Source organism: Cervus elaphus, chromosome 12 (assembly GCF_910594005.1).
Source record: "Cervus elaphus chromosome 12, mCerEla1.1, whole genome shotgun sequence".
Classification (NCBI taxonomy): Eukaryota; Metazoa; Chordata; class Mammalia; order Artiodactyla; family Cervidae; genus Cervus; species Cervus elaphus.
Window position 1 is genome coordinate 4,005,863 of NC_057826.1, and position 144,179 is coordinate 4,150,041.

General features: G+C 42.4%; 1 long non-coding RNA gene across 1 annotated transcript; it reads left to right on the forward strand.

Moving 5' to 3' along the window:
• The first annotated feature begins 18,440 nt into the window (after positions 1-18,440).
• Positions 18,441-105,338, forward strand: LOC122705602. Its single transcript, XR_006344153.1, has 3 exons — positions 18,441-18,590; positions 59,542-59,622; positions 104,536-105,338. It is a non-coding gene; the product is annotated as an uncharacterized LOC122705602 (long non-coding RNA).
• Positions 105,339-144,179: the final 38,841 nt, after the last annotated feature.

Below are 144,179 nucleotides of genomic sequence, written 5' to 3' on the forward strand. Positions count from 1 at the left end.
TGTGTAACCAAACATAATGGGATTTTTAAATGAATTATAACTAAAGTAGTTAATAAACAACTTTTTAAACTTTCAACATGTGTAAAGCTATTTGAAACTGTTCGTTTCATATCAAATGCCCCCCAAATATATTTCACTTTTGGCCATTTGTCTGAAAGGTTATATTGGTTGGAGCTTTTTTGAGATATAGATTGAATAGAAAGAAAATAGTTTGATAGGAAATTTAATACTTGCTCTCCCTTCATATGTGCAAGGAATCACATCCAGGAGGTCTTAGAGCATTATTTACTTTGGGAAGAGTTTTGGAGTGAGAGCAGGGCATGTGCATTTAATTTAGTAAAATGATTCTTCACCTGTATTCTGGTGCTTGGGAAATGAAGTATGGAACTTGTGAAAACATGAACTTTTCTGTGTGAGATCTAAATTCATACCCTGACTGGCTGGCCCACTCCTGGAAGTAAAACTGCATCTTCAGTCAGGCCTTCACCCTCTGCCCTGTGTATCTTATTTTGGAATTCTTGTGAGAGATTGAAATGGTTGATTTATGTACCATTTAAAAGGATACAGAGTTTGGCTCTTAAATTCCAGCAGAGGAAAATTTTTTGCCTATTTTGATCACCATTGCATCCTAGGAAATAATAGGAGTTTAAAGGGTGTTGTTTGAAGGAAGGAAGGACCAAGCATTTATTGAAGTCTTGCTTATTAGAGTTTGGAAATACAAGGACAAGTCAAGAGTACCTGCTTTCAAGGAACCTACTCTTTAGAAGTGCTCCCCTGGTGGCTCAAATGGTAAAGAATCCGCCTGCAACGTGGGAGATCTGGGTTCGATCCCAGGGTTGGGAAGATCCTCTGGAGGAGGGCATGGCAACTCACTCCAGTATTCTTGCCTGTGAATTCCTTGGAGAGGGGAGCCTGTCGAGCTACAGTCCATGGGATCGCAGAGTTGGACATGACTGAGAGACTAAAACACACACTCTCTTTAGAAGACAGGATCAGTCAGTTTAGTTGCTCAGTCATGTATGACTCTTTGCGACCCCATGGACTGCACCCCGCCAGGCCTCCCTGTCCATCACCAACTCCTGGAGTTTACTCCAAACTCATTTCCATCAAGTCGGTGATACCATCCAACCATGTCATCCTCTGTTGTCCCCTTCTCCTCCCGCCTTTAATCTTTCCCAGCATCAGGGTCTTTTCAAATGAGTCAGTTCTTTGCATCAGGTGGCCAAAATATTGGCATTTCAGCTTCAGCTTCAGTCCTTCCAATAAACTTTCAGGACTGATTTCGTTTAGGATGGACTGGTTGGATCTCCTTGCAGGCCAAGGGACTCTCAAGAGTCTTCTCCAACAAGAAGACAGGATGGTTTCCATCAATTTGTAAATTGTGAAAGGAAAAGGCTGCTAACCTAGTCATTATTTTCTGTTTTGGTGCTTGACAGGCAGTGACATGACTTAGTTTAAGACCTCCATTGAGTCTGGGGACAGCATTCTTGACTTAATTTTCCCAGGCTGTGTTGCACAGTCTTAGGGTCTGATTATAACATATCAGGCAGAGTGACTCTAACATCCAAAATTTATGGGGAACCACTACTCTGTAAAGTTCTATGGATAGTGGAGAGAATTAACTGCCTCCATCTCAAGACAGACAGACAGACAGACAGAGAGATGTGTTAGCCATCTCCATCAAAGCTTAGCAAGTGGCGTGAGGGATAGTATGAATGACCCTACTAGGGAATCTCTGTATAGTGCCTGAGCCCAGGTCTCAGAATTGAAAGATTTCTATCGAATTCACTGCAAAACCAGTAACTGAGGTCCCTGGTGTGTGTCCATCTAGCTAACATACAGCTGACCTTTGAATATAGCAAGGGTTAGGAGTGGCAGCTCTCTGCACAGTGGAAAATCCACATATAATTTCCCAGTTGGCCTTCTAGCTACCTGATTCTTCCATATTTGTGGTTCCACATCCACAAATTCAACCAACTACAGATTATGTAGTACTGTAGTATTTACTATTTAAAACAAAATATATATAAATCCATGGCTGATTCATGTCAATGTATGACAAAAACCACTACAATATTGTAAAGTAATTAGCCTCCAACTAATAAAAATAAATGAAAAAAAATAAAAATAAAAAAATAAATAAAAGTTAAAAAAAAATCCATGTATAAGTGGACACTTGCAGTTCAAACCAGTGTTGTTCAAGGGTCAGCTGTGTTCCACACCCAGACCAGGGCCTTGGTGATAATCCGTGTGGATTCTGGGCCAGGTGAGAAGAAGTTGTTGAGTGTGGGCAGTCCACATGTCTCACCTGTGACTCCAGTAAGCTAAGAAGAGCTCCATCCTAAAATGAATAAGAAAATAACATGTCCTCAAGCACCATTCTACTCCAATAATGAGAAATGCATGACCACAGGAAGCAAAACCTTCTCTATCACCAGGAACTTATTATAACAATTTGAAAAGAAAAAGAAAACTCTTTCTCTACCTTCTTTGATGCTGTATTCTATGTTCAGAGAGAGTATACAGGTGGGTAGCCAGTAAATAATTCCACAAGGTAGTTGATAGCTAAAAATCTCAGTGAATAAAGGAAATTCTAACTGAGGCAATGGCTACCCACTCCAGTATTCTTGCCTGGAAAATCTCATGGACAGAGGGAGCCTGTGTGGGCTACAGTCCATGGGTTTGCAAAAAGTCAGACATGACTGAGCGCATGCACACACACACACACACACACACAGAAGCAAAAGAGAAAGGTATATGTTACCCTTCTCACTTCCTCTGCCTCTTGTAGTTATATAGAAACCAGATTTGTCTTATTGGACAATATTTTCTTCTCGTCATCAGCAACAGGAAAAGTAAAACGGGTGGACTGGGTCTCAGGGTCCCACACTTTTTACTTTGTCTTTTTGACATCACTTCTGGGAGTGTGTTTATGCTGAGAATAAAATTCATCTTTTGGCCCAGATGGTGTTGGGAGAGAGTGCTTCACTCAATTAGTTGAGATCCTAGGTTTGCTGTTACGGATTAAAGAAATATTGCAAAACAGGGCAGAATTAAATAAGCAGAGAAGGTGGCACCAGGCAGGAAGTTTTTCTGCTGGTTTATTTCAGTGAAGGGCGCCATGGGGACCTTTCTTTATACAGGAGAGTTTTCCTTAAAAATATACACTTTCCTTTTCCCTCCCATTGACTTTGCCCTGTTATCTCATCTACTCATTTCCAATACAGTTGATTGCCTGCTGCTGCTCCAGGAAAAGCTGGAGACCTCTGTAGACTTCTCCTTCTGCTTTATTTATGATCACAGGAGTCTAGACAGAAAGAGGCTGTCAGATTTATCAGGGAGAAGTCAAGAAGAGTTCATTTTATTTTATTTATTTTTTTCATTTATTTTTATTAGTTGGAGTCTAATTACTTTACAATATTGTAGTGGTTTTTGTCATACATTGACATGAATCAGCCATGGATTTACATGTATTCCCCATCCCGATACCCCCTCCCACCTCCCTCTCCACCTGATTCCTCTCTGTGGAAGAAGGCGAGGGTGGGATGTTTCAAAAGAAGAGTTTATTTTAAGCCAGGAAGAATGCAAAAGTCTTTTTTTTTTTTTAATTTAAGAACCAAGTATTTCCTTATTTTAACACTCAACGGGTAAAAAGTGATGTGAATGGAATCCTGTAGGTTAGTAGAGGTGAGCACAGCTGAAGATTACATCATGCCAGCTATTATCACTTTTATACATGTATACACATGCACACTCAGAAAGGGATGCACGTAAGTCATGACAGCAAGCACTTCCATAATATCTCTGAACCCTTGGTTAAGTCACAGGAAACTCCTTTGGGTTGTGCATTTAATTTAAAGTTGATCATACATATTTTTCATAATTCAACATATATATATATATATATATACACACACATCTTGCACAAGAAGAAATTTTGGCAGAGGTGGGAATGATTCTGGGCAATTGGATTCCATAGAAGACCTTCATTCCTCTAGGAGAATCCCTGGACAAAAGATTTTGCATGTTTCTTTTCCGCGAGCGTGGTGTGGAGGGCCAGCTACTTTACTGTCCTCTGCCAAACCCTCATCCCTGTGAGACGGGAATCTCCTACATGCTGTCTCTAGGGCACAGTGGTGCACACCGAGTTAGGGAAACAAGCTCCCTTCACCCCAAGTACAGTGTCGTTGTTAAGAGTGTGAAATCTATACCCAGATCTACCTGGGTGTAGATCTACTGGCTCCAAATCTACTGGCTCCAAATCCCCGGGTTTCACTTCTTGGCAGCCAGCCAGGAGCGCCTGTAAAATAAGAGCTGATAATAGGTGTATCTGGAACACAGCAAACATTCATGATGGTCAGTGATACTACTATTACGCATCCTTTCATCCATTACTAAAATCAATAAACAGGCTAAGTGCCAGCTATGTTCACCCCCCAGGTCCTATGTAGGACCTAGGTTCTACAGAGATTTTACTTTGGTGTGAGGAGGCAATGTAAGAAATGGAAATGTTTTAAAGACCATTTCAGATCATTACAAGTGCCAGGGACGTCATAGGTGTGACGAGAGGCAGGTAAACGATAATTACAGAGAGCAAGTAGGGAGCATTCCTTTGGATCAAGGTGCTTTGTGGGTCCCTTCCAAGGCCTCAGACTTGCTTCAAGGTGAAGTTGCGTGCTCTTCTTTTTGAGGGGGCTCCCTGGAAGCTGTGCCTGCTTTACAGACACAGAGAGGAGATACATGAGGAACTGCTCTATTACAGTAAGAAGGGGTCAGCCATGGACAGACTCTGGGGAGGTGCCTCCCAAGCACAGGGGGCCAATTGTGAAAAAGGCAGCGAAGAGGTCCACAGACTCAAGGGGTGTAAAGAGGTCCGTGCAGCTGGGATCTATTGAGGTGGACAGTGGTCAGGTCCTGTAGGGACTCGCCATTTAGGTAAGGCCCCTGGGTTCAGTCTAGGTGGGGATTATGGGTCGGATTGTGCCACGTCACCGCCCCAAAGATATGTTGAAATCCTCATCCCTGGTACCTAAGAATGTGCCCTTATTTGGACATAGAGTCTTTGCAGAGATGATTGAGTTAAAATGAGAATATCAGGTAGACCAGAAACCAAAATGACTTGTGTCCTTATGAAAGGGGAAAACGGGACACAGGGACAAGAATGCATCGATGGAAGATGAGTGAAGACAGCGCGGAGCATCATGTGGAGCTGGGGGGTTGGAATGGTGCTTCTGTAAAGCACAGAACAGCAAAAACTGCTGGCAAACCCACAGAAGCCAGAAGAGGCAAGGAAGGGATTCATTACAGTTTTAGGGGAGTATGCATGGCCCTGCTGACACCTTGATTTCAGACTTCGAGCCTCCAGAACTGTGAGACAATACATTTCTGTCATCTTATGCCACCCAGTTTGTGAAGCTTCATTTCAGTTCAGTCGCTCAGTCATGTCTGACTCTTTCCGACCCCACGGACTGCAGCACGCCAGGCCTTCCTGTCCATCACCATCTCCCAGAGTTTACCCAAACTCATGTCCATTGAGTCGGTGATGCCATCCAACCATCTCATCCTCTGTCATCACCTTCTCCTCCTGCCTTCAATCTGTCCCAGCATCAGGGTCTTTTCAAATGAGTCAGCTCTTCCCATCAAGTGGCCAAAGTACTGGAGTTTCAGCTTCAACATCAGTCCTTCCAATGGACACCCAGGACTGATCTCCTTCAGGATGGACTGGTTGGATCTCCTTGAAGTCCAAGGGTCTCTCAAGAGTCTTCTCCAACACCACAGTTCAAAAGCATCAATTCTTCAGCTCTGAGCTTTCTTTATAGTCCAACTCTCACATCCATATGTGACTAAAAACAAAGCTAGTAGATAGGAAGCCAGTGGAGGGTTTTAAGTCATTGAGGGGTAAGATTGATAGTTTTGTAAGGTGACTTTTGCTTTGTAAGGGCTTCCCTGGTGGATCAGACAGTTAAGAATCTACCCGCAATGCAGGAGACCTGGGTTCAGTCTCTGGGTCAGAAAGATCTCCTGGAGAAGGGAATGGCAACCCACTCCAGCCTTCTTGCCTAGAGAATCCCATAGACAGAGGAGCTTGGTGGGCGACAGTCCATGGACTCACAAAGAGTCGGGCAGGACTGAGCGACTGACGCTTTCACTTTCTGCTTTGTAAAGAGTATAGTGAGAGGGGCTAGGAAGAAAGACACTGGAAATCAAGACCAGGAGTGACCTGGCTGTTTGGTGATGTTGGCAAGGACTGTGGTCATGGCTAGGTGGATGAACAGGACAGAGATTCTGCAGGAATCTTGGCAGCTGACCCCCTGGGATTTGCTGGTGGACTGGATGGGCCGGGTAGGCATAGAGCAGGTTTGAGGGTGACTCAGCTCTGGAGAGATTCTTTCCCTCTTACCTACAGTGTCGTCTGTCTCCTAGCTGAGAAATACTCACAGTGCCTCTGAATCCTTGCTCGCCAGTTTCATGGCACCATTTCCCTTAACAATCTCTTGTTTATTCACCTTAATAGCATTGTAGCATTTAGTTGCCACGCTATGAGGGAAGTTATTATGGCAGATGGTTCCACAAATAATTACCTTCATACTTACTTGCGTGCTCTATTTATTTTTGCCGATTACTGCTGCATTTTTTTTGGAACCCATTAAAGCCCTAAAGTTCTACCAGTAGGCACCTAAATAAAACTCTATCATCTTGAAGAAGAAGAATTTAGTACGTGGTTGTTGAGCCACTAAACTCTCCCCAGCTGCACTGCTGTCTCAGTCATTGAGAGTTTAACGGAGGAGAAAATCAGGATGCATTGATTTCCTCTTAGGTCCCTTGGAAGAGGCATTCCACATTGTTTTTATGATGTTTTGAAACACACATGATGGTGCCTTTTAAAGTGTTTGAGGAAATGCAAATCTGCTGGGTGAGCATTTAGCCAGCTTGCCTTTGAGGTCTGGCTCTGTGCTAATGTCAAGCTGTGGGTTAGGATCTGGAGGCAGAAGGAGATGAGACAGCCTTTCCCTTCTGGGAAGTGTGTGTATCTGACCACAAGTCAGATTCAAGTACTGAGTTTTCCATGCTGACTAAAGGACTGCACTCAAGCTCTGTGAAGACCTATGCACATAGGCAGCTCACAGTTTTGCACATGAAAAATTCACCAGAAACAGTCTTTCCTCTTCTTTCCTTTTCCTTTTCTCTTTTCTTCTTCTCCCTTCCAATTAAGTGAGAGCAGGAAGCTTCCCTGGTATCTTTCAGATGGTAAAGAATCTGCCTGTAATGCGGGAGACCCAGGTTTGATCCCTGGGTTGGGAAGATCCCCTGGAGAAGGGAATGGCAATCCACTCCAGTATTCTTCCCTGGAGAATTCCACGGGCAGAGAAGCCTGGCAGGCTACCATCCATGGGGTCGCAAAGAGTCAGACATGACTGAGCAGCTAACATTTTCACTTTTCAGGGGGTTATGCATCTTGGGAGTCATGGGTGTTAAAAATCGCAGAACTTTACCCAAGCAATAACGTTCTAATTATGAACATGCATCAAGAGGCCATGAGACACACTTGTGTGTGTTTGTGGGCAAATAGACATTGCTGGAACAACACCAAAACTCTTGTTTTGTTATTTATCTGGGTCACAGTTTTTCATTCATCTCAGTCTTCAGTGCTTGGAAGATATACACTGTGCTAGGCACTTGGACTTTCCCAAAATATAATGAAATGTACTCCTTGTAGTTGACATCATTTACATGCGTGCAGTTTCTCGTGAAGTCCTGGATTGTAAGGAGAGTAAGGGTCTCCAGATGAAGATGAATTCTATCTAAAGATTATAAGGAATTCTGCAGACTCTCTTGGTGATCTAGTCAGTTTTTTATTTCACTTCTTTCCCTATTAAAGATCTTCATTTTATTCAGACACTAATGTGCCCAGACTCAGATGGTGGAACACGATTGACCCTTTATGAAATCCTGTGGTTTCCTTTTTTGTCCCTCTGGCAGTTAGAGGAGTATCCATGTGACCTAGACTGGCCAGATGGTTCCTAGAGAAGTTTCCGCTTTCCTGAACCAAAGGACAAACAGAGCTGGCTCCTCTTCTTCCCCTTATCCTTGCCAGACTATAAATGTGAGTGCTGGAGCTACAGCAGCCATCTTGCTCTCACAACAATAAGTTCCCGAGAACAGCAGAAGTGTTGGCCTTAATGCTGTTGAATCAATGCCATCAACGCTCCAAAATTCTCATGTGAGAAAGCAAACTACTATTTATTCAAAATGAATTGTCTATCAGTTGCAGCTGGGTGGATTCCTAATATGGGAATGCATTGCAAATATCTGTATACACACTTGAGTATGATTTAAAAACAACTGCACCACACATTTAAACCCAGCTTAACTTAAGCAATCCCCCAATGAACTCTGGCAAACTTTTGTAGAATCATATTGTAAAACCTAAGTTTGGAGAATGTCTCTGATAGGATGTTGGGAAACAGAAAGGCACTGTCTAGAGACCTAGATCTGGTGCTAGGGGAAAACGCTGGTTCCATGCACAGAACCTTGCCGTGGAACCGAGCCATGGGCAGGGACACAGAGGGGACATCCACTGTGGCTGGACTTGGCATGATTGCCAAACAGTGTTCATTTACCTTCTCACAGGTAGGGTTGCCAGAATTGAAACATAAAAATACATGATGGTCACTTACATTTAAATGTCAGATGTTCAGTGAATGATTTTTGAGTACAAGTTATGTCCCAAAAATTACATAGGATATAGCCCTGGCAAAATTTATTCATCATTTATCTGGCATTCAAATGTAACTGGGCACCCTGTTAATACAGCATCATTATGTATATGCCTCGATGTCCCTCTAGTTCAGATGGTTAATTAATTATTCTCTTCTTCAGGTTCTCGTCTTACATAAAATTCTCCTCCACTTCGTGCCCTGGACTGGAGGAGCTCAAACCCTGTGGGCAGCTTTTCTTCATCCGGTGGTGAGAACTTGGAAATTACTCCGTCTTTCGTGTCTTTGGTCTCTTCACCTGGGTGTAGGCTAATTACTTTGTAAGAGCCCCCTGGATGCTAAATGAGATGGTTTAATAAGTGATACATGCAAAATATTGAGTTCAACAGCAGAACAAAATACACAAATCAATTTACAGGGTCCTACAGATGGGCTCTAAGAAAATTGTAGGAGATAGGCAATACTTGTGGGGCTTTCCTGGTCGCTCAGCAGTAAGAAGCTGCTTGCCAGTGCAGGAGAGGCAGGTTCGATCGATCCCTGTGTCAGGAAGACACCCTGGAGGAGGCAATGGCAACCCACTCCAGTATTCTTGCCAGAGAAATCCCATGATGAACAGAGGAGCCTGGCGGGCTACAGTTCATGGGGTTGCAAACAGTCGGACACAACTTAGCGGCTAGAAGAAACCAACAAATGGTTCAACACACGTGAGCTGAGTCAGGTTTCATAAGCTGTCTAGTTAGGTAATGGGAAGGGCCCTGGAAACACCCGGGGTATTGTCATGACACAGACACACAGATACATAAAATTAAGTGAGCAAACAAATAAACCTAAAACAGGGCTTTTAGTCTTCAAAAGTAGTTATCCACAAGGGTTGTTCCTTTCTCTCTCTGCGTGTTGATTCATTTCCATTTTGTGTGCTGTCTCCGTGTGCATTTAAAGATTAAAAAAAAAAAAAGCAAGTCAAGAGGTGTTAAACTCACTTAAACAACCCCCCCCCCCCCCTTCAATTCTCTGGCAAGTCTCTTTTATCCTTTCTCTAAATGGGGCAGGGGCTGGGAGCAGAGGGAAGAGAAGGCAGAGACGGGGCTGGCGTAGCCCCGGTCCCCCGCCCAGACTACTGGGCAGATGTCACAGCGCTTCTGCAGGGCGGCTGGCAGCCCTTGTTGGGAATTGAATGCCTCTGTCCTGATCAGGCAAGTCACCCGTCAGCGCTGTGCCTGGTGCGTTTTGGCTTCCCAGGCCCGCTCACGTACATCTCCGCCTAAATTAGACGGAGAAGATATTCCGCTTCAGAATTCTGCCAGGCTTTCATTAATCCTCTAGACATAGGTGGGATCTGTCGCGCTTCCTCCTTTTCTTTGCCAGCAAAATGACACTTCACGAGAAAGGTACCTCTGCACATGCTGGTACATCCCTGACAAACTTTCATAAATATGCCCAGCTGTTTCCCCAATCTCGGCTCTGTGTAGCCTGCAAACCACTGATTAATTTGCACACAGCTGCTACAGATTCTAGGGAGACAAGCTCCCGAGAAACATTCAGTGTTGCTGGTATTAAGCCTCTAATTTCCTTAAGCAAAACATTTCTAAAGCTGTTCAAATTGTTGGAGGAAGCAGCGAAGGCAGGACTCCTGGGCTTCCTCCCGGTGCATCTGACAGCCTCACAGTCGTGCAGAAAAATCCACTTAACTCTTGAGTGCGTGCAGTGCTCCATGGTCTCAGAGCTGCCTCTGCAGTTTTTTTCTGAAAGCTTCTTTGGCCGCCCACTTTATGCAAGGCACAGAGGTAGAACATGCACTAGGGTGGATGGCACTCTGAGCTTTAAGGTGAAGCGGAATTGGATGATAAACCCTCCGCCCCTTCTTAACATGGGCCTTAGGCCACATCCTTATCTGTAATAAATAAATCTAATTCACAAGCCTCCTGGAAACATTTAACTGAATAATATCAACAACAGGAAAAATTTAAAGTCTTTATCCCAGCCTTTCCCCTCATCGATTGCCTAAGGGGAATTTTTAGTTCTCTTGTCTGCCCTGGTTGTGAAGGTGGGGATAATGGGTGGGAGGGAAGTTTGGAAAGGTCTGGAAGACCATCTTCCAAAACAGTGAGAGACTATTTTTTTTGGGCTTCAAAATTCCTGCAGATGTTGACCGCAGTCATGAAATTAAATTATGCTTGCTCACTTGGTCCTTGGAAGAAAAGCTATGACCACCCTAGACAGCATTTTAAAAAGCAGAGACATTGCTTTTCAGAAAAAGGTCCATCTAGTCAAAGCTTTAATTTTTCCAGTAGTCATGTATGGATATGAGAGTTGGACTATAAAGAAAGCTGAGAGCCAACAAACTGATACTTTTGAATTATATTGGAGAAGACTCTTGAGAGTCCTTTGGACTGCAAGGAGATCCAACCAGTCCATCCTAAAGAAAATCAGTCCTGAATATTCATTGGAAGAACTGATGCTGAAGCTCCAATACTTTGGCCACCTGATGTGAAGAACTGATTCACTGGAGAAGAACCTGATGCTGGGAAAGATTGAAGGCAGGAGGAGAAGGGGAAGACAGAGGATGACATGGTTGGATGGCATCACTGACTCAATGGACATGAGTTTGACTAAACTCCGGGAGTTGCTGATGGACAGGGAGGCCTGGCGTGCTGCAGTCCATGGGGTCGCAAACAGTCAGACACCGCTGAGGGACTGAACTGATCTCCTCAAGGCTGGCCAAACTAGGAGATGTTTTGCAAGACTTATGGCCTTCTTAGTTTATTTCCTTACCTTCTCCCCATCTCTGTTCTGTAGTGTCCAGACCTTGGTAGGTTGGTCCTCTAGGACTTTAGTCCGTCATCTTTTTGGATACCTGGATTTCTGAGTAAAGACCCTGTTCCTTGCCTTAGCACCTCCTCTCCTGATTTATCGACCTGTCATACGGTGAGTAGAACACGCTTGGACTTGGTAACAGGTGGGTGGTGAATAGAATTGGATCTTGCCTCTTATAAGTCTCCCAATCCAGAATGTATTTTTTCATTCCTCCCTGATGGGCCATGTTCTTCTCATTCTTCAAGATCCAACCCAGGTCTTCCACTACTTCAGTGTCTCCAGCATTCAGTCCCATCTTTTCTGAAGTTCAAATTTCTGAACCACAGTCTGCTCTGCCGTCTTCATTCCTCGAAGCCTTGGACCAGAATGTCAGTGACTGTATCAGTCTGACTCTTTTTTTCCAATTGGATTATAAACTCCTCGAAGGCAGTTACTTTGTAACTCCTTCTCTTTTATCCTCGGGGCCAAGCATACTCTGAAAACAAATACGTAGCTATTGGATTGTTCCTGGTGAATTTAAGATTTTTTCTTTGTTGCCAAGGAATTCGGAGGTGAAGCAGGGAGACTAAGAAAGTAAAGTGAGAGTTTATTTAAGCAGAAGTGTCCTCTCACAGGGCTTCCCAGCGGGTGCCAGTGGTAAAGAACCCGCCTGCCAATGCAGGAGATGCTAAGAGATGTAATCCCTGGGCTGGGAAGATCCCCTGGGTTGGGAAGATCCCCTGGAGGAGGAAATGGCAACCCACTCTGGTATTCTTGCCTGGAGAATCCCATGGACAGAGGAACCGGGCTGGCTACAGTCCGTGGGGTCACAAAGAGTTAGGCACGACTGAACGACTAAACACTTCTGTGCTCTCAGTGGGAGAAGGGGCAGGCAGGTGAGGGGCTTCTGCCCTGCGTTTCTTTGGCAAGCCCTTTATGAAAGAAGAAAGTGAAGTCGCTCAGTTGTGTCTGACTCTTTGTGTCCCCGTGGAGTGTAGCCTACCAGGCTCCACCATCCATGGGATTCTCCAGACCAGAACACTGGAGTGGGTTGCCGTTCCCTTCTCCAGGGGATCTTCCAGACCCAGGGATCGAACCCAGGTCTCCTGCACTGAAGGCAGACGCTTTACTGTCTGAGCTACTAGGGAAGCCCATTGTGAGGGGCATATGAATGAAGGGATGGGATATTCATCAGGGAAGGAGGAATTTGGTGGTTGTATTCCTTGATTTTCATCCCAGCTGTGCTTTCCCAAGGGGAGGAGTGATTTTTGTCTTTAGATCAGAAGTGTCATGGCATGATGGGTACTTCTTATCCACGAGGCTAATTTTATTATAATGAGAGCATTATGAATAACAGGTTACATTCGGGCACAAGAAATTCCCACCATTCTTTGCCCCCAGGACGCTTATCAATGGAACATGTGATGCAGAGGTTCTGGAGGTTCCTACTTTCCTTTGTCTGCCATGGCCCCTCCACTGTTTGCAAGATGTGTGATTTGGCTCACACCCCACTTCTCTGCTCCTGCCTGCCCGCTGTAACAGAATCGGAACTGAGCTGGGCTTCCAGGTAGGCCTTGCAAGATGACGGGCATAAACTCTTAGGATAGGGAAGAAGGGAAGACGTGATAAGAAATGGGAGATGTACGCAGACAAACCTTGAATTTTCCAGGAAAATGGGAATCATCCTGCAGTACTTTCGAAGAATTTGGCAAAAATCAACTTAATATACACATACACATATATACAAATATATACAGGACTTTGTAATCTTTCTGTTGCTAAGCTGAGGAAAGACCCTTCCAGGGAGCAGGTGAAGGAGTAGACAGTCCTCACCTGGACACACCCAGGTGTGAGTCGCTCCTTCTGTACTTAAAGTCTTGTCCAAAGAGATTTTAACTTAATACAGATGCTGTAGGTGGTTATGTATTTACTGGGTTTCTATCATCTCATTTCTCAAAAAAGTTCTGAAACACTGCCTACAGAAAACTTCATTTCAGTTTAAATGAGGTTTTTTTGTGTGGTTTAATTTTCCTGGATGAAGCAAGGAAGCAGAACCCCTCAATGGCAGAAATCAAACCCCCTACATATTCTAAGAGTCACAAAAGTGAGGTCTGTTTGACAAGGATAAAGCAGAACGGAGGGGGAGGAGGAATGTAAGAGAAAACAGAGAGCTGACTTGGCCCCCAGCGGGTACTTGCTATGTGTGCTTTAAGAAATAAATTCTGAGGACCTTAAAAAGCAAAAATTTCCCAAAGGTGAAGTTGGTGACTGGCAGACACTCTTTTCCCCATTTTTCGTGGGGACAAACTGAAACCCAGACAGGCGATGCCATACAAAAATAATCAGGTAAATAATGCTGGTATCATCACTGGGAGAGTTTGTCTTTAAGAAGACTTATATAAAAACTTATGAGAGCTATACATAAAGGAATGTCTGGTCCTGTAACAAAGGAATTGCTTGGTTTGCAGAAGGATTTTTCCAAAGTTCTTTAAACACCAAGCCAGGCAGTGCACTTGAATTCCAATTTGATTTTTAGATATTTGGTTTACCCACAATTCTTCAAGAACCCTTCAATTGCATAAAAGCATATTGAATGCAGGCAAAGCCAGGCCAGTTCAGTTTCAACTTGAATTAGAAGTGACCAGAGTGTCTGAAGAGTACTCTTTCCTCCAGATTTGCTTATACTTCCCTTACAAAATGGAAACCACAAAAAATTTTTTGACTTTGTGTGACTTTCTGTTCCAGATATATATTTTAGGTGTGATTCGGCTCTGTCTTCTATTTTCTTATCTGCCTAAGAGGAAGCAGTTGTTCAGACAATTTACTTGGCTAATTCTTTCCTCTGTCATCTTTGTAGTTATTTCTGATAGGCCTTGGCCAAACAATCCTCTCTCCATCGTGTGGCTTCATCTCGGCTCAAAGTTTGTGTCCATAAGTCTGTTGTCTCGGCAACAGCTGGACTGTTACCAGCCTGATATTATGATTTTGCTGCAAGGAAAGAAGAGCAGTGAACTGGGAGTGAGGATGTTGGAGAACATGTGGCCATTTCTACGTATCTATTTTAAAGCAATCTTGTCACCACTGCTGTAGTTAATATTTTGCATAATTCTCTTTCAAGGACCTGAGCTCTACCAAATGTGTCATCTTCTGCACACTCATCACTTAGTTAATATTTATTGAGAAGAAACCATGAGGCATGGTCTAGCACAGTCACCATAGTTCATTAATGTGGGTAGTCCCATAAATATGCATTGACTGTATTGAGCTACAGAAGACTTCAGGAGTCGGACCCAGCAGTGAATGTATCAGACAATGGCACGGCTCTCTTGGAACTCACAGTTTAGTGAAGAGTGAGGCAGTGAACAAGTAAATTCATACATGAGGTGCATTTGGGTGATTGTATGGGTCACAAAGAAGATAAAACGCATGACTGAGCAAAGGGCTGGCATAGAAGCGGATATGGCATCAGCTTTCAAGAAAAGAAAGAACTCCCTTGGGAGGTCTACCAGCAAGGAGACAGGAGACAGGGCTCAGATCTGTCTCTCCATCCAGGATTCGAGGTGATACTTAAGAGCTTAGGGGAACTTCAAGCTTGGAAACTGATTGGCGAGCCATGAATGAGTTCATCAAGCGACTTGCACTGCTGGAACCTGGGTTTTCCTTGTTGAAGAGACTTTTGTTTCCTCCAGGGCAACATTAATTTTTGAGTTCTCTATACTGAAGACTCTTGGTTTGGGGGCCGTCCCGGAGGTAGGAGTTCCCTTCTGACCGTGGCCAGTGCCGTCTCTGTGACATAACTCCAGGCTCGAGTCAACAAAAGCCTGTTTTCATGAAGCAGAGCCAGTTGAAGCTGATGAATATTTTCTGGGCTGTTTCAAAGAGTGCACTCCGAAGGCGTGGTCCAGCAGCCCTGGACAGGGCGCCGGGGAGAGCCTGGAGAGCGGACGCTGGAGCTGATGCTTTACGGCTGAGGAGGGCGGTGCGTGAACTTCATGGGGAAAGGCTTCCAGGCAGAGGAAACAGCAAGTGAGAGGACGTGGAGGCAGGGGATACTTGGCATTTTTTAAAGAAGAGAAATGATTCCAGAGCCTGCAGGGCAGGGAGCAAGGAATTGGAGTGGAGGCGAGGAGGTCTCAGAGGTGGCAGGGGGCCAGGGGCGGGTGGTGACAGCCAGGGCCAGCTCCACATGCTTTACGGCGCTGCTGCTGCGGTCCTGAGATGCCTCGTGATTTTACCTCTGGACTCGTGTCTTGTTGGTGAAGTCTAATCAGGCAACGGAGCTCGTGGGTGAGCAGAGGCTGTCTGCACAGTATACTTGTCTATTGTTCCCTACGGATCCACCTGCTTATAGCCTCACAGTGGCCCGTGAAAGCAGGATTCCGGTAGATCCAAGGGAGGTGGTCAGCATGACTCAAGGAAAGGGTAAGCTCATTGTGTTATCAACAGCTGGGTGAGTGGGCGCACTGATGGTCCCCGGGGGCCGTGCCAATCAGAACTTGCTTTGAGGCAGAAAGGAGGCAGTTGTGTTCGAAGAAACACTGAGGAGCAAGGAAACATATCCTTCCTTCCTCAGGTTTTTATTCTGCATTAGCCAGTCACGTGTATCGAAAACGATGGCATAGAAGCAAAGGGAAAATAGGGCAATTCAGAGCTTTCCTTCTTTTCTTCCTTTCAGTTCAGTTCAGTTCAGTCACTCAGTCGTGTCCGACTCTTTGCGGCCCCATGAATCGCAGCACGCCAGGCCTCCCTGTCCATCACCAGCTCCCAGAGTTTACTCAAACTCATGTCCATCGAGTTGGTGATGCCATCCAACCATCTCATCCTCTGTTGTCCCCTCCTCCTCCTGCCCTCAATCTTTCCCAGCATCAGGGTCTTTTCAAATGAGGCAAGTCTTCGCATCAGGTGGCCAAAGTATTGGAGCTTCAGCTTCAGCATCAGTCCTTCCAATGAATATTCAGGACTGATTTTCTTCAGGATGGACTGCTTGGATCTCCTTGCAGTCCAAGGGACTCTCAAGAGTCTTCTCCAATGCCATAGTTCCAAACCATCAATTCTTTGGTGCTCAGCCTTCTTTATAGTCCAACTCTCACATCCATACATGACCACTGGAAAAACCATAGCCTTGACTAGATGGACCTGTGTTGGCAAAGTAATGTCTCTGCTTTTTAATAAGCTGTCTAGGTTGGTCATAACTTCCCTTCCAAGGAGTAAGTGTCTTTTAATTTCATGGCTGCAGTCACCATCTGCAGTAATTTGGGGGCCCCCCAAAATAAAGTCAGCCACTGTTTCTCCATCTATTGCCCATGAAATGGTGGGACCGGATGCCAAGATCTTAGTTTTATGAATATTGAGCTTTAACCCATCTTTTTCACTCTCCTCTTTCACTTTCATCAAGTCCTTCCTTATTCATCAGCCAAAAGCAGAGTGTGTTGGTCCACTAGGCAGGTGTCTAGAAGTGTAACAAATGGTTACGTTTTATGGATAACTTTCACTATTTTAGTAAGGTTGGGGAGTTCTCTAGTGTTCTGGTGGTTAGGATTCAGTGCTCACTGCTGTTGTCTGGATTCAATCCTTGGTTGTGGAACTGAGACTTCACAAGCCCCTTGGCACAGCCAACAAATAAAATAGTTGCTTGTTCTAAAAAAAATGAAATGCACATATAAATTACTGAACATAGATTATGTAATCTCTGTAATTCCACATACCAATTAAATGCACTAATATGTGCATTTGACATTGGCACTGCATAAAGATTAACAGCAAAATCTAAGCTAATAATTTAAAACTTTCATTTTTCTTGACTGAGAGTGACATTAAATAGTGACTAATACACATCCTTATAGGCTGAGAGAGACTGTGGAAGAAAGAAGAAGGGCATATTGCAGTACTGCAAAACATTTATGTATACTCTTTTTTTCCTTCTTTTCTGCTTTTTTTGAACATGGGGTCCATTAGTCCATTTGGGTTGTTATAATAGAAGTTTGTTTCCCACAGTGTCAGAGGCTGGGAAGTTCGAGATCAAAGTGCTGGCAGAATTGGTGTCTGGTGATGACCTTCTTCCTGGTTCATGGATGGCTGTTTCCTTTTCATGTCCTCACATGGCAGAGGGGACCAGGGAGCTCTCTGGGGTCTCTGTCATAAGAGTATTAATGCCATTCATGAAGGAAGCACCTAAACACCTCCCAGAGGCCCTGCCTCCTAATACTATCACCTTGGAGGAAAAGATTTCACTGCATGCATTTGGGGGCAGGACACCAATGTTTAGTCCCTAAAAAGGGATCTTGCATTTTAAATTTTCCCTGGACTCCACACATTACATATAGTGATAAATCACAGGAGAACTGATAATGTTACATAAAAGAACATGGGGATGTTACTTAGCAATTCTGAGCCTCGATTTCCTGAGCTCTAAAATGCACATGATAATATCCCATGGATGGGTTTGTAATAAAGATCATTTCACAAGATAATGTACATGCCTCACTGGGAAGAATCCTTCATATTTGACAGGCTTTCATTCAATGAGTAGTAATGTGGTGCTTATAAATGTACCCTGTGAGTTATAAGTTCTGTATGGATATGATTTATCTCAGGGTCGCAATGGGGGAAAGACCTTCTAGAGGAAACAATCTTCATATCTCCATAGGGAAATTCTTGCTTTAAAGGATCTGGAGAAGGGGCCTACAGTGAATATATCCCATAATACTTCAGAGAATCATTTGACAGTTTATTATTTTATGTTCTTTTGTGGGAAAGGAGAAATACAGGCTAGATGGTAAGTCTGATAGATTTGTGTCAGTTCAGTAACTCTTCAGAGATTTAGATTAATGGATTGGGGAAGGTGAGAGAGTGGATTCCAAGGTGAGAGAGTGGACAGGTCAGAGAATTTTGCTATTGACTCTGTCCTGTTTCATATTTAATTCAGTGCCTTCATGGAAGACGCATCAGGCCTGATCACCAAACATGCGACTGATGTGCTGTTAGATGGAAGAGCTGAAACTTTGGGTGACTGATGGATAATTCAAAAGTATTTTGATAGACTGCCATCAGAGCCTGTTCTAATGGGATGGAATTTAAAAGGTAAGTTAAAAGATAAGTTAGATAAGGTCAGTTAGAAGTCAAATCACAGACAGAGTGTCCTAGGCTTCCAAGACTATCCCACGACAAAAGCCTAAGGTTGTGAGTCATTCATTAAGCATGGATTTTTGCTTACCAGCTATTTAGTACCAGTCGTCACACTGGTTGCTCTGAGGAAGATAAAGCTGGCAGCTCAGGGAATTCAGTGATGAACTTGGCAGATGCAACACCACCCACCATGGGCAGTGGTGGAGGAGGCAAGATAATGCTGACATCAACTGAATGCAAATTTCATTCATTATTTTGTTTGAATCATAAGGTCATCTATTTACTCTATAGCTCTATTGAATATGGCGATTTATGTTTAGTTATTGGAAAGAATATTGCAAGGTACATCTAGGAAAGGGTACTATGGATAATAAACATTTTAAAAACTCTGTCATGGCATGTGTGAATGGAATGATGAAGTGTTTCCCATTGATGCTGCTACTGTAATTGATGATACCTTCTTATGTTAAAACCAAACCAAAGTAGAAAGCCTCTCTGAGTCAGCTAATTTTGCACATTTAGCCTGGAAAAAGCACTTGGGAAATACTCAATTGCTCTCTTTAAATATTTAACAGACTTTTATGTGGAAAATAAAATTAGGCGTTCTCTGTGTTGAACCTTATTTAGAATGAAGATAAATGAGTAGACTTTACAGGAGGATGGATTTTGGCTCAATGTCCCGAAAGACTTTCTGCTGGAGTTGATCTTATCATCACTGGAATTGTCCTTTTTGGGCCTGAATGATCATTTTTCGAATGTGCTACTAAATTAAAGACCAAACAGCGCAGCTTCAGTGGTCCTTTCCCATGCTAAGATTCCATAAGGTTATGGAATTTAACTCATTTCTACAACAAATTTGACCCCTTCTCTGTGGTAGCCACTTCACTAGGCCCTCTAGAAGTTAGGCAAGCACTCAACAATTTTTGACTTCACTGAACATCCAGTCCACATGACTGGCCAGAATACTTAACAAAGAAAAGTATCCTAAAGACATTCGATTCAAGGTCGGGTTTTGAATGAGATATGAACTCTAGTTTCAGAAATGAAGGAAGAAAATGGTAGGATAGAGAAATGTTGAGATTTAGCATTCTTTAATAAAATAATGGGCATTTAATTTTACAAGCGATGGAGGTGGCTGTCTATCCAAAAGTGAATTGCAGTAAAGTAAAACAAACAAAAACTTGAAAACGTGTATTTCTATCCGCCTTTTGGCTATATTGTAGGGCTGCATTGACGGAAGGGGTGGGGACTGTGGAAGGAGACTGGGGCCCTTGTCTTCCAAAGGGGCCCAATGCTTCCCCCGCCCCACCCGCCTCATCCCGTCTGATCGGTTCTGACGCACAGGCCGCCATTCTTGGCGTCTCGGGGCCCTGGCATCCTGGCTATGGCTCAAAGGAATGAGAAGAAATGCAAAGGGGGGGGCCGACGCGGTCTAAGTGAGTGTTGGTGTGGGGCTCTCCGTGGGGGCGTGACTGGCGGCCCTCAACATGTTGCATATTCACCGGTGACCGTGAAACATGCAAAGCAAACGGTGCAATCAGATGCGGCAGAAACCAAGACACCCAGAGACGAAGGGCAGAGGACCAGTTCCACGAGGTCACAGCCTCCGGCCGCGGAGGGGGTGAGAGCCAGGGAGACCCCGTAGAGCCAGGCAGGGTCGCCGAGGCCGAGACAGGCTTTAGGACACCCCCGCGATGCGGGAGCGCTGGATGCCCGAGTGATCAGAGCCCGGGAGACGCGGATGAGGCTGCAGCTGAGGGTCAGCGTCTATGCCAAACACAAACACCCCTGTGGGCTATCAGAGGAGGGGAAGACCAGGTGATCTCCGAAATGACGGGAGAGGGAAGAGAGAGCTTGAACTGCCAAGGATGCCGTCCGTCCCTGGGAAGCGGGAAGGGTTGTTTGCGGGGATGCAAAGACCAGCATAGCCGAAAGATGATACTTGGGGTAAAGGAGAAGTGAGTATACCTGTAGCGAGTGAGGGAGAGAAGAGAAATTCCTCAGAAGGCATTGTCCTCTTGGAATGCGCCACAGCGGCCTCCGTGCGGTCCTTGCGCATTCTGCCCTCTCCTCCGGAGACGGTTAGGTCCCCCCGGGAAAGGACCCCACCGTCACAGCCCCCTGCACGCCCTCCCAGTCCTCAAGCTCTTTCCCCAGTCACGCTGGACTCCAGGCGTCTGCGCTCACCTGCCCCGTGGCAGGGTGAAAGGCCTGCCGTGATGCTTTCATCCTCTGCCGACCAAAGTGTAAATTGTGAGGGCGGTTCGGGGACTGCGGACAGCTGACCGTGGACCGGGGTGGAGGGCGTCTAATCATTTTCTATAAATAACTGAACTTTCTCCAGCTGGTAATGATTTTCTGTCTCTCTCGGCAAAGCCTGAACTTGAACCGAGAAGCAAATTGCTCTGACTCCCTCCATGGCTTCTCTGACTGGAAACTAGATGGGGTCAATAAACAGCGGGGGAGGGATCGAGGGAGAACGCACTGTTGTTCTTCTCTTGCCACTGATGAGTTTTAAATACATTTGATTTCTAACGTTGAATTAGGGATTCATCAAAGCCCGGGGACAGGTCCAAACAGAGTCCCAGACTTTCTGTTCCCTGCTGAGGGCTGGCAAAAGCTGCTTCTGCATTTTTTCCTGAATAGAAAATTTTAGCCGAGGGTCAAAACGATGGGGAGAATTCCCACCAAATGCATGATGCAAAGCAAGGCCTGGTCTGTTAAAATCCTATTAACTGGCTCACAAATTTCCCGTTTTCACACACACAAAAAACAAAACCTGCCGAGTTTGCCTGTTGGGTTCTTATTCATACGTGGAGCAATACTTCTCGGAGGAGATGGTAAATACAATTACTGTCAGCCAATCAGACGGAGAGTTTCCGATGAAGTGATAAGCCCCAGGGAATTCAGAAAGGTTCAGAGAGGAGGTGGAAAATGAAAGCTGAGTTATGTTTCTGTGAGTTGCCTTGTGCCAAACAGCCAAAGAGATAAGGTGGGTTACAAGATATAAAAATATCTACTCAAACCACTCAGGGTGGGAAAAGGGGCTCCAGAACCAACCCTCTTTTTTAGAGCCGATTACAATCCCTGGGGCCCAGGATGGAGGGGAAGCTTTGAGAACTGTAAGCACTTTCCAGCATCTGTAGGAAACCGCATGTACCCTCTGTGTGTGTGTGTGTGTGTGTGTGCGTGTGTGCATGTGTGCTCACTCACTCATGTCTGACTCTGTAGCCCTATAAACTGTAGCCCAAGAGGCTCCTCCATCCATGGAATTTTCCAGGCAAGAATACTGGAGTGGGTTGCCATTTCCTTCTCCAGGGGATCTTCCTGACCCAGGGATGGAACCTGCATCTCCTGCATTGGCAGGCAAATTCCTTACCACTGAGCCCCCTGGGAGGCCCATGTACCCTATGAGAAGAGCCTAATCTCTGGAGCTGCCTTCTTCTGCAGTGAGTCCTCTAGAACTTCGACTGACTTAAACGCACACAATGAGTGAATCTGCATTCTTACCGAAATCCACTCTTCGCTCCAGAATGTGGAGCGCAGAGAAGAATTACGGCAGGAGAGAGTTCATGGAAGATAGAGAGGCTTCCTGTAATTGCAAACTCGATCCTGCCTCGAGGGGCTGGATCGATGGGGGTTCACCGGGATTTATCGACAGGCCAAGGCAATCGACCAAGAAGAGCTGAGCTTTCGTCTTCTGCTCAGAGAACTGGGAGGGGCTTTGGTGTTCTCCGCTACAGCCCTAACTCCTCCTGTGGAGGTCCGTTGTGAGCTTGGTTAGGGAGCTTTGGTGCTTTGAGACTTCAGAGGATGCAGTAACGTATTTTCGAGACTTTTGTCAGAATGCTGTTTGTCTGGGTCCCATTTGCTTCCTGCCAAAAAGGGAAGGTTGCTAATCTGGTTGGTGAGCTTAGGAGATGCTCTGATACCTGGCCCAAGTCCTCCCGATAGAAGGGGACATTTGTCACCCCAACTGCTGGGAGCAGTAATTACTGCCAGCTCACTGATGAGGCCCTCCCAGGAATCGTCCCTGGCTTCAGGGAGCTGCCTTGCTCAAGGTCATGCCCCTTCCCCAGGACTGGCCTTTGTTCAATGACTTTGACCTAGAGATTGTCATACTGAGTGACGAAAGTCAGACAGGGAAGGAGAACTATGGTATGACACCCCCTGTATGTGGAATATAAAAAGAAATGATGCAGATGAACTTCCTTACAAAACAGAAACAGACTCACAGTCTTAGAGAAGGAACTTATGGTAACAAGTAACTTAAAATGTATTTAGTTTTAATTGGAGGATAATTGTTTGGCAATACTGTATTGGTGTCTGCCATACATCAACACGAATCAGCTGCCGGTATCCGCCTGTCCCCTCCCCGTTGGCCCTCCCTCTCACTTCCCACCCCCTTCCACCCCTGTGGGCTGCCACAGAGCCCTGGGTTCCAGGCCCCTGAGTCAGGCAGCAAATTCCCACGGGCTCTTTGTTTTTTGTACGGTGCTGTGTACGTTTCCACACCACTCTTTCAGCTGGTCCACCCTCTCTTTCCCCAACTGTATCCACAAGTCTGTTCCCTCTGTCGGCCTCACTGTGTTCACTATGCTGCTGCCCTGCATATACAAATGATTTTTGATGTCTGAATACAAAGGCCCAGGCTATTTGTCTCAATCCACGACTGTCTCAGAGGTGGACAGAGGCGTGCAGAGGCGTCTGCACGGCTGTTCAATTTCTCTCCGTCTGTCATACTCTTCACTCAGTATGAAAGTCTCTTATTACCTGGCTTTTTTCACTGCCTGTCCCCCAACATCCAAGGGGTGATCCTAAAATACCCTCCAATAAACTCCTTGCATATACAGATTTCTGCTTCCAAGTCTATTTCTGGGAGGACGGACCTCAGAGAGTGAGAGGCTAGGATATTAATTATGGCTTATCTGTTGTAGAGCTGAGTCATTGTTTTTAGGTAAGTTATTTAACTTGAACTTTTAAATAGTATTAAGGAGGACTCGAGATGTGTTTTTTTCCTAAGGGATCTTGGGTTGCAAAAGGCTTAGCCACACTCTGATATAATTTCAAGAACCAGCATGGAGCAAGAAGATAGATTTTTTTTTTTTTTTGGGCTGCAAAACTTTCTGGAACTTGAAAAATCATACCTGTCAACTGTGTGTCAGATTTCCAGGTTGAGTATAACTGCTTGTTTACTGACTTATGTCATCTTAGCAAAGCTACTTTTTCTTTAATTGCTCTGGCTGCTATCGGAGCAACCGTGACAACCCTCTCATTCATACCCTGAACTCTGGAGAAGTCTAATCACGCCCCCTCTGTCTGCTGCCTTATCCTCTCCCTCCTCAGAAGAGTTGAGGAGTTTTATTTCCTTTGTTTCCTTTCTTACTGAAACAGTACTATACCCAGATAGCATTGTTTCCAGGGAGACAGTGAAAAGTGAAAGTTAACTCAAAGAACTCTAAGGAGAGGAGTTGATAAATTACATGAGATGCCATTGGGTTAGAGGAAGGCAGAAACACCTCCTAGGTATTTTGGAGATAAATAGAGGACTTTTTAACAAGGTTATACTGAAGACTTGGAGGTCTTCATAAAAGCTGGTATATATTTAGTTAATGATTATAAGAATGGGTTAATATTTACCCGAGGAGCCTATTATTACTCATGAGTTGGGGGAAAAAATAATCACTACATATCTAGGTCCAAGAAGTAAATTATGGATGTTACCTTTTCTTGCCTTCTATCTTTGAAGAGAGTTGAAAGTGACCCATCTTTCCCAGTGCCCATCTATCAGTTTAATACCTCTTGTCATTTACTATAGGTCACTATGCTATTCTCCCTGGTTCCTTTTATTTCCTTTAATGTTGCAGAATGTTTGGGGTTTTTTGGAGGAGATCAAAGCTAGTCATTATTATCAAACACTTCTGTGTTCCTTTGTATTTAAATCAGAACAGGGGAAGTATGTGGTATTGTTGGATATGGCCTAATACTACTATTGAAAGCATTTTGAAAGATTGCTTTTATGCAAACCAGTATGTGAGTGGGCCAAGAAAGGGATGGAGGGACGTGACAGAGCAAGGTGAAATTTTAAGTCTAGACTAATGGGAAATGGAGGATGAAGAGGGGCAAGATTTTCTTGTCATCTGAATGTGTCATATCAAGTCAAAAGGATGAGGACCAGGCAAACTTCTCAGCTCCTCGAATAACTGATTTTCCTGAAAACAGAAACAACAAAACAACCCCCCTCCCCTCATATCGAGTTACTTAGTAGGGATCAGAAAGACAGAAGAAATGATTCCTGTACCCTTTTCAGAGTCTGTATACTCAAGTCAGAGTGACGATGCCTCCAGCCAACTGCCCAGGCTTCGCAGTGAGTGGTCCACGGTCCAGGAAAAGCGGTGTGGCCTGTAGCCACTAGAGGACAGCAGAGAGCTGCTCCTGGAGAGGATGCTCCTGACGGAGGGACAACAGGTCACCAAGGTGACCGCCTCCCTCCTCTCCACCTGAGGAGAGAGAGGGGCCCTCCCTTTATCTCGGGAAGAAATGCCAGTCAGGACTCCTGCTTCCAGACTGCACTCTGTGGGGTTTCCATTCAGGGAGTTTTAGCTGTGAAACCTGAGTCTCGGTGTTCTCATCCAGAAAATGGGGATAGTAATAGTAAGAAACCCATAGAGCTGTGAGCTGTAAGTGCAAAAAGGCTGTCATTCCATCAGTTCAGTCAGTTCAGTCACTCAGTCATGTCCAACTCTTTGCGACCCCATGAATCGCAGCACGCCAGCCCTCCCTGTCCATCACCAACTCTCAGAGTTTATCCAAACTCATGTCCACTAAGTCAGTGATGTCATCCAGCCATCTCATCCTCTGTCGTCCCCTTCTCCTCCTGCCCCCAATCCCTCCCAGCATCAGGGTCTTTTCCAGTGAGTCAACTCTTCGCATCAGGTGGCCAAAGTATTGGAGTTTCAGCTTCAGCATCAGTCCTTCCAATGAACACTCAGGACTGATCTCCTTTAGGATGGACTGGTGGCATCTTCTTGCAAACCAAGGGACCCTTAAAAGTCTTCTCCAACACCACAGTTTAAAAGCATTAATTGTTTAGTGCTCAGCTTTCTATATGGTGCAATTCTCACATATATGACTACTGGGAAAGCCATAGCTTTGACTAGACAGACCTTTGTTGGCAAAGTAATGTCTCTGCTTTTTAAAATACTGTTTAGGATGGACACAGCTTTTCTTCCAAGGAGCAAGCATCTTTTAATTTTATGGCTTCAGTCACCATCTGCAATGATTTTGGAGCCCAAGAAAATAAAGTCTGTCAGTGTTTCCACCGTTTCCCCATCTATTTGCCATGAAGTGGTGGGACTGGATGCCATGATCTTAGTTTTCTGAATGTTGAGCTTAAAAAAAAAGTTTTAAGCCAACTTTTTCACTCTCCTCTTTCACTGTCATCAAGAGGCTCTTTAGTTCTTCTTCACTTTCTGCCATAAGGGTGGTGTCATCTGCATATCCAAGGTTATTGATATTTCTCCCAGAAATCTTGATTCCAGCTTGTGCTTCATCCAGCCCAACATTTTACATGATGTACTCTGCATATAAGTTAAATAGGCTGACAATATACAGCCTTGATGTACTCCTTTTCCAATTAAGAATTAGTCCATTTTTCCATATTTGGTTTTAACTGTTGCTTCTTGACCTGCATACAGATTTCTCAGGAGGCAGATCAGGTCGTCTGGTATTCCCATTTCTTGAAGAATTTCCCACAGTTTGTTGTGATCCACATAGTCAAAGGCTTTGGTATAGTCAATAAAGCAGAAGTAGATGCTTTTCTGAAATTCTCTTGCTTTTTCAATGACCCAATGGATGTTGGCAATTTGATCTCTAGTTCCTCTGCCTTTTCTAAATCCAGCTTGGACATCTGGAAGTTCACAGTTCAGGTACTGCTGAAGCCTCTCTTAGAGAGGGGCTCTGGCTGCAGCAGACCTGGGTCATGCAGCATGTGGCATATGCCTTCTTGGAGGAGGTCACCATTAGTCCCCCCATAAAGCCACCGAGCAGACGAGAACCCCCAGGGAATCTGACTTTGGAGGCCAGTGGGGCTTGATTACAGGACTTCCGCAGGACTGGGGAAACAGACTCTTGGAGGGCACAAACAAAACCTTGTGCACACCAGGAGCCAGGAGAAAGGAGCAGTGTCCTCATAAGAAACTGAGTCAGACTGTGAGTGTCTGTGTGTCTCTGGTAGAGGCATGGATGGACAGTTTGATCTCAGGCCAAACAACAGCTCTGCCCATCCACAGAAAATCGGGTTAAAGATTTACTGTCATTCAATATGAAGTGAAGTGAAAGTTGCTCAGTTGTGTCAGACTCTTTGCAACCCCAGGGACTGTATAGCCCATGGAATTCTCCAGGTCAGAATATTGGAGTGGGTAGCCTTTCCCTTCTCCAGGGGATCTTCCCAACCCAGGGATCAAACCCAGGTCTCCTGCATCGCAGGTGGGTTCTTTACTGTCTGAGCCACAAGGGATACTGTGACAGATACTGCCATATCTGACACTTTGCGAGTCCTCTGTCCATGGGAATTTCTAAGCAAGATTTCTGGAGTGGGTTGCCATGCCCTCCTCCAGGGGATCTTCCCAACCCTGGAATTGAACTCAGGCCTCTTTCTTCTCCTGCATTGTCAGCTGGATTCTTTACCACTGAGCCACCTGGGAAGCCCTTGATAAAAATGACCATTGCAAAACTAAAGATTCTGTGTCACTGAGCTATTTCAGAGAATTTGCAATTAGAGATTTTTTTTTTTTTTGGATAACTTGTCCTGGATCGACTTTTTAATCACTCATAACACTGTTCCTGTCTGAGCTCAGAAGCAGGTCCACAATGACCTCCCTACAATACACAAGCTTCAGGCAGTCACTCCCAGACAGTGTTTCAGAGTGAGGAGACCTGGCTGACAAGATGAAATTGTCAGTTGATGGTAGACCTGAGGAGAGGTGGCTTCCCTAGTAGCTCAGATGGTAAAGCTTCTGCCTGCAATGCAGGAGACCTGGGTTTGATCCCTGGGTCAGGAAGATCTCCGGGAGAAGGAAATGGAGACCCACTCCAGTATTCTTGCCTGGAGAATCCCATGGACAGAGGAGCCTGGTGGGCTGCAGTCCATGGGGTCGCAAAGAGTCAGACACGGCTGAGGGACTAACACACACAGACCGAGGAGAGAAGGAATTACAGTCTTAAAGAACCAGCTTCCTAAATATGCTATTTCTGTTTGAATGTCGGGAGGCTAGATTGAAGTAGAATAGTTAAAAATACGTTTCATTACCTTTAAATCTAACGCTCACTTTAACTGGGTAAGCATGTGTAATTTAGGGTTTTAAGGTTTTGTATTTCCCAAAATGTTGGTTCTCAAGGAAGTTAATATCATTGCAGAAAGCTGAATTCCAAACTGGCTCTTCCTTTGAATGTTCCAGTAAAAACAGGCTTATGGAAGCAATGCTCTGGGCACAGTATCAAGCCAGATTCCATGGGAGACTAGACACTGTGGGGGAGGCAGTCCAGCATCCAGCCTCACAGGGTCTGAATCCAAGATGCCTCTCTGTACCTATTACTTCCTGCTGGACATTTCTGCACAGAAAGGTGCTGGAAGATGTCATCTTCCAAGATCCAAATAACTAGTGATAGAGCATTTAGGGTCACAATGGCAGAAACATTTTTCTTCTGTTGACCCTCTGAGGAATGTCATAAATATCGCCAACTATTGACTTTTCGCTACCTGTTTTTTTCCTCTGGTTGATGATGCATCCAACTCTGCTTAATGGACAAAGTTACTCACTAATCACTGGGATAGACAAATAAACAAACATGATCTACACTAAAAGCGTACTGTGGGGAAAGTAAAGTGGGGTTTTGGTTGAATTAAGGTAAATATAAGTCAACGGTGGGATGTGGCAGACAATAGAGTATGCAACCTGAGATTACTCAGGCACTGCGTCTGGAAGAAGGGAAGTGTTAGGCCAGGGGCCCTCAGTACCTCTAGCATCACTGATTTCTTTGAAAACATGTGAGCTATAAAACTCTCTCAGAAGAAATCCTGTAAGTATAAAAATTTGAGTTGACTGCTGCTGCTGCTGCTGCTGCTAAGTCACTTCAGTCGTGTCCGACTCTGTGCGACCCCATAGATGGCAGACCATCAGGCTCCTCCATCCCTGGGAGTCTCCAGGCAAGAACACTGGAGTGGGTTGCCATTTCCTTCTCCAATGCATGAAAGTGAAAAGTGAAAGTGAAGTTGCTCAGTCGTGTCCAACTCGTTGCAGTAAATATTCTTCCCTAACCACCAGATGCTGTCAATATTTAATTTCATCTTCAGCACTTCCTATGGGCTGAGAACAGCCCACGCTCATGAAAAAGTAATCACTTCCCTGTTCTCTTAGCCCACCTGAGAGTAAGCTAGGTGAGTGGGTTCTTCCAGAATGGTGACTCTCATGACCCTGACAAGGTCACACCTGGCCCAGCAAGTGGGGACAACTACTGAGGTTTCGGGACTCTTGATACGGTCAACTTTGTAGATCAGGCTTCCTTTCCAGTCAAGGTCAGAAACAGAGGTGAGAACAGAATCCGGGAACTGTGGACTACTTTGTAACCAGAAGACCCAGAGAGCAGAGCGGTTCCATGGAGACTTCCTGGTTAGTGAAATGCATGCTGACATGTTTAGGGGAAAATGTAGGAATGTCTGCTAATTACTCTGAAATGCATCAAAAAATAAGATAGGGTGATGGATGGATAGGAATAAACAAATAGACAAATAACTGCACAAATCTAAGTGAAGTTCTTCTTTCTGCTTGAAAATGTTCACATTAAAATTTGCAAACAAAAAAAAAAAGATGGAATTCATTCAACAAGGTCAGTCCTGATGGTAATAACTAACTGAATGGAAACATGCCATCACTCTGGTTACTACCAGGAAATGAAAGTTAAGTCACAGTAATCAGTGCAGATTGTACCTGTTATTGATCTTTTGGGAACCTGTCTCACTTTATATCCTCAGTTTTGTGTGATCATCATTCATTAGAGAATCAAGTTTTTACAGAACTCTAGTTTCTCCTCATTCAGGCTCAAAGACGGTATATGGCGGTGTGCTTCCAACACTAATACCGTGCAGTGTGTGTACAGGACATCTGCTGTTGCAATTTCCTTGAGGGGCAACTTGGGGTGGAAACATCACTGAAAGAACAAAATGTTCATGGATGTGCATGGTAAAACAACAGTTGTGTTTCTACCCGTTTCTTAGCAGCATAAAGTCACTTGTTTTTAATCAAGAGAAGTGAAACCAGCCACTTCCATATTTAAGTAATTTTCTCTCCTTTTCTGCACCTGAAAGTTATTAGTGATACCATGCTTGTGCTTAGGGCTACTTTGGAAACAAACTGCTGGCTATTTTATATTTCTATTTTTAAAAATAATTTTATTTGATTACTTTTGGCTGTTCTGGAGCTTTGTTGGTGGGAGGGTTTTATCTAGTTGTGGTGAGTGAAGGTGGCTTTCTAGTGTGGTGAGTGAGGACTCTCTCTAGCTGTGGTGAGTGAGGGCACCTCTCTAGTGTGGTGAGTGAGGACTCTCTCTAGTGTGGTGAGTGAGGGTGGCTCTCTAGTGTGGTGAGCGAGGGCTCTCTCTAGTGTGGTGAGCGAGGGCTCTCTCTAGTGTGGTGAGTGAGGACTCTCTCTAGTGTGGTGAGTGAGGACTCTCTCTAGTGTGGTGAGCGAGGGCTCTCTCTAGTGTGGTGAGTGAGGGCTCTCTCCAGTTGTGGTGAGTGAGGACTCTCTCTAGTGTGGTGAGTGAGGGCTCTCTCTAGTGTGGTGAGTGAGGGCTCTCTCCAGTTGTGGTGAGTGAGGGCTCTCTCTAGTGTGGTGAGCGAGGGCTCTCTCTAGTGTGGTGAGTGAGGGATTTTTCTAGTTGTGGTGGGTGAGGACTCTCTCCAGTTGTGGTGAGCCAGGGCTCTCTCCAGTTGTGGTCAGTGAGGACTCTCTCTAGTGTGGTGAGTGAGGGCTCTCTCTAGTGTGGTGAGTGAGGACTCTTTCCAGTTGTGGTGAGTGAGGACTCTCTCCAGTTGTGGTCAGTGAGGACTCTCTCTAGTGTGGTGAGTGAGGACTCTCTCCAGTTGTGGTGAGTGAGGACTCTCTCCAGTGTGGTGAGTGAGGGCTCTCTCCAGTTGTGGTGAGTGAGGGCTCTCTCCAGTTGTGGTGAGTGAGGGCTCTCTCCAGTTGTGGTGAGCGAGGGCTCTCTCCAGTTGTGGTGAGTGAGGACTCTCTCTAGCTGTGGTGAGTGAGGGCTCTCTCCAGTTGTGGTGAGTGAGGGCTCTCTCCAGTGTGGTGAGTGAGGACTCTCTCTAGCTGTGGTGAGTGAGGGCACCTCTCTAGTGTGGTGAGTGAGGGCTCTCCAGTGTGGTCAGTGAGGGCTCTCTCTAGTGTGGTGAGTGAGGACTCTCTCCAGTTGTGGTGAGTGAGGGCTCTCTCCAGTGTGGTGAGTGAGGGCTCTCTCTAGTGTGGTGAGTGAGGGCTCTCTCTAGTGTGGTGAGTGAGGGCTCTCTCTAGTGTGGTGAGTGAGGACTCTCTCTAGTGTGGTGAGTGAGGACTCTCTCTAGTGTGGTGAGTGAGGGCTCTCTCTAGTGTGGTGAGTGAGGGCTCTCTCTAGTGTGGTGAGTGAGGACTCTCTCTAGTGTGGTGAGTGAGGGCTCTCTCCAGTTGTGGTGAGTGAGGGCTCTCTCCAGTGTGGTGAGTGAGGACTCTCTCTAGCTGTGGTGAGTGAGGGCACCTCTCTAGTGTGGTGAGTGAGGGCTCTCCAGTGTGGTCAGTGAGGGCTCTCTCTAGTTGTGGTGGGTGAGGACTCTCTCCAGTTGTGGTGAGTGAGGGCTCTCTCCAGTTGTGGTGAGTGAGGACTCTCTCTAGTGTGGTGAGTGAGGGCTCTCTCTAGTGTGGTGAGTGAGGACTCTCTCCAGTTGTGGTGAGTGAGGACTCTCTCCAGTTGTGGTGAGTGAGGGCTCTCTCTAGTGTGGTGAGTGAGAGCACTCTCTAGTGTGGTGAGTGAGGACTCTCTCCAGATGTGGTGAGTGAGGACTCTCTCCAGTTGTGGTGAGTGAGGGCTCTCTCTAGTGTGGTGAGTGAGAGCACTCTCTAGTGTGGTGAGTGAGGACTCTCTCCAGTTGTGGTGAGCGAGGGCTCTCTCCAGTTGTGGTGAGTGAGGACTCTCTCTAGTGTGGTGAGTGAGGGCTCTCTCTAGTGTGGTGAGTGAGGACTCTCTCCAGTTGTGGTGAGTGAGGACTCTCTCCAGTTGTGGTGAGTGAGGGCTCTCTCTAGTGTGGTGAGTGAGAGCACTCTCTAGTGTGGTGAGTGAGGACTCTCTCCAGATGTGGTGAGTGAGGACTCTCTCCAGTTGTGGTGAGTGAGGGCTCTCTCTAGTGTGGTGAGTGAGAGCTCTCTCTAGTGTGGTGAGCGAGGGCTCTCTCTAGTGTGGTGAGTGAGGGCTCTCTCCAGTTGTGGTGAGTGAGGACTCTCTCTAGTGTGGTGAGTGATGGCTCTCTCTAGTGTGGTGAGTGAGGACTCTCTCCAGATGTGGTGAGTGAGGGTTCTTTCCAGTTGTGGTGAGTGAGGACTCTCTCCAGTTGTGGTGAGTGAAGACTCTCTCCAGTTGTGGTGAGTGAGGACTCTCTCTAGTGTGGTGAGTGAGGGCTCTCTCTAGTGTGGTGAGTGAGGACTCTCTCCAGTTGTGGTGAGCGAGGGCTCTCTCCAGTGTGGTGAGTGAGGGCTCTCTCTAGTGTGGTGAGTGAGGGCTCTCTCCAGTTGTGGTGAGCGAGGGCTCTCTCTAGTGTGGTGAGCGAGGGCTCTCTCTAGTGTGGTGAGTGAGGGTTCTTTCCAGTTGTGGCGAGTGAAGACTCTCTCCAGTTGTGGTGAGTGAGGACTCTCTCCAGTTGTGGTGAGTGAGGACTCTCTCTAGTTGGTGAGTGAGGGCTCTCTCTAGTGTGGTGAGTGAGGACTCTCTCCAGTTGTGGTGAGCGAGGGCTCTCTCCAGTTGTGGTGAGTGAGGGCTCTCTCTAGTGTGGTGAGTGAGGGCTCTCTCTAGTGTGGTGAGTGAGGGCTCTCCCTAGTTGTGGTGAGCGAGGGCTCTCTCTAGTGTGGTGAGCGAGGACTCTCTCCAGTTGTGGTGAGTGAGGGCTCTCTCCAGAGTAGTGAGCGAGGGCTCTCTCTAGTGTGGTGAGTGAGGACTCTCTCCAGTTGTGGTCGGGGAGGGCTCTCTCTAGTGTGGTGAGCGAGGACTCTCTCCAGTTGTGGTGAGTGAGGACTCTCTCCAGTTGTGGTGAGCGAGGGCTCTCTCCAGTGTGGTGAGTGAGGGCTCTCTCTAGTGTGGTGAGTGAGGGCTCTCTCCAGTTGTGGTGAGCGAGGGCTCTCTCTAGTGTGGTGAGTGAGGGCTCTCTCTAGTGTGGTGAGTGAGGACTCTCTCCAGTTGTGGTGAGCGAGGGCTCTCTCCAGTTGTGGTGAGTGAGGACTCTCTCCAGTTGTGGTGAGTGAGGACTCTCTCCAGTTGTGGTGAGCGAGGGCTCTCTCCAGTTGTGGTGAGTGAGGGCTCTCTCTAGTGTGGTGAGTGAGGGCTCTCTCTAGTGTGGTGAGCGAGGGCTCTCTCTAGTGTGGTGAGTGAGGGCTCTCTCCAGTTGTGGTGAATGAGGCCTCTCTCCAGTTGTGGTGAGCGAGGACTCTCTCCAGTTGTGGTGAGCGAGGGCTCTCTCCAGTTGTGGTGAGTGAGGGCTCTCTCTAGTGTGGTGAGTGAGGACTCTCTCTAGTGTGGTGAGTGAGGGCTCTCTCTAGTGTGGTGAGTGAGGACTCTCTCCAGTTGTGGTGAGTGAGGACTCTCTCCACTTGTGGTTAGTGAGGGCTCTCTCCATTGTGGTGAGCCAGGGCTCTCTCTAGTGTGGTGAGTGAGGACTCTCTCCAGTTGTGGTCAGCGAGGGCTCTCTCCAGTTGTGGTGAGTGAGTGCTCTCTCCAGTTGTGGTGAGCGAGGGCTCTCTCCAGTTGTGGTGAGTGAGGACTCTCTCTAGCTGTGGTGAGTGAGGGCTCTCTCCAGTTGTGGTGAGTGAGGGCTCTCTCCAGTGTGGTGAGTGCGGACTCTCTCTAGCTGTGGTGAGTGAGGGCACCTCTCTAGTGTGGTGAGTGAGGGCTCTCTCTAGTGGTGGTGAGCGAGGGCTCTCTCCAGTGTGGTCAGTGAGGGCTCTCTCTAGTGTGGTGAGTGAGGACTCTCTGCAGTTGTGGTGAGTGAGGACTCTCTCCAGTGTGGTGAGTGAGGGCTCTCTCTAGTGTGGTGAGTGAGGACTCTCTCCAGTTGTGGTGAGCGAGGGCTCTCTCCAGTGTGGTGAGTGAGGGCTCTCTCTAGTGTGGTGAGTGAGGACTCTCTCCAGTTGTGGTGAGCGAGGGCTCTCTCCAGTGTGGTCAGTGAGGGCTCTCTCTAGTGTGGTGAGTGAGGACTCTCTCCAGTTGTGGTGAGTGAGGGCTCTCTCCAGTTGTGGTGAGTGAGGGCTCTCTCTAGTGTGGTGAGCGAGGGCTCTCTCTAGTGTGGTGAGCGAGGGCTCTCTCTAGTGTGGTGAGCGAGGGCTCTCTCCAGTTGTGGTGAGTGAGGACTCTCTCTAGCTGTGGTGAGTGAGGGCTCTCTCCAGTTGTGGTGAGTGAGGGCTCTCTCCAGTGTGGTGAGTGCGGACTCTCTCTAGCTGTGGTGAGTGAGGGCACCTCTCTAGTGTGGTGAGTGAGGGCTCTCTCTAGTGGTGGTGAGCGAGGGCTCTCTCCAGTGTGGTCAGTGAGGGCTCTCTCTAGTGTGGTGAGTGAGGACTCTCTGCAGTTGTGGTGAGTGAGGACTCTCTCCAGTGTGGTGAGTGAGGGCTCTCTCTAGTGTGGTGAGTGAGGACTCTCTCCAGTTGTGGTGAGCGAGGGCTCTCTCCAGTGTGGTGAGTGAGGGCTCTCTCTAGTGTGGTGAGTGAGGACTCTCTCCAGTTGTGGTGAGCGAGGGCTCTCTCCAGTGTGGTCAGTGAGGGCTCTCTCTAGTGTGGTGAGTGAGGACTCTCTCCAGTTGTGGTGAGTGAGGGCTCTCTCCAGTTGTGGTGAGTGAGGGCTCTCTCTAGTGTGGTGAGCGAGGGCTCTCTCTAGTGTGGTGAGCGAGGGCTCTCTCTAGTGTGGTGAGCGAGGGCTCTCTCTAGTGTGGTGAGTGAGGACTCTCTCCAGTTGTGGTGAGTGAGGGCTCTCTCCAGTTGTGGTGAGTGAGGACTCTCTCCAGTTGTGGTGAGCGAGGGCTCTCTCTAGTGTGGTGAGTGAGGGCTCTCTCCAGTTGTGGTGAGTGAGGACTCTCTCTAGTGTGGTGAGTGAGGACTCTCTCTAGTGTGGTGAGCGAGGGCTCTCTCTAGTGGTGGTGAGCGAGGGCTCTCTCCAGTGTGGTCAGTGAGGACTCTCTCTAGTGTGGTGAGTGAGGGCTCTCTCCAGTTGTGGTGAGTGAGGGCTCTCTCCAGTTGTGGTGAGTGTGGGCTCTCTCCAGTTGTGGTGAGTGAGGGCGCCTCTCTAGTGTGGTGAGTGAGGGCTCTCTCTAGTGGTGGTGAGCGAGGGCTCTCTCCAGTGTGGTCAGTGAGGGCTCTCTCTAGTGTGGTGAGTGAGGACTCTCTCCAGTTGTGGTGAGTGAGGGCTCTCTCCAGTGTGTTGAGTGAGGGCTTTCTCTAGTTGCGTTGAGTGAGTGCTCTCTAGTTGTGGTCAGCGAGGGCAGCTCTCCAGTTGTGGTGAGTGAGGGCAGCTCTCCAGCTGCGGGGCAGGGGCCTCTCCCTGGGGTGACTCCTCTTGTGGCAGAGTCCCGGGTCTAGCGCGTGTGGGCTTCAGGAGTGGGGCGCCTGGGCTCGGGAGCTGCGGCTTCCTGGCTCTAGAGGACCGGTGAAGAGTTGTGGCACACGGGCTTGGTCGCTTTGTGGCCTGTGGGATCTCAGCGGGACAGGGATGGAACCTGTGTCTCCTCCATTGGCTGGTGGTTTCTTTACCACCGAGGCACCAGGGAAGCCCTTCTTTTACATTCCTTTGTCTTTCTAGGTGTGTATGTGTGTGTACGTGTGTGTGATTCTATCCACCTTGCCCTGAAGCCCATAAACTTCATGTTTCATTTCGATTGCACTTAATCATAAAATACAGTCTTTGCTACTAAATTGAGACAGTAAATGGATCTATTTCTGTGTTATTTGATGACACAATTTTAAACATTCCATTTGTCCTTGTAAAAAAAATAAATTCAAACTAACAGGAAAGTCACAAAAACAGTGCAGAGTCCCCATCTATCTTTCACCTGCACTCCCTATTGCTGAGAAGCTACATAACCCAAGCAAAGCAAATTCACACGGTTATAACACTGTTAACTATTCTATAGACTTTATTAGTCTTCCACCAGGGAATCCTACGCTGTATTCTCTGTAGTCTTTCTCAGTTATTCCTTGTCTTTCACAAACTTGAGACTTCTCAAAAGGACAGACCATTTGTTTTCCAGTGTTTCTTTCAGTTGTGTTTGTTCAATGTGTTCTCATGATAATTGAGGTTTTGTATTTGGGCAAGAATCCCACAGAAGGGACGTGCCCTTCTCAGTGTATGATGTCAGAGTGTACAGGTTGTTAAATCTTATTAGCAGTGAGGACCTATTACTATGATCACTTGTTTCCCATAGTGTCTGCCAGGTTTCTCCACTAGTAAGTTACTACTTTTCTCTTTGAAATTAATAAATAATTCATGGGGAGGTATAAGGGGCCATGCAAAGATTCCACTTCTCATCAATCCTTCACCCACTAATTTTAACATCCTTTGTTGATTCTCTTTTTGTTTGTCTCTTTTTTGTTTTTTACTGTACTGAGGAGGCACATGGAGTCTTAGATCCGCAAGTGAAAGTGAAAGTCGCTCAGTCCTGTCTGACTCTTGGCGACCCCATGTACTACACGGTCCATGGAATTCCCCAGGCCAGAATACTGGAGTGGGTAGCCTTTCCCTTTTCCAGGGGATCTTCCCAACCCAGGAATTGAACCCAGGTCTCCCGAATTGCAGGCAGATTCTTTACCAGCTGAGCCACCAGGGAAACCCAACCAGGAATCAAACTCATGGCCACTGAGATCGAAGCATAGAGCCTTAACCACTGGGCCACCAGAGAATTTCAACTGACTCCTGCCTGTGACATTATTTCTGTGTTTGTATAACGGAGATTTGGTAGAAGCTATAGCATATGCACATGTGTATTTCTATCTTCTGTTTATATCTGTCATCTATCTATGTACCTATTTTCTGTATATCTGTCTGTCTCTATCTACCTAACTTTGAGTTCAAACTGATACTTCAGATTTTAATCTATTCTAGTCTTTCCCCTTTACTTTACTAACTCTTTTCTCTGATAGTGAGAAACCAGATTCCTACCACATCACCAAGTTTCATAAAAATCAGATTCCAATTACCCACAATATATTGACTTACTTGCTCAGTCCTGGCATACACATAATGTAGTTTTATAATCGTTAACCCAGTGCCTGTGAAAAATTTACTAAAATCCAATTTTGATGTACGGGGCTGTTTGTCTTTAGCCTCACAGGATGCAGTCAAATGCTGTTTTTCAAAGTCACTTAGAGGAGGGTTTTCCTTCCCCACCTCCAATGGTGAGACATGTTACTCATTTGCAGTACATTCAGGTTCATTTGTTGCTGTTCCATTTGGAGTTCTTCTACAACATGATTAATCTTTGTTGCTTATTTGTTTATTAAAAAAGTAAACCAGCATACTAACACATATATATGGAATTTAGAAAGATGGTAATGATAACCCTATATGCAAAACAGAAAAAGAGACACGGATGTACAGAACAGACTTTTGGATTCTGTGGGAGAAGGCAAGGGTGGGATGTTTCGAGAGAACAGCATCGAAACATGTATATTATCTATAGTGAAACAGATCACCAGTCCAGGTTGGATGCATGAGACAAGTGCTCGGACCTGGTGCACTGGAAAGACCCAGAGGGATCGGGTGGAGAGGGAGGTGGGAGGGGGGATCAGGATGGGGAATACATGTAAATCCATGGCTGATTCATGTCAATGTATGACAAAATCTACTATAATATTGTAAAGTAATTAGCCTCCAACTAATAAAAATAAATGGGGGAAAAAAAAAAAGTAAACTGGAGAAGTGTTTACCCTATTCCCAAGTCCCCATTTTGCCACTTCATTCCCACCCAGTCTGTTGGCACTTATCTCATTAGTTTCTGAGCTATTCTTGTATTTCTTTCCTAAGAGATGCATGGATACATTTATGTTTTTCTATGCTTCCTTACCAGAAAAACAGTATACTATAGATTTATAGTCATTCCTTGCTATCCACGGTGGATTGGTTTCCAGGGCATTCCCCCCCTCTCCCCGCCCCAAATACCAAAAATCCACATCAAGTCCCTTATATACAATGGTATAGTATTTGCATACAACCTGCATACATCCTCCCATATACTTTAAATATCTAGGTTGTTTATAATACCAAATGCAATATAAATGAGAGGTAAATAGTTGTACGTACCATGTAAATGTGCTATGTGAACAGTTACTGGTACACCAAATTCAAGTTTTGCTTTGTGAAACGTTCTGGAATTGAAAAAGAAAGTATTTTTGACCTATGGTTGGTTGAATCCATGGATTTGGAACCACAGATCAGGAAGGCCCTCCTGCATTTGGTCCTGTGCTTTTTTTCCCATTTAGCATCAGATCCTAAATGTCTCCTCATATCAGCTCTTAGAGCTCCTCTCTCCTCTTCTTCCGTTGTCAAGGACTCCAGTGAGTGAGAACACTGTGCCTTATTCAAACAGGACCCTGTGCTTTACGCATACTGTAAGGTATAATTATTTAGGTTACTTCCAGCATTTAGTATAGTAGAGATAATGTCGTAATAAGTAAGCTTTTGAATATGTCTGCCTTTGTATTGTTGGAGGCTTGTTTGTGGTGCCAGTCCCTAGAAGTGGGTTAGCTGAGTCCAAGTGTAAATTCATGTGTAGTTTTGCTAGCTTTTGCCAGGGTTCCTTCCACAGATTGCTGCTGTTTGGTATATTTGCCAGCACTGTCTGAGGGTACCCCTCCTCCCAACCTTACCGCGAGAGGACCTGTTCTCATACACTGATCTTTGTCAGTCTAACAGATGAGAAATGCCAGTCCAGTGTTGTTTCAATTTGCATTTCTCGCATTATAAATGAAGTTTAATATTTTTAATGTATTTAAGTACCATTTTTAATATCTTGCTTGTGTGTGTGTGGATTTCTGTTGATGTCTTTTTCTCACTTTTCTGTTAGGATTTTTGTCTCTCTGTTTTTAAGAGTTTGTTTGTCTGCAGCCCGGGAATTTAGTCTTTTGTTTGTGATATCTTTTCCAAATATTTTCTTCTGGTGAATCAACTGTTTTTTTGACTTTGTTTGTTTGTTTGTTTTTTTAATAGTGTTTTTCTCTATGAGAAACTGAAAAATTGCACGGTCGCATTTTTCAAGCTTTCTTCTCTTGTGGCTCCTTCTGAGTCACAGTTAGAAAGCTTTTCTCCAACCCTGAGGTTAAGAGAACACTCACTAGTGTTCTTCTCTGCAGCTCCCCTCCCCTCCCGTCCTTCCATCTCTGCCCCTGCCCCCTCCTCCTTCTCCTCCTCCTTCCCGTATTCAGATCCCTGACCCATTTATTCATTTGGGGTTTATTTTCCTGTATGCTGTGAGGAGTGGATCATTTTCTGAGTGGCAGCAGTTTTTGCATCACCATTGGTCTATAAAGTCCACTGCGGGACTGCCCTGCTGGTCCCCTGACGCAGACTCCAGGCTCCCAGTGCAGGGGGCCTGGGTTTGATACCTGCTCAGGGAACTCGGCCTCCCCATGCCGCAACTAAGGTCAAAGATGCAAGTTCAGCAACTTAGACCTGGGACAGCACAATAAATAAGTAAATGTTCAAAAGAGTCCATTGCTGCTCCAGAGATTTAACGCATCTCTGGTAAGAGTTAGCTTCGTCTAGGCTCTAGCTGTGCATTTCCAAGCCAGTCCCCTCCTACTTTGTGGTAGGTAATCCTGCCTGGCAGGGCTGGTTCCCCTTGTTGTCTTGTTCTTTTGACAAAAAATTTTTCAAATCTTTTTTATCCCCTCTGTTTTTCCTTTTGAAAATTATGATTGTCTTAGGCTCAGTTAATGTTCTTTATATTGAATTCAATTTTATCAGGTGTGATTATAATAATCCCTTTTAAAAAAGTTTAAATTTACTTGCATATATTAGTTTTTTCCACTTAAAGAAAAAAAAGCGATACGTTCACAAAAATAACTCCTTCTTAAAAGCTAATTTAAAGTGAAACAAAGCAACAGTGGAAGCCGGTCTCCTGCTCTTGCTGCCCCCATCCTGCCTCTATTTTCATGTATGAGGTGGAATCCTTTTCAGACCTTTCCATTATTTGTTTCTTCTGTTTACTTCTATATTGCAGAATATACTCAATCACTATCTTTTGATTTGATAATTAAAAAAATTATTTAATAACTTTCAATCATGGTAGCCCCCCAATTATCTTTAAACAGGGAGATCCCAAGATAATTCATATTGGCTTTTTTGACAATTATTTTCCTTTTACATTTAACTGGGCATCATTTTTTTAATAATAATTTCCCTTCCAGTAATTTGGAACACATAGCCAAATTTATTGTTCTTCATATTATTGATTTCAATATTTAAAATACTTACACTCAACTTCAGTTTCTGAAATTATTGGTGACTATTGACTCTTCCCTTGAAAGGTGAAAAATCAGTTTACTTTTAATGGCCCATAATATACCCGCTATCCATTTCTACCTTCTGTTCTGTATTAGTAGACTCAAGAGTTTTTATTATAGCTCATTATAATTAAAATGATAAATACTTATAATGAACTGTAATGGAACCTTAATAAACTATAATGGTATAGTAAATACATTAATAAAACTAAAATGCTATTATAAAATATAACATAATACTATAATATAAAACTGAAATAAAATGTTTTTTAATAAGAATTAAGATATTTGTGTTCAGTCTTTTAACAATAGTCAGAAATAACTTTCTAGACTAAATCTTCTGCTGAAATAGTTCAAAGGTCTTTCTAGTCCTTTCATATAGAAATTTATACATCTGTGATTATTTATTTTGATTTTCATCTTGCTTAGCAGCGTTATGTTATTCTGGTTATGTTATTATGATATTTTAAAGAAGAGTATTTATTGATTATGCTTCCAGAATCCCTACATAATTGAGAACTTCTTTCTGTTTCTGCCGTAAGGAATAAAACCTAAACTGGGGAAAGTTTTTGGATCATATGTCCCTTTATTCTTTCAGAATTTGGTAGACTGGGTCCACTGTTTTCCAGTATCTACATTTTTTTTTAAAGCAAGCTACTTTTGAAATTCAATTGCTTGTTCAAGAATGAAGGAATACTCTTTATGTTTATAAATGTTAGGTAGATTTAACCATGTTAAATCTATAGTCACATGTTATTTCAGTTCAGAAGCATTCTCTATTATGCCTTTGAATATTGTATGTTCACTGGTTCCTCTGTTCTCTTTCTCTTCAAGGTCAAATAGTTCTATGTTGGGTCCCTACAGTGGGTTCCCCACATGGACCATCTTCTTCCGAGGACTTTGAATTTTTCTGTTTTTTTTCTATCGTGTGTGATTTTTTTAAAGCCCATAGCATTTTTATTTTTCCGGCAGTGTTCATTCAGCTTTTTGATGATACTACTCTGTTTTAATTCCATCTCTTTTTCCATTAAAAACTGTTTTATTATTTCCTCTTTCATCTGAATTTATGGAGGATATGTTCCTTTAATTTCTTTGAGGACGTGAAGCGCTGTTGCTGAAAGATTTCTTTTTGTTCCTGGAGGTAAATCTTCCCAAGATTGCTTTCTTTATTGACATCTATTTGCTCTTTTTCATCTTTTTGGTTGTTGGGCTTGCAGACAATTCTCTGCGTATTACTCCTCCTTCATTTAAACGTGTTTGTTCATCTCCTGGGTGTCAGCTGTTCTGTCCCGAACTTCCTCTCGATCCCCTAAACTGGACTTAGATGCGTCTCACTTTGCTTCTTTGCTTTCGTGGGGAATGTGCAAGTATTCCCTTAGGGCACAAGCTCGGAGGGTGGGAAACCATATTTGCTCACGTTATTTCCATCGTGTTCTGTCATTTGATTGTTTGATGCCCATGTGAACAAAGCTGGTGGCTGAGAAGCTGGGAAGAGAGGATGGTCAAGAAGGGTCAGAGAAAGATCACCAATTTGTTACCTTGTTTTTTGTTTTACTTTATTCAGCTTTTGGAGGAGAATTTTACCACTCTTTCCCCCTGAATTTTTCCTGTCTGCTTCTCTATTGTTTTACAATTTTACGTGTCTTTTGGTTTTCAACACATACATGTGTGCACATAATGTTATTTACACAGAAAGAGAGGCAGAAAAACAGAGAAAAAGAGGGCAAGAGAGAAGAAACTATCTGGCTGGATTATACTATTATTTAGGCTGGAACCATATCTTATTTCATATGTTCTAGACCACACCCAATTCAATGCTCAGTTCATTGTCTTGCTTAAGGCTGTGGGTGTACAAGTTTAGAATGGGGGTAGCAGTAACCGATATGGGCTGCTGACTCTGCCAGGCATGGTAGTAAACACTTTATTACAGAGCATGTTTTCTTTTACGGTCTCAATAATCTTAATAGTTCCCATTGTTGTTTCATTTTATGAAACAGACAATTTTACCAGAAACCATGTGGCTGATCAATAGAGATCCCAGGGAATCAAGCCCTGGACTGTCTGACCCTAAAGCTGAGGCTCTCAACCAACAGGTCCCTTTTAAAGCAAAAGTCTTCAAGTAGGGTGACTGATGCTGCAAGATCCTGTCTCTTTCCATTTAGTTCAGATATCTACCTGAGGGGCCTCCCTTGTGGCCCAGAGGTTAAGAATTCACCTTCCAAAGCAGGAGACGTAGGTTCGATCCCTGGTCGGGGAACTAAGATCCCACATGTCCCGGGCCAAAGGAGCCCGTCCGTGCACTGCGATGAAGACTCAGCACGGCCCAAACTAAAAAGAAAACCAAACAAAAACAAATAGCTTTATGAACCTACTTTCCAAGATTCCCCTTTGGTATGGGACTGACTGCCTCCTTTCTCAAGAAGCCTGGTCCAAACAGGGCTTCTGATCTCAGATTTGCAGGGAAGAAGGAGATTTGAATCCCTTTGATGAAAAAATTGAAGACCAGCCCCTTATGTCTTATAATTTAAAACAGCCCTGCAAATTCAAACTTTGGGGGCCTGGAGCAAACTGTGGAACCTGCCATGGGAGAACCTGATGTTTTCCGTAGACAGCACTTGTGAACAACAGCTTGTGGATCTGTCCAGGGAGGGTGGGAGGTGAGATTTTGGGCCCTTGCTGCAGTTTGACAAGTTAAACTTCATCTTGCCTGATTTTATTACACTTTCTTCCATCATTGTTGATCTCAGGGAGGCTGGGAAGATGGGGCCCATCCTCACAGGGCAGAGAAAACTAATGATCATAGAATAAGCCTGTGTGTTTTGGTGTGGTGGATCTCTCTGGCCATGTGCGTACATGTGAGAGCACTGCAATATGGTGCAAGGAGTTGCTATGTTGTAGTAAGCTTAAAAATACACATTTTCAGAATTCTTAATATCAAAAATTTAGGAAGTGCTTAAATGTAGTCACAACTCCATTATCCAGAGTTATCTATGTTCTTATTTTGATGAATCCAGTGTTTTTCTATTAAGAGTTACATATTTGTGTATATCATATTTACCTAATACGAGCAGAATCTTTGAAATAGTAATAAGAAACAACACATTTTTTAAACAACACATATTTCAACAATAAAATAGCTCATTTTATTTTACAACATGTTGTTAATGGCTCCCTGGTAGCCTACTGAATGGGTACATTAATATTTCCTTTACCTGCTAGGAAGCCTTTCTTGGTGTCCATTTCAATCATCTGCAGTGAGAGAGGATTTGAACCAAGACCCTCAGTGACTAGAGTTTCTCAGACCTTGGCTGTCTTCCTTTGACCATCATGTTGTGATGGACTTTACATGACCGGCAAGGGCATCTTCCCCTGGCACCTTTAAGGGATTTGCCCGGGGTGTTGATATTGGGAGGGTAGACAGGGCAATTCATGGGTAAAGATGACAGTCTTTAAGGAATCAAAGCATTGAAGAAATAAGAAAGAGTTTCAGCTATATTCATTAAAACGAAAGAGAAAAGCAGGAGAGAAAGAGGGGAAAGGATAGGGGGAGAGAGGACAGATGGAGTCTTCATTTGTTGTCTGGACGAAGCAGACTCAGTTATGAGAACAAATCAGTGGTTCCTGGTAGGGACTGGGGGAAGGGCAACGTTGGGGAAGAGTGGCAGGTGCAAGCTGCTGGGTCTAAGATAGGCGCAGCGATGCATTGGACAACATGGGAAATATGACCCTTATTTCATAGTAACTGTAAATGGAAGTGAGTGACTCACTCAGTCATGTCTGACTCTTTGTGATCCCGTGGACTATGGTCCTCCAGGCTCCTCTGTCCATGGGGTTTTCCAGGCAAGAATACTGGAGTGGGTTGCCATTTCCTTCTCCAGGAGATCTTCCCAATGCAGGGATCAAACCCAGGTCTCCCACAGTGCAGGCAGACTCTTTACCTTCTGAGCCATCAGGGAAGCCCCAGCTGTAAATGAAAAGTAACATTTAAAATTGCATTACCTGAGACAAGTGCTCGGGGCTGGTGCACTGGGATGACCCAGTGGGATGGGATGGGGAGGGAGGTGGGAGGGGGGGTTCAGGATGGGAAACACATGTAAATCCATGGCTGATTCATGTCAATGTATGGCAAAAACCACTACAATATTGTAAAGTAATTAGCCTCCAACTAATAAAAATAATTGGGGAAAATAAATAAAATAAAATTGCATTACATTAAAAAATTATTAAAAAATTAAATTAGTTTTTTTAACTAAAAATTGTCAAAAATCCCACAAAAGAGAGAAACAAAGCTTGAACTTTCTTTAAACTTCTCACAAGCTTGGGAATAGAAGCTCTGTCCAGGGAAGCATATGGAGGTGAAATGTCAATAACTGAGGCCAAGTGTAATAGAAATAATTATGCACAGTTTTATAGCACTTTACGGGCCATAGTCCTCTCAGTAAGACTTCCTGGTAGTTTTTCTGTCCTGATAAGACAGTGAGGAAATTGAGGCACAGAAATGGAGACAAGCGCCCCCTAGGGCTCAGAGTGGAGGAGTGTCACCAGCCCTCCTTTCAGACCAAGACAAAAGGAGGTGCTTTAGTGGGCTTCCCCTGTGGCTCAGCTGATAAAGAATCCGCCTGCAATGCGGGAGACCTGGGTTCCATCCCTAGGTTGGAAAGATCCCCTGGAGGAGGGAAAGGCTACCCATTCCAGTGTTCTGGCCTGGAGAGTTCCATGGACTGTGTAGTCCATGGGGTTGCAAAAAGTGGGACATGACTGAGCGACCTTTACTTTGACTTAGTGGAACTAATGCAACAACCCCCAGGCCTGGAGCAGTTGTGTTTGCAGAACAACATCCTCCAGCCTGCAGTGGGCATGACAGGACCGTGTCACTCAGAAATGGGGCCAAAATGCCCATGACACTAGGAAATCCTGAGCACTGTCTTGAGGTAACAACTGAGAATCATTCAAGGGTCCATTTTCAGTAATTCACACACACTTCACATCCCTTCCAGACACTTTCTTTCCTCTCTTCTCCCAAAATTTATTCCCTTGATGCCTTTTAAAGAAGCCAAAGCCTGAAGTTCATGCTTTGATTTCAAAATGGCCACTCATTCTAGTACAAGATAGATTCTGAAGTGGATGGATTTGGGCCCTGGAGGCTGCAGGGAATTAAGGTTGCTTGATGAGGACGTGTTATTTCTGACCTTGAAGGTAGTGCTTGTGGAGACTTCTCTGAGTGTCTAGAGAGGTGGAGGGAACTGGGCTGTAGTTAGATCTGGTCTCATTCTATCTGAAGTCCTAATGCCGCAAGCTGTTGGACGCTTGGTAACTAATGCAAGTGAAGTGGCTCTGAGGATGGGGCGATTCTGGTCAGGCCAGTGGATTTCATTGTAAAAGTGGATGAAGACTGTGGAGGGACACCTATTTTCATAGAGTCATGGCAGCATCATGACTTCAAAAACCCTCAACAAACCAGGATACATATGAAAAGGATAAATTGCTTAGTTGACTTTTCTAGTCCACAGAAATTTAGCAGAAACTATAGACTTTGAAAAAGCAAGGGTGTTATAGGAACCATGGATGGGTCTTGGTTTTGTCCTTGAGAATTTATAGAACCTGAGGCCAGTCATAATCATAAGAGATTTGACTTAGGTCATAGGCCTCCCAGCGGTGCCTCTAGAGGCATTAGCTGCTTTTTGGGGCTTCCCTGGGAGCTCAGCTGGTAAAGAATCTGCTTGCAATGCAGGAGACCCTGGTTCGATTCCTGGGTCAGGAAAATCCCCTGGAGAAGGGATAGGTGATCATACATTCTTCTAGCCAACAAACTTTTTCAGTAGCCAGGGCTTCCCTGGTGGCTCAGACGGTAAAGAATCCTCCTGCAACACAGGAGACATAGGTTTGATCCCTGGGTCAGGAAGATCCCCTAGAGGAGGGCATGGCAACCCACTCCAGTGTTCTTGTCTGGAGAATCCCCATGGACAGAGGAGTCTGGTGGGCTACAGTCCACGGGGTCGCCCAGAGTTGGACATGACTGAGTGACTAAGTACACACACACAGATCACAAAAGCATAAAGCATGTTTTTCATTCTTAAAGACTTTAGTAAAAGTTTTAATTGCTTATTAATGTTTTTTTTAATGTTCAACTCGCGTCTTGCATGAGAATCACACCATATCAACGGCAGTCCCATTTTATCTGTGTTGTAAGAGGTTTTGATGGATGAGAATGAGAGAAAGTAGGCACATTCAAACTCCCCTCGAGTGTCCAGATGATGTTCAGGTTGTGAAGTTTTAGGAGTAGACTTCGAAGAAAATGGAGCCCAGGGGAAATGTAGGATTACAAAGGCAGGATAAGGTTTTGCAAATGATAAGCAGAGGAAGGGAGACTTTAGCTGGTCTTATCCCTAGAAAATCTCATCCGTGGAGAAGACAAGGACTTAAATGTGCAAAACAACAGTTGCCTGGGGGGAAAAGAAAGAGCAACATAAAAGTTGAGAATTATGCTTTATGTGGTGGATTCCTGAGACTTCAAGTCCAGAAGACAGCTTCTCAGATTGCTCTGAAGAACTGCTCCCAAGAGGTAGGGGAGTAGCCAAAATATATAGGAGTAGTCAAGCATCAATAGATTACTGTAAGTTAAAGAAAACCAGACATCTCATATCAATGCATTTAGTGCTTTTCTATGTGTAGGAAGATGCAAGCATCTGGATTCATTAAAATCAGTCCTTTTGTATGCATCTTAGCTGACTTGTTGTTTAGTCACTAAATTGTGTCCAACTCTTTGTGACCCTATGGACTACAGCACGCCAGGCTTCCGTGTCCTTCACTATCTCTTGGAGTTTGCTCAAACTCATGTCCATTGAGTCAATGCTGCCACCCAGTCATCTCTGTCCTCTGTCACCTCCTTCTCCTCCTGCCCTCAATCTTTCCCAGCATCAGGGTCTTTCCCAATGAGTAGGCTCTTCGCATCAGGTGGCCAAAGTATTGGAGTTTCATTGTCAGCATCAGTCCTTCCAATGAGTATTCAGTGTTGATTTCTTTTAGGCTTGTCTGGTTTGATCTCCTTGCTGTGCAAGGGACTCTGAAGGGTCTTCCCTAGCACCATAGTATGAAAGCATCAGTTCTTCGACACTTAGCTTTATATAGTCCAACTCCGTACATGCCTAATATTCTGCTTTCCTTCATCCTGAATCCCTTCAGGGTGCACAGCTGGACATGGTCACAGTGGCTGATGGCTTCAACATCCTTTGTGTGCTGACAGGGCAGATTCCGCCACACAGCCCCACCCTTGTTGACTGTACTTCTGGTCTCCTCCTAGAGCTGGCCTCCCTCCTCTATGGCTTCTTTTTCCTTTAACGGAAGGTGGTATTTAAGGCGGTGGCTTTCATCCATTTTAGAAATTTGTTTCCCTGGGTCTTTCCCTTGTGAGAAACAGAATATTTCCTGACATATCAATAAACAAAGGGGGACTTCCTGGTGGCTCAGAGGTAAAAATTCTGCCTGGAATGCAGGAGGCGCAGGTTCAATCCCTTGAACCTGCAAGGGTTCAAGGTCCTGAAGGTCTTGACTTTGGGTCTGTCTCCACCAGCTGTGAAACACCGGGAGGAGCATCTCAGATAAAGAATGCAAGGAATTACTTCCAACTCTCTTCCCCACACCAATGGAAACATATGCATCATGCAGAGCTGAGGCAGACTCAGAGTCCACAGCTCTTAATTATTTCTCTGCTGACCACAATGACTCTCTTTCCAGTGCCCTTGGCCGTTCAGAGTCACCTGCTTTTTCATGTGCCATGGAAGAGGTATAACAGAGATGTGGATAGCATGGCCCACAGATTTAAAGGGGAAGCGCCTGCCACTCACCCACATGGGGTCACTCAGGTCCTAGTCCTGCATGCAAATATGGCCCATGCTAAGCTCAATCTTGTTTGTTGCCCCATTTTCTGATGGTTCACCCACAAAGTTCAAGTCAATGGTCTGAACTCAACAGATGGGTCTGCCATAAAGGAAAACAAACATGTGTAAGGTTTGGGAATTGGGAAGATCCTCTGGAGAAGGAAATGGCAACCCACTCCAATATGCTTGTCTGGGAACTCCCATGGACAGTCCATGGGGTCACAGATGAGTCAGACGTAACTCAGTGACTAAACAAGAGAACAGTCATCGGCAACTGCAGCCGCCATCTAAGGTGAACTGGTGAGACCTCAGGCAACGCAGGAAGGAAATCAGGAATATCCGCCATCCAGCAGCCGTCAGAGGCTGATTCCTGGGGCTGCAGCAGCGTGTGTCGTGGCTACGGTCCGGTCATTGCGTAGTTAACTTCTCTCTCTTGATGGAGGATTCAGGGTCTAGGAGACAGACCCCAGGAGATGGCTCAGAATGTTATCTACAGCTCTTGAGAAGGAACTAAATGTCCTTAACTATGGTGAATGACTAAACTGATACTATTTAGTCTGGTTGGACTGTTTTCCTTTGTTTCTGCATTTTCTCAGTTTGCTGATTAAATGTATTCCTTGGCAAAAGTTTTTCCACAGGCTGAGGACATGGGAGGCAAAGACCATAGGGTCCTGCCCTCCTTCAAAAGGAATGATTTCATGCACCTAGACGCTTTCATCATCTCATGCCTAGAAAAGCATTAACTTCCCTAACTAGAGATATCTAGCTTTCTTTTGTTAACAGATATCTCTTGTTCCTTCTACTTGCCCTTATTCATAAAACTCCTATATATTCCCCATCCGCCACCTCACCTCCTCAAGCAGTCTTCTCAGGGTTGTTTGAGATGCTGCCTCCAAGGCATGAAGTCCTCAGCTTGTCCACAGAGTAAAACAGAACTCTCGGCTTTTGGGTTGTGGATGCCTTTTTTAGTAGACACGTGTGTACATGTTCTTAAATTTTTGTCTGATTCTCTCCTATTAATCTATTCTGTGTCAGTTTAACTCTTCAACAGCTAGGAGAACCTAGAATGGTAGGAGGAATGTTTTTGTTCACCAACAACTCCCTGAGAGCTGCTTGGTGGAACTCTTGGGGGTGTCTGCTCTTTAGCACTAAGGGGGGAGGCCAAGAACAGCTCCTCCTGCACATGGACGCTTCTCCCCACAATATGTCAGGGACCAGCAGGGGGAAAGATATTTTTCTGGCTTGCCCTTTTTTTGAGTTCTCTGGTGATTTGAGGGTCCTCTCCAGCTGTGAGGGTGTCTAACCTGGTTAAAAGCTGACAGATTGTTGTGAATGCCTGGCAATTAAAACTGGATAAAATCATTTATAAACATTATTCTAAAGAAGGCTGTCTCAGCTGTTGGTGGCTCTTTTGAAGGCATTGGATTTGCCGTCAGCGTGTAGAGATTTATTACTCTGTCCTCAAGTGTTCTCATCACTATCTCATTTTTGTTTTGGAATTTTCTGTGAGCTTTTTGTTTCACTTTTTAAGAAAATCTGCTTCTGGAAGGATTGTTTGAGACGGGAGATTAGCAGACTTTATGCCCTCTAATGTAGAAAATAGTGAGGAGAAAATAGAAATTTCTCTTGCATAGTTTCTCAGATCAGGAATGACTGGCAATATAGCCGCCCAGTGGTAAGAGACTTGCTGTCAAAATACTCCTGTTGCTGAGATCAGTGACAAACACAACGTTTCGTGTGTATGTGCTAAAGGTGTGCTTCTATCAGTGCTGCCAAATATTTCCATTTTGTCTTTGGGTTGTAATTTGCAGTTTAAACACCCAAGGCAAGATCATATTTTAAAGGCAGAAATAAAACATAAAACTACTGTCACTACGGTGGAAGGACGATCAGACTGGAGTTGGTGTTGCTAAAAGAGCTCTCTAAAGTGGGGCCGAGCACCCACTGAGAATGTAAGACTCACGTGCTTCTTGGCCTGGATGGAATCTGACTCAGTTCAGTTCAGTCGCTCAGTCGTGTCCGACTCTTTGTGACCCCATGGCCTGCAGCACGCCAGGCCTCCCTGTCCATCACCAATTCCCACAGTTTACTCAAACTCATGTCCATCGAGTTGGTGATGCCATCCAACCATCTCATCCTCTGTCATCCCCGTCCCCTCCCGCCTTTAGTCTTTCCCAGCATCAGGGTCTTTTCCAATGAGTCAGTCCTTTGCATCAGGTGGCCAAAGTATTGCAGTTTCCGCTTCAGCATCAGTCCTTCTAATGAAATTCAGGACTGATCTCCTTTAGGATGGACTGGTTGGATCTCCTTGCTATTCAAGGGACTCCCAAGAGTCTTCTCCAACACCACAGTTCAAAAGAATCAAGTCTTCTGCATTCAGCTTTCTTTATAGTCTCTCACATCCACACATGACCACTGGAGAAACCATAGCCTTGACTAGACGGACCTTTGTCAGCAAAGTAATGTCTCTGGTTTTTAATATGCTGTCTAGGTTGGTCATAACTTTCCTTTCAAAGAGTGAGCGTCTTTTAATTTCATGGCTGCAGTCACCACCTGCGGTGATTTTGGAGCCCCCAGAAATAAAGTCTGCCACTGTTTCCCCATCTGTTTGCCATGAAGTGATGGGACTGGATGCCATGAAACATTCACAACCTCAGAGTTGACAGTTCTGTTTTATTCGGCTTGGACTTTCAGAATTTCTCCCCTGGGGGCTGGGGGCAGCAGGGTCTCAGGTAACCTGAGGAGAACCACAAGTTGCTGAGCAGAGGAGCCAGGGTATACAGAAGCCTCGCAAGAAAGGGCAGGCAGTCTGAGTGTCAAAGGATCGTTGCTAATTAAGGAAAACCAGCTATCCCAGGTTAAGGAATTTAGCACTTTTCTGTGTTTGGTAAGAGGCAAGAGTCTGGGCTCACTGAACTCATCCCCTTGACCTGCACCTTGGCTTGTCTGGGACGAGTGCCCTGTGTTTCCACACCCTGAGGGCCTCAGTGCTCTCCCTGGGGAGCGCCCACCTCTGAAGGCTGCTGGATGGCAGACGTTCTCCTTGCTGAGTCTCCCCAGGCTCACGGGCTCTCACTGGGGGGCTGCAATCATGATGACTGGGACGTTCTTTGTTTACTGGGAAATACTCCATTTCTCATGACCTTTGACCACGTATGGTCTTAATGCAGCCTTGGCCATCTAGACCATCTGCCCAATGTTCCAGAAGCTCCCAATACTTATCAGACCCCTTACTCTAAAATAACTCTTGACAGTCTACCTGTTAAGGGCAAATAATCTCCTTTTCTGCATCAGGGTGGATCATAATTGTTGACAGACAAGTTTAGCATGCTTGCAGCTTTTATCTTTGTAAGCCCCTGACTTTTTCTCGTGCCCAGAACACTTTTATCTAAAAATGTGTCTCCAAAATTGCAATTCCAAGATCCTAAATACTTTTCTTCTTTGTAGACCTCGGCCTCTCTTGGTTGACACTTACACATGTGTGAAAATATAAAATAAAAACGCCTATTAGTAATTATATGCTCCTTTAGGATAAATTTTAGTAGACTTGAAATACCATCTTTAACTCAATCTAAGACAATGGAAAGATACTGATGAATCTTTAAAAAAAGTAATTTATGCTTTTTAATCTCCTGTTGACTGCAAGGTAACTCTACAATGTGAGAAAGTCTCCCAGGATAAATAGTATATGAAATTTCAAATCTTTTCCCTGGAGTCAGGACTCTGTTGCTTGGTTACTTCCCTTACATATTATAACATTCGTTTTGTGACTATATTGGATGTGCTCCCTGAGATAGTTTCTGAGAGTGAATTTTGCAATTTAACATGATAGGTAAGACAGAATCCTGGTTGTTCTACTTCATGTAAAAACTTAGGGAGATGTGTAGGAAAACAATGCTTCCTTCATACCTACAAATACATTCTCCCCTGTTTTCTAGACTCAGGATGGAGCCTCTTGGCTTGGCTCACCCCTGGTGGTCTGCTGCAAGACAGGGTCTGGGAGGTGGGGTGCGAGGAGGTATGTGGATGGGACTGTGGAGACAGTGAGGCTGAGCAGAGTCCGAATAAAGCCCTGGAAATGCCGCAGGCTGGAAGCCCAGGGTGAAATGAACATGGTGTTACCACAGAAGGTAAGCAGGCCCAAAGAAGGTGCTTGAGGTAAGGAAGTTTACACCTTCACATTTCAACATATATTTGCTTAATATTATTCTGTTTATAAAAGTGATATCTGCTTACTGAAGAGAACTTAGAAAGCATGGAAGACTCTTAAAGGGGAGAAAAGAAATTGTGTGCAATCAGCATCTCTCCCCCACTAGAGTTAATCATTTTGAGTGTCTTCCTCTGTGTTCTTTCTTTAATTCATTTTCCCAAGCATATACATTGGGAATCTAATTAAGATCGTATTAAGTCTGTGTATATGACTGTATATCATTTCTTTCTCATAATGTTTTTTGTTTATTCAACATTCAAGAAGCATTTGCTCTACGACTATTGGAAATTTTTTTCCTTTATTTTTTATTTTTGATGTAGTCAATGTGAGTATCACATAAACTTATGTAACGGTGTTCTTTTTTAAACTGAAGTGTAGTTGATGTATAGCATATAAATTGCAGGTGTACAATATAGTGATTCATAATTTTTAAAGATAATGCTCCATTTATAGTTATTATATAATATTGGCTACAGTCCCTGTGTTGCACAATGTATCATTGTAGCTTATTTTATACATAATAGCTCCTACCTCTTAATCCCCTACTCCTACCTCCCTCTGCCCCAGACTTCCCTCTCCCCACTGGTGACCACTAGTTTGTTACCTGTATCTGTGAGTCGGCTTCCTTTTTGCTATATTCAATAGTTCGTTGTGTTTTTTAGATTTCTCATAGAAGTGGTATCACACCACATTTGTCTTTCTCTGTATGACTTTTTTCACTTAGCATAATGTCCTCCAAGCACATCCGTGTTGCAAATGGAAAAATTTCATTCTTCTAAGGCTGAGGAACATTCCCTTATGTATCTACATTGCATCTTCTTCACCCGTTCATCTGCTGATGGACACTTCGGTGGCTTCCATACCTTCACAACTGTGAATAATGCTGCTGTGAACATCAGGATGCATGTGTCTTTTTAACTTTATAGGACCCATCTGGTCCTGCTTGGTTTTGATGTCCCCTTTAGTTGATGCTTAGATCTTTTCATGCTGACTATCTCTGGCCATTCAGGTGTTTTGTTTTTTTTTTTTCTGATACTATATTCAGATATTTTCGTTGTAGGTTCTCCACACAAGTTTACCTAAGACATTTCCACTTGCATTCATTGATTTTACTTGTGAAATGCCTCTTTGAAGCTAATGTTTACTCAATGTTAGTATGTAGAGGTAACAGGTTTCTTTTTACAACAACCTGTTTTAGTGAAAAGAAACCTTTCACCTGAACAATTTCATGTGGTTGAGCCATATTTGCAACACATCTGCTGTGTTCACTACAGATCCTAGTAGCAGAGACTTTTCAAATCTTTAATAAGAAATATATATGAGCTGCTCACATGCCCAAGAGTAACAGTAAACTAGCTGCTAACATTTATGGGATGTTTGTGATCTGCTAGGCACTGGGCTGTCTTCATCACATGAATGAGCTTACTTAACCCTCATCAAAATCTCCTGAGGCGAGTTGTGTTACTGTCCCCTTTATAGATGAAGACATGAATTATAGAAGCTACGTGATTTCCCAACGTCACTCATGTATGAAGTCAAGGTATTTGAATCTGGCAGTCTGAACTTGAATTATTTTTATAATTCAGAATGAAATGTTCAGTGTGATATTATTTATGTTTTCAAAAAGACTCTCCACAATATGACTTCTGTGAGTAGTTATGCGTGATGTATGTATGCAAACACAGAAGAAAATGTCTTAGACTTAAATGTATACAAAGTTGAATGGTGATTATCTCTAGAAAGAGTTGAGAGGAAGGTCAAGATTGAGGTGGCCTTCAAATGAGCTTTAGACTTGTCTGTGAGGACTTTCCTTGAAGTCCAGTGCACTGACTTCACCTTCCAATGCAGGGGTTGTGGGTTCTATCCCTGGTCAGGGAATTAACATCCCACAGGCCTCGTGGCCAAAAAACAAACAAAACGAAAAAAAAGAAGAAATAGCAAGTTCAACAAAGACTTTTTAAAAAATACAGGGTGTTCCTATTTTTCACTTCATTGTGGATGCAAGAGTGTCCCATATGTGAACAACCAAATGAGAGCTCATTTCTGGCCCTCCCTCTGCTTTCAGATTCTCCAGAATAGTCCTGTTTCCCTTCATTCCCTCTGCAAATCTTGTAAGCGGTAAAGAGCATAGAGGATTAAATTCATTAGCAATTTTACAGGGAAATGTTTCTTCACATTTCCGTGCACACATTTCTATTCATGATATTCAGTATCTGATGGGCAAGCTTTCAGCTGATGAAACAGGGACACAGCTTTCCTCCCTCCACAGAGCTGAAGCATTATCATCACATTTTGCAATCTTTCAGCACTGGTGATCCGCAGAGCTTGGAAGGGTATTAGCGTGGGATGGAAGCTTTCGCCTTATTAGTCTTAAGGAGCATGACATAGGAATATTTCACAAGCAGGACGGAAACTCAATGGGTCGTTATCAGGAGTCACATTCCCATTTAAAGCACTCTTATACCCATGATGTCCTTTGAGGCTCTGAACTCTATGAAGGAAGAAGAGCATGACTTGCTTTAACCCATTATCCAGATGAGAAAACTGAGATGAGGAAGGGGACGTGACGTGCCTATAGTCACAACCAGTAAGAAGCTGAGATTAAAGCCAGGTTTTCTAAATTCAAATGTTCTTACATTTTCACTAGACTGTGTTGCCTCAAAGGAAAAAAAAAAAAAAAATCAGGGTTGACCAGATGCTCTTTTACATTTAAAGACACTATAAATTGCATTTTATACATTTTATAATTTGCAGTGAGACTGAATAGTAACTAGGACAGCTAATTTAAAAGGAGGAAAAACCTGGGCCCCCGTGAATAAACTGTATGGCAAGTGAGTGTTTGCTGACACTTTCAGTTAAAGGGATCTTTATTACCGTTTGACTTCTGGTGTTTACATTAGATGTGAAAGTTAAAGATAAACACCACTTTGGGGAGACATTAAAATGTTACAAATGAGCTTTGCTTTATTTAACTAACTGTCACCGCCCTTGGAATCCTATGAAAGTGCTCCTTTTGCCTTTTAGGAATGCATGAATGTTTTCTTTTTTTCATTGGATATCACAGGTGAGGTCTGAAAAGCATATTAGGATTGTCTTAGTTTAAAAACAATTCCAATTATACAGTATTAAAATTGGAAGAAATCTCAAGATCAACTTTTTTCATTTTCTATAGCATGCTCTCCTTCACCTTTCTCAGTTAGATATCAACTCTCCTTGAACCTGTAGTATATACCTTCAAAACCAAGCTCTCATTTGGAGAAGTGGTAAATTGTTATTTTTTTTCATTGATTTGTGATCTGCAACACTTTACTTTTTATCTTCTTGTCCCAGTTTTGTCTTTCAGACACACACAGGTGGGAAGATGTTCTGTAACAAAACAATAAAGCACGATTCCTATGGAAGCTCTTAGGGCTTCCCGGGTGACTCAGTGATTAAAAAACAAAAAAAGACTCTTCCTGCAATGCTAGAGCTTGATCCCTGGGTGGGCAGGTCCCCTGGAGGAGGAAATGGCAACCCACTCCAGTATTTTTGCCTGGGAAATCCCATGGACAGAGAAGCTGGGTGGGCTACAGTCCATGGGGGTCACAAAGAGCCTGGCATGACTGAGCACATACACACGTGTAAGGTCTCATACAACACAAAACCCATCTAATCCTCCTTTTGCTTTGGCCAGCAATGAAATAATTGGGTGACATTAAGGTGTGGCTTGAAGAAGGACTTCAGCCCTCCCCTTATTACCACGCAAACCTTCCGTGTTATAAATGAACTGCATTCTTGGTTTAGCCATAAGTGTTCTTGCTGTGTGCAGAAGCAGTGCCACGGTGTCCCAAGTGAACACAAGGTCTTAGCGAGAACAATGAGTTTGCAAACCTGGTTTCCGGAGAGTCTCTGCCATCTGACCACAGCCCCTTAAGCCCACGTCTGCAAAAATTCTGAAGCCTCCAGCTGTTTCTTTCTGCCATAACAAATTACTACACAGTTGGTGGCTTAAAACAACAAAAATTTATTATTTTGTGATGCTAGACCTCAGAAGTCCAACAGAAGTCTCATTGGGCTAAAATCCTTTATGAATGCTTCATTCCTTTCTGAGAGAATCCACGTCCTTGCCTCTTAAATTTTCTAGAGGCTACCTATTTAGGCAACCTAAAGTCCCTAGAGGTTCCAGGTACTGTTTCTCTTCAAAGCCTGGCTCTCTTCAAAGCCAGAACTGTGACATCTGTCTGCTTCTGCTTTTATCACCACATACATACCTTTCTCTGGACTGCTCTGTTCTGTCCTTCAAATTTAAACACCCCTCTGATTACACTGAATCAGCTCCAATAACCTAGTACCATCTCTGTACTTTAAGCTCACTTGATTAGCAAGTCTATTCTATCTTCAACCTTATTTCTGCCTTGCCATGTAGCCTAACGTATTCACAGGTTCTGAATATTAGGGCTTGGACATATTTAGGGGTCATTATTCTGCTTACTGGGCTTCCCTGGTGGCTCAGATGGTAAAGAATTTGCCTGCAATGTGGGAGACCTGGGTTTGATCCCTGGGTTGGGAAGATCCCCTGGAGGAGGGCAAAGCAACCCACTCCAGTATTCTTGCCTGGAGAATCCCATGGACAGAGGAGCCTGGCGAGCTATAGTCCATGGGGTCGCAAAGAGCCAGACACGACTGAGCGACTAAGCACACATTCTGCTTCCTGTGCCAGCCTTTTCAAAGTCTTCCCTTTTCCTATCTGCCCATCCCTCTCACCCGTCTGCATACGACATGGTGTCAAATGCACACCTTTCTGATTGCTTCCCTAGGGCTTTTGTTTATTTACAGTATATTGGGGACCACCATGAATAAGATGCTAGGTTAGGTGCTAAGGATTTTGCACCTAGTAACAGATGACTACTACGTAGAATTATGAGGCTAGTAATAAAGATGTGTAAGAGATGCTATTGCAGGCTAGGTTTGCCAGGAGGCTGACTGTGAGACAGAGACAGCTTGCAAGAGGCTTAGAGAGGACTTTTGGGATTAGCACCTGAGGATGAGATGGGATGGAAGTGGGAATCAACAGGGAGAGAATTTGGCTTGTGATAGAGCTTTCAGCAGAAGCTCCAACACTTTGACCACCTGATGTGAAGAACTGACACTTTGGAAAAGACCCTGATGCTGGGAAAGATTGAAGGCAGGAGGAGAAGGGGATGACAGAGGATGAGATGGTTGGATGGTAACACCGACTCAATGGACATGAGTTTGAGTAGACTACAGGAGTTGGTAATGGATAGGGAAGCTGGGCATGCTGCAGTCCATGGGGTCACAGAGTCAGACACGACTGAGCGACTGAACTGAACTGAAACTTTCTTTGGAAACCTTGGTAACCTGGCATGGTCTGATGACAGGATGATACTTCAGAACCATTCCAAGTTGGGGCAAGAGAGCAGGGCTTTTGTGCCCCTAGGGTAACCAGTGATTTAGTGAAGGTTTCTGCATGAAGCAGGCATGACCTTGGATGAGGCCACTCACTTTGGCTGAGGCAATCCCTGAATGCGGCCGACAGCTGAAGCTATTCACTAGCAGCACCCCGAGCAGTTGGGGTCTTCATTTATGAAGGGAGATATGAGTGTGGATTACAGATCCATCTCTGGGTTATGGAAACATCTAGCAAAGGCACCTTTTTCAGTCTGACAGCCAAATGCTATGAAGTGGCCTGACTCTTCGCTGGACCTTGGTATTGTTAAGAGCTGATCTGTCCATCACAGTTTGGTCCTGGTTTTCTGCAGCTGAATATAATCTCACCAAACACCAACACCAGGCAAGGTCACCATGACTGTGATGGATTGAGACAGGAGCTAAGCCACTGTGCAGTCATGACTGCAGTCAGACAGAGAGAAGAATTTGTTCAAATAAGAATTTGTCCAAAAATGACCAAACGTTCCCCAATCCTGGCTAACATGAGGGGCTCTTGCTTTGTTTCTCCTATCTTCTAGATAAGAATTTATTAATATACCAGAAACAATTATTAAGATCCTGAAGAATAGAACTGTCCCCACTTCCTGACAACATCCAAGCAGAACAAAGCCCTGATTCCTTGACCTCTAAACCTCCTCTCTAAATCTAATACAAGCCCAGACCCAGTGATGAGGTCTTTCTAATGCCCTTTAACCAGATACTTCGTGGCTCTCCATGTGTGTGGGCTCCCTGTGGCCACACGTTGATAAACCCAGCTTTACAGGTATGTTCCTGGTGGTCTTTGGTTGGAGGGCATTGACAACTAAGTCCAGGGGTAGAGACTGTGCCTGACACATAGTCATACAATAAATATTTACTAATAGAAGGTCTTATTTAGCTTTGAATTCTCGTGCTTTGAATATTCAGCAATGACTAATTTATTGGGTATTAATAGGCTCAGTATGTTGTAGAATGTATTTTGTTGGTTGATGAGTGAGAAAATGAGCCTCTTCTAAAAGGGTTAAAGACATTTTGGAAAAGAGTTACAGGGGGAGACATGGGAGAACCACAGGGCAAATTTGTGAAAATCAAAGTATTTCAGTATAACGAGGAATAGGACGCCAGAGGATGTCAGGCGTTTTCCTCTGGGGCCCGGGCTGAACTTAGTGAATTATCACTTACACTTTGTTTTCTGCTTCTCATTTCCCCTGGAGAGTTTACTTCTGAAAGACTACTGTGATGAGAGGAATACCAGGCGTTCCTGGGGACCAAGGTTGATTGCTGGAACATCTGGGAAATCACAGGAGAACTCTATAGTGACTTGGGAGACTTATCTGAGCAAGTGGATGTAGAACTTCCACTGTGTCTGCTGTCTTAGAATCAAGGTGCCTTCATTTTCAGAGATTCCTGGAGCTCCCTGGATGGTTTTGAGGTGATGCTGCTCATGGGGCCCCTGTGAGAAATCATAGGTTTACCAACCTGTCCACTCCACGTGTCAGCTTCCTCTTGATCACATCCACCCTCAGGATGTGGATTCGTTACTTCAGATATTTTCCCACAGACTCCCTTTCTTTTTTTTTTTTTTTAATTGTCTTGTCCCTTCTCTCCAGGTCCCAGGATTTCAGCATTTACACAACTGTTGCTTGATCAATACCAGCTCTGAAAAATTATCTGTTGAACTCATTGACAAGGTACAAATTACTGATCATGTCAAATTTCCAAAGGGGGCTTGTAGTTCTCAAGGAAGCAGGAAATACATGTCTATAGAATTCAAGCAGTCCAATGGCAACTGGCAAGTGTGTGGGGAGAGTTTAGAGTCTCAACATTTCTTTTGCCCTCAGAATGGTAATACAAGTTTTTGCCTAACTTGGAGGGGCAAAAACCTCATTCACATGCATGGTAGGCTTTTTGACTAGATTAGTTTAGGAAAATGAAGCAGACTAAAACCATGCTTGTTGAGAAGAGAGTGATAAGGATATTCTTTCTGCTTCTCAAAAACCAGAATTCATAAGAAGTGAACACTGAAAAGTCTAGAATATACTCGGTACAAATCGACTCTGCTATTTTTAACCTGCTTCCCTGGGTCATTTTAATTATATCTGAAAGATGAGTTATGAGAGGAAAATGAATTAAATTTCCTTTTATAAGTAATTACAATGCAAATTTAAAACTCTTATACCCTGTTTCTGAGGAATGACGGGGGTGGAGATTTTCTTTCCTTTATATTTTTACTTTCCTCCCTATTCATTTAAGAAAAGATGTCATGATTAAGTGGAAACAGAAAAGCCATAATAGGAAGTTAATGGTTAAAAGGCAACTCAATTTCCTTGTTGTTTTGAACATTTACAGTGTTGGCGTGTGGGTTCTCACTCCATTCTTCATCAAAGTAACCAAATAATGGAAAGCATTTCAATGCACTGCTGAATGTTCTTTCCTTCATTGAAAGTGAAAGTGAAAGTTGCTCAGTCGTGTCCAGTCTTTGTGACCCCATGGACTATACAGTCCATGGAATTCTCCAGGCCAGAACACTGGAGTGGGTAGCCTTTCCCTTCTCCAGGGGATCTTCCCCACCCAGGGATCGAACCCAGGTCTCCCACGTTGCAGGTCGATTCTTTATCAGCTGATCCACCATTAAAGATAAACTAATTTTGAAAGTTTTGCTGGTCTACATCATGTACTTTAATTCAGTACATGGTTGGAATGTAATTGGTACCAATTCAGTAATTGGTTGGAATGCTGTAAAATGAAGGTCCTTAAGCGTTCTGTTAATTTAAAAGACAGTGAAAAGTGGCACTTATTTCTGATCATGATTCTGATATTTTTAAAAGAGACTTTTTGGTGACCATGTCCATTTAGTTAGGGGGCATGAAACAGAGCAGAGCACTGTGGTCTTTGACCCCATGTCCTCAGCCTGCCTTTTGTCCATGGAAAAACTTTAACTAAAGCCTAAGTTTGATGAGAGAAGAGAGAGAATGCAGAAAAAAAGAAAAACAGTCAAAGGACACCAAATAATAATTGTTTAGTCTCTAAGCAAAGTGAAAAAAAACAAAAAACAAAAAAACCAAACTTTAGCTCCTTTGCATGGGCTATGGATAATATTCCAAGTCATATCTTGTGAGCTTTCTTAGAGATGCTGAAATTCCCACAAGGTGGGAGAAGCTAACTGCTTGATGACCAGACTGTGGCCATGACATAAGCTGCTGTAACTCTGAGGACTGGCTTCAAAGAAATGGGAACAAACCGACCGTGGAACTGAAGATTAACTGCACCTAAAACAATCACGATGACACGGGTGAGGCCACTGGTGACCAATTTCAAGATGACTGTCAGAGCTGAGAGTGATCAGTTCCTCAGTGCAAAGTACAAAGAAATAGAAGAACACAATAGAATGGGAAAGACTAGAGATCTCGTCAAGAAAATTAGAGATACCAAGGGAACATCTCAAGCAAAGATAAGCACAATAAAAGACGGAAACAGTATGGACCTAACATAAGTAGAAGATATTAAGAAGAGGTGGCAAGAATACATAGAAGGACTATACAAAAAAGATCTTCATGACCCAGATAATCATGATGGTGTGATCACTCACCTAGAGCCAGACATCCTGAATGTGAAGTCAAGTGGGCCTTAGGAAGCATCACTACGAACAAAGCTAGTGGAGGTGATGGAATTCCAGTTGAGCTATTTCAAATTCTTCAAGATGATGCTGTGAAAGGGCTGCACTCAATATGCCAGCAAATTTGGAAAACTCAACAGTGGCCACAGGACTGGAAAAGGTTAGTTTTCATTCCAATCCCAAAGAAAGGCAATGCCAAAGAATGTTAAACTACCACACAATTGGACTCATCTCACATGTTAGCCAGCTAATGCTCAAAATTGTTCAAGCCAGGTTTCCACAGTATGTAAACCATGAACTTCCAGATGTTCAAGCTGTATTTAGAAAATGCAGAGGAACCAGAGATCAAATTGCCAACATCTGTTGGATCATTGAAAAAGCAAGAAAGTTCCAGAAAAACATCTACTTCTGCTTTATTGACTATACCAAATCCTTTGACTGTGTGGATCACAACAAACTGTAGAAAATTCTTAAAGAGATTGGAATACCAGACTACTTTACCTGCCTCCTGTGAAATCTGTCTGAAGGTCAGGAAGCAATAGTTAGAACCAGATATGGAACAATAGACTGGTTCCAAATCGGGAAAGGTGTACATCAAGGCTGTATATTGTCACCCTGCTTATCTAACTTATATGTAGAGTACATCATGAGAAATGCCAGGCTGGATGAAGCACAACCTGGAATCAAGATTGCCAGGAGAAATATCAATAACTTCAGATACACAGATGACACCACCCTTATGGCAGAAAATGAAGAACTAAAGGGCCTCTTGAGGAAAGTGAAAGAGGAGAGTGAAAAAGTTGGCTTAAAGCTCAACATTCAAAAAAATGAAGATCATGGCATCCGGTCCCATCACTTCATGGCAAATAGATGGGGAAACAGCGTAAACAGTGTCAGACTTTATTTTTTTTGGGCTCCAAAATCACTGCATAATGTGACTGAAGCCATGAAATTAAAAGACACTTGCTCCTTGGAAGAAAAGCTATGACCAATCTAGACAGCATTTTAAAAAGCAGAGACATTGCTTTGCCAACAAAGGTCTGTCTAGTCAAAAGTATGGTTTTTTCAGTAGTCATGTGTGGATGTGAGAGTTGTACTACTAAGAAAGCTGAGTGCTGAAGAGTTGATGTTTTTAAACTGTGGTGTTGAAGAAGACTCTTGAAAGTCCCTTAGACTGCAAGGAGGTCAGACCAGTCAATCCTAAAGGAAATCAGTCCTGAATATTCATTGGAAAGACTGAAGTTGAAGCTGAAACTGCAATTATTTGCCCACCTGATGGGTAGAACTGACTCACTGGAAAACATGTTAATAATATGCTCATCACATGCATAAAATCAATCTTGACTCCATAGAGTTCAAAAAAAAAACAACAACATTGAATAGTATGACTATTGTCTTACAAGTAATCATACTTCCTGATGGACAGTCAAGTATATATCCTTTAGCAGACAATATATAAGAATATTTGTGGAATATATAAAAGAAAAGGTGGAAAAATAAGTTCTGTAGAAATTTAGAAGACATTCCCCAACTGCCTGGAGCAGTTGAATAATAAGTAGGGATTTAGTTGGATCCCAGAAGATGGATAAGTGAGGCACAGACTGACTAAAAGTTTGCCAAGATCATTCCCTCCTCCTTCTAGGCAAAATGATAGCTGATGGTTCTCAGCCTCTCTTGCAGCTATATGTGCCCGTATATATTGTGTTCTGACCACTGAGATGCAGACAGATGTGACGTACTTCCAAACCTGGCCCATAATAGATCCTGCACATTGTCCCATGTTTTACATCTTCCTTCTCTGAAAACTCAGAATCAGGGCGTCCAGGGGAGAACCATGAGGTTCCCAGGGACAGAAAAGTTACTAGATGGAAAGAGTGGTCCCCCAAGTGACTGCATGGGGAAGACTGACCCCCTCAACTCTACCCACAATGGAACTTAGGTGAAAAGGAAGCTTATTTTGTTAAGCCCCTGATATCTGGGGTTGTTTCTTGTGAAGATGCCTACTCTGAATAAGATAATACTGTTTGGTGGTGTAGATGAAAAGGAAAACAGAGGATTAAGTGAAGCCTAGAATGTTCTACACCTGTGCTTCTAAAGGTAACAATCTTTTCTATGAATATACGTGGACTTTTAATAAGTTGTTAAGAACTTGAGGCAAGAAGTACCAGTATTTAGTAGGATATCTTGTGGCTCCTTTTAATATCTGTTTTTTTCAGAAACTATCCTTCTAATCTCTTGTCATGTTTTTGCATATGTCATCAGTTTTCTGGTCTTAATGCATCCTAATAAGAAGTGTTGGGAGCATGACATGGACCACAGAACATGTTCTTATGCCCATGTCCTAGTAGAAGAAACCAAAGTCCCCAAAACATAAAAATTAATTTTCCTGAAATCACACAACTGGTAGGCAGGAAGAAGGCAGGGTTTAGACTCAAGTCAGTCTTATGGCTCCAAATCCAGGGTTATGTTAACTGTGTCCCACAGTTTCTTCTGTGAATAGCTGCCTTCTCTTTGGATGCATGAAGACATGGTTGACCATTGACATAATTATGAAGACAGTTATGTATAACTTATAGATGGCTCTTTAAAAATTTTCAGTCCCCATTTTGACAGGAACATCACAGAACATTTAGGCTTGTTGTAGTAAGACTTTTTAACTTTTAAAAAAACTCGGAATTTTTTTCACAAATAGATTTTCTGACTGAATATAACCTGGATCACCAGTTTTTGTACTCAAATATAAGGACATTCAGTGTTACTGCAGTTTCGATGTCAGAACAGTTTTTTTTCTTTGACAGCAACTATTTTGTTTGTTTATTCTCCCACCCTCCTTTTGCCTGTTTTCCTATTTATAAAGTTTTTTTTCCTTAGAAATTAAAAAAATATGAACTTGTGTACAGTTACATATGCACATTTTCTGTGATTTTGCCTGGATTCAAGTGAGCTCTTTCAATCTGAAATTTTCTTCTTTTACAAAACAAATAGTCTAATATTCATTGTTTATGATATAGCCTTTATTTACTTTGTTATCTTCTTCTGGAATTGTGGTTTTGTATGTTTTAGATCTCTGGGATGGGTCCTTCATCGTTCTCTTGATTTTTCCTTATTTTTTCTTTGTCTTTGTTTTCTTGAGTTGATTTTGTAAATCAGACATTTGGTTTGCTACATCATATAATCTATTTTTCATGGCTCCCAAAGCATTTTGAATTTTGCTAGTCACGTCTTTCAGGAGCCAAATCTTGTCACTATTTCAATTGAGTAAATTTCTCTTGAAATTTATTCAGAAAATTCATCAGAAATTGCTATCTGAGAATTTTTATTGTCTTCTTGGAGAGAATTTTGCACGAAAATATTTGCCTTGAATACTTAAAATGGTCGCCTTCTTGTGTGGTTTCCACCCCCCCCCCCCCATTATGTCTGGTGATTTTCTCCCATCTTTTGTAAAGCTAAGGTGACCACAATTTTTGTTATTTCTAGTTTGCTGGAGCAATGTTCCCGATGACTCAGATTTCCCCCCACCTCAGATAGTTTTCTGGAAAAGTTCTCCATTCACTTTTAAGTGTGCTTCTCTTGTGCTTGAACTTATTGGCCCAGTGTTATTTTTCTATCACTCTGTGAGACATTAACACAAGTAGCGTAACTTAAAACTGCACCCATGTTTTATCTCAGAGTTCTGCAGTCGGAAATCTGGGTGGGCTTGATTGGGTTTTATTCTTGGGGTTTCACGCTCCAAGTCCTGCCTGGGTTGGCCTCCCACTTGAAGGCTCTGAGGAAGAACCTGATTCCAAGTTCATTCGGAAACTGGTAGGATGGAGTTTTCTGTGGCTGTGGATCTGAGGTCCCTCCCTGCTGCATTGCTGGCTATCTCTGCCTCTTCAAGACCAGCGCTCTGTCCCACGAGTCCCGTCCATCTTCAAAGAAGCAACGCCATGTGGAGCTTTTCTGCTTCAGAGGTCTCCAACTTCCACTTCCAGCCTGAGTTTAAGGGCTCATGTGATGATATCAGCGCTGTCGGGATAACAGCATAGGCTGACCCAGGTGGCACGTGTGGTAAAGAACCCACTTAGACAGTCGTCCTTTAGAACAACTCCAAGTAGGGATTAAAAAACTCTTTCATTTTTGCTTTCATTTTTTCCCCAACATTACTAATGACTTTTTGTAGATTCACGTTTCTGACTGACATATTCCTTCTGTCTGAAGAGCTTTCCTTACTTTTTTAAGGAGAAAATGTCTATTGGCAATAACTTCCCTCAGTTTTGGTTTACCTAAGAAAGCCCTGCTGTGTGTGGGTGTGTGTGTGTGTGTGTGTGTGTGTGTGTGTGTTTAGTTAACTGGTCTCCCGGCTGGGCTGGGTCCCCCTTGCGGGTGCGGCCTTTCTCCGGCTGCAGTGAGCCAGGGCGCCTCCTCGCTGTGATGTGCCGGGTTCCTCACTGGGGCGGCCTCTTCTGTCGTGAAGCACAGGTTCTCGGTGCGAGGACTTCGGTAGCTGCAGCTTGAAGGCTCTAGAACACAGTCTCAGTAATCGTGGCACATGGGCTCAGCCCCCTGAGGCATATGAAATCCTCCTGGGCAGGGATCGAATCCATGTCCCTCGCCACTGACAGGCAGACGCTCAATCACCGGACCACTAGGGAAGTCTTTCCTTTGTGTTTTTAATAAAAGGTATTTTCAGTGAGTGTAGAATTTATGTGGACAGTACCTTTTTTTCCCAGAACTTTAAAGATACCACCCATTGTCCTTCTGTTTATATGATTCCTGATGAGAAGGTTCCTGTAACTTTTGTTCTTCCATTGGCAATATATCTCTTTTCTTTGGATGCCTTTGCATTTTTGGTTTATAGCAATTCAAATAAGATATGTCTTGGTTAAATTTTTTTTTTCCTGCTTGGTGTTCTCTGAGCTTCTTGGATTTGATGTCTGTTGTTAATTTTGGAAAAATCTTGGCAAAATACTTTATATCCATCAAAATGTCTTCTTCTCCTGATTTAAAAGTCATATATATCTTGGACCATTTGATATTTTCCTACAGTTCATAAGAACTGTTTTTATTTCCACTCTTTTTCCCTTTGCATTTCAGCTTGGATAATTTCTAGCTCCAAGTATATCACTTCTTACCTTGGCCATGTTCAGTCTACTAAAACCCATAGAAATCATTCTCCATTTACAATTATTTTTTCAGTTATAGCATTTACTTTAGATTCTTTGTTATGAGTACCAACTCTGCTGAAATGAGCCCTCTGAACTTGCATGTTGTCTACTTTTTACATTAGTATCTTTAATACCTTAATAAGTTACTCAAATGCCCTGTCCAATAGCTCCAGTATGTTTTTTGAACCAAAATCTGGTTCCAAGGATTGCTTTATCGCTTTGCAGTGTCTTTTTTCTTGCCTTTTAGTATGTGTGGTAAAACCCAGACATCTTATCTAGGATGGTAGTTAGTAAAAAAAAATATTTTTTATGTTTAGAAATAAACATGCCTTTTCTCTGTTTAGGTTTTAAAGTTGAGGCAACAGTAAATTAGTCTAGTTAGGAGTTAAGCTGTGCTTGAGGTTTGTTGTTGCCATAGTTACCCTGAGTGTACCGCAAGCATCAAATTCCTTTAACAATATCTTGTGTTAGGAGTGTAGGTTGGTTCAACAGAGGTCATTTTCTCAATTTCCACTTTCTCTTGGGTTTGGGTTTGGCTTTGCCCTGAAGAGATTATATCTCTTAAACTTCTTTCAGTTTTACTCTCCTGTAACTCTCACTTGAGATCGCCAGCTAGGTGGTGGAGCAGGGGGTGTGAGGAATTCTCTGAGACTCTCAGGAAGCCTCGGCGCTTAGCAGACACTTCACTCCTGGCTCTCAGGTCTGTGATCTTGCACGTTCTCCAGCTTCAGTGCGTGGACCCGCAAGCATTCTGCCCCACCCCCCAGGGTTGGGCTTTGTGGAGTTCTTCCTTCCACCAGCTCCTAAGGTAACAGACTCTGTTAGTTACTCTTCCCTGTGTTATTTAGGGAGGATGATGCAGGTGGGTCCAGTAGCGGTTGCTGTTCCACTTCCGAAGACATCAGTGTCTGAGAAACCTTCTCAGGATTCTCTCAGCCTCCCTCTGCACATCTGTGGGTTCGTGGACAGACAGTGTGCACGCGCGTGTGAATCCTCTTATATCCGTGGCTCCTGGAGGCGTCATACTCTCACACTCATGCAATTAATTAATTGCAATCTGTTATACTTTAACAACTAATTAAAATACTTTTGCTGCTTCTTCATCTGTGCGCTCAGTCGCTTCAGGCATGTCTGACTCTTTGCCACCCCATGGACTGTAGCTCTTCTGGCCCCTCTGTCCATGGGATTCTCCAGGCAAGAATACCGAGTGGGCTGCCGTTTCCTCCTGCAGGGGATCTTCCTGACCGAGGGATCGAACCTGCATCTCTCAATTTACTGCATGGGCAGGTCAGTTCTTTACCACTGGCGCCGCCTGGGAAGCCCACTTCTTTGTACCAGCTCAGGTGATGTCCAGCAGCCTCTGCCCCAAGGAAAGAAACCCCTCATTCCTGTTTCTCCCTCCAGGTACTGTTGTCTTTCCAGATGTCACGTTGTCTATTTTCTTTCACTAGAGTCTAAACTTTCTGGTGGGTCCCGGAAAATTCAGCAATTTGCAGTTTGTCTTTTGTTAGAAGTTTGGGTGCTATTTTTCACCTCTCTGTGTATCTGAACTGAAAATGATATTTCAGTTGACTAATTTTGAGACAAATATTTAGCAGCATCTAGAAAGCACACCCATGAAACTCCTGGAGGTAGAGAAGGACAGGGGAGCTTGGCGCTCTGTAGTCCATGGGGCTGCAAAGAGTCAGACATGACTTAGCAACTGAACAACAACAACAAAAAGCACCCCCAGGACTTCCTGGTGGGCCAGTGGTGAAGGCTCCGTGCTCCCAATGCAGGGGCCCGGGTTTGATCCCACGTGCTGTAGCTAAGGCCTGGTGCAGCCAAATAAATAAATATCCATCAATAAATAAAATAGAAGGCACATCCAATACAGCACAACAATCAGGTTATTCCTCATTCACTGAAAGCAGCCATCTGGTTATTTGGAATCATATATAATTAAAAACCCACCCTGTTTTATTCGAAAGCAGCCATGTTAATTTGGCTTATGAAGTTTGTGGAAGAAAAGGTAAACCCCCCCCCACTTTGGTGTTTCCATAGTGTTTTTCTGGGACCTTGTATCGTTCCTGCAGGGCGGAGTTTGTGTCTGTAGCCCCCTCCAGACAGAGTCCCTGAGAGCAGCATAAGGTCTCGTCTACCTTTATCTTCTGTTGCTGAGCAGATTGCATGGTACCCAGCGGGAACTTGATATGCGATTGCTTAATGTTGCTGAAGGTCTTTGGATCATTCAGTGAGATGGTGCATTTTCTGAGTCTCTTCATTTCTCAGAGAGAGAAGCCTCCAGAGATGACCGAAGTCTTCTTCCAACTATTTGACCTATATAATTCAGTAAAAAGCACGCAACTCAGATGTGCTCTGAGGAGGCCTGGGGCATCTACTGAGGTGGTCTGTGTGCCCTGAGATGCCTTATTTCTTTAGCCAGGGAGCATCTGGTATTAAATTCCAATTTAGCTACTATGTCTCATAGTTGGATGTATTTTTAATGCTCAATGACAAACAGCATTTTAACTTGAACTCTATCAGGCTCGAGGCTTACATTAAGTGAAGAAGTACATGCAGACATGGAGGAGAGATGGAGAACACTGACTGCTTTCATTATGGGTGTGCAGCTCAGCAGAAGCGATGCTCAGAGTGAATCTCAAACAGTCGAGCGAAGTGAGACCCCCTCATCTGTGAAGTCGGCGGAGACGGCGATCTGCGTGTGGCAGAAGCCCTCACAGCTGTTACTCAGCGGTGCAGTTTGACTCGGGGATTTGTGTTTGTTAAAAGGCTCACTGGAAGGCATGGAAGAGAAAAGTTTGACCCTGACTTGCAACAAATAACTCTTGAGCTGCTGATTTCTGCTGCACTAGGGTCTTGATAGATGTGGAAGGAACATATTGTTTGTTGTTTATTTGCTAAGATATGTCCGCCTCTTTGTGACCCCATGGACTGTAGCCCCCCAGGCTCCTCTGTCCATGGGATTTTCCAGGCAAGAATCCTGGAGTGGGTTGCCATTTCCTCCTCCAGGGGATCTTCTCGACCCAGGGATCTAACTCACATCTCCTGCATTGGCAGGCGGGTTCCTTACCAAGGAACCACCGGGAGAGTTGTGGATAATGGGCAATGGGGTTTAATCTGGAAGAAGAAACTTGCTCCTCTGTATCCTCCCACCCTCCTCCTTCTATCCTCCACAATGCTGTGTGTTCAAAATACACTCAAGCTACTCGTTTGAATATCTCTGTAGATTTGACCACTGACTTGGCAGGTCAGATGACGTGTTTCTCTTTGTTGCTCCTACTGCGCGGTTGTGCCGAGAGAGGCAGGGTAGTACTGTGGGCAGAGAAGAAGTACCTTGGGTTCTGGAGGCCACCAGAGCTCCGTTCAGATCCTGGCTCTGCCGGTGTCTGCACTCGACTGTGTCAAGTGACAGAATCTTTCAGACCCAGTCCTCCTCTGTAATATATTAGCACTAGACCCATTTAATTCTAATGAGGATAGAATGATGCATGTATGATGTATGACGGGGGATAAGATAGATCCAAGAGATATAAAGGTTCTGGCCCTCAACAGGGGGATTCAGTGGATGACAGTTGCTATTACTATCATTGCTACTATCTATTTTTATTACTGGCTGCGTGAGCCTGCTTTCACGGTCCTCTGTGACCCTTATTGTGCCATCTCAGAGAAGCACGTCTGCCCTCTCTTTGTGCTCAAATCCTTCACTTGGTGAGGTTCTGAGCACTTGAGCCTGCAGATGTCTGGAGTCTTGCCTCAGTCCTTTCACAGCCTGGGCCCCGTGGCAGGCTTTTGCTCTTCATGCATGCTGACGTCCCTCCTCTTGGGACGATCACGCAGCCCCACCTTCCTGATGTGTGTACGGCCCTGTGATTTACCTTGGCCAAAACAAGGGAAGCAAACATGCTGTGTCACTGCCAGGCAGAGCTCCTAACACAGAAGGATCTTCTAAACAAGGCTTAAGTCCTTGAAAGAATGTGATGAGCTGAGGTCCACTGGTGACTGTGATAGAGATCATGTGAGTAAGAAATAAACTTTCCTACTCCAAGTCAAGGGCTTTTAAATTTGTTATTGTGGTACGACCCAACCCATCCTTATCACTACAAGCCTAATCCTTAAATTCTAGCTCTGCTTTAGAGTTCTCTTTACCTGTCAACTGCCCCGTCACCCTGTATAGACCTTGCCTTCCTCTCAAGTTGCTCTGCCCGTGTGATAACCATCAGATGGGCGGAGGAAGGCTACCAGCTGATGCTTCCATCAGACCCGTGCCAGCTCAGACTGTCTTCTACTGCTTCCTTCGTGTGTGTGTTCTGTCACTCCGTCGTGTCTGACTCTTTGTGATCCCATGGACTGTAGCCCTCCAGGCTCCTCTGTCCAGGGAATTTTCCAGGCAAGAATACTGGAGTGGTTTGAAATTTCCTACTCCAGGGGATCTTCCCAACACAGGGTTTGAACCTGGGTCTTTTGAGTCTCCTGCATTGGCAAGCAGATTCTTTACCACTAGCGCCACCTGTGAAGCCCCGTTACCTACTATACTTAGACTCTAACCTACTCTCACCTTTTAAACTGAGTTATAATACACAGACATAAAGAAAGCTGAGGCTGAGAAGGGTGACTCTTAGTTCAGTTCAGTTCAGTTGCTCAAGTTGTGTCCATGGACTGCAGCACGCCTGGCCTCCCTGTCGATCACCAGCTCCTGGAGCTTGCTCAAACTCACGTCCATCGAGTCAGTGATGCCATCCAACCATCTCATCCTCTGTGGTCCCCTTCTCCTCCTGCCTTCAATCTTTCCCAGCATCAGGGTCTTTCCCAAGGAGTCAGCTCTTCGCATCAGGTGGCCTTTGCAGCAGGGTGACTCCGGGAAGCTTCACTCCTTCCACTTTCCTTTCGCTTCCCGTCTCCCGCTGTGTGCTCACTGTTCAAGCTCCTCATGCACACGTGTACAGAGAGGCGAGGCTGAGGGGAAGGCAGGGTGTGGGTCTGGCGCTGACGGGCAGAGGCCGCATTGCCATTCTTGGCCTCGTGTCTTCCCTCCAGCGGCCTCCCCGCGGTGGGCAGGGGCGGTGTCCGTCCTTGTCCGCCGTCTTCAGTGATGCAGGGTCACCGCGCCTCCAGATGCAGCCTCCACCCTGTTGCCAGGCCGACCCAGCCCTGCGGCAGGGAGGTCTGAGCACCCCTGCTTGTTAGGTTGGGTGTTGTCTGCCTGGCCTTTCCTGGTGCCTCTGTGTACTTCTTTCTTGTCCCTTCTTTTGACTTTTACTCAGGACTCAAGATCCTCCTGGAGTAGAACCTGCTTCACCCTCAAAGTCCTGGGCTTATAAGTACCCAGAGCTGAGCTTTCTGGTCTCAGCCCTATTTCTCCCTGATTTGGTGAATTAGCTGCTGCAAGTAAGAGAACCCATCTAGAGCAAAAAGGGGGGTTTACATGGGGGCTAAACAAACCTCAGGAGTAGAAAAGGACAGTCTTTGGAAACCAAGGCAACTCTCAGGACCAGTCACCATTCTGGTATCAGTCCCTCATGGTCCTCAGGGTTTCTCCCATTTCTCTCAGAGGATCTCACCCTTCCATGGATGGCAATTAATGCTAGCTGCCAGCTAGGTGCTCAGCTGACCAACGGTCAAGGCTTTGGTTCTTTTTAATATGCTACTGTCTTTCATCCTGAATGGCTATCCATTGGCTGTTTCAGGGGGATGCATTTATTAGCTGACGCCGGAGCTGGGGATTCTCCAGGGACTCTCCTCCTATCCGTCATGGCCTGAGTGCTCAGGAGGGATGAGGGGCCAGGATTTCTGCTTTCAGCATCTCCTGTTTTGTCATTGATTGCCTGAGCAGACAGGTGCTGCCCCACATTTTACCTCTACTGGGTCAATTACAGTGATTTCAAAGGACATAAATGTGTCTGACAAGTCCCATTGGAAAGAAAATTCCTCCAGATTAACAATAAATTGATTTGATTACCCAATCCTGGTATCATTCAGGAGGAAAATGCAAGGCTGAGGTGGAGTGGCATTCTTTATTCATATCAATCTGTGAGAAAATGAAGAAGCTGGAGGCAAGAAATGAGGAATCTCTGCTCTCAGATCAAAGATATTACTATTCAGAGGTAGTACAACAGGTATTTAGGAAATAGTAAGAATATCACAAGAACTTCCCTGGCGGTCCCGTGGTTGGGACTCCCTGCTTCCCCTGCAGGGCACTTGGGTTTGATCCCTGGCTGAGGAACTAGGGTCCCACATGCTGCGGGGCATGGCCAAAAATAAATAAAAATAAAAGTTGATGCAAAAGAAAAATCTATGATGAACAAAAAAATAAAAAAAAAATATAAAAAGAATATCACAGACTTACTGGTTGACCTTCTTTTAACACTGTAAGGATCTCAAGACCTTAGTATCTGGAACACAGATAGGAGGTGGCTTTGCTGTCTTGTTTGTCTCTATTGAGTTATTTTTAGATAAAGAGATATGTTCCAATTGTGTGAGCCTAGTGAAGAAGAGAAGAAGAGTAAATTCTGAGTGTGACCTGCAGTAGGCTTGGCATGTAGCTGAGTCATTCCACCTGGCGACAGTGGTGAAAGAATAATAAATTCGCTTAATGAAGACAAATAGATTTAATAAGAGCCTAATAGTTGCTCTCGATGTATTATCTCTGTGCTAAAGACCTCTCTGACCCTCCCATGCAAAGGCACTCTTCCTTTCTTTTCTTCTCTCATGGTGTCCTGGATATACCTCTGTTAAGGGACTTTTTAAATCTGCTCAGTTAATCAAATATTTATTCAGTTCTTATTAGATGTCAAGTTCTGGGCTAAAGTGCATTAGCAGTGCATTAATTCAGAGTCTTCATCCCTCCTCTATCTTGGACCCGTTCACTCAAGAATATAATCCTCATTCCTGAGAAATTTATAATCTGGTAGGAGATTGTCATAGATATTGTGGATTAAAGCTCAGGAAAGTATTGCTCTTGTTCTTCACTGAAGTGACTTTGTTTTCGATTCTGACGGCTCATGCTCCATCACATTGACTCAGGTGAGAGTCTAAACCCGTCTCTGGCAAACCAGGGGTTTGCAGGGAGTCAAGTGATTCAACTCTGACCGAGGAGACACAAAGGAGGGTGGCGGCAGAGGCTTCTGAGAAAGATTGCTTCATTGATATAAAGAGACGTAAGAGTGAAATATACAAAAACAACAAGATTCTGTAAAGAGTTACCCTTCAATAAAAATAAATTAATTTAAAAATAAAAAAGAATTATATATATAAAAGAAGGAAATGGCAACCCACTCCAGTATTCTTTTTTTTTTTTTTTTCATTTATTTTTATTAGTTGGAGGCTAATTACTTTACAATATTGTAGTGGGTTTTGTCATACATTGACATGAACCAGCCATGGAGTTACATGTACTCTCCATCCCGATCCCCCCTCCCACCTCCCTCTCCACCCGATTCCTCTGGGTCTTCCCAGTGCACCAGGCCCGAGCACTTGTCTCATGCATCCAGCCTGGGCTGGTGATCTGTTTCACACTTGATAATATACATGTTTCAATGCTGTTCTCTCGAAACATCCCACCCTCGCCTTCTCCCACAGAGTCCAAAATTCTGTTCTGTACATCTGTGTCTCTTTTTCTGTTTTGCATATAGGGTTCTCGTTACCACCTTTCTAAATTCCATATATATACATTAGTATACTGTATTGGTCTTTATCTTTCTGGCTTACTTCACTTTGTATAATGGGCTCCAGTTTCATCCATCCCATGGACAGAGGAGCCTGGCGGGCTACAATCCTTGGGGTCTCATAAAGTCAGACCTGACTGAAGCGACCTAATACACACAAGCATTTATTAATTTGGCTGCATTGGGTCTTAGTTGGTACGATGTGGCAAATGAGATCTTAGTTCCCAGACCAGGGATTGAACCCACGATCCCTACACTGGAAAGGCGGATTTTTAACCACTGGACTACCCGGAAAGTTCCAGAGAATGAAGTATATTCTGATTTTTAGATGTGATACCTGGGAACACTATATTTGCTTGCTCTCCAGAGGAAAGCTTGCCCTCAGAGCACCTGTCAGGATAGAAAAAGGTGGGAAGAATCTAAGGTGTAGGTATCCTACACTACGTGACCTGCTGTGATGCATAAAAAATATCCTCGATGATAAACCAGCTACTGGCTGAAGGCTTCCTTACTGACATGGGGTGAAGGATAAAGGATAAATTTACTGAAATAATTCAAAGCACAAAAAGCATAAAAAGAGACACAAAGTGCTACGACAATTCAGGAGGATTTGGGGACACGAGAGATCAAGAAAATCAGACTTACAACAAAAGACACACAAGGGCAGCACATTCAGACCAAAGGCATTTTGTAGTCTGTATTTACATACAATACACAAAATTGCTTAGTCATGTCTGACTCTTTGGACCCCATGGGCTATACAGTCCATGGAATTCTCCAGGCCAGAATACTGGAGTGGGTAGCCTTTCCCTTCTCCAGGGGATCTTCCCAACCCAGGAATCGAATCGGGGTCTCCTGCATTGCAGGCAGATTCTTTACCAACTCAGCTATAACCCGGCATACAGAAAATTTGAAAAGAGATATTAAAAAAAATAGGGTCGTTTCCATAGAAGTCAGTATTTATTTTTCTGTACTTGTCTCCAGTGCTCACCTAGCAACAGAGGCTGGGGTTGAAAGAACCTCAGTCCCTTCAGAGGGGACCTGGCGTTTCCCCAAGGTCTGCTGCCCTCATGGGTATACTCTGCTGACCCTGTTGGCTTTGACTGCTCTCTCTATTAAAGGAGAAACCTTTGCTACAGAGATACAATTACATTTGCTATTGGTAACACCTGAGAATAAAATCTATCTGAATAATGCAGACATAAGCCAAGAGGTTTTGGGTAGAAGCTAAAAAATCAAGTGTTTTTTCCCTCCCCGCCTTCTCCTTTCATCCTTCCGTCCTCTCTCTCTCTCTCCCTCTTTCTTTCTTGAGAGAAAGGAGAGGAATGGACTCGTGTGAAATCATTTGAAGGTTAGAAAGATTAACTCTGGGGTAAAGGAAACCCTAAGCCTGTTTGTAAGTAGAGGGATGGAGTTCACTGTGCTGAGAGCAAGGAGAGCTCTGAATGAAATGAATGATCCACTTGGAGTCTGCTGGAGCGCTTGGTCTATAGGATCCCCGAGGCACCATATATTCTGGATCTTTATTTTCCCATGCACTTTGGGAGTAAAAGGACACATTATGAGCTAAGGGGTCCTGTCATTGTGTTTAATACACTATCAGACTTGCCTATGAAGGTAGAGGACTGATTAAGATAAATGCACACGATGATCTCATCCTGGAAGGAATTCCTGTTGCAAAAAATATTTTGACAAGAAGATCCCCGTTTTATCTGAACAATAAAATAGATCAATTTCTCAAAACTGTCGTGTTTGCCCAGTTCATCTGGTGAGAGAATGGAAGAAGGGAGGCATCCATTAATTTTATAATCTGCAGTCCATCACTCTGACAAATCAGGAAGGAGAGTGCATGGGTCCACATTTGGGGGGAAAAAGTTATTTTCAAAACGTATGGAGTAGGGGGACAAATTTTGTCAGCTGGATTCTGACAATACATGCAGAGAAGAATTGGCACTTGAGAAGCCTTCATGTGTCCCTGTTTCCTATAAATGTTCTATTATTGGCCAGCAGTAGCATATTAAAAACACAATTTTAGCTTTAAAAATATAGCTAGTGATGTAATTAAGCATATTAACATGAGGTTAATATTTTAAAATGGAATGGCTGGTGAGGTACTGGAAAGAAAAATAACCAAGGAAATTATTTAATCTGGTTTGGGCCTGTCCCAGTCTTTCTGCTGGCTCTTCAGGTAACAAATTGAACCAGGAGTTAGAATTGCTGCAGATGGGAATACCTGCAAAGACATTAAACAGTTCTTGAGTTGTTTAACAAATGAAATCCAGCCGGAAGATAGAAACAGGAGGTGAATGCATATGTGAAAGGACAGAACAGTCTAACTTTGGCACTCTTCAAAAACGCCAAGGATCTTATTAATGCTTCATGTCAGAGGCCAGTCTAGCTACAAACATCTAGAAGAATCGAAAAGCATTTTCCAAAATTGATGCAGATGTGAAAACCAATGGGAAGATGCAGCACACAATGGATCTTCACTAAATGCCTGAAAGACATCTCAAAGTGCCCGTGGCTGGGGTCTTTAAGAGAAAGTGCAAGTGAACGCGTTGGTCTGCTCGGTCGTGTCTTACCCTTTGCAACTGTAGCCCGCCAGGCCTCTGCCCGCAGAATTCTCTGGGTGAGAATTCTGAAGTGGGTTGCCATCCCCTTCTCCAGGGGATCTTTCCAACCCAGCAATCAAACTCAGGGATCTTGCAGTGCAGGCAGACTGTTTACCATCTGAAGCCCTCATAAGATATCAGGGTGAAAAAAAAAAAAAAAAGATATCAGGGTGATGTCTTATCACAGAGAAAGGCCATGTGAGGACGCGGGGAGGAGTGGGCTACCAGCAAGCCGTGAAGGGAGGCCTCGTGAGAAACCAGCTGACACCTTTGTCTTGGACTTCCAGCCTCCAGAACTTGAGGAGAAAATCTGGTTGTTTCAACCACTCAGTGTGGGGTTTTTTGTCATGGCAGCCCTATCACACAAAACAGTCTTCACGGCCAGCAACAGAGCACCTCTCTGACCATTTTCCCCTCATCACAAATCTTCAGCCAGCCAATTTTCTGCTGTAAATGTGAGTCCTCTGATACAAGTATGATTAGATTAGGCCCACTCAGATAACCCAGGATCCTCTTCCCATCTCAAGGTACTTAACCCTAATCTGATCTGCTAAGTCCTTCTGCCATTTAAGGCAACAAATTCACAAGTTCAGAGATTAGGACATGAACACCTTTGCAGGTAGAGGGACATTATTCTATCAATCAGCTGCATAAAATACGGTCCTGAGATTATATGAATTTATAGTCAAACCAATTGCAATGGGAACAACCCTTCAGTAGAGAAAATTTCTTTTTTCCTTGCATTTTCTCATATCCGAATTCTAGGGCACACATTTTTTTTTTCTTTTTTAAAGATTGATTTATTTGTCTTTTTGGCTGTGGTGGGCCTTTGCTGCTGCATGTGGGCCTTCTCCACCCTTCCTTGCAGTTCTCGGGTTTCTCACTGGGGTGGCCTCTTCTGTTGCAGAGCACAGGTTCTAGGCGCGCGGACTTGAGAGCGTGGGCCCAGTAGTAGCGGCCCAGGGGCTTCATTGCTCCGTGGCATGTGGGATCTTCCCGGACCAGGGATCGAACTGGTTGGTGTCCCTTGGATTGCAAGATGGACTCTTCACCACTGGACCTCCAGGGAAGCCTGGGGCCCAGATTTTAATTAAAATTTGCCTTGCTCCTTTTTCTCTAGCAGAATGCAGAGGATTTACTTAATCCACATTTGTGCCATTAAAGAGCTTTCTATACCTCTTCTTAACATCTTGCCTGCTTTTACAAGATTCCTTTTGGCTCTATCTATTGAGCCCTGTCTCTCTACTGAGGAACTATTAGCAAAAGCTGTTGGCTGCAAGAGCCTCTCCTTGGAACTATAAATGAACTCAACTCCACTGAAAAAAACACAGTGAATCTTTTTCTTGGAAGCCTTGCCCTGCCGATGGAGAGTTAGGGGATGGTTTGCATGGCAAGCTGCTTTTTTGTGGTTTGGGCCTCAGAAGCTGTATTAAAATTCTATTAAATACTTTATCAACTTCTGTTGGAGCTACAGATAACTTCAGTCAGAATTCGTTTTCTACACACGCCAATTATAATATCAGAAGTGTGCTGGGCTGAATTTTCATATTTGCATTTGATAGCTAAGAGGGCCAGCTGGTAAGCCTTTTCCACTGTAAGTGGATGTCACGTGCATCTTTAAATTTAGATATTAAAACACACACCAAACACACAAGACTGGAAAAAATGCAAAGAAATACCAAACAAAAAACCCAATTTTGGCAGACTCACAATTGAATGTTGAATCACCAATTAAACCCTTTTACCCAGAAGGGTTGTATCAATCTATTGCAAGTTATTTTCACTCTGGTCAGAAACTAACTTGCTTATCCTTTTTTTTTTTTTTTTTTTGACAACCTCTGACTTCAGTACCCTAACATTCAGCCTTCATATTCTGGAATCATTCCCTGAACGCAAAGTGACAGCTGTTTTCCAAGTTACAAACACAGCCCTGAATCCGCTAGGACCACTTCTGCTGTCTTTTCTAGGACTTTAGCTGGTGCGCCGCCCAACAGCCAGAGTCCTTCCGCTTCTCAAGGATGTAGTAATGGTTCATGGCTCATTTGAAGTCGAGTGGTACACAGCAAAGCTTTATGGCAGGAGCTGAAGGCGGTATCCTAGGTGGCATCTTTTGCATGTAAGGGAAGAAGTCAGGGGCTGGCAGTCCCCAGCGGCTTCCCTCAAGAGGAGCTCAGCCTAAGCAGAAGGCAAGGGAGGAGGATTTAAGTATGCTGGGTTTCATCCTAGAAGAATGTGGATTTACATTCTGTTGTATCAGCTGACAAGTTCCTGAAATAGATAAAGATCTTTGTAGTCACTCTATGAGAATTCTCTGCGTGGGGTCAGATTTTTTTTTTTTTTTCCAAATGTAGAGAAAAATCATGACAGAATTTCAGGAAATATTTCTATCATCCTAAATGGGTGTAAACAATGAGTTGGAGGTGGGGGAGATGCCCCCGAATTCAAGCTTTGCCTATTTCCAAGTACCCCACTTTTCTGCACTGCTCTGCAGCTCATGGGTCGGGCATGAAAGGGGAAGGAAGGATTCCTCCCTTTCTCTCCCAGAGTCCTACCCCAAGAGAGACTCTTCCTACCCATAAAACACAGGAGGGTTTGTCAGCTGTGTTGGATCAGGAACTATGTCTTTTGACACTATTATTTAATAAATGCTCTTTTTGATGTTTATTCTTATTTATGTGTTTGATTGTGATGGCGTCTTAGTTGAGGCACGCAGGATCTCTGATTTTCTTTGCAGCAGGCGAATCCTTGGTTGTGGCATGTGGGACCTAGCTCTCCGACTGGGGATCGAACCTGGGCCCCCTGCCCTGGGAGTGGGGAGGCAGTCACTTGACCACCAGGGAAGTCCCAATACTGTGATTTTTAATGAAAAAATTTTAAGTATGAATTTTAAAGTGTTGTTCCCTCCAGGTTATCATTATGCTTTTCTAGATCCCTGCCGATGACTTCTACAACTAAGAGAATTTCTGCCTCTAGCTGTTGCAGTCGATGGCATCCATGACCTTAATTCTTGATGGGTCTCTGTGTCCATACCCTGAGTCTCCTGCTTTTGTAGCTCCTCTCACTGAAGAGGTAGAATCTGTTTCCCAACACCACGCGATTCGCTTTAGCCACTGGAGTGAGGCGGAGGGGATGGCTGCCTATCCTGGGCATCGGCCCCGCAGGATCGTGGTGTAGCTCTGCCCACCTGTTCCTTCGTTGGTGTGCTGAGCCGCCAGCTTCTCTGCAGGTGCACAAAGGAGGCGACCGGCCCACAGACCCAGGAGAAGGCGGCTGACTCGGCCGAGGGCAGTAGACCTCCCAGTGATCTACAGACACTCACATTGAGTAGTCAATGACTATGATTTTAATCATTACATTTTTGTGGTTTCTGCTTTTGCAGCAATGACTTATTGACATACGCATTGACATTTAACAAACACTCCATAGCTATTTATGAAACGAATGGATGAAAAAACTATACCCAGGATGTGTTTCTCTGTGTGTATGTGAACACAAATACATATACATATGTAATATATTTAAAACATACACAATGCATATTTTTACCTGTTTACAGAGTCAGACAACTCCCTATTTTAGTTTTCACAATTCACTTTTGAATTGTGGTTTGGAATTAATTGGCTGGTGGCAAAGTTCACACAGAATGAGAGGCAAATCTACCCTGCAACAGAACTCACTGGCTTTTTTGTCTTATAGAATATGACTTCAACAACCATGTACATTCAGACCTAGGACACTGTGAAGGTTCAGTTCCAGTTCAGTTCAGTTTGGTTGCTCAATCATGTCTGACTCTTTGCGACCCCATGGACTGCAGCTTGCCAGGCCTCCCTGTCCATCACCAACTCCCAGAGCTTGCTTAAACTCATGTCCATTGAATCGGTGATGCCACCCAACCATCTCATCCTCTGTCGTTCCCTTCTCCTCCCACCTTCATCTTTCACAGCATCAGGGTCTTTTCAAATGAGTCAGTTCTTAGCATCAGGTGGCCAAAATACTGGAGCTTTAGCATCAGTCTTTCCCATGAATATTCAGGACTCATTTCCTTTAGGATGGGCTGGTTGGATCTCCTTGCAGTCCAAGGGACTCTCAAGAGTCTTCTCCAACACCACAGTTCAAAAGTGTCAATTCCTCAGCACTCAGCTTTCCTCATAGTCCAACTCTCACATCTATACATGACTACTGGAAAAACCATAGCCTTGACTATATAGACCTTTGCTGGCAAAGTAATGTCGTTGCTTTTTAATATGCTGTCTAGGTTGGTCATAGCTTTTCTTTCAAAGAGCAAGCGTTTTTTAATTTCATGGTTGCAGTCACCATCTGCAGTAATTTTGGAGCCCAAGGAAAGAAAGTCTGTGAGCTCCAGGTCATCACAATAAAGCAAATATTATGATAATGTGAGTAACACAATATTTTTGTGGTTTCCCAGTGCATATAAAAATTATGTGTATACTATATTATGTATAAATTATGTGTATACTGTAGTCTGCTAAGTGTACAGTAGCATGATACCTAAAATAAAAATGTATATACCTTAATTGAGTTTTTTATTGCTGAAAAAGGCTAAACTCATCTGAGCCTTCAGTGAGTTAAATATTTTTGTAATAGTAACATCAAAGATTACCGATCATAAGTCATTATAACAAATATAATAACATTGAAAAAGGATGAATTATTATAAGAATTATCAAAATGTGACACAGAAGCACAAAGTGAATGCTGATAGAAAAACATGCCAATAATTTTGCTTCACACAAGCTTGCCACAAACATTCAATTTGTTAAGAACACAGCATCTGCAAAGCACAAGAAAATAAAATGTGCTTGCAATTAATTTTTGTATTTCTTTTGTTGACTCACTTTCCAAATTGCTAAGTAACATAAAAGCTAGGTTTTGAAAACCAAAGAATAGCAATAGTGACTCTACTCTTCTGAAAGAAAAAAAAAAAAAAGAAATTCACAAGATTTTTAATTTGCTAGGTAGTCCTATGACTTTAAAAAGAATACAGTGTCGATCATATGCAATTTTGAAACTGTACTGCAAGAAATAATCAGAAAAATTTTGTTCTGTGTTAGTGTTATAATTGTGCTTAAGGAGAGTAGAGAAGGATTAATTAATTTTATTGCTCAATAGATGTTTGATTCTGGTTTTATAAGCTAAAATTGGAAGTAAAACCTTGAGTTGATAATGGCATTCTAGTTTTTTTTAATCAATTATTACCTCCAAACTTATTCAGCATGGTGATTCCAAAAAAGAAAAACAGAAGACATATCTTCCAAATGTGAAATGAAATGGTATTGATAAGAAACTGCTCAAGCATCCTATTTGCAAAACATTTTAAGTTTTTAAAAATTTCTTTTAGATTGATCAGAGTATTATAAAATGTACTATATATATATATATGTATATATATATAGGCACAATAAAGGACAGAAACAGTATGGACCTAACAGAAGCAGAAGATATTAAGAAAAGGCGGCAAGACTACATAGAAGAACTATACAAAAAAGATTTTCATGACCCAGATAACCATGATGGTGTGATCACTCACCTAGAGCCAGACATCCTGGAATGTGAAGTCAAGTGGACTTTAGGAAGCATCACTATGAACAAAGCTAGTGGAGGTGATGGAATGCCAGCTGACCTATTTCAAATCCTACAAGATGATGCTGTGAAAGTGATGCACTTAATATGCCAGCAAATTTGGAAAACTGAGCAGTGGCCACAAGACTGGAAAAGGTCAGTTTTCATTCCAATCCCTAAGAAAGGCAATGCCAAAGAATGCTCAAGCTACTGCACAATTGCACCCATCTTACAGGCTAGCAAAGTAATGCTCAAAATTCTCCAAGTATGTGAACTGAGAACTTCCAGATGTTCAAACTGGATTTAGAAAAGGCGAGGTGCCAGAGATCAAATTGCTAACATCTGTTGGGTCATAGAAAAAGCAAGAGAATTCCAGAAAAATGTCTACTTCTGTCTCAATGACTACACTAAAGCCTTTGAGTGTGTATATCACAACAAGCTGTGAAAAATTCTTGAAGTGATGGGCATACCAGACCACCTTATCTGCCTCCTGTGGAACCTGTATGCAGGTCAAGAAGCAACATTTAAAACTGGACATGAAACAATGGATTGGTTCAAAATTGGGAAAGAAGTACATCAAGACAGTACATTGTCACCCTGCTTATTTAACTTATATGAATAAATTAAATGGTGGGCTGGGTGAAGCACAAGCTGGAATCAAGATTGCAGGGAGAAATATCAATAACCTCAGATACGCAGATGACACCACCCTTATGGCAGAAAGTGAAGAGGAACTAAACAGCCTCTTGATGAAAGTGAAAGAGGAGAGTGAAAAAGTTTTAAGCCAACATTTAAAGCTCAACATTCAGAAAACGAAGATCATGGCATCTGGTCCCATCACTTCATGGGAAATAGATGGGGAAACAGTGGAAACAGTGACATACTTTATTTTTTGGGGCTCCCAAATCACTGCAGATGGTGACATCGGCCTTGAAATTAAAAGACACTTGCTCCTTGGAAGAAAAGTTATGACAAACCTAGGCAGCATATTAAAAGCAGAGCCACGACTTTGCCAACAAAGGTCTGTCTAGTCAAGGCTATGGTTTTTCCTGTAGTCATGTATGGATGTGAGATTTGGACCGTAAACAAAGGTAAGCACCAAAGAATTGATGCTTTTGAACTGTGGTGTTGGAGAAGACTCTTGAGAGTCCCTTGGACTGCAAGGTGATCCAACCAGTCCATCCGAAAGGAAATCAGTCCTGAATATTCATTGGAAGGACTGATGCTAAAGCTGAAACTCTAATACTTTGGCCACCTGATGCAAAGAACTGACTCACTGGAAAAGGCCTTGATGCTGGGAAAGATTGAGGGCAGGAGGTGAAGGGAACGACAGAGAATGAGATGGTTGGATGGCATCACTGACTCAATGGACATGACTTTGTGCAAGCTCTGGAAGATGTTTAAGGACAGGGAAGCCTTGCGTGCTGCAGTCCATGGGGTCTCAAGGAGTAGGACATGACTGAGTGACTGAAACATATGTATAATACAGGCTTCCCAGGTGGAGCTAGTGGTAAATAACCCACCTGCCAATGCAGGAGACAGAGGTTTGATTCCTGGATTGAGAAGATCCCCTGGAGAAGGGAATGGCAACCCACTCTAGTATCCTGGCTGGAGAATCCTATGGTCAGAGGAGCCTGGTGGGCTACAGTCCACGGGGTCGCAAAGAGTCGGACACGACTGACGAATAACACACACACACACACACACAACAGCTCTCTTTAGTTAGATAATTGGCCTTTGAAAAATATTATTCAAGTCATCCATTGATGGAATGACCCAATAGATCGTATGACTGATTTGACCAATAATAGAATGACGCAACAAAGAAATCTGTAAATCATTTTATTTTTAGGAAAGTTTAAAATTCTAAGAATGACTCTGAAGATAGATCATAAAGGTATCTTCCTTATTTGGTGAATTTAGATCTATTATAACAAAATCACAAACTTGTATGGTGATAGTCATTCTGAGGGCTTTAAAATGTCTTCTTATGTGATTATTTAGGTGATTCTTTCCTTTGTGGAGTTTCCCTGATTGCTCAGTTAGTAAAGAATCTGCCTGCAATGTAGGAGATTCTGGTTCGATCCCTGGGTTGGGAAGATCCCCTGGAGAAGGGAAAAGCTACCCACTCCAGTATTCTGGCCTGGAGGATTCCATGGGCTGTGTAGTCCATGGGGTCACAAAGAGTTGGACATGACTGAGCGGCTTTCACTTTTCTTTATTTATAGAATGTGTGTATGTGCATGCATGAGTGTTGAAAAACATAAGTAAGAATTTAATACATTTAGTTTACAGGAAGCTTTGAAGAGATAGAATCATCTCAAGTTTTAGTTTTAGTTTCTAACATATATACATTTTATACACAATATATTATTTCCAGGCAGTAGAGCATATATTCTTCTTTGATGATTACTTTTGGATTTTCTTTCGTCTATAACAATATAGAGTACTTTTTTTAACTTACATTTAAGTAAATGCTAAACCAATAGTAGATTACACACCCATATGTGAGTATATATATAGAGAGAGACATTACCCAGAAGATCTGCCTTGGTCAGAAAGAAAACTTGTAGATTTATTTACTTTAGATCATTCTTATCACTCAATAAGAGCAGAGATACAAAGAAATACAATATTCTTACATTTCATCCCCAATTCTCGTTTTTTATGTCATTTTTTGTGTGTCTAACTTTAAAATAGGGCAACCTAGATGCAACTGTATCTTTCAAATTTTATAATGAATAATGTTCATGGTCAGATTTTGGGACAGAGAATTAGTAATGTTAATTATGAGTCCAAACTCTGGTATGGACCTGTTTCTTTTTGAAAATTATATGATTTATCTTTTGAATTTCAAAATAGAAATAGATCTATTTTTGATTACATCATGATATGTAACCTAAATCAAACAAGACAGAATGCCTTTTGAACACTATGTATATAAGATCAACATATACATATATATATATATATATATGAACAAATTTATCTTCCACTTAAGTATTTTTAGAGTGTCTCTCCTGATTTGAACAGAAACAGAATAGTTCCTAATGAACAGAAATATTAGACCATGTTTGCTGGCTTTCACCCTTTTTATGTTTATGTGCATTTTATCTCTTTGAAAATCCCAATGACTCTGATCCTTATTTTTCTCAATGGCTCTTATACACAGTATAGAATGCTCTTTGTAAAGCATTAAACTAATGTCTTATCCGTGTAATAAGTGGAAATGAAAGATTGTTATGTATCCATAATGTTGTTGGCTTATTTTTAAAATGATGAAATATCTTTTTTCTACACAGCAGTACTTCTTTCTGTACATTTCACATGTATTATTTTATGTGATACAGTAGCCACAGAAAGTTACCCAGAACAGGAATTAACTTTTCCAATGAAAGAAGCAACTGAAACCCACTGATGGCAAGCCAAACGTCAGATGATTGCTAGGCCCCTGGTAAAGGTTAATGATGGAATTAGGACTCCTAATTCTGTCTGCTTTCCATGGTCACATATTCATTTGGCAGTTAATGAGAATCTGGGTCAGTGCTAATCAATTATGCAGAGGTAAATAAGTTGAGGCAGTAATACACCGGTGGAGAAGACAGACAGGAGGAAGACATGCAAAAGGATGCAAGTTCGTGCTGCAAGATCGGCATGAGCAGGCGTTGGTGGAATCGGGAGCGCTTCGCTGAGACAGCGGCGGGGCAGGGATCCTCGAGGAGCTCCAGGAGCATGAGGATGAGCTTCTGATCCTCCCTCTGATACTCACACACCAACTCTATCAACAAATCCCAACGAGTCTTTACCTAAATATATATGGAACCCGAGCATTTCTCCCCACAAGTGTATTGTTCTAGTCCAAATCCTCACAAAGCCTGTCCTGGAGGCTCGGCTTGCTCTCTCGCATCTGCTATCCTTACTTAGCATCAGTGCTGCTTTTTTTTCGTTTGTTTGTTTTAGTTTTTTTGTATTTAAACAGCTGCTTTGTTTTCTTTTAGGGAAACAGACAATTATTAGATGTGATATATAAAGTAAATATTAGCATGCCATCTGGAGTTATTTAAGGGATTAAATATTAGTCTGGAAAAGAAAGTAAGCATATTAGAGGGCTTAACATTGAAGTCATCATCAGAAAATGACACATCCTGGTTGACCTGAAAAGTCACCTGACTTAAACCTTCTTGATGTGAAATAGAAATTGCCTAGGGCAATATAGTTGTATTGCATTCCTCTTTAATATTTTTTAAAATTCGTTTTTCATTGGAGGATGATTGCTTGGCAATATTGCGTTGGTGTCGGCTGTAGGGCAGGATGAATCAGTGTATGTATGTAATATACATACATCCTCTCCCCCGCGGCCTCCCTCCCCCGACACCAACGCACTCATCCCGGCCGTCACGGAGCGCCGGGCTGGCTCCGTGTGCGCTGCGGGAGCCCCCCACGCACTCCGCTCTGCCCACCGCAGGGACACGCGCAGCGCCGCTGCCTCAGCCCCACACTCCTTCCCCACTGTGTCCGCAGGTCGGTCCTCCGGATCTGCTCTTCATTCCTGCCTTGCAGATAGGTGCATCGGTGCCAGTGCTCTAGATACCAATTTTTACTTTAGTGCATGATACTTGGGTGTTTGGCTTCTGACTTACTTCATTCTGTGTAACAGGCTCTGGGTTCATCCACCTCACTTCAGCTGATTCAAATTCGTTCCTTTTTATGGCTGAGTAATATTCCATTTAATATATATATATATATATAATATATATATATATATATATATATATGCACCACAACTTCTTTATCCATTCATCTGTCCCCTCGGTGGTTCTTCATAACAGTTACAGTGATAACAAAGTAAATCAGCTCGCCCCCTTCCAGGGAAGCCTCCGCGGTTTTCCGTCACATGCAGGCTCTGGGTCCGGCCCTCCTTATGACTACAGACCCGCTCAGGCTGCGTCTGCTGCCTTTGCAGTTTGATCCTGCACCAGGCCCTCCTAGCTCCTCCCCCAACCAAACTGCTTTCTTTCCGTCCTTCAAAATACCGAGACAGAGTGTAATGATTACTTTATGTGCCCACTTGGCTGGATTATGGTGCCTAGATATTAAGTCAAGTATTATTCTGCATTGGATAGATTTTGATGAGATTAACATTTCAATCAGTGGACTTTGAGTAAAAGGATTACCCTTCATCATGTGGGTGGGCCTCATTCAATCAGTTGAGGGCCTTAAAGAGAACAAAGTGTGACCTCCCACTTTGCAAGCAATCTGAGTTCTGCCAGCACTGCCTTCAGGTCTGAGCTGCAACACTGACTCTTCCCTGGGTCTGTAGGCTGCTGGCACGCCTGAAAAAATTTTGGCTTCACAATTGAATGATCCAATTCCTTAGAATCTTCTTTCTCTCTCTCTGTCTACACACACACACATACACACACATGTACATCCGGTTAATCTTGTTAGTTTTGTTACTCTGGAGAACTCTGACTAATCCCCACCCCCAAGGCCTTCCCACATGCTGCTCTTACCCTGGGAAACTCTTCAGTTTTCAGTTTAAATGTCATTTACACATAAACGATTTCCCTGACCTTCTGAATATGAGATCTCTCTTTTTTAAGAAACTCACTTTTATAATACATTTTCCTTTTGCTTCATAGTATATGTGACAGTTTGTCATCATATTTATTTGTGTAATTACTTGTTTAGTAGATGCATGTCACATTAGAGCAGCATTTCTCAACCTGCTTTTTATTATCACCCTCTAAGGAGTCTTTGTCGACATTTTTTTCCTAATCACCTGCCGCCATAAATATGCTATCCATCTGTTTATGTACTGTGTGGATATCTGTGCTGTATACATAAAAAGAGTAAGATTTTCTGTTTTGCCCCAAAGAATAGTTTTTCACCTGTAGAGGGCCACACAGATCCTTAGTTGCCGTTGCCTTTTCCAGGGGATCTTCCCGACCCAGGGATTGAATCCGGATCTCCTGCCCTGCAGGCGGATTCTCTACCATCTGAGCCATAGGGGTGCTCATAGGAGTGCATTAAATGGAATGCTCTTGAATCTTCCCCAAGTTATCCTCTCCTTCCCCTGTCTGTGGAAAAACCGTGTTCCAGGAAACTGGCGCTAGAATAGCTGGGGACTGCTGCTGTAAAGAGTCCTACTCCACAGGGTAACCTCTGATAGTCAGGACAGGACTTCTTCCATTCCCCTCTGCACACCCAGCACTGGACCTCATATGGCAACAGAGTGAGTGCTTTTTCCCACCACTTTTCCCAGCACAGATACTGCAAAAGATTGAAGGCGGGAGGAGAAGGGGATGACAGAGGATGAGATAGCTGGATGGCATCACCGACTCCATGGACATGGGTTTGAGTAAACTCTGGGAGTTGGTGATGGACAGGGAGGCCTGGTGTACTGCAGTCCATGGGGTCAGAAAGAGTCGGACATGACTGAGCGACTGAACTGAGTAAGTGCTCAATAAACTTGCGTGGAGTGAATTTAATAAATGAATTGACTGCCTGGGAAAAGCATTCTGGAGAAAGTGCAACTGGGTGCTGTTTCTGAATTTACCACTCGTGACCTCAGACAAACCTTCTAGACCTCATTTCTTCATTTTTAAAGAGGGAATGGTGTTAGTTGCTCAGTCGTATCCCATTCTTTGCAACCCCATGAACTGTAGCCCGCCAGGCTCCTCTGTCCATGGGATTCTCCAGGCAAGAATACTGGAGTGGGTTGCCATTTCCTTCTCCGGGGAGTCTTCCTAACCTAGGGATTGAACTCAGCTCTCCTGAATTGCAGGCGATTCTTTACCATTTTAGCCCCCAAGGAAGCCCAAAGAGGGAATAAGTTGTTCCTAAATCACAGTTGCTATGAGGACTAGACAAGATCATGAATGCAGAGGGTTCAGTAAAGTAGCTAATGTAGTTGGTGCTAAAAAGCATGCAAAGAAAAAGAGCTACCTATGCCAGGTGGGGTGTGTGTGTGTGTGTGTGTGTGTGTGTGTATGAGAGAGAGAGAAAGGTAAAGGGTAAACAGACTATTATGATCCACACCATCTTTACCATATTTTCTCTAGAATTAATAAATATAGCACATATTTTTCAGCCAGTTCCCTGAGTAGATACACGGATTTTCAAAAATGATATGCTTAGGACATGGCTGCTTTGACTATTTCTGATCACCAGTAGAAGAAATCAACCTGCCAGGAGAATAAAAGCACAGCTGAGTGAGATCTGATCACCGAATGAGGAATTCTGGTCCCTGGATGATACCTGGCAAGACTCTCAGTCACTCTCCTTCTCAGTTTCCTCTTCTATAAAATTTATAAAATTTTCTTAGTAAAAGTGGTTGCCCTCTTGTTTTATTTTGAGGTTAAATAGAGAGGATATTAATAGTTCTTTACAGAAGTAAAGTATGTTTGCATTTGTGATGACAAGATTACCCAGTATCTGATTGCTCTAAGTGCCAGCATTGTGCTAGATTGATGGAGAAGCATTGATTTAAGGAATCCTTACCACAGCCTACAAGGAAGGTGTTATCACTGCATTTTACAGTTGAGGAAACCGAGACTGGGATAGATTAAGTAACTGCTCAGCATCACAAGGCCATCAAGGGATAGAATCAAGATTCTTCCCTGGTAGGCCGGCTCCTTGTCAGTGCCCGCTTTGAGACTCTTACTCTTGGCTATGACTCTAGACAGCAGTCAGTGGGATCTCATCATGTTACAGGTATTTTGCTAACTGCTTTATATTTCAAAAAATTTATCCCACTTAGCAATTTTGTGAAGTAGGTAGTCTTATTAATTTCTCTATTACAGGTTAAAAAACTGAGATTTAGGAATTTGAAGGTTAATTTTATCTGCCAACCTGAGTGAGCTACTGGATGCTCAGATATCCCATCAAACATTATTTTGGGTGTTTCTATAAGGGTGTTTTGGATGAGGTTAACATTTGAATAGATGAGCAAAGCCAGTCACTTTCCTCCATGGGACTCATCTGATCAGCTGAAGGCCTGAATAAAGCAAATAGGCCATTCCCAGAAGAGGGGAGAGTTCCTCTTGCCTAACTGCCTTTGATCTGGGACATAAACTTTTTCCTGCCTTTAGACTCGAAGTGAAACATCATAAATTTGAAGGCTGCCAGTCTTTGGGTTGAAAGTGTATACTATTCGGTCTTCTGGCTCTTCGGCTTTCAGACTCAGATTGGAGCCACGTCATTGGTTCTCCTGGGTCTCCAGCTTGCTGACTCAACTTGTGAATCTTCGGTCTTGTCAGCCTCCACAATTGCAGGAGCCAATTCCTTACAACCAATCTCTTTCTATACACAGAAATCGCCATGTGCCAAACAGGAGAGGCAGCCTCGATCCCTGGGTCAGGAAGATCCCCCGGAGAAGGAAATGACAATGCACTCCACTGGGTTCCTGGGAAATCCCATGGACAGAGGAGCCTGGTGGGCTACAGTCCACGGGGTTCCAAAGATTTGTACACAACTGAGTGACTAAACAACAACAGTATTTATAATACATATGAGATTAAAAATCAAATACAGATGGGGAGGACCATAATTCTATTCCCTTAAGTAGATATATTTCTCCTTTAAAAGACACTCTATTATTTTACTTTGTTGTTACACACAGACATATTCAGGAATATATGTATATATACACACATATGTATACACACATATATGCATATGTACATATATACATTTATATAAAATATGTCTATATAGAATGGATATATATATATATGTTTACATAACTAAAATATGATATTCTCCAAACTTTTAACTCTCCTTTCACATATATCAAAGCTGAAAAGATGTAGTTAGATAGTAAAGATGGCAAGTCTAGTTATGTGATGTTTATATTTTATTTCATCCCCTGTAAGAAAAATGTCCAGTTGTTAACGACTCTTTTCAGTGTATATGTCAGTCATTTTTGAAGGATGTTCTTTCAGAAACCTCATCCTTTAAAATAAGAAGTAAATAAAGCAGTCAAACAAGTGTGGCGTTACTGGGAGGGAGATGGCGCTCAGATCATGCATTCCGCTGTTTACAGAAACCCTGGAACAAGATTTCATCTGTCAAGAAAGCAAAAATGCAAACTGCAAAAAAATGGCTTGCCATCAAACTGACAAGTTCAAATCAGTAGTGTCATATCAGGGAGTAATTGGCCCTTCAACATATTGTCAGAAAAATGCTTTAAATTGTTGATACTGTCAACTTCCCCTACACTTAACACTTAAAGTACAGAGTCATTTGCTTTCTTCCATAGTTTGCCCAACAGTTTTTAACTAAAGTAACTGTATATTCCCAGATAATGGTCCAAACTGAAGAAAGGCTGTCCAGGTTTCAGTGGTGAGCACTTGTAAAAGTCTGTTCATCTTCCTTCTTCATTCTCCTCCTCTTTCTCTTTTTATTCCCTTCCATCTCTTTCTTTTCATCTCTTGCAAAAGACCCTGATGCGGGGAAAGATTGAGGGCAGGAGGAGAAGGGGGCAACAGAGGATGAGGCGGTTATAGCCATCGTCAACTCGATGGACATGAGTTTGAGCAGACGCCAGGAGACAGTGAAGGACTGGGAAGCCTGCAGTCCATGAGGTCGCAAACAGTCAGACACAGTGGAAAGACTTAACAACAGCAGCCCTCCTCTTCCTCATCTTTCTTTCTTCTTGATGTCTATCCGGAAGATGCAACTTCTCCTAAGAGTGGGGCAGAGCGTAGAGACGTCTGGCAGGCATCTAGCTTTGTACAGAAGGCAGGCATCCTTCGAGTGAACCATCAGCGGCTGTTTCTCCTCCAATGTGACGAGCTGGGCTTCCCTCCATGTCACGGACACAAGGATAGACACAGGGTCAAGCAAGTATTTGAAGTGCATCCATTGCCTCTAAGGAGAACCAGCTGGCTCTTTTATTGTATGATCCTCAGCCTCGTGTGGTTTCTCCTCTATGAGAAAGAAAAGAGCTTCTGAAGTAGCAAATTCTCAGAGCTTACTGGGAGTTTGTAGAAAAATCATCTTAAGGAGTGTACCTGGTGGATTTGTCATTTCCATGGCTGTGTTAAGTGCGTTTAAGATTATTTACTGCATCATGAATAATTTGCATTTACAATAATCAAGGGAAAGCTCTGAGAAGGTGCTTCTCCTTACCCTCTAACCAGAAATTGTTGACTGAATGAAGACGCAGGATTGTAGGATAGTCCTTTACTTACATGCTAATGATGCCTGAGAATTCTTTAAAGGTACTATGGTTGGATTCTTAGACAGTAATAGCTCATGAAAAATGCAAGATGAAATGAAATGACAAATGGGGAGAGAAGGCTCAACTCCCCAGTCATACAGTGACACTGGCATAACTAATGAAGGCGAATAAGCTGGGATCTTTAAGGAAAGCCGCAGCCTCCCCACCCCCTAGAGTAAGATCAGGGTCTCTCCACCTCCCTGCTGACTCAGATGGTAAAGAATCTGTCTGCAGTGCAAGAGACTGAGGTTTGACCCCGGGGTTGGGAAGATCTCCTGGAGGAGGGCATGGCAGCCCACTCCAGTGTTCTTGCCCGGAGAATCCCATGGACAGAGGAGCCTGGAGGCTGACAGTCCGTGGGGAGCAAAGAGTCAGACATGACTGCGTGGCTAACACATGCACACACCACCTCCCTGGCAAGCCTGGCAGCTGCTTCTTTCTGCGTATCATCTTACTTCATGGGTTGTTGTCATGATTAAGTAACTTAACGGGCATAAAGCACCTAAATTGCCCACTGTACAGTAAACACTTGGTTTAACGATGATGATAATAATTTTTTCTCTGTTGATGTTTCCCTTATATGCTCTGACAGAATTTTGGGATATATGTGTGAAAGGTTTGGCACCAAATCATCATGTAAGATGTGTGTGATAGTTTGGGGGCTTTCTTGTTTGAGAGGGTGCATAAACGGATCTGGGCAATGTGAGCGGAGAGTCAGCCAGCTGACCATGAAGCATCATTGACTACATATTTGGGGACGGGGTGTCTCTGTGCAGCCGTAAACTCCGGGAGCTGCTCCAAGTGCAGAACCACAAATGAAGGAGTAATGGTCTGATCCACCAATGGGTGCAGCGGCCGTCAGCCAGGGAGGCAGCCACACTTGCCAACGCTGTCTCTTCTGAGATAGTCATGGAGGGAACATCTTTGCTTTTCCGCTTCCCAGGTGGCCCTGGTGGTAAACAATCCACCTGCCATTTCAGGAGACATAAGAGACACGCGTTCGATCCCTGGATTAGGAAGATTCCCTGGAGGAAGGCATGGCAACCCACTCCAGTATTCTTGCCTGGAGAATCCCATGGACTGAGGAGCCTGGCGGGCTGCAGTCCACGGGGTCGCAAAGTTGAACGTGACTGAAGTGGCTTAGCATGCACAAGCTCATGTGGGAGTTAACACACAGAGATGCTGTTTTCAAAGCCGCCTCTGGTCTGTTGGTAGCTGGAGAGGAGATCGAATGTTCTAGCCCCCATTCTGACCAACCTCCATAGCAATATAGCCAAATCTTACTACTAGCATTTTAAACTGATTTCACGTTAATTTGGACGCCTTTCCCTGCCCCTTAGTTTGCATTAATGCGGTAGGGCTCAGCTGTGTTGCTTTCGTTAGACTCACAATGAAATGTATGAAGCATCCCATGAGAAGCTTTTATAAAGGCATACTATCCGGGTGTAATCTCAGGCCTAATGAATCAGAATTTCTAGAAGGGAAAGTCTGGACTTGTGTATTCTCGAAGAACTCCATGGACGGTTTGATGCCACAATACTGTCACAGCTCTAAACACTTCAGTTTGCCTTCACATTTTATTCCCTTTCAAAAGAGCCAGGGCAAAAGCCAATCTGTAAGTCTTAATCGAGTTTGAACACTTCTTCAAATTTTTAGTGCCAGAAGATTGGATCTTCTTGAGTTGGCTGGAAGCAGGACAATTTATGAGTGAGCTGGATCTTATTGCTCTGATTTATGGCACCATTCTGGAGACTTGGTCATCTGCAATGAATGTCTGACCTCTGGTGATGGCCATGGACTTTGGAGAGTGACAGTTTCCAAGAGTCTGTTGGAACCTTGAGTCAGAAACCAAAATATACTCTTCTTCACGCAGCGCCTCCATTCCAAGCAAGGTGCCACTTGGAAAGAAGCTTATCTTCTTTGAGTTTCAGGTTCAACATTTCTTTATTAGGATGTGACCTAGTTCAGAGCAGTTGTGGGAATTAAATGGGAGAAAATACAGGATGCACACAGCTTGGTATATTGGGGGCAGACAATATTAGTTTCCTTCCTTTTCACCTACTTTCTTCTTTTTGCAGCCTCTCTTCATTTTTAATGCAGTGTCTAGTGGTTGCTTGCTTAAGTAACTAACTCACCTAGTGCCCAAATGTCAAAGTGCCCGAGTCCTTTATCAGCATAGACCTTGTGCTTTGCTTTCCGATGCAGTTCACAAGACACTTGGGTATTTTCTCTCCCTCAGAGGTTTAGAAACCCTTGGGTGAAAATTATGCAAAAGCTACAAGACCATGACTTCCTGTGAATCTGGGTGAATTCTTGAGTTCACTTATTCAGGGCTCCCTTGTATTCTTGAGGATTATTTTGGTCCCGTCAGCTCTGCCATTGGGCCCTTGCTGGCTTCCAGAAGAAATCACTGAAAACACTTGCTTAATTTTGTATCTGTAAGTGAGACTCGTGCAGTGACTAAAGAAATGAGAGGTTATATCGCGACTGCCTTTCGTGTACCTTGTCCCCAGAGCCTATGCTCTCATACCACCTCGCTGAATCTGTGTTCCCTGCACTTGCCTCCCCGACCTCACCCTGGACCCCTGGGAGACCCAGTCCAGTGTCCTTGATTTAACATCTTGATAGCTAGCGTTCTTGAAAATGCCAAGCCTTGTAACGATCAAAGAAAAAAAAAAAAAAACACTCCCAAATCAGTAGCTTCCTGAGCCTTCTATTTCCACAAAATATAAACATAATTTGGAAACATTATTCACAGTTGTGAGCATTTAGAATTATTGCTGGGTGAGTTTTTTTGAAGGCAAACTCCTGCCCTCTTATGTCCATTTGCTTTTCTGTTTGCTGTTTAGTGCATCAAGAAAGTGGGTGAGATCCTCCTAGCTCATGGGCCAGCCAAGAGTTAGTTTTCTTATTTTTAATGCTGAGAAGAATTGGTTAATTAGTGGCACTAAATTGCCACTCTCCACATACCACTCTCTTTCTGTACCCAAGTGACTTTTAAGATTGCATCCTAACCCTACTGTCAGAATTAATCTTGTCCACATCTTTGGTCTTTCTCATGTGGCAGGTGAGTCTTCAAAGAAGAAAGGTAAGACACTTTCACTCCCAGGAATTAGACTTTTCTTTCTTAACATATTTCTTCTAAATTGTAGCTGCACAAATTAAGGAGGTTATCAATGGTATCCCTCTCCTTTTTGCTAACGCACTCAGCCTCTTCCCTTTCCCTTTTTTCACTTATTTTAGTGTATTTATCTCAATATACCAGAAAGACCTGGATTTCTTAGGTGCAAATCCTGGCTCTGCTACATATTAGCAAGTCATTTCTCTCCCTCTTACAGTTTCCTCATTTGTCAAAGGCGAATAATAAATTTGCTTATGTAAGTATCACAGGGCTGCTTGTTCCAAGCTATTAACCCATTTTCTCTGGAGTATTGGAACTTCAAATTCTTGGCTAGGTATGTGACTTACTAGAATATAGACCACATTTCACTTCACTCATCTAACTAATGAGTTATATGTGGTCAAGTAATTAAATTTTGTACACTACAATATAAGGATAAGTGATATTTACAGTAGAATATAAGGGTAAGTGATATATGCAACTTCGAGGATGTGTCTTTAAAGGTAGTGGCCCTGTCCTTTAACTTCCTCTGTTCCATTTTCTGCTGATGAGAAAGGGATGCAGGGACTATAGTGGGATTAGTCATGTTGAACTTCAAAGAAAAGAGGTCACAGAGGGAGGGCTGGTTCAGTGTTCCTTGGTGTTCTTTCTATGTTGCTGCTCAGCCATGTAAGGACATCATATTATCATATTTTGTTTTTGTCATGCTTCACAATTGTTTAAATTATCTTGTTTATTTTTTGTTTGCTTTTGAAGTCTGCTTACTTTACCTGAATTCAAGAGCAATCTGACTCATTTGCTACTGTATTCCAAGTACCTGGACCGCAATTGGAACACAGTAGGTCCAAACATTAGTTAAAGGAACCAATGAATCAGTGATGGATACACAACTTCAGGAGACTGCAAACCCCAGGACCAGTGACAATCATTGGCAGGAAAATACCAAGTCCTACCGGGTGGTGTGGAAGAATGCTAGAGGGCAGTGTTAGCTGATGGAGCGGTGGTGGCTACAGTCAGAAGTGATGGGGCCGAAAAATAGCAGAAGAGACAAGAGGGTCATGATTGGATGTGATGAAGCAGTAACCTAGTAAATCTAGTAATAGATTTATTTGTGAAAACACTTAAAATATCCTCTGGGATACTGGCATATCTGGGTCTATAGACAGAGAGAGCTTTGAATACATTGGACTTCCTGTGTCAGCTGATAGAGGCAACAATCAGTTGAATTTTGAATTATTGTTGTTTTTCTGTTTTTCATTATCAAGTTGTACTTGATAATGGGTGGATATTTCGGTTAGAACCTTTATAATTTACAGCTTCAAAAATGCAATTAGTTTTGCTTCTAATTGTCTGTACCTTGCCGAGTCTTGGATTCTTAAAACACCTTCTCTTCCTGTACACATCTTGCTTCATGCTTTCTTTCAAAGCCTGCACACTCCTTCTTCACACGTCTTAGGGGTGAGTCAGAGGTTCATTAATATTGTCCACTTGATTTCCTCCGGTTTCTCCAATTCATTAATCACAGGGCTGAGCCTTTTCATTGGATGTGCCCTTTGCCTGTGTGCTATCTGATTCACATGGTTTACGGAGATAATTTATGGGTAATATATGTTTTGTCTGACTCAACTTCAGGTGTCTGAAGTGACCCGCAGGGCAGTGGTGTGTATACAATGTGTGTGGGAGGAAAGCTGAGATAAAATGTTCCGTGAGGAATTATAAAGTATAATAAATTATTTTGTGCTTCACCTGACTTCTTTTCTGTCCTGGATCCAATATCATCATGTGAAGAGGGGGGGAAGGGGAATAGGGAGGTAGCTATAGGCAGTTTTGAATAATACTCCTTGGTTTACTTTATCACACAAGAACTGCCACCAAGGCTTCAAATCAGGAAAAGGGATACAATAGGCAACTGTGGCCACAATGCTATGAAATTTTCAGGATTTGAAATAAGACAAAAGAGTTAGGGGAAGAGTTTATCATTGAATAAAATGACTGTAGGAGATTGGTTGACTGTAAAAATATGTAGAAAATCAGGGGAAAAAAATAACCTGAAGGGGAATTTACTTCATTGTTCAATTTTATTAGTACAGATTTTTTTTTTTAAACAAATTCCTTCTACCTAAACACAGGAGGAAACGAGTGCTTCTTAAAACCCTTAGAACTGTCTTGCATTGATTTTCTTGATGCCACTGTGTATTTTGGATTCTCCATCTTCAATAAATCTGTCTGGAAACAAACCATTGCACTTTTGGATTTTCTCTACTGAAAAATGTTCCCTAATTTCTTGGTGAAGGAAAACAGAGGTAGAGTGTTTTGAAAGAAAAATGAGGCTAATATGACTCCTGAATCTAAATTGCCTAGGGCATTTATAAAGACTCATGGATTTGTCTGGTGCTAGCACTGAAGAAGCCGAAGTTGAACGGTTCTATGAAGACCTACAAGATCTTTTAGAACTAACACCAAAAAAAGATGTCCTTTTCATTATAGGGGACTGGAATGCAAAAGTAGGAAGTCAAGAAACACCTGGAGTAACAGGCAAGTTTGGCCTTTGAGTACGGAATGAAGCAAGGCAAAGGCTAATAGAGTTTTGCCAAGAGAACGCACTGGTCATAGCAAACATCCTCTTCCAACAACACAAGAGAAGACTCTACACTTAGACATCACCAGATGGTCAACACCGGAATCAGATTGATTATATTCTTTGCAGCCAAAGATGGAGAAGCTCTATACAGTCAGCAAAAACAAGACCCGGAGCTGACTGTGGCTCATATCATGAACCCCTTATTGCCAAATTCAGACTTAAACTGAAGAGAGTAAGGATAATCACTAGACCACTCAGGTATGACCTAAGTCAAATCCCTTATGACTATACAGTGGAAGTGAGAAATAGATTTAAGGGACTAGATCTGATAGACAGAGTGCCTGATGAACTATGGATGGAGGTTCGTGACATTGTACGGAAGACAGGGATCAAGATCATCCCCATGGAAAAGAAATGCAAAAAGGCAAAATGGTTGTCTGAGGAGGCCTTACAAATAGCTGTGAAATGAAGAGAAGCTAAAAGCAAAGGAGAAAAGGAAAGATATTCCCATTTGAATGCAGAGTTCCAAACAATAGCCAGGAGAGAAAAGAAAGCCTTCCTCAGCGATCAATGCAAAGAAATAGAGGTAAACAACAGGATGGGAAGGACTAGAGGTCTCTTCAAGAAAATTAGAGATACCAAGGGAATATTTCATGCAAAAATGACTCAATAAAGGACAGAAATGGTATGGACCTAACAGAAGCAGAAGATATTAAGAAGAGGTTGCAAGAATACACAGAAGAACTGTACAAAAAAGATCTTCATGACCCAGATAATCACAATGGTGTGATCACTCACCTAGAGTCAGACATCCTGGAATGTAAAGTCAAGTGGGCCTTAGAAAGCATCACTATGAACAAAGCTAGTGGAGGTGATGGAATTCCAGTTGAGCTCTTTCAAATCCTGAAAGATGATACTGTGAAAGTGCTGCACTCAATATGCTAGCAAATTTGGAAAACTCAGCAGTGGCCACAGGACTGGAAAAGTCCGTTCTCATTCCAATCCCTAAGAAAGGCAATCCCAAAGAATGCTCAAACTACCGCACAATTGCACTCATCTCACACGCTAGCAAAGTAATGCTCAAAATTCTCCAAGCCAGGCTTCAGCAATACGTGAACCGAGGACTTTCAGATGTTCAAGCTGGTTTTAGAAAAGACAGAGGAACCAGAGATCAAGTTGCCAATATCTGCTGGATCATTGAAAAAGCAAGAGAATTCCAGGAAAAACATCTATTTCTGCTTTAATGACTACGCCAAAGCCTTCGACTGTGTGGATCACAATAACTGTGGAAAATTCTGAAGGAGATGGGAATACCAGACCACCTGACCTGCCTCTTGAGAAACCTGTTTGCAGGTCAGGAAGCAACAGTTAGAACTGGACATGGAACAACAGACTGGTTCCAAATAGGAAAAGGAGTATGTCAAGCCTGTATAATGTCACCTTGCTTATTTAACTTATATGCAGAGTACATCATGAGAAATGCTGGGCTGGAAGAAGCACAAGCTGGAATCAAGATTGCTGGGAGAAATATCAATAACCTCAGATATGCAGATGACACCACCCTTATGGCAGAAAGTGAAGAGCAACTAAAAAGCCTCTTGAAAGTGAAAGAGGAGAGTGAAAAAGTTGGCTTAAAGCTTAACATTCAGAAAACTAAGATCATGGCATCTGGTCCCATTACCTGGAAATAGATGGGGAGACAGTGGAAACAGTGTCAGACTTTATTTTGGGGGGCTCCAAAATCACTGCAGATGGTGACTGCAGCCATGAAATTAAAAGACGCTTACTGCTTGGAAGGAAAGTTATGACCAACCTAGACAGCATATTAAAAAGCAGAGACATTACTTTGCCAACAAAGGTCCATCTAGGCAAGGCTATGGTTTTTCCAGTGGTCATGTATGGATGTGAGAGTTGGACTGTGAAGAAAGCTGAGTGCTGAAAAATTGATGCTTTTGAACTGTGGTGTTGGAGAAGACTCTTGAGAGTCTCTTGGACTGCAAGGAGATCCAACTAGTCCATCCTAAAGGAGATCAGTCCTGGGTGTTCATTGGAAGGACTGATGCTGAAGCTGAAACTCCAATACTTTGGCCACCTGATGTGAAGAGTTGACTCATTGGAAAAGACCCTGATGCTGGGAGGGATTGGGGGCAGGAGGAGAAGGGGACAACAGAAGATGAGATGGCTGGATGGTATCACCGACTCAATGGGCATGAGTTTGAGTAAACCCCGGGAGTTGGTGATGGGCAGGGAGGCCTGGCGTGCTGCCATTCATGGGGTCACAAAGAGTTGGACACGACTGAGCGACTGATCTGAACTGAACTGAACTGAACTGAGCTGATGTTTCTTTAATGCTGACTTGAACCTTTTAAGCAGTCACTTTTACTAAAGTCCTGCTTATTATTTGTTTGTTACTTCATTTGCTTTTATATATTTAAGGTGTGTTACTTAATGATTTGACATATGCATATGAGAGCAAAAGTCGCTCAGTTGTGTCTGGCTCCTTGTGACCCCATGGACTGTAGTCCATTGAATTCTCCAGCCCAGAGTACTGGAGTGGGTAGCCGTTCCCTTTTCCAGGGGATCTTCCCAACCCAAAGATTGAACCCAGGTCTCCCACATTGCAGGCAAATTCTTTACCAGCTGAGCCACTAGGGAAGCCTGAAATAATCACTACAAACAAGCTAATTAAAATATCCATCACCTCACATAATTACTTTTGTGTATGTGTGGTGAGAACACTTAGCATCTACCCTCTTGGCAAATTTCAAATATACAGTACAGTGTTGTTACCTATAATCAACATGCCATAGATTAGAGTTTCAGAACTTATTCATCTTGTGTAACTGAAAATTCAAGTCTATGGTTTTTCCAGTGGTCATGTATGGATGTGAGAACTGGACTATAAAGAAAGCTGAGCACTGAAAGATTGATGCTTTCGAACTGTGGTGTTGGAGAAGACTCTTGAGAGTCCCTTGGACTGCAAGGCAATCCAACCAGTCCATCCTGAAGGAGATTAGGCCTGGTGTTCATTGGAAGGACTGATGCTGAAGCTGAAACTCCAATACTTTGGCCACCTCATGCGAAGAGCTGACTTATTGGAAAAGACCGTGATGCTGGGAAAGATTGAAGGCAGGAGGAGAAGGGGACGGCAGAGGATGAGATGGTTGGATGGCATCACCAACTTGATGAACATGAGTTTGAGTAAACTCCGGGAGTTGGTGATGGGCAGGGAAGCCTGGCGTGCTGCGATTCATGGGGTCGCAAAGAATCAGACATGACTGAGAGACTGAACTGAACTGAATTGAACTGAAAATTTGTTCATGATCAGCATTTCCCCATTCACTCCTCTCCTCGGTGCCTAGTAACTTTACTCGCTGCTTCTATGAGTTGTACAACTTTAGATTCCAAGGTTAGTGAGATTATGCAATATTTGTCTTTATGTGCTGCTTGTTTAATTTAGCTTAACATCCTCCAGGTTAATCCATGTGTTGCAAATGGTAGGCTCTCCTTTTGTAAGACTGAATAATATTATATTGTGTGTATATACCACCTTTTATTTATTTATTCATCTGCTGATAGATATTTGGGGTGTTTCTCTATCTTGGTTACTGTGAAAATTGCTTCAGTAAGTGTAGGAGTACAAGAATCTTTTTAAGATCTTGACTTTAATTCCTTTGAAAAAGTGCCCAGAAGTGGAATTTTTGGATCACATAGTAAGATCTGTTTAAAAATCTTTGAAGAACCTTTGTTTTCCCTAGTGGCTATCAGTTCAGTTCAGTTCAGTCGCTCAATCCTGTTGGACTCTTTGTGACCCCATGGACTGCAGCACGCCAGGCCTCCCCGTCCATCACCAACTCCCGGAGCTCACACTAACTCATGTCCACGGAGTCGGTGATGCCATCCAACCATCTCATCCCCTGTCGTCCCCTTTTCTTCTCTTGCCTTCAATCTTTCCCAGCATCAGGGTCTTTTCCAGTGAGTCAGTCCTTTGCATCAGGTGGCCAAAGTTTTGGCGCTTCAGCTTCAGCATCAGTCCTTCCAATGAATATTCAGGACTGATTTCCTTTAGGAAGAACTGTTTTGATCTCCTTGCTGTCCAAGGGACTCTCAAGAGTCTTCTCCAACACCACAGTTCAAAAGCATCAGTTCTTCAGGGCTCTGCTGTAGAATGGTCCAACTCTCACATTCATACATGACTATTGGAGAAACCATAGTCTTGACTGTTCAGACATTTGTTGTCTAAGTAATGTCTCTGCCTTTTATGCTGAAACATATGTTGTCTAGGTTGGTCATAACTTTTCTTCCAAGGAGGAAGTGTGTTTTAATTTCATGGCTGCAGTCACCATCTGCAGTGATATTGGAGCCCAAGAAAATAAAGTCTGTCACTGTTTCCATTGTTTCCCCATCTATTTGCCATGAAGTGATGGGACCAGATGTCATGACCTTAGTTTTTTGAATGTTGAGTTTTAAGCCAGGTTTTTCACTTGCCTTTTTCACTTTCATCAAGAGGCTCTTTAGTTCCTCTTCATTTTCTGCCATAAGGGTGGTATCATCTGCATATCTGAGGTTATTGATTTTTCCTCAGGTACCAATTTACATTTCTACCCACTACATACCAGTGTTCTCTTTCCTCCACATCTTTGACATCAGTTCAGTTCAGTTCAGTCGCTCAGTCGTATCCAACTGTTTGTGACCCCATGAATCGCAGCACGCCAGGCCTCCCTGTCCATCACCAACTCCTGGAGTTTACTCAAACTCATGTCCATCAAGTTGGTGATGCCATCCAGCCATCTCATCCTCTGTCGTCGCCCTCTCCTCCTGCCCTTAATCCCTCCCATCATCAGGGTCTTTTCCAATGAGTCAACTCTTTGCATGAGGTGGCCAAAGTATTGGAGTTTCAGCTTCAGCATCAGTCCTTCCAATGAACACCCAGGACTGATCTCCTTTAGGATGGACTAGTTGGATCTCCTTGCAGTCCAAGGGACTCTCAAGAGTCTTCTCCAACACCACAGTTCAAAAGCATCAATTTTTCGGCACTCAGCTTTCTTCACAGTCCAACTCTCACATCCATACATGACCACTGGAAAAACCATAGCCTTGCCTAGACGGACCTTTGTTGGCAAAGTAATGTCTCTGCTTTTTAATATGCTATCTAGGTTGGTCATAACTTTCCTTCCCAGGAATAAGCGGCTTTTAATTTCATGGCTGCAGTCACCATCTGCAGTGATTTTGGAGCCCCCCAAAATAAAGTCTGACACTGTTTCCACTGTTTCCCCATCTATTTCCCATGAAGTGATGGGATCAGAGGCCATGATCTTAGCTGTTTATTTATTTTTTGTTTGTGTTATTTACTTTAAATAACAGCCATCCAAACAGGTATAAATTGATATCTCACTGTGGTTTTAACTTGCTTTTCTCTGATGGGTAGTGATTTTGAACACATTTTCTTATATTTCTTGGCCATTTGTGTATATTCTTTGGAAAAATGTTAATTCAGGTCTTTGCCCATTTAAAAATTGGGTTATTATTCATTTACTTATTTTTGCTTTTGAGTTGTATTAGTCCTTATGTATTAATCTCTTATCAGATATATGGCTTGTAAATATTTTCTACCACTCCATATCTAATTTTTTCATCTTGTTGATTGTTTCCTTTGCTGTGCAGAAACTTTTTAGTTTGATATAGTCCCACTTGACTGTTTGTGTTGTTATTACCTGTGCTTTTGGTATAATATTAAAAAAATTTTGACAAGACTAACGTCAAGAAAATTTTTCTCTGTTCTCTTCTAGGGATTTTATGGTTTCGTTGCAATGAAACGGGGCGGGGGAGGGGGAAGAGGAATTTTTTTTTCTTTCTCTTTCCTGAGAACAAAGAAGAAAAGAGAACAGGCCTGAACATTCCTAGTTTTGTTGTACTTTAACTCCTCCTAACTCTGAATATCTGTCACTAAGTTCGTTTTTCTGCCCCTTAGCCCTGCAGGAGTTATACTTCACTCCTATACTGTTGAATCTATTCTAAATATCTTGTGTTTACCCTTACAACACTCTTTCCTTCATAGGTCTTCTTTTTACATATCAGAAAGAAGGCTGCAGAGCCACCAAACTGCCAAACTCAGTTACTGGGTTACTGATGCCAGCCTATGACTGTCTTTGAAACAATGCAAGAGGAAGAAATCAAGATCCGAACACCTTTGGTCCTCATCACTGACTCCTGACTGTGAGCCCTCATCTTGTCTAAGCCCCTGGTCTCCTCATGAGTGGGGGTACAGTTCTTGAGGCATGAACACAGTAGTGTTCAACTTTCTGCTGACTGTGACTTAAATTACCTTTCTATTTCCTCCAAACTCTGTCTCCATGTTTTTTAATTCATCTTCGGTGGTCAGGGAAACCCAAAATTTTAGCCAGCAAAAATTTAAGGTCTTACGTTTAGGTCTGTGATCCATTTTGAGTTGACTTTTGTGTATTGTGTAAGACAAAGATCCAATTTCACTATTTCACATGTGAATATCCAGTTTTCTCAATATCATTTGCTGAGGAGACTATCTTTTCCCCATTGTGTACTACTGGTGCCTTTGTTGAATATTAGTTACCATATGTATACATTTATTACTGGGCTTTCTATTCTATTGATCTACGAGTCTGTTTTTTAATGTGTATCATACTGTTCTTATAACTATACATTTGTAACATGATTTGAAACCAGAAAGTGTCAGTCTTGTTCTTCTTTCTCAAGATTATTTTGGCTTTTCACAATTTTTGTGGTTTCATATGAATTCTAGGATTATTTTTTTAATTTCAGTGAAAAATGCTATTGAAATTTTGATAGAGATTTCATTGAATCTATATAGATTGCTTTGGACAGTATGGACATTTTAACAACATTAATTCTTCTTATCCATAAGCATATGGTAGCTTTATATTATTTGTGTCTTATTTCATCAATCTCACATAGATTTTTCAACTCCTTGGTTAAATTTATTCCAAAATATTTTATTCTTTATGATGCTATTGTAAATGAGATTGTTTCCCTAGTTTCTCTTTTAGGAGAGCTTGTTTTTCTTTTGTTGTATGTTGGTGAGCATAGATGCCTTCACACTGAATTTTATAACTTGTATCTGATACTCAAATGACTGATAAGAACAAAGATAAAGCAAAAGTGGAATACCTTCTCATGTTTTTTCTGTTATTTAAGAATACATCACAAAGAAAAAAAATACAGCATGAGAAAAAAATGGCTACAGGGAAATAGCCCTAGGGAACTTGATTGGAAAGCCGTAGACAACACTTTGGGTTTATGAACACTTTTTTCCCCTTTACATTTTAAGAATTTATGAAAATCTAGTTAGTTTTGAGATCAAATATGTAGTCTTGACTTCCAGAGTTAGGGCACTTTAAAAAGATTTCCTTTCCTTTATAAATGAGATTACTTTCTCTTCTGTAGACTCTGAAGTAAGTACATTAGAAATGTAATGCATCCATTTTTCTTTGCCTTATATTTTTATTAATTTGTTTCTTAACAAATCAATTGGATACCAGTGTTTCTGTGCATCCTAATCAGTATGAAGTCACCATGGTTACTGAGTTTCTATTACATAATATGAGGAAAGTGAAAGGGAAAAAAATTGATGAGGGCAGGCATTTGTTGAAAACCTCTTAAGGTGGACACTTTTATCCATTCATTGAACAAATGTTTCCAGGTTCTGCATGCAGAGTTGAGGATGCTTCAGTGAATAAGTCCATTGTGGATCCTCCTTCACTGATCTTACTCTCTGGGATGACAGACATTGAATGAGTAAAGGCAACGTGATGAGAAGGGAAGAAGCAAAGCAATATGAATTTTTTGTAACATATATTTTACAGAGTAAGAAGCCGAGGCTGTTAGACTAAGAACCTTGTTCAAACCAGTATGTGATAGAGATAACTTTAAATCCAATTCTGCCTCTTCTAGCCCCAACTCCGCTGTATTTCCACTTTGCAAAGTTTGAGGCACTGTCCTAGGTGCTGAACATTCAAAGGGTATGAGGTCATAACTTATCATCCTGTTGGAGAAATGGGGCATGTGCATCAGAAGGAAAGTATCAGCATAGACTGATACTCTGAGATAATAATTTATGAGCTTCAGATAATAAAGGGATGGGCTTATATGTTTGGGAGAAACCACTGTGGGAGGGAATGTGGGTAAATGGGGCCCTGGAGGACATATAAATATTAGATAAGTGGATAGGATAGAAGATGGGTGAGAAAGCATGTTCTACATAGAAAGCCTAGAATTGAATGTGCTTAGTTAAAACAAAACTTTTTACTCAGCTGTTGGTTCTTTTAATAGAATGTTGAGAGACAAACATGAAAAGGTACTTGGGATCCTTTTTTTTTTTTTCCATTTATTTATATTAGTTTGAGGCTAACTACTTTACAATATTGTAGTGATTTTTGCCATACATTGACATGAATCAGCCATGGATTTACATGTGTTCCCCATCTTGAACCCCCCTCCCACTTCCCTCCCCATCCCATCCCTCTGGATCATCCCAGTGCACCAGCCCCGAGCACTTGTCTCATGCATCCAACCTGGATCTTTGATGAATAATACTTATCTTATGACAAGTATTTGAGCTTCATTCTGTAGTTCAGTAACAAGAAAATATTTTCCTAACATATAATAAATATTTTAAGATTTTAGGACCATGCAAAGTCTATTGCAACCACTCACCTCTGTTGTTGTAATATGAAAGCAGTCATGGAACATATGTAAATGAAGAAGTGAGGCTATACTCCAATAAGACTTGGCTGAAGCAAGCAACAGTTAATTGTGATAAAGTCAAAGCTTTTAAGCAATAAATTCACAAATAAGTGCTTTGGGGAGTATGATTTGGTAGTGTTGTATCAGTGATGATAATGGAGGGATAAGTGGCTTAAGAAAATTAAGTAGAAGATTTATCCATTGAGAATATTCAGAGTATTATGAAAGACAATATGGATAGCAAGAGGAACACAGGTTCTACAGAGGAAAAGACAAAAAAACCTACTGAGAAGGAAATACTGATAAAATTCAGCAGCTGATCAACTATGGGGGTGAGAGAGTCAATGATGTCTCCAAGAAGGTAAGTCTAAGAACAAAAATGGTGAAAAGCACTTCTAAGAGGAGAAGACCATAGATGAACACCCCTGGGCTGTAGGGCAGAGAGATATCACCTTGGTGATCAAGGTCAAATGACTGTTGTAGATCTGAGAACAGCTAAAAAACTGATATATCCAAATTAAATTAAGGTCATCTAAGAGTTAATGTGGTCTAGGTCAATAAACATTATTTCACCTTTGGCAGAAGAAAGTATTACCATTTTTGGAGAAGAAGCATCCCCAGTGAACCCTACATACCTCCATAATTTAAGTTCAATATATTATGAACCTATTATAAAAATTTGCCAAACACATAAGGAAATAAGCTACTGTTGGTTATAGTCAATATAAGTAAAAAAAAAAATTAATAGTATTTCAAATTTCAAAATCTTCAAATATAAGAAATAATTGTGCATGAAATCTGTAAAAACATAACATTTTAAAATCTAAATACATGTATTTAAGTTGAATACATATAAAGAAATAAAGTACCAAAAATCTATTAAAGATTACCAAGGACGTTTGAAAGAGAATTAACAAGAATTTTAGACATCAAAAATACAATTGTTGAGGTTTTTTGTATTTCCATACAAATTGTGAAATTCTTTGCGAAGTTTGCTCTGTGTTCAGTCATTCCTTTGATGAATTTGTAGGAGAGAAAGTGGTCTCCCCATCCTACTCCTCCGCCATCTTCTCAGCTTGAACCCCAATGTTCATCGCAGCACTGTTTATAATAGCCAGGACATGGAAGCAACCTAGATGCCCATCAGCAGACGAATGGATAAGGAAGCTGTGGTACATATACACCATGGAATATTACTCAGCTGTTAAAAAGAATTCATTTGAACCAGTCCTAATGAGATGGATGAAACTGGAGCCCCTTATACAGAGTGAAGTAAGCCAGAAAGATAAAGAACATTACAGCATACTAACACATATATATGGAATTTAGAAAGATGGTAACGATAATCCTATATGCAAAACGGAAAAAGAGACACAGAAATACAGAACAGACTATTGAACTCTGTGGGAGAATGTGAGGGTGGGATATTTCAAAAGAACAGCATGTATACTATCTATGGTGAAACAGATCACCAGCCCAGGTGGGATGCATGAGACAAGTGCTCGGGCCTGGTGCACTGGGAAGACCCAGAGGAATCGGGTGGAGAGGGAGGTGGGAGGGGGGATCGGGATGGGGAATACGTGTAAATCTATGGCTGATTCATATCAATGTATGACAAAACCCACTGAAATGTTGTGAAGTAATTAGCCTCCAACTAAAAAAAAAAAAAAAAAAAGAAAAAAAATACAATTGTTGAGTGTAAAACTCAGTGAATGGAGAAGTATAACCACGCAGGATCCCCTGGAACCTTCCCTCATATCTTCTGCTTTAGCACCTTCCTAAAGTACCTAGATAATAGTATTTGATGCACATTTCCTGAGTTGCTTTGCAGACATAATAAACCTCCCCCTCTCCAATACACACTCCAATACATGGAAGATGCTAACTACTTGATGATCAAGAGCGCATAGCATCAGGACTCCTGGAGCATAAGGACTGAAAATGTTAGCCCCTGTGACACCAGCCTGCTACCGCCTCATCAGCCAGTCAGAGAAGCGCACAAGAGGATCACAGAACCTGTGACTTCCCTCCCTCAGTTCAGTTCAGTCGCTCAGTCATGTCTGACTCTTTTCTGACCCCATGGACTGCAGCACACCAGGCCTCCCTGTCCATCACCGACTCCCAGAGTTTACTCAAACTCATGTCCATTGAGTTGGTGATGTCATCCAACCATCTCATCCTCTGTTGTCCCCTTCTCCTCCCACTTTCAGTCTTTCCCAGCATCAGGGTCTTTTCAAATGAGTCAGTTTTTCACATCAGGTGGCCAAAGTACTGGAGCTTTAGCTTCAGCATCATTCCTTCCAATGAACACCCAGGACTGATCTCCTTTAGGATGGACTGGTTGGATCTCCTTGCAGTCCAAGGGACTCTCAAGAGTCTTCTCCAAAACCATAGTTCAAAAGCATCAATTCTTCAGCGCTCAGCTTTCTTTATAGTCCAGCTCTCACATCCATACATGACTACTGGAAAAACCATAGCCTTGACTAGACAGACCTTTATTGGCAAAGTAATGTCTCTGCTTTTTAATATGCTACCTAGGTTGGTCATAACTTTTCCCTCCCTCACCTGGCTGCTAAAAGTCTCTGCCAAAGCCCTTCAGAGAGTTCAGGGCTTTTGGAACATGAGCCGCTTGTCTTCTTGCATGGCCCTGCTCCACACCCCAGTGTTTCAGTCTGTGTGGACTCACTGTGCCTTGGGCACCTTGCATCAACAGAAGAAGGTCATGTACAGATTAAGAAGGTATTAATGGCTAAAGATGGTTGGATGGCATCACCAACTCAATGGACATGGGTTTTGGGTGAAGTCCAGGAGTTGGTGATGGACAGGGAGGCCTGGCGTGCTGAGGTTCATGGGGTCGCAACGAGTTGGACACGACTGAGCGACTGAACTAAACTGAACTGAACTGAACTGAGTGGCTAAAGAAGCTATCCAGACCTCAACATGGGAAAACTAGAGAGTAGAAATATTTAGAAAAAAGAGTTTAAGAGTCATGAAGGGTATCTTGAGGAAGTTTACAATTCTTAAAGTCAGATTTTCAGAATGGGAAAATTGGGAACATGTATGAGGTGATAATTGAAGCATTGATGTTTCAGAAGTATGATGTTAATCACACAGAAGAGAAGAACAGAAGTTCATGCCTATACAATACAGTGAAATTTCTGAAGACTCAAAACGAAGACTATCACACAAAAAGGAAGAGCTAAAGAAAATCCCGTTGATGGCAGTCTCTTCAACAGCAGGGTGAAAACCTGAATATGAATGCATTACAGTTTTAAGGAAAAAACCAGCTGTTCAAACTAGAATTGTGGACCCAGAAAATCTGCAAAGAACATGGGCACTATATAGGAAATTTTAGGCTTAGAAAAGTAAACCTGAATTATTTACTTCTGCAGATCTTCTTTACTAAAGAAACTTTTAAAGGATATGCAATAAGTAGGCTTTTAAATGAAATTTATTTGGATTTGAATGGCATGTTGGCTCCTCACTATTTGCACAGCTTTTCTGTTGTTCTCTCTGAGCCTTTGTTTACTTATGCAAAAAATGAATACAGCATTGACTTCACATCAAATGACTAGATTGGTCCTTGACATGAGGTAGTAGTTGGTGTTTGCTGAACAGTGAGAAAGACCACCATGGAGCCGTGGAAGGGAAATAAATTATGCATGGCTCATGAATAGTTTACCCTTTTTACACATTTAAAGGATTTCATCCAGATCAAGTCAATCTGTGAATATCTGAATTGTGTTGGCTGTGATGTCATTTTATTATCATCTTTTATCAGTAAGACTCTTGGAATTTCAGGCTCCTCGGCTCTTGAGATGGCAGAGACATTAAACGGGCTTTAGATGGACCTCAAGATTGTCGTACTGAGTGAAGTAAGTCGGAAGGAGAAGGAGAAATAGCGCATGAAATCCTTTATATGCAGAATCTAGAAATGATACAAATGAACTTATTTACAAAATAGAAACAGGCTCACAGACTTCGAGAATAGAACATGCCTGAAGGAAGTATGGGGGAAAGGATAAGTTAAGGAGTTTGGGATCAACATATACACACTGCTATAATTAAAGTGGATAACCAATACCTTTAGAGTACAGGCTTTTCTCATTTTTCCCCCCATCTGGACTATCCATTTAATTTTCTCCAAAATTTTGCCCATCTTTTCATCTCAAATTTTTTTTTAAAAAAATCACTTTTCTTACCAGGCTCTCACCAGCACTCCCCTTCGCTTTGAATCCCTCTTCTCGGGTGACTGCCCTTGCTCTATCACAGTTTGATGCCCTCATTTAGTCCAAAAGTGATGTTTTGTCTCCTGAACAAGGTACAGAGCACAGAGACAAGGTACCTAATTCATTCTTTCCCTCCTTGGCAATCATGCTGGGCGTATAATAGGAACTCAATCAATGAGAGCATGTGTGCATAAAAGTCTCATTTAAAAATGATTTCTTCAGGATGAAAGGTGTTTACATCTAAAGAGTTATTCATTTGAGGCTGGTGGGACGCACCATTTGTTACCAGCATAGGCAAGTCACCTTACTGAGTCTCATTAGTCTACCAATTTGTCACCATACTTTAAAGGTTGCTTGGTTTAAAAACCATTCAGCATTTTAGTGGGAGAATAACACATCTCCAACCTCTTTAATAAAGGTTTAATAACTATTTCTTTCACTTCATGTATAAATAATTGCACCTTTTATTTCAGGGGCAAGAAAAGAAATGTGTACAAACACAGGCCCTGTAATTACCAGAAAGCCTTCATTATTTTTATCAATAGCCTGCTTTTCGGCCCTAGAAGTAATCTCCTCAATTAGATAACTATTTAAGGTTATTGAAAAACAGGCAATATTTTTCAAAAAATGACCTATTATTTTTGCTACTATTTTTCTAATTTTAAAGACAGAGTAAAGTAATTAGCCTCCAACTAATAAAAATAAATGGAAAAAAATAAAAAATAAAGACCTAGTAAGACACTGATTATAATATATGTAACAGTAGACACTTAGATGAAGAGAGAAAATGTGAAGCTTGTCTCTAGATCCAATTCAATTATGGGTTTATGTGGAAATTTTTGCTTCCTTTCCCCAGCAGTCTGTCTCTACTATCCAGATGTTTGATCGATAGATCCTTTCATACTGATAGACTGGCATTGATACTAATTAAGAATCACCACTTTCACTGGTGAAACAAAATCCTAAGATTTTAACACATTGCTAATAATTAGACATGTGGTCTATAATGTCAAATACAGATTAAATACACTGGCTGAGAATTTGAATGGCTTTATATTGTGCTGAAACAATATGCCAAGTCTCTTGTTACATACCTGGAGGCTGATTCTAAAGATTTTGGTCTGACCCTTTATTTCACTGTAGCTGAATCATTTAATCAGATTTTATAAAACTCTGGGTTTTAGTGCAATGAAGTGTTTGGCACATCTTGCTCACTAGAAACAAAGGAGAAAGTCATCAGCCTTGAGACTCAGCCATTTATATAAAATGTCTATATAAAATGCTACCAGAGACATCAGTATATATCTAATCTGTGAGATAGCCCATTTAAGCGATTTTTAAAATATACACTTTATTCCATATGACTAACATTTCCATGGCACAAATGGACAAAAAATCAATGAAAAGAAATTCAAAAAAGCATATTTTACTTTATCAGCTGTTTAGATGTCCTGTTTTATTTTTTAATTTGGAATTTTGTTGTTGCCGTTTTCTAAAGAAACTCAAATGTGAATCAGAATAAAGTGTACTTCATAACCCTGTGTTTGGTCCATAAAAGTGGAAACATCTGAGATTTAGCACACAATATCAAATGTTCATTATATGCTACAAATCACTTACCATACAACTTGTTACTGATAATTAGGCTCTGGTTAGAATACTGTGGTATGTGTACACACTAGAATATCACTCAGCTATAAGAAGGAACACAATTTGAGTCAGTTCTAACAGGCTAGGGCCTATTATACAGAATGAAATAAGTCAGAAAGAGAAAGACAAATATCATGTATTAACACAGATATATATGGAGCCTAGAAAGACAGTACCCACAATTCTATGTGCAGGGCAGCAAACGAGACACAGACATAAATAACAGACTTTGGAGCCAGTGGGAGAAGGAGAAGGGGGGAAGATTTGAGAGAGCAGCGTTGAAACACGTACATCACCTGTATATGTAGAGTCGATCACCAGTGGGAGTCTGACGCGTGATGCAGGGAAGCAAACCTGCGCTCTGTGAGAACCTGGGGGGCTGGACGGGGTGGGGAGGGAGGGGAAGGAGTGTTCAGGAGGGAGGGGTTACATGCATGCCTACGGCCGATTCATGCTGGTGCATGGCAGAGGCTATCACAGTACTGTAGTTATCCTCCAATTAAAGTAAGCAGGCTTTTTATTTTTAAATGAGAAAAACAGCAAAGAAAGAAAAACAAATACTTTGAGAAAAGAACTCAGAGAAATAAACCTGTGGGTAGGAGCATGTTACTTTTCACCTTTGTGGACCGCAATCTTTATGAACACTGTATCACCACCATCCAGAGTCCATAGTAGTTGTTCACTAAAACATTTATGGATGCTTACATAGGAAGTAGTCACACTGCGAGAATTTCAAAGGATTTCCCAATTGGAATGCCATCTGGGGCAAACGGAATTTCTCTTACAAAAGCATTCTGGTTGGACATCAGTAGTCAGGCATGTCAAGTACTCATTGCCTGACAAGGACTGTGTTTTGTGAAAGGAATGCGGCCCTTTCTGTGAATACCCTCCACCCGTGTCCTCAGCACAGCTCACTGTGGTTTGGCAGGAAGACATTCCTTCTGTCCAGATGAAGGATCTGAAGAACATTCCCTTGGTTGATTATGTGTCCATTCATTCAGCCAACCACACAAGCATCCACTCATGAATGGCTTTAGCTCCTGCCCTCAAGGGGATCAAGGCCACGGGGAGAGATAAGAATTGACATACTCCTGGTAGAAGGCAATTGCATCCATACAATTCTTTTTTTTTAATTAGCTTTTATTGGAGTATAGTTACTTTACAATATTGTATTAGCTGCTACTGTTCAGCAAAGCAGATCAGTTATATGTATACATATATCCCATCCTTTTGGATTTCCTTCCCACTCAGGTCAAGACAGAAGAGCATTGATTAGACTTTCCTGAGCTATTTGGTAGGTTCTCGCTAGTTATCCATTTTATATGTAGGATTAATAGTGTATATATTGACATATGTACACCCAGAGAATCTTCACAGGGCTGGCACAGAGGTTGACGGGAGGGGAGGAAAGGGTTAATATACGGGTGATAGAGTGGAGGGCAGGATAAACAGCAGCTTAGCGGAGAAGGTCAAGCCTGAGTGGAGGTGGGGGGATTTCAGAGGCAGATGAGGTATATGAGCATCTTCAAAGAGAAGGAATACCTTGCTGTGAAACAGAGGGTGAAAAACACCAGTGCGCCCAGTCCAAAGAGCAGAAATGGGTTGAAGTTAATGGCGGTGGAAGTGGGGTTGTGTGTGTGTGTGTGTGTGTGTGTGGCGGGAGAAGAGTCAGAAATGGAGCAACCTGGGTGATACCATGAACACCAAACTCTTTCATCTTGTCAAGGAGATTGCTCACCACCTGTGGGGAGTGTGATGTTTATGAAGACTTTTAGGGAAGCTGACATATCCAATTAGGGTTTAGAAAAAGATGCTTCAGTCCTCTATGTTCCCCAGACTATTTTGGACCCATTAACATTTTCAAACCCCTTGGTATAAAAACCCTTGAATCTCTGCCTTATCTATCAGCAACCCCTTGATTGAGGGGATTGATTTTGGATGATTTATAACGAAGTAATTTTAACTAAAAATTCTTATTTCATCTCTATGTTAATGTTGTATTATTCAGTTCATTTAAAGAAAAACCTTTATAATAGTTTATTATTTTTTAATTAAATTATAAAAACTTGAATGCATTTTGCCATGCAAAAAATAATGTTTTCAGTTTATGTTAGCAGTAATTATGTTTGTGGACAAATGATTTGTCAATGACTCAGTTTTGAAATGACATTCACTTACTTTCCTGTTGGGAACTAATGTATGCTAAAATGTTTCTTGAAGTAGAGCACCAAAAACTACCTAGATGTCTTTGACCAACCAATGTTGGGTTTATTAAATTTCATGCTAAGAAACTCAAGCATGGTATAGTTAACTTTCATGTTTTATCTCTAGATAAAATTACGAGTGGCTTTTTGCAAGAATTCTTTTCCAGTGAACACATTTTGAGTATAGATAGGGTTTATTTCTAATAAATAAAAGGTCAGATAGAGGTTAAAAATGATTACATCTACTCTATTATCATTGTGTTTTATAGTATGAGAGGCCTTTAAGGTGCCATATAAATATTTGACTTGATACTGGAATTTTTATATTTGATGATGTTAATCTTGAGAAAAGTTTTATGCTCCTCTTAAATTTGCATTTGACCTTTTCCTTTTTTATTTTAACTAATAAGAGTGTATATTAGGAATGTGGACCCAAAAATGAAAATCTATTGCAAACTGTAGAGATCATAGAGTTCCTGGCACAAGCAGATACTCAAAAAATATTTGTTAAAGAAATGGAAGAATCAAACCACAAAGTGGTGACAGCGAAACACATTTCAAAGACTGTTGCCAACTGGTCAGCAAACCAGTCAGCAAACCAGTCAGCAAACCAGTCAGTCAGCAAACCAGTCAGCAAACCAGTCAGCAAACCAGTCAGTCAGCAAACCAGTCAGCAAACCAGTCAGCAAACCAGTCAGTCAGCAAACCAGCCAGCAAACCAGTCAGCAAACCAGTCAGCAAACCAGCCAGCAAACCAGTCAGCAAACTAGTCATTCAGCAAACCAGTCAGCAAACCAGCCAGCAAACCAGCCAGCAAACCAGTCAGCAAACCAGTCAGCAAACCAGTCAGTCAGCAAACCAGTCAGCAAACCAGTCAGCAAACCAGTCAGTCAGCAAACCAGTCAGCAAACCAATCAGTCAGCAAACCAGTCAGCAAACCAGTCAGTCAGCAAACCAGTCAGCAAACCAGTCAGCAAACCAGTCAGTCAGCAAACCAGCCAGCAAACCAGCCAGCAAACCAGTCAGCAAACCAGCCAGCAAACCAGTCAGCAAACCAGTCAGTCAGCAAACCAGCCAGCAAACCAGTCAGCAAACCAGCCAGCAAACCAGTCAGCAAACCAGTCAGCAAACCAGTCAGCAAACTAGTCAGTCAGCAAACCAGTCAGTCAGCAAACCAGTCAGTCAGCAAACCAGTCAGCAAACCAGTCAGCAAACCAGTCAGTCAGCAAACCAGTCAGCAAACCAGTCAGTCAGCAAACCAGCCAGCAAACCAGCCAGCAAACCAGTCAGTCAGCAAACCAGTCAGTCAGCAAACCAGTCAGCAAACCAGTCAGTCAGCAAACCAGTCAGTCAGCAAACCAGTCAGCAAACCAGTCAGTCAGCAAACCAGTCAGTCAGCAAACCAGTCGCAAACCAGTCAGCAAACCAGCCAGCAAACCAGTCCGTCCTGAGGGACTCAGCCCTGAGTGTTCACTGGGAGGGCCGGTGCTGAAGCTGAGGCTCCGATACTCTGCCCACCTGATGCGAAGAGCCAACTCATTGGAAAAGACCCCAATACTGGAAAAGACTGAAGGGAGGAGGAGAAGAGGGTGACAGAGGATGAGATGGTTGGATGGCATCACCGACTCAATGCACATGAGCTTGAGCAAACTCCAGAAGACAGTGAAGGACGGGGAGGCCTGGAGTGCTGCAGTCCGTGGGGTCACGAAGAGTCGGACATGACTGAGTGACTGAACAGCAATGTATCTGGAACCAGGTCTTGCTGAGGAGACTCTTAATAAATGTTTGCTTCTGTTATGGGTCGAGTCATCTCTTCCCAAACTTCATATGTTGAAGTCCTAACTCCCAGTTCCTTAGAGTGTAATCTTTCCTGGACTTAGGGTCTTTACAGAGGTAATCAAGTTAAAATAAGGCTCCTTAGAATAGGCTCCAATACATATGATTGATATCCTTATAAAAAAGGGAAATTTGGAAACAGGCACGCAAAGGGGGAGATCCCCATTGTACATGAAGACAGAAATCAGGGTGATGCTTCTGCAAGCCAAGGAATGTCAAAGACTGCTGACAAGCCTCTGGAAGCTAACGGAGAGGCATGGAACAGGTTCCCCATCATAGCCTCAGAACTAACCTATCCTGCAGACATGAGTCTTGAACTTGTAGCCGCCAGAACTGTGAGAATACATTTCTGTTATTTAGGCCACTCAGTTTACGGAGCAGTATGTTCCCTATGTATGAAGGAGGTGTGTTCTGAGAGAGAGTGTGTTAAGTTTAAACTGTTCATAAGTCCAACAAAGTTAGCCTAAGTACCCAACTAACATAGTCAGCTATACAATACTATACTGTAATAAGTTTACTTTACACACAAATAATGCATTTAAAAAAAAGGAAACACATAAAAAAGCAAGCTTTTATGCTTATTTCCAGACTTCCTGGGCTTGAAATAAAGATACTGTACTCCATGCAGTACTGTAGTAAAATACACAAAAGCAGAACCACTCGTAGAGGACGCGGGCGTGTGGCGATGTGCACGAAACACGTGCACTAACTTACATGTTGGGCCTGGGAACACACTTTCACATTTTTGAAAGTCCGCACCTTGAACGTTCACACGTGGGGGACTTGCTGTAACTTGCAGTGGCAGCCTTAGACAGCTAACACAGTTCCCACGCTCCATTTCAGTTTATGTCCTCAGCCTCCTTTCAAATTTTGTGACAAACGCTATAAAGGGAGAGCAGAAACTGGAGCCCAGAAACTTAATAAAATCTAGAAACAATTGCTGTGCTTTGAGACAACTTTAGAAGCACTTCATGATGTTTGAATCCTGAAAAAAACATCCCTTTGGGTTGTATTTATGTAGCGCTTATGCTGTGTGCAGCTGTAGGTTACAACAATATTTCTTTCTTTCAAAATGCCTCAATAGAAATTTGATTTACTCAATGTCAAATTAGATTTTGTCATTGAATTTTTGAACCACAAAACCTTTTATATACCCCAAAGATTTCTGATCACAGAATTGCAGTTTCAAGGCGAGTCAAATGTCCTGATTCTGAGAAAGCAAATTTCCAGCTGTCTCAATGAGGTAGACAAGAGCGCTAAGGCAGATATTTTACACTGTATAACATAAAACTTGTATTCTTATTTTCTCCTGAAAAGAACCTCTCCTGCCCCAGGGAGCTGTGTGAGGGTCTAACAGTGGCAATGTTTCAAATTCTCATCAAGCATTCTTCCCGTATTGCAGTCTCATTATGAGAAGGAACCAGTACCAGGCAATTTGTGCGTTTGGGAATAAGGATGCCAGATGGAAAGTGCCCAGCATAAGTCTGGAGGTCTTTGGGTTTTAACCCCCTATTCTTCGTGTGACCTACTGGGAATTTAAGTCTTCTGGATGCGACTTTGCCCTTGTCCTTGCTCCCCAGGGTCACATTTATAATGACGGGCTGGTGTGTCTGTCACTCTGACTGATCGAGGATTCTTCGGCAACAGTGCCCGTGTCTTAACTACTTTTTTGGCCCTGCAGCAGTGTGCGCGATGCTTGGCCCAGAGGAGACACAGGCTCCTCCTCAGGGTCAGGGCAGGGCAGCACTCTGGCGCTTGGCCCTGCAAGGGACCCTGAGGACCCGTAGGGAACACACAGCCCAACCTTGTTCCAACAGGGGTCAAGGGAGCTGGGAAATTTCTGCGCCAACTCTCATCATCCGCTGAGTGAAGGCTGGGAGTCAATTCCCCGTACTCCTGTCTTGGGTACATGGGCAGAGCTGGTAACCGGAGAGAGTCCTCAGGTGAAAATGGACAGGCGCTGGGGCCAGCGGAAGTTGGGCAGCGTGCTCTGTAAGGACAAGGTCGGGGTGCTGACCTGATCCACTGGATCTCCTCTACCTCCCACCGGCCAACTGCCATCAAGCCCAGTCATAGTGCCTTGAAATCTGTGGGACTCCTGGACCTCCTTGAGGTCCTGTTTCCTATGCACCCTCCTCCACAGGGTCTGGTGTGGCCCCCTCAGGCCCAGGTGCTTCGTGTCTCCTGGTTGCCATAGCAGCAACACCTGTAACGGAGAACTGTGCTGCGTGTGACGGGTGGATACAGGCAGCAGACACGCGCATCCATTCATTTATTCACTCCTTCACCCGCTGTGAGGCTGTGCCAGCCATTGTGGTACACACAGGGAAAGACAGCTGGCAGCTTCTGGCCTCTCCGAACTCACAGCCTGGAGAGGAAGACATATCCATTAATAACCGCAGCAAGAATGACAATAGCAATCATATATAAATTGTGTGCCATTAGTGAAGGCAAAGGAAGGGTGTGATGCAAATCAAGTACTAAAGACTGTAAAGATAAAAATACATGTTCCACTGGGGATGAGCTGGCCATTGACTCTTTTCCATCTCCATCCTTACAACACACACACACACACACACACACACACACACACACACACCACACAGAGCAGTGTTATGACAAATTCCGAGTTTTCCTTTGGAGGTACCCAGGTGTGGAGTTGTAATAGGGAAGAATTACCTCTGTTTCATTTACTTGAATCTATGTATTCAATTGCTTTCTTATGAGCAAAGGGATGTTGCCTACAGGTCTGAGCATACATAATGGCCCATTTCCTTCCAATATCAGAGCATTTAACTTTTGTTTAGGTGACTCAGTGGTAAAAAATCTGCCTGCCAATGCAGGCAACTCAGGTTCAATCCCTGGTCCAGGAAGATCCCCTGGAGAAGGAAATGGCTATCCTCTCTAGTATTCTTGCCTGGAGAATCCCATGGGTAGTGGAGCCTGGCGGACTACAGTCCATAGGATCACAAAGGGTTGGACATGACTGTGTGACTGAACATACCCCATGGATAGAGAAACCCAACAGGCTGTATAGCCCACGGGATTGCAAAGAGCTGGACATGACTGGAGTGACTAAACAACAACAAATTTTGTTTAGCTCACAGGAAAACTTCTCAACAGGCCTGCCTATGAATGGCTGCAGGAAAGAAGAAATTAACACATCACCTCTGGAGTCTGGCCAAAAGGAGGAACTTTTTGCAATGACTTACCACCTTTTTACTTTACCTCCTTACCTTCCCCCTCTTTGTTCCATAAAAGAAACTAGCTTCCAAATTCAGGCAAGATGGTTCTTTGGAACAGTACTTCAGCATCTTTCTGGTCTGCTGACTTTGTGAATAAAGTCTCTGTTCCTTGTCCCATCAACTTGTCTCTTCTTTTTTTGGCCTGTCACGCAGTTTGAACTTGGACTTGATAAGAGAATTGGTTGTCTTACTAGGTGGATGAGAGCACCATCTTCCTGTAAAGAAGTTCATTCTCCTAGCTTTCCAAGCAGATTTTCCAGGCCTCCTTGAGTTTATTTTCACAAGTCAGACTGTAGAGCTTTGTGGATGTGGTAATTTACTTTGCTGATATTTTTTAAGAAAGAAAAGTATAAGACACGGAGTCTTTATGGAGATTAGTGATTACATGTTAGTCTTGGCCCCCAGGAGCCAACCACTTCCAGGGATCCAGGGATCAGTTATTTTATCTTCAAGTCTGATTCCTCATGGATGAGTGCTAACAGCCTCACTGTGGATTGAAGCAGTGAAATAGTTTCAGACTCAGCAATTGACTACTGTCCACTACAAATGGGAGTAGAGAAGACAGGAAGGTGAACCTTCCAAAGTTCAGTCTATATTAGACTTAATCCCTTGGATTGGTTAATTTGTTTGTTCATATTCATTCAGCAAATTTTACTGAGCATCTATTAGGTACTTTATTAGACAGCAAGAATACAGCAAAACAAAAAAAAAATAAAAACAAAACAAAACAAAAAGCTACCAACAATAATTAAAGCAATGCTAATAGCTAATTTTTCTCCATTAAGCTCTTAGGAAATTCCAGATTAGGATCTAAGTGCTTTACTTAATTTATCCTTGTGAGTCTGTGGTGTAGGTATTAGTTCTGCATTTTTGTGCAGTTGAGGAAATCAAGGCTTAGAATTTGGTTAAGAAACTTGCCAACTGTCACAGAGACAGTGGTTCAAGGGTAGAAAAGAGAAGAGTTCTGGCTCTGGTTCCTCCCTCTGCTTAAGTTCCAGATTTCCAAGAGTGTGGGTTCTCATCAGGAAGACAACAATAAAAAAGTTTAACAAGATGGATAATACATTGAATACTACTTATGTCCCAAGCATCAATCTGAGTATTTTATGTGTCTGACTTCATTCAATACTCACTCTCTCTCTCTGAAGAGGACACTGTTGTCATGGTCCTAAATTTATACATAGGGAAACTGAGGTACCAAGCGGTTGTGGAAACTGCTTGAACTCACATGGCTGGTGAAAGACAGAACCAAGTTATGGAGGCAGGCAGTCTGGCCCCATAGCTGCACTTTTAACCTTTCTCACTGTCTCCTTCTGACATTGTGATTTGGATAATCAAAGGCTGTAACTAGAAAGAACATGTGTTAAAATTAGTTTAGACAGGGGAGGAAGATTTAGAAAAGGGATCATATAAGAGGGGATGGTTGAGCTGGATTCTGAAGGTTGTGCAGTTTCAGGCCAGGCGAAGACTTGGGTGAAAAGGCTGCCAGGGAGGGGAGCAGTCCTGGAGAGGATGCAGAAAGAAGAGGGGGCCAGGTCTGTTCCGTGGGACTGCAAGGGATTCCATTTTTCTCTATTACAAAGCATAACAAAGGAGTAAATGAAAAATGTGATGGGAAGTGAAGTCTGGGCCATGTGAAGGAGTCTGGATCTTGTCCAGTTATGAGAAGCCGTGAAAGGGGCTGACACTATTTATTCATGAATAGTGTCAGATCTATGTTTGAGAAAGATCATTCTAGCTTGTGGGCTAAGATCCATGGAGCAGGCTGTTACAGACTTCCTTGCAATGAGAAGACAGTAACTTGCAGACTAGGATGGGAATAAGAAAGATAAAGAGAAGTGTAGGAAGTAGATACAATGTTAAGAGGTAGATCAAAAGCCAGCATGATTGGGATGCCCAAGGGCTGGGGGAGAGATGGAGAGGAGTGAAGGATAACCCCAGGGTTTTGACAGAAAGTGGATAAAGGGGAGCCCTCTTCAGAGGCAAGAGATTGGAGCGTGATGACGACAGGTTCCATTGCGAATGTGTGGAGTCTGAAGTTTGGGAAGACATGATAGGTATCCAGTAGACGGTCTAATGCATGAGTTTAGAACTCAGGACATAAAAGATCCAGACTGATGTAGGAGTTGTGGGAGAGTGAGCTTATTTATAGGTGACTTTCAAATTTTGGAGCAGGTGAAAATGTCAGTTCTAAAGTTGTGGGACCTCCTTGCTGTTGGTGAGCTCATAGCTGACTCTCAGAAATAATCTCATGAAATATTTTAGCTCATTTTCTTTAGAAAAATTAAATAACATTCTGTGTCAGTCTAGCCCTTTGCAGTTTTTCCAGGAGTTTCATGTACACTATCTCATTAGAATAAGGTCTGGTGGGCAACACAGGCAGTGAGGGCTCATCTCTAAAATTAAGAATGGTGTTTTAAAGATCTATGTCACTTCAAAACTCCTCATCAGCCAGGAGCAGAGCTGAGATGAATGCAGTGCTGCTCAAACTCCCACGTGCATTGCAATCGCCTGGGGAGCCTACAGGTTCCGATGCCATGCTGGGGTGTGGTGGTTGGTGGAAGCGGCCGGTGGCATTCTGAATTTCTAACATCTCCCCAGGCGATGTCACTGCTGCTGCTTCAGGGCACATTTTGTGTATTGAGAGACTAGAGAACCGATGTGCAGTCTCCTTGTTTAGATGTCTGGTCATTAATGCATCCTGAGTCTAGATCTACAAGTCTAAGCGTGGGCCAGACAAGTCAAGACATTTACTCTTAGGACTTTCAGGGAGGGAAGTAGACCCTTAAGATCTTAAGATTGTACTACCCCTTTTGCAGATGACAAAACCATGGCTTTCAGCAGAAAGGGAACTGACACACACCAGAAAACCTCCATCTGGGATCGGAACAAAATAGGACCCCTGGTTTCCTGGCTTGGAGTCCAGTGTTTGCCATACCCCAAGCAAATTTGGACGCGTACAGATTTCTTGGTGGCTCAGAGGTAAAGAATCTGCCTGAAATTGAGGAGTCTCAGGTGACGTGGGCGCAGGCAAAGGTATGTAAATGCTAATCATGAGTATCTTTTTTATTTTTTTTAAAGATGAGCCAAAGCAGGCATATTTAATTTAATTATTATTTATTATCACTAATTTTTAACTATTATTTCTTCATTGCAGCATGTGGGGTTTCTCTAGTTTCGGCGAGTGGGCTTCCCTTGTTGCAGAACACGGACTCTAGAGTGCAAGGGTCAGTAGCTGGGTTGTGCAGGCTTAGTTGTCTCAACACATGTGGAATCTAAATTCCCATATCAGGGACTGAATCCATGTCTCCTGCAGGGGCAGGCAGGCTCTTAGCCACTGGACCACCTGTGCCTAGTTGCTAAGTTGTGTCCAGTTCTTTGCCACCCCATGGACTGTAGGACCCCCAGTCCTACAGTCCTACAGGACCCTAAATCACGGGTGTCTTATCCCGAAGCTTGCTCTGCTAAATACAGTCGGGGAACACCTGCCCCTGGGGTTGAAGGAAAGGCAAGTTTGCATCAGGTATAGTTCATTAGTAAAACTTGAATGGGGAAGAGCAGAGAAGAGAGGCTTTGCTTTTGGTATTAAAACCAAACAACTGTTAGGCCAAGTTCTAGTCCTTGGTTCTGACAGGAAGACAGGTGACTGCTGAGCCCTGATTTAGTTATCCTGTGTCCCACTGCCTGTGAATTATGGAGTTACACTTTTAAAGCCCGATTCGTCCAGCTGGGAGGTGTCTATTGTCGCCAGCGAAAGTATCATCTTTCATGCCATTATCTTTACTTTCATATTTCAATCCAGTTTTCTTTAATTTAAATTTTGCTGAAAACAGCCATATTGCTGCAAGTGTAAATGAAGGCAGAGGAACATCAATGGTGTCAGTTCACAGCTGTTCTTAAGTTAAATGATCACTGCTCACTCCCCTGGATCTGTTTGCTATGTCTGCACTATTCAGTTACGAGCACAGAGCACTTTTTCCATCATTGTTGTTAGGATCAGGTTCAGGCTGAAGAATCTGCATGGGGTACAAGAACCAGAACAAGGCTGAGACTCTGGTGATTACACACAGCCAGCTTACCAACGTTGGAGAGGAGTCTGGGAGCGTGGCTGTTTTTTGTGAATTTATTACATTTTCTTAAAAGCATCTAAATTAATGCTACATTAATTACTGGTGGGTATGCACTCTACAGCATATGTTGCTATTAATTGTATCCATTATCACAAAATAAACATCTCTTTATAAAAACAAATGATGCTCCGTTTTAATATGTGGCTTGAAATCCTCTCTTCCACAGCTGTTGCTACTTCTGTTTTGGTGCTTTCTCTACAAAGGGCCACCTGTTACAATAGACATTTCATTTGTTTTTATTTGGGAGAAATAAGACTCAGAAAACAAACCCCACCTTCTTAAAGTGTAAGAATTGTAAAAAAAAATGAAGCCCCAGAGGACATCTGTGGTTTTTTTCCTATCAGGAGTTCTCAACAGGAGCGTGGCCCCTACACCTTAATTCTTTTGGCCCTGACCCTTCAATCTAGATTGATCTGCTTTTTAGATTTTTAAAGGATCTCATTCTTGTGCAGGCATCTTTGTGCTGTAGATGGAGAAACTGGGCGTAGCTGATGCTGAATCAAGGCAAAACCAGTGTCCCCTGACTCTGTAATGGGTGCTTTTTGGGGTCTGCATTTGGCCTTTTGGGAGCAGCAGCCTGTGGGCAACGTGGATGAGCTGTGACACCTTGGGAAAATTCCTTCAGCACTAATCCTCAGTTTCCTTCACTTCATAAAGGGATGAATGGTTAATTCATTATGATTGGTGGGAAGAGTAGATGAGTTAGTACAAGTACATTGCTTAGAACAGGGAATGGGATTTGGTTTGTCTTCAAAAAATGGCTGACTATTCCAATAATAAGGTTGTCATCACTACCACTATTACTATCAGTGCAAGTAATGAACATGCCATAGTCCATTCTTGGAGCATTTGGTATACGACAGTAAAGTACCTGTCATCACTAGCTTGGGACCTTGAACTGCTTTTATGCATAGAGGTCAATCTTTGGATGATTTTGTGTTCCTGAACAAAGAAATATAGTAATAAATTAAACTAAAATTGAATCATAAAGGGGTACCCCATATAGTAGTGACTAAGTCCTAAGACTGAAAATTGCCAGAAATTATTGGGAAAACTTTCTCATCATTGGCCACTTTTCTGCCTTTTTAAATAGCAAGAAAGAAAAATTATCTTGGCATTTTTAAGTTGCTTGCAAATGGCAAAGGTCTTAATTCTGGATTTTATCTAACTGCAGTGACATTCATCTGTTTATTCACTTTTGAATTCCTGTCTGAGGGGGCACCTTGTTCAGAGGCAGAGAAGGTAGTGGTTATACAGTTCATGTTAAATACTTTAGTTTCTTCATGAACTATATGTGTGGGGAATAAAACTAGATGAGGTTATAGTTCCTCACCTTGGAAAATCTGGGATTTGGCTGAAGGTGCATGGTATAGTGTCTGATACAGGTAGCCATGGGCTGGAGAGTAAAAGATAGACCATTTCCAGTAAAGTTCATTACAAAGGGAAATTCTGCAGCAGCCTAGTCATTTTTGAAAACAAATGTTTAGGAAATGCTGAGCATGACATACCAGTCTTCTGGAGACACACAATGTATTTTGCATTTTAAAGATTTAGAGTTAATAAATACATCATTTAAATTTATTTAAATTACTATCATTTTGATATGGAGTTCTTTTATCAATGAAATACCTCTGAATATCTCCCAGGACACTAGCTGTCTGTGTGGGCCAGCTCAAAGCTTGAGAATGGTCATCTTCCCCTAAACTGACCATGAAAAGTAGGAAGAGAATGTCTCTTTTCCTTTCACATTTCTGTAGTCTGTTCACAGCCTCCTTCTCAGCCATTTCTTTCAACATAATTGATTAATGGTAGTAACCCAAATTTTCATCTGACTCTGCCTCTTAAAACATAGGTGACTTTGGGCAAGCTCTCTACCCTTTTTTGAGCTTATGTTTCCTCATCTGCAAAACAAAGATAAGACTATCCATCTTCTAGATAGCCTGTGAGTCTTAGGATCCAAGTAAGATAAAGAACATGGAACCATTTTGATTGTGAGTCCTGATGCAAATATTTGAGTACTACTAGCTGTGCTTTTGGATAAGGCAATGGCACCCACTCCAGTGCTCTTGCCTGGAAAATCCCCTGGACGGATGAGCCCGGTAGGCTGCAGTCCATGGGGTCCTTACAAGTTGGACATGACTGAACGACTTCACTTTCACTTTTCCCTTTCATGCACTGGAGAAGGAAATGGCAACCCACTCTAGTGTTCTTGCCTGGAGAATCCCAGGGATGGGGGAGCCTGGTGGGCTGCCGTCTATGGGGTCGCACAGAGTCGGACACGACTGAAGCGACTTAGCAGCAGCAGCAGCAGTTATACTTTATCTTAAACCTTAAATTATTTCTATTCTCAGGTGGTGCTATCTCCTGGGCTTAACAATTCAAAAAAATTCATTTCTGCTGTGTAAAAGTGTCTCTCTTTAGTTGTCCTGAAATTGCCCTAAAATTCTCCTTAAACTCCAAGCAGCAGCTCTGAGGATGGTTTAGCGGAGCTCTATGATTTTAGCCTTAGGAGGGCCAGTTCCTCCTCTTAGTGCTCCACAGGCTGGTACCCAGGGGGACCCTGTTTATGTCTCAGACTCACTCCCTACAAAGCAGGGCATTGCTTTCTTTCATCTTTCTTCCAGGCTCAAGACTGCTCTCCTCTTGTCTCAGCCTCCATCTTCTCTTAGGACTTCAGAACTCAAGGGATTTAGTCGATTTATTGGTTACACATTGGTTAAAAACATCTCCTCCAGGAATTACCATTCATCACAAATTCTGATAAAAACATCTCTTCCTCCCGTATTCGCACCAAGAACCAAGAAATTGACACAAACATAAAAAAAGAAAAATGTAAACCTGTCAAGTAATACTTCAAAGAGGTAAATAGCAATATGAATTGTGAGGTTATGCATTTATTATTCAAATAACTTACTGTAAGGGTACTAAGTGGTTACTATGTCAAGCACTGGGATAAATGCTGGAGATATAGAAATGGATTCAAAATAGATTCTTTCTCCTACAACACCTTTCCTGAAAGAGGATTGTGCAGGAAACTGACCTGCACAGATTTAAAAAGACCAAAAGAAAAATGCTATAGATATGAAGATATTTGTACCTTTCTGTTTTCAGGACTTCTATCCATTTTATTAATATTAGATGACTGTCTTCTTTAACCCCTTTCCTTAGACATGCTTAAGTTCAAGCAATCTTTAAGTACTGACTCAGACATCAATAGGGATAGGTGAAGGAGCTGGGAGAGAGAGGAGGGAAGCTCTTAAGCAGCTCAGATTGCTGAGGGGGGGGGCATTCTAAGCCTGAATGGTGATTGCACTAGACGGTATTAGTGGTTCCTGACTTGAGGTCTTCAAAGGCAATCAATATTTCCAAAATCCACATGCAAACAATGAAAATATCCATAATTTGGTTATAAAGGCTATGTCTAATGAATTCAATGAATGCCATGAAATTAAAAGATGTTTGCTTCTTGGAAGAAAATTTATGACCAACCTAGACAGCATATTATTGATGAGGTTGCTTACTACAGTATATGATGAATTTTGGAGGATGGGATATTCAGCCCCCAGAACAAGCTCCAGCCCAGGGCAGATGCCCTTAAAATGTATATTGAATTAAACTGAAATGAAGCATCTAGTGACTTTTTAGAGATTTTAAAATAGAAGGAGAAGGAACAAACATTGATTTTTAGTTCCAGGGTTAGTCATTTCTTCAATGTCTGCTATTCCACTTATACAAAGAGAATGTCAAAACAAAGAATAATTATACTGTGATGACTAAATTGTGGAGGAACAATATTGAACTTGGGGAATTTGATGCTTAAGAACAAAGTGGGTTGTGTGCTGATGGGGAAATGACTACCAAGCATTTGCCTTTTTGCCTCAGTAGGTTGTGGTGGAAGACCCAATTAGTAAGGCATTCAGGATGGCAAGAAGACTTGAGTGCTTCTCGAAGTGGCGGGTCCTACAGTAGGATGTGAGACTGGGACTATAAAGAAAGCTGAGCGCTGAAGAACGGATGCTTTTGAACTGTGGTGTTGGAGAAGACTCGTGAGAGTCCCTTGGACTGCAAGGAGATCCAACCAGTCCATCCTAAAGGAAATCAGTCCTGAATATTCATTGGAAGGACTGATGCTGAAGCTGAAACTCCAATACTTTGGCCACCTGATGCTAAGAACTGACTCATTTGAAAAGATTCTGAGGCTGGGAAAGATTGAGAGCAGGAGGAGAAAGGGGTGACAGAGGATGAGGTGGTTGGATGGCATCACCAACTCTATGGACATGAGTTTGAGCAAGCTCTGGGAGTTGGTGATGGACAGGGAGACCTGGGGTGCTGCAGTCCATGGGGTTGCAAACAGTTGATGACTGAGTGACTGAACTGAACTGAACTGAAAGTAGGCTCCTGAGGGAAAACCAAAATTAAAGAAGCCAGATATCCATGTTCATATTTGAGTTAAATTTCTCCAGAGAGAAAGGAAGAGATACCACTTTTCAGCAGTCCAGAGCAATGTGCTAACATTATAGTGTGGTGATCATATTTATACTAGTTTGAAAACTAATAGCCACTAGAATTCTCTTGATCTTAAGGATAAACTTTCTCCCATAACACAACAGAATGTAACATAACATAGCACTGTACAGCATACTATACCAGTCTGTGATTCGGTAATAGTCAAAGGAACTAAAAGATATATATGCCATCTTTTAGTTCCTTTGACTATTACAGGATCATAGACCCTGATGCTGGGAAAGACTGAAGGCAGAAGGAGAAGGGGACGACAGAGGATGAGATGGTTGGATGACATCACCCACTCAATGGACATGAGTTTGAACAGGCTCTGGGTATTGGTGATGGACAGGGAGGACTGGCGTGCTGCAATCCATGGGTCTCAAAGAGTTGGACACAACCGAACTGAACTGAATGGATGAAAAAAAGATACTTAAAGGATGAGAATAAAGAGATATTCAAAGGGCAGAGTAAACAAATATATATATTTTCTTATATTTGTGTTTTTCCATATCCAGTGACTGCTTTTGAGGTTGGAAACCTGAAGTATAATTTGTTATTAATTAAATTCTAAATTTAAATAATCTATTCATAAGAATAGATTATTAAATGTGTTCTTTCACTTCAAAAAAATACTGAGTGGCTTCAATTTTTCACCATTGAGGGTGATGCTTGCTGTGGGTTTGTCATATATAGCTTTTATTATGTTGAGGTATGTTCCTTCTATTCCTGCTTTTTGGAGAGTTTTAATCATAAATGAGTGTTGAATTTTGTCAAAGGCTTTCTCTGCATCTATTGAGATAATCATATGGTTTTTATCTTTCAATTTGTTAATGTGGTGTATTACATTGATTGATTTGCGGATATTAAAGAATCCTTGCATTCCTGGGATAAAGCCCACTTGGTCATGGTGTATGATTTTTTTTAATATGTTGTTGGATTCTGTTTGCTAGAATTTTGTTAAGGATTTTTGCATCTATGTTCATCAGTGATATTGGCCTGTAGTTTTCTTTTTTTGTGGCATCTTTGTCTGGTTTTGGAATTAGGGTGATGGTGGCCTCATAGAATGAGTTTGGAAGCTTACCTTCATCTGCAATTTTCTGGAAGAGTTTGAGTAAGATAGGTGTTAGCTCTTCTCTAAATTTTTGGTAGAATTCAGCTGTGAAGCCATCTGGTCCTGGGCTTTTGTTTGCTGGAAGATTTTTGATGACAGTTTCGATTTCCTTGCCTGTGATGGGTCTGTTAAGATCTTCTATTTCTTCCTGGTTCAGTTTTGGAAAGTTATACTTTTCTAAGAATTTGTCCATTTCATCCAAGTTGTCCATTTTATTGGCATAGAGCTGCTGGTAGTAGTCTCTTATGATCCTTTGTATTTCAGTGTTGTCTGTTGTGATCTCTCCATTTTCATTTCTAATTTTGTTAATTTGGTTTTTCTCTCTTTGTTTCTTAATGAGTCTTGCTAATGGTTTGTCAATTTTGTTTATTTTTTCAAAAAACCAGCTTTTAGCTTTGTTGATTTTTGCTATGGTCTCTTTAGTTTCTTTTGCATTTATTTCTGCCCTGATTTTTAAGATTTCTTTCCTTCTGCTAACTCTGGGGTTCTTCATTTCTTCCTTCTCTAATTGCTTTAGGTGTAGAGTTAGGTTATTTATTTGGCTTTTTTCTTGTTTCTTGATGTAAGCCTGTAATGCTATGAACCTTCCCCTAAGCACTGCTTTTACAGTGTCCCATAGGTTTTGGGTTGTTGTGTTTTCATTTTCATTCATTTCTATACATATTTTGATTTCTTTTTTGATTTCTTAAGAACAGCATGTATATTATCTATGGTGAAAGAGATCACCAGCCCAGGTGGGATGCATGAGACAAGTGCTCCAGCCTGGTGCACTGGGAAGACCCAGAGGAATCGGGTGGAGAGGGAGGTGGGAGGGGGGATCGGGATTGGGAATACATGTAAATCCATGGCTGATTCATATCAATGTATGACAAAACCCACTGGAAAAAAAAAAATACTGAGTGGGCCTTTGAGTCATTTGGCGATCTTGTCAAAGTCCATATTATACTAGGTCTGGGGTTTGGCCTGAGGATTTGCATTTCTAACAAGCTCTGAAGTGATGTCTATACTGCTGGGTTGAAGTCACTTTTAAAATAACAGCAATCCTGCATGGCTAAAAGCATTGGCACAGCTCTCAATAGCAAAGCTAAAGTAATTTTACTCCCAAATAGTCACTCAGTTCTACAGGCGAGAGGCCCATCAATTCAGTTTTGGGCTTTTTGCCTTCCTACCGTGTGATTCATTTATTTTTTCCCTTCTTTAAGTCTGATTTTGTCCATGATTAAGTATAAACTGGTTGCTAGGAGATACGGTAAATGAGACTTCACAGCAGGAATAGATAGAAAACTTAACTGTTAGGTAGTCAAGTGAGAAGAATAGAAAAGTAAATTATTAGCTAGTCTCATTCCCATTCATCATATGACTTTTAAGAATAACAGGATATCAATTAAGTGCTAGATACCATCTTCCTCCACATTAAATGTGTTATTTGACACTACATTGCTTAATCAATCTTGTTATACACTAATTAAATGGTTATGGCTGCAGGTTTTTTTTTTTTTTTTTTGGTTTGGAAAAGGGCAGTTGGTTACCAACCAATCACAGTCAATGTATGTTCTAAAATATCCTACTCTGAGTGAGAAACCTCTGTTTCCTGTACTATCTTGTGGGATTAGGGAACGGGAAAGATGAAACATCAAAGATAAGAGAATGTAACCTAGTTACTTGTTAGTTACTTGTTCTAAAATCAAAATGGTGAATAGTAAAATGGATCTGGCTATCTGGAAAATAACGATAATAATGATAATGATAGTAACAAATATAAAATTTTAAAAATAGAGTGGGTCAAGCTGATCTGTAGAGCAGTAAGGGGATGCAAGGTCATAGACATAATTGAGACCTCAACTCCAGAGGTTAGTCTTGAATGTTCATTTATGAAGGAGGAATTTCAGAGCAGAAATCTGGCAAGCAATTCAAGACACTAGTCTTCAAACCACCTTAACATTACAAGGCCATATTTTTAAGGTAAAAGGCTTTTTGAGAAGGCACCCACGAATATCCAAAACAACCCCTTGATGTTGCTGTTAGCACATAATGTACAAAGATCCCAAGATTTTAAAAATGTGGCACAGCCTATAAGCACTACTCAAATAAGAGTTGTTTTTTTCCTACTATAGTTGAAAGAAGTCTTAAATGAAACACAGTCTGAATCTGCATTGAACCGATTTTTAAAGAATTGCAAGTGAAGTTTTTAGCATCTATAAGAACGTAATTATGCTTCCATTGCTTAATGTATGGACTCAAATTCTGACTTAATTATCCTGCAACTAAATTTATATGTCATTTATGTAGTAAATCTTGGCAACTGCTCTCACAACTATCATTGAAAACGTAATTAACTTGGGTTAGGTAAGTTTTACAGTGAGAACTAAACGCAGTGTAATACCAAGGCATTATTTAAAAGGCAAAGGCTAAATACATCTTTCTAAACTTTCCTGTTTGTTTGCGATTTCTGTTCCCAGAAGGCTAAGTGTTTAGTTTGTTTTCTTTTTCCAGCTTCACATTTTAGTCTGCTAATTGAAAGTTTTTCTTTTTCTTTCTTTATAAGGAAAAGAGTTCTACTCTTTGTATTACATCTTTTACTAAGCATTCAGTTTATTTTTTAAAAAAGCCTTCTCTGTATGTGATAGAGCAGTTTGATTATGTTTTAAAAGTTAAGTTCCCTTTGTTTGACCATAGTTAAGTACTGAATTTTTCTTTTTGTAATTTGAAACTAAGGTTTCCCTAGAATAAATATTTTACCGAACCTAGAAACTGTGTTTTTTGTGACTTGTTAAGAATTGACAATGCCCTAGGCTATTTTTATTGTAAAAAATACAAACAATAGTTGAAGAAAAAGAGGAAAAAGGAAAAGGCAGATTCGAGGCACTGTGATCACACATGCATGCATGCTCAGAGAGTGTTCACTCAGCTTGTGTCTGACTGCTCATGATCCTTGGACTGTGGCCTACCAAAGTCTTCTGTCCATGGAATTTTCCAGGCAAGAATGCTGGAGTGGGCTGCCATTTCCTCCTCCAAACATAGTTTAAGCTTACTGAGGAAATATTGATAGAAAATAATTGTCTTCCCATAGGTTTGTGATTTGAACAAATCGTGATACTACATTAAGATTATTTAATGAAATCTTTTGTCATCCTCAGTGAATGTTCCTTTTATGTTCAGGTAGTGAATAATATTTCTCCTCCTATCGAAGAGAAAAATGCAGGGGAATTTTTTTTTTAATTTGAGATTTATTTATTCTATCTACCCGCCCTCATAGAATCAGGTTTGTACTAACATAAATTTATTATATTTATCTCGCTTAATTATTATTAATATGTTGTATCAGATTTTTTCTAAATGCTTTCATATAAATATACATGAAATTAAACATAAAAATCATACATAAGAATCAATTCCAAGTAAATTATAGATCAAAATATAACATGAAAAACAATAGAGCTTCTAGAAAATAACATAGGCAAATATATTCATGATCTTGGCATACATGAATATTTGTTAGAATTTACAAAAGTTTGAAAAAAACAATAGAAAGGAAAAATTACCTACAAAAAAGAATATACAAATAGACAAAAAACATATGAAAATGTTCTTGACATCTTTTATGCTAAAGGAAATAAAAATACAACCAATTTATATATCACTAGGCAACAGATAAAAGAGCAAAATCAAAAAGTCTGATAATAACGAGTTGACAATACATAGAAAAATACACTGTGCTGACTCATTGGAAAAGACCCTGATGCTGGGAAAGGTTAAGGGCAGGAGGAGAAGGGGACAACAGAGGATGAGATGGTTGGATGGAATCACCAACTCAATGGACATATATTTGAAGAAATTCTGGGAAATAGGGAAGGGCAGGGAAGCCTGGAGTGGTTCAGTCCATGGAGTCACAAAGAGTCAGACACAACTTTAGCAACTAAACAATAACAGCAAAGAGTACTTGAAGTTCTCATCCATGGCTCACCTGAGTATAAATTAGCATCAACATTTTGGACAACTTTTTAGCAGGACATTCTGAAGATGCCCATATGTATATCCTATGATCTAGAAATTCCACATGTAAGAATATGCCCACAGAAATGAACACATCAACTCACAGAGACTTAGATCAAGACCACTCAGAGGGGGCGGTCCAAGATGGTACCTTGGGAGGATCCTGATCTCACCTCTTCACAGACATAACAAACCTACAGGTACGTAAAGATTCCCTGTGAAAAGGACCTGAAAACTAGCTGAGTATCTCCTCTGCAACAAAGGATAACAGAGTCACATTAACAGACGCAGGGGAGGCAGAGACCTTCCAGGGAAAAACTCCACCCCAGTGCATTTACCCACGACTGGTAGAGATTTCACAAATATGGAGCTTTTTTTTTTTTTTTTTTGTGGTCAACCTCAGGCAATCTTGAGGACCTGAAATCCTGAAAGGAGCCACCCAAACCTCCTACATCCAGGAGAACCATAGAGATATAAGGAATAGAGAATCTTTGCTTTTAAAGGACTCATATGTGTACTCATTTGCCCCAGAACCCAGTGCAAAAGCATCAGCCTGAAAAGTGGCCAGACCGTACATGAAGGAGGCTAATTGCAACGGTGAAGGCACACGCTGGAGGGGCAGGGATCTGCGGGCACTCTCCCTGGGGATGGAGGCGCGGGCAGACATCAACTGGGCCTCTTCCCTCTGACGAGCTGATGCTGCTGGGCGCCGGTTCTCACTCTCCCTCCCGCTGACTCGCCCCACTGGGCACACCCACTCCGCTGGCCCTTCCAGAACCAGTGGGTGAGGAACATGTCCCTGTGTGCTACCCTTGTCGACCCTCCTAAACCAGCAAGCAAGTGCGCTGTCTCCTTATCTCTCCCACAGCTCCACAGAAGCCAGCAGGGGCGCACGGTTTGCACAGGGGATGCCTCTGAAACACTTGGTCCTGCTGACCTCATCCCCAAACAATTGGAGAGATAACTTCTCGCAAGCTACTACCCGCATAGCACTGCACAGATAGACTAAAACACCCCCCAGGCTTCCTGTTAAAAAAAAAAAAAAAGAGCCTATTTATTTCTACTCGAGGGGCACACTTTAGGTTTCTACACATCTAGAGCCTGTGGAGGGCTCTCAGGGAATGTGGGTCAGGGCGTGCCATTTTTGTGCTCGCTTTTGATTTTGCTTCAGCTCACTTGTACCCACCCCGCCCCCCAACCCCCAGAAAGGAGCCCAATCACTAGTGTAAAGCCTTAAATTCAAGAACTGTTACTGAAGAGACATCTCTAGACTTCCTGACCTGGAGGCCAGGAGGGATTATAATTATGATCCAACAGGACTGTACATTTCTGCATGTCTTTATACCTGCTTCTGGAGACTCTCACTTCCCATCAGCCTGAAACCAAGGGCTAACTGAGATCCCTCTCTCTGGAACCTTCACAGGTCTTGGCACACCTTCCACAACTGGGACCTGAAGAATAAACCAGACTGCTAAGACACAAGCACAAAAATCTGAGAGACAAACAGCTAGGGCAAGGTGCAAATGATAAGGTTTATCTCACTCACAAGGCCAGACCTCAGGGCTGGGAGAGAGTGTTGTTTCACCTGATACATAGAAACAAACAGAGAGAATCAAGTAAAATGAGGAGCCAGAGAAACACTTTCCAAACAAGAACACAATACAAAACTGAAGGGTGGAAAACCCTCAATGAAAGGGAAATAAGTATTTTAACTGAAAAGAGTTCAAAGTAATGATCATAAATAAGCTCATGGAATGCAAAGAAAGGATGAATACAGTGGGAACTTAAACAGAAAGACAGAAAGCATTAAAGAATAACAGAGAGGTCAAGAGCTAAAAAATACACACAACTGAAGTGAAACATACACTAGAGGGATCTGTCAGCAGAATAAATCAGTTCAGTTCAGTTCAGTCGCTCAGCCCTGTCTGACTCTTTGCAGCCCCATGGACTGCAGCACGCCAGGCCTCCCTGTCCATCACCAGCTCCCGGAGTTTACACAGAGTCATGTCCATTGAGTCGGTGATGCCATCCAACCATCTCATCCTGTGTTGCCTCCTTCTCTTCATGCCTTCCATCTTTCCCAGCATAAGGGTGTTTTCCAATGAGTCATTTCTTTGCATCAGGTGGCCAAAGTATTGGAGTTTCAGCTTCAGCATCAGTCCTTTCAATGAACACCCAGGACTGATTTCCTTTAGGATGGACTGGTTGGATCTCCTTGCAGTCCAAAGGACTCTCAAGAATCTTCTCCAACACCACAGTTCAAAAGCATCAATTCTTTGGCACTCAGCTTTCTTTATAGTCCAACTCCCACATCCATACATGAAGACTGGAAAAACCATAGGTTTGACTTGACAGACATTTGTCAGCAAAATAATGTCTCTGTTTTTTAATATGCTGTCTAGTTTGGTCATAGCTTTTCTTCCAGGGAACAAGCGTCTTAATTTCATGGCTTCAGTCACCATCTGCAGTGATTATGACCCCCCAAAATGAAGTCTCTCACTGTTTCCATTGTTTCCTCATCTATTTGCCACGAAGTAATGGGACCAGACGCCATGATCTTATTTTTATGAATGTTTAGTTTTAAGCCAACTTTTTCACGCTCCTCTTTCTCTTTCATTAAGAGGTATTTAGTTTCTCTTTGCTTTCTGCAATAAGGATGGTGTCATATATATATTGGAGGTTATTGATATTTCTCCCAGCAATCTTGATTCCAGCTTGTGCTTCATCCAGCTCGGCTTTTTGCATGATGTATTCAGCATATAAATTAAATAAGCAGGGTGACAATACACAGCCTTGATGTACTCCTTTCCTGATTTGGAACCAGTCTGTTGTTCCATGTCCAGTTCTAACTGTTGCTTCCTGACCTGCATACAGATTTCTCAGGAGGAAGGTCAGGTGATCTGATATTCCCATCTCTTTAAGAATTTTCCACAGTTTATTGTGATCCACACAGTCAAAGGCTTTGGCATAGTCAATAAAACAGAAGTAGGTGTTTTTCTGAAACTCTCTTGCTTTTTCTATGATCCAGCAGATGTTGGCAATTTGATCTCTGGTTCCTGTGCCTTTTCTAAATCCAGCTTGAACATCTGGAAGTTCATGGTTCATGTACTGTTGAAGCCTCACTTGGAGAATTTTGAGCATTACTTTGCTAGCGTGTGAAATGAGTGCAATTGTGCGGTAGTGTGAACATTCTTTGGCATTGCCTTTCTTTGGGATTGGAATGAAAACTGACCTTTTCCAGTCCTCTGGCCACTGCTGAGTTTCCCAAATTTGCTGACCTGTTGAGTGCAGCACTTTCACAGCTTCATCTTTTAGGATTCAAAATACCTCAACTGAAATTCCATCACATCCACGAGCTTTGTTCGTAGCGATACTTCCTAAGGCCCACTTGACTTCGCATTCTAGGATGTCTGGTTCTAGGTGAATGATCACACAATTGTGATTATCTGGGTCATGAAGATTTTTTTTTTTTTTTGTACAGTTCTTCTGTGTATTCTTGCCACCTCTTCTTAATATCTTCTGCTTCAGTTAGGTCCATACCATTTCTATCCTTTATTGAACCCATCTTTGCATGAAATGTTCCCTTGGTATCTCTAATTTTCTTGAAGAGATCTCTAGTCTTTCCCATCCTAGTGTTTTCCTCTATTTCTTTGCATTGATCACTGAAGAGCAGAAGAAAGAATCAGTGACCTGAAAGACAAGGCAGAAACTCATCTGAATAAAGCATCAAAAAGAAAAAAAAAATTAAAAAGTGAAGATAGAGTAAGCGATCTATGAGAAACATCAAATAGAAAAATATTTGCAGTATAGGAGTTCCAGAAAAAGAAGAGAGAGAAAAGAGGGGAGCAATTGTGTTTCAGTGGATAGTGGCTAAGTGTCACTAATTTAGGGAAGGAAACAGACACCCAAATCCAAGAACCCCACGGAGTGACAAATAAGATAAACCCCAAAAGAATCAAAGTTAAGGAAAGAATCTTTGAAACAGCAATAGCATAATAACTTGTTCTGTGCAATGGAACTCCCTTAAGATTATAAACAGATTTCTCAGCAGAAACCGTGTAGGCCAGGAGGCAATGGCATGATATATTCGAAGTGATGACAGAAAAAATCCAAAACAGAACTTGAAACCAAGAATACTCTACTGGCAAGGTTATCAAGAATTGAAAGTGAGATAAAGAGCTTTCAAGACAAACAGAATCTAAAGGAGTTCATCAGTACTAGATTGGTCCTACAACATTTGTTAAAGGAACATCTTTAAACTGAAAAGACAACAATTAGTAATGAAAATCATATGAAAGTAAATATTTCACTAGTAAAGATAAAGTAAATGTCATGACTCAGTCACTTATAAAGCTGGTATAAGGACTTCCCTGGGGACTTGGATGGTAAAGAATCCACCTGAATGCAGGAGATCCAAGTTTGATCCCTGGGTTGGGAAGATCCCCTGGAGAAGGGACAGCTACCCACTCCAGGATTCTGACCTGGAGAATTCCATGGATGGAGGAGCCTGGCAGGCTACAGTCCATGGGGTCACAAAGAATCAGACATGACTGAGCCACTTTCACTTCACTTCACTTCAAAACTGATATAAAGATTAAAAGACGAAAATAGCAAAATAAGTATAACCACCATAATTAAGGGATAAACAAAAAACAATATGTACAATGTGATACCAAAAACATAAAACATGTGGGGTAATAAAAATATAGAATTTTAGAATGTGTTCAAACTTAACTTATTATCAACTTAGACTGTTTTATCCATAAACATATATAGCTATTATATGTTTGTAATGAATATAAATTTATATATAAAACTTTTAAATCTTTTATACAAAATAGAAGAATTTTATATATAAAAAAAGAGTTTTATGTATATAAAACTCTTCTAGTTTATATAAAACTATTCCATTTATATATTTATATATAAAAGTGTTATATCAGGCTGCTATGTATATGGATAAAAAGCAGTCTAATTTAAGTTGATAATGAGTTAAGTTTGAACACAATCTGAAACTCTATGTTTTTACTACCCCACATATTTTATGCTTTTGATATCACATTGTACATCCTTTTTTTGTTTACCCCTTTATTAATCATAGTGTTTATTTTTATTTTGCTATTTTTCTCTTTTATTCTTTATACCAGCTTTATATGTTGTTGTATATAAACCTTATGGTCACTACAAAGCAAAAACTATAGTAGATTCACAAAGCAGTCTAAGGACAACACTGCAAAAGTCATAAAGTCAAGCAGAAGAAAGGAAGAGAGAGGAAGAAAGATGCAACAACGACATGGCAATAAGTACATTCTATCAATAATTGCTTCAAATGTGTATGTTAGTCACTTAGTCCTGTCTGACTCTGTGACCCCATGGACTGTAGCCCACCAGGCTCCTTTGTCCATGGGATTCTCCAGGCAAGAATACTGAAGTGGGTTGCCATTTCCTTCTCCTACTTCAAACGTAAACATGCTAAATTCTCTAATCAAAAGACATATAGTAGCTAAATGGATAAAATAAAAGTCTCATCTACATACTGCCTATAAAAAATTCACTTCAGATATAAGGATACACAGACCCTGAAACTGGAGAAACATAAAAAATGTTTAATGAAAATGAGAAACCAGAAGTAAGATGGGGTAGCTATATTTATATCAGACAAAATGGACCTCAAATTAAGACTGTAATAAAAGACAAAGATAGGCATACACAAAGACAAGGGATGAACCTAGCAAGAAGATCATTTGTACTATTTATGCACTCGATGTAGGAGCGCCTAAATAAATAAAGCAAATATTAACAGATCGAAAGGAAACAACTGACAAGAAGAAAATAATAGTAGGGGAGTTTAATATCTCACTACATCAGTGGATAGATAATCCAGACAGAAAGCTAATCAGGAAATATTGGCCTTAAATGATACATTATGCCAGAGAGACTTAATAGATGTTTATAGGATAGTCATTCAAAAGCAACAGGATGTACATACTTCTCTAGGGCAGATCATATGTTAGGCCTCAAACCTCTCAATAAAGTTAAGAAGATTAAAATCACATCACACACCTTTTTCTAACCATAGTGGTATGAAATTAAAAATCAATTAAAAGAAGAAAACTGGTAAAATCACAAATATATGAAGATTAGAAAACTGAAAAACTAATTGATTAACAAAGAATTCAAAGGAGAAAGGAAAAAATATCTTGAGAAAAATGAAAATGGAAGTACAAAAACTCTGAGCACTTATACTATAAAGGTATTACAAGGATCAACAAGCACATGTGAATAGCTCCATGTTTACTGTCTAGGTAAATCTTAACTGAATTTCATTCCTTTTCCCCTCAAATTTTTGTTGTCGTTATCGTTCAGTTGCTAAGTCGTGTCTGACTCTTTGTGACCTCATGGACTGTAGCATGCCAGGCTTCCCTGTCCTTCACTATCTCCCAGACTTTGCTCAGATTCATGTCCACTGAATCAGTGATGCTATCTAACCATCTTTTCCTCTGCCACCCTCTTCTCGTTTTATCTTCAATCTTTCCCAGCATCAAGGTCTTTTCCAGTGACTCAGCTCTTTGCATCAGGTGGCCAAAGTATTGGCGCTTCAGCTTCAGCATTAGTCCTTCCAGTGAATATTCAGGGTTGATTTCCTTTATGATTGACTGGGTTGATCTCCTTGAGTCCAAGGGACTCTGAAGGCCTCTTCAGCACCACAGTTTAAAGGCATCAATTCTTCTGCACTCAGCTTTCTTTATGGTCCAGCTCTCACATCCAAACATGACTACTGGAGAAACCATGGCTTTGAAATACAAAGGATATTTTATGTGTTTATATCTTACGGTGCATGACAGCCTAAAAGATGCTTGTAGATCTAAGTTAATTCAAGTTTTGCTGAAAATTGAGTACATACTTTCAGGACCTGGATCAGGAGTCAACTTTTTATCAGAATGAGAATGTGACATGTTTCTTGAGAGTCCAAGATCGACAAGGGCCAACTGCCAGGCTTTACTATTTCTTCAGGCTGATGGATAGCTTTTTCCTTTTCCACCTGTATCTCCAAGAAAATTTACCTTTTAAAAGTTTCTAGTCACTGAAAAGTGGCAAGAAAACTTGTCTACAAATATATTTCTATAATAGATGATATGAAGATGATTCTCTTAGATGTGAAGGGTGACATTTCTGTACAGACTCCAAAGTATTCAGGAAACTAAAGTTGAATAAATGAAGTAAAGTTAACATTGATCCTTTTCCTATTGAGTGAAAGGCTATGATTTGTCAATAGGATGTTTTAAATTTCCCCTATATTTGTAGCTATTTTAGGTCTCCATTCTCATCAGCTTTAACAGTTTTGAGAGTGGCCAAATGAAGCACAGCTTTATAAGTGATTCATTTTATGTTACTTTTAAATGTTTGCCTGGAAACAGAATTGCATTCCTCATCGACTCTCTGAAACAAAGTTTAACAGAAAAAAACCTGACCAGCATTGCTAAAATACTAGTTTTATGAAGACTTTAGGTTTTTCCTTTTATTATTAAAGAACAGACTGTTTGAGAATATGAAGACTGATTTGCCTGATCCATGAATTGAAAAGGTCGGCACAAAATACGAGTTTTCTTCTGAGGGAGTGTAATAATACTGTTACCCACTAAGTCGTGTCCGACTCTTTTCGACCCCATGGACTGGGGCCTGCCAGGCTCCTCTGAATCAAGGAATTCTCCAGGCAGAAATACTAGAGTGGGTTGCCATTCCCTTCTCCATCTTCTGAGTGATGACCTTCCTAGTTGCCTGTTTGGAGTGTGAATAGTGATGTGAAAGCAAAATCATCTATCCAAACCTAGAGTCTCTTAAGCAATGTGTGTATGTGGAGGAGGAGATTTTAAGCATTTTGACATTCAGAAATGCCTTTGTTTTGCTTTTACTCTTTACCATAGTTTGATGGGATTTAAAAGTTTAAATAAATTTCCCTTAAAAATTTAAAGGCAACACATGATCTTCCATCTGCTGATTACTGCTGATGAGAAAATAGATATTAATTTACTTCTTCTTTTTGTATGAATAAAGAAGGCTGAGCACCAAAGAATTGATACTTTTGAACTGTGGTGTTGGAGAAGACTCTTGAGAGTCCCTTGGACTGCAAGGAGATCCAACCAGTCCATCCTAAAGGAGATCAGTCCTGGATGTTCATTGGGAGGACTGACGCTGAAGCTGAAGCTCCAATACTTTGGCCACCTGATGTGAAGAACTAACCCACTGGAAAAGCTCCTGATGCCGGGAAAGATTGAAGGTGGGAGGAGAAGGGGACAATAGAGGATGAGATGGTTGGATGGCATCACCAACTTGATGGACATGAGTTTGGGTAAACTCCGGGAGTTGGTGATGGACAGGGAGGCCTGGCGTGCTGCAGTCCATGGGGTCGCAAAGAGTCATACGTGACTGAGCAACTGAACTGAATTTGTATGAATAGGTAACTTTCCCTTTGCTAACTTTGGAAATCCTAAGAAAACTTTCTTTTATGGTGTTCTTTAATTTTACCAGTGTCCTATAATTTTGGGGCCTCTTAATTTATTCTACTGTTTTCATTTATTCTTATCTCTGTGGGCTCTTTCAGTGGGCCTACCTGTTTCTCCAACTCTGGAAAATGGTCTTCTAGTTCTTCTTTTATTATTTGCCTCTCATCCATTTCTTCCATTCTCTCTTCTTGAGAGAGAATGTGTATACACATTAGTCCTCCATAGCTCTTGCCTTTTTGTCATGTTATTCTTGTCTTTATCCCTTTCTCCAGTCCTGATCTTTGCCCATCTTATCTAGTTCTAATTTCACCAATAAGACATCTTAATCTCTATTTTCTTATTTTTCATACCAGCCTATTTCATGGATGAGATATCTTCCCAAATCTCTATGAATATATAAAAAAACATATCTAAACCCTTTCTTTTTTATTGAGACAAGTAGTTCACTTGGTTAGTTTTTAAAACAACCTTGTCCTTTCCATTTGTGATGCTGCTTTTTAAAAAAGTCAAATATCTGGTGATATTTGTTCCTTTGTTCATATTTAAGGAAAAAAAAAGTTGATTTCATAGAGGACTCTTACCTCTGCTACATCATAAAGCTACACTTTAGGTTGCTTGAATGGATCATGTGAAGGCAGCCTATCCCTCAAATACAATATAAAAATGGACCCTGTGAACACTATTCAGCAACTTCAGGTCCTTTAGATAGAGGCTCAATTATATATATATATATATAAAATAACACTGAATATATATGTGTGTGTGTATATATGTATATGTGTGTGTGTGTGTGTGTGTGTGTGTATAATAAGCATGTATTTTTTAGGGTAGAAGTTTAGGTAGAGTTTGGTAAATTTTCTCTGCAAATATAAACATAAAACTGGGAGAAAGTGTGAAAAATCACTATGCTACCTCTCTGGAAATCAGCTTAGGCAACAGCCAATTCAGAAGCGTTTATTCATAGAACGCTGTTGGTTGGAGCTTAGGGCAGGATGTGGGGGACTCTATGGCTGTTGCCTGAGATGGCTCCTATCCCTCTCCTCCTTGATTCAGTTTGCAAAGGAGTTTTATCAGGGTGGGGTTGGCTGTGAAAACAAAATTTTGCTCCCATTGGGCCAGATTTTATTTGGATCAGAGAGTGAAAACTCATGGCCACTGCCCTTGATGGAAAAATAGTTAAAAAAAAATAGTGAAAAACAGAAGACAAATAGAGAATACACATAGCTCTGTTTAGCCCAGGTTGCAAGCCCAGTTAGGGGTCTGGAAAGAAAAAAAAGAAAGTGAAGTTGTCGAGACCTCATGGACTGTAGCCTACCAGGCTCCTCCGTCCATGGGATTTCCCAGGCAAGAATATTGGAGTGGGTTGCCATTTCCTTCTCCAGGGGATCTTCCTGACCCAGGGATTGAACCCAGGTCTCCCACATTGCAGGCAGACACTTTAACCTCTGAACCACCAGGGCCGCCCCAGGGTTGCCCCCGGGGCCGCCCCCTAGGGGTCTGGACCAACTACAAATTTAACAGAGATCCAGGAGCTGCTGCTGCTGCTGCTAAGTTA